The following is a 123,334-nucleotide window of genomic DNA, read 5'->3' on the forward strand; positions in this document are numbered from 1 at the left end:
TGGTTACAGTTCTGGCAAGTAGGATCAGCCTCTCCTGCATGCGTTTTCTGTTCTCGCATGGGTTAGTTATAAAGCAGGAAGAAATGTGGGGTAACCTTCTCCTCGTCTGCTGCTTGGGCTGGTGGAGCCTGCCGTGAGTGCTGGGTCTCTTGTGGAAGTACGTGACTGTTCAGCCGGAATCACAGCGGTGTGGTCCTGTCGCCTGCAGCCGCCGGAGTCCGAGCTGGAGCCGCCCAAGGCCCCGGAGCCGAAGCAGGGCATGTACGAGCTGACCGCGGCGAACTTCAAGGAGCACATCGCCCAAGGTACTCCCAGGAGCTTGTTGATCTGCTTCCAGTCCTTTTTCAGTGGGAGTTGGTAACGGAGAGGACAGCAGTTCTCACCGGGGGGGGCAGCGGCGGCGATGATGGCGGAAGGGGTTTCTTGGTCAGTAAAGGTCAGGTCATCCCCATGGGCGAGACATCGCCAGCGTGCGCTTGGGCCAGACTGCGAATTGCGGCGTGTGATGGGGGCAGGGTGGGCGTTTGCCGGCCAGGGACATCTGGGCCCCTGGGACGTCTCTGTGAGGTTTGGGGAGAGGTGTGGCTTGTCCACTCAGTGCTGGGTCTCCGCTGAGGCGCTGGCAGGGCAAACAGCTCGGCCCGGCGGGCGCTCATGCAGGCACTGCTCCCTGTGCTCCGGTTTTTGCTGGGGGTCTGGGGGTTTCTTTCATGGAACAACTGGGCCGTTTAGCGCCTAAGCAGCCAGTTAAGCTGTTGCCTTTCTCCTCCTTAGGGTATCACTTCGTGAAGTTCTTCGCTCCTTGGTGCGGTCACTGCAAAGCGCTGGCGCCCACATGGGAGCAGCTGGCCTCCGTGTTCGAGCACTCGGACAGCGTCAAGATCGCCAAGGTGGGCTGCTTGTGTATGAGTGTGTATTTGTGTGTGAGAGAGAGAGGTTCGCCTTTGCTGCCTGTGGACCAGCCTCTTCACTGACGGGATGAAGGAAAGTCACACGGCGGTACATCCACTGTAACCAAGCTCTTCTTGTCCTCCAGGTGGACTGCACCCAGCACTATGAGATTTGCTCTCAAAATCAAGTGCGTGGATATCCCACTCTGCTCTGGTTTAAAGACGGAGAGAAGGTATGTGTGTTTAGAAATGGACTTGGGGGTTTTGACGGCCAGGGGCCCTTTTGAACAGGGGACGCTTTAGTGCAGGAGCTCACACGAGGAGCGATGAGTTATTATGGTATCTCTTTAATCTGTCAAGCTGCCCTCGGCGCTCTAGGGGCAAGCATCGCAGTGGGTTAAGAAAGGAGCAAGAGACTGACATTGAGTTTCGTTCTTATTTGTGAAAGAGCACTAAATGGTATAATGGTACAAACCAGAAGATTTTCTTCAATCTGAAAGTACTGTATTCCTGTTAGTTCTGTGTGCCGTAATGGTATCTGCTTCAGTCCTGTGTGCACCAGCCCTAAGATGATACTGATTTCTTGTGTATTGTTATAGATCTGCAGCCTCCTTTAGCTCGTTGGAAACTAATCATCACGTCTCTCCTGCTCCTCCTCCTTGCTTAACATCTCATTGTCCTTCCAGCTCAGCAAAAGAGAAAAGGCTTTCAGAAGGGATTTTTCATGTAGCTATTTAACATGCGATGCACAAAAATGAATCCTGCGTGATACATGTTTGCAAGCAAGCCAGAAAGGAAATCTCCCTCTTTCTGGAGATAGGTTTAATGCCTGGTGGTGTGCTGTGCTGATGTCATCCAGGCAGATCAGTACAGAGGGAAGAGGGATCTCGACTCCTTGAAGGAATTTGTGGACAGTCAACTCAAAGCCGCTGCAGAAGCTCCGGAAGACTTGCAGCCGAACGAGCCTGTGCAGCAGGCTGAGGAGCCAGCTGAGGAGGAGGTACTGAGCTGGAAAGCTTGTCTGTATCCACAGCATTCTGGGACGGGTGAACACGCTACATGTGTCATCCGTCTCTGAAACCCTCTAATCGTCAGATTAGTAAATGTTCCTCAAGCCAAACAATATGAGTCTGAAGTAATCAAAACCATTGACATGAGCTCATCGAGATCTATCTTCTTCAATAATGTCTTTTCTTTAGGCAAATTTTCAGTCACCTCAGTAACGCTGTTCAGTGGTCTTTAAATTATCCTGTATTTCAGGCCATAGTAGGGTTAGGGTTCCAAGAACCATTAGATGTTGACTGCAATTATACTTCTAGTTGCACTTTAAATGACCAAATGAAGAGAGTTTACACAGTAGAACAGTTTTTCTTAACACTTTTGATCTGACTGAGTTTTGTAATAAAATTACTGAACAGTGCAGTCTATACAGTATAAGCAGCCAAAAGTCTCTGGGGAAAAAAAATTGAAGATAGAAGCAAATTAGCACTCATCTTAAAGTTCACTTGAGCCCTACAATCCAGCACTGAGCGCAAAAAATGTCTAAGAAGGGAATGTGGGAATGTTAACCCTAACCCCCGCTGGGGTTTCAACAGAGCAATTCTGCAACCTGTCTCCGAAGCCCTCCAATCATCAGATTTGAAAATGTTCCTCAAAATAAAAAATAGGAGTCTAATATAGTCAAAACCATTGAAAATAGCTAATGGAAGCTGATCTTTTCCGATAACACTTCTTCCTTTTCAATCGGCTGAAAAGCCCTGTAAAACTGGTCTGTAAATGATTGTGCGGTTAAGGACAGTGTAGGAATACGGTTACAAGAACCAGTAAATGTTGACTACAGTTATTCTTGTTTAATTGTATACATGACACAAATAAGAGATTTTTTTCAGTAGAACAGGTTTTTTACACCTTTTGGTCTGACTTAGTTTTGGATATTGGTTACTGAAAGGTGCAGTATTGCCATGTGGTTGCAGCTGTTACCTTGGTTTTCTTGCTGGATTGAGATCCTTTGATCAATTAACAGCACCTGCCGAAAGCCCTCCTAACGTCTGATATATATTCGCATAAAAAGTTTATTGTATTTTTTCATCAGTGCCCTGATGGGTTTTGTTCCACCCGATCATTTAATTAAATACGTTTATCCCTAAGAAATCAAATCATAGGCTTAATTAGGATGTTATTCGATTGTTTTCAGATCCTTGACGTGTTTCGTAAGTGACTTTTGAGTAAAACAAAAAAAATTCAGCCAAGCAATGGACTGGTTCTGCTCATGACCCGTTGACGTCAGGAGCTCGACTGCAAGGGCAGCTCGCCAGTCTCGGGGGGTCTCTGGCACCGGGATTGGGACCGCCCGGTTAGCTGTGAATTTGAGATTTGTTCTTTTGGAATGTATGTGGGAATTTAGCTGTTCAAGACTAAGGAAGTGCTGTTTTAAACATAGATTTTGGATTTGCACAAGCCTGCAGTTTAAAATCAAGGGAACTGCCCGTGAATCCCATCGAGCTTGTCCGGCACAGACGTTTCTCCATTTGAAAATAAAATGTGGCAGTTGAGTTGATTTGCATCTCCCCTGGGCAACTGTGATCACTTTGTCGTAACGTACACATCCCTGCCTCAGCCACAGGATCGTTTTGGCTGAACTGAATTTCATTTCTTCAACTAAATGGACGCTGGGATTGTGGGCATCTGCTCTGTAGCTGATGGCCATGGAAGACAAAGCTCAAATGTGTCGCACGCTGTCATGCCAGTGTGCTTCTCCATTGAGCAACGTTTGGTCGTAGGCAACATTTAAAAAAAGATATTGACAGTTCTACCCTAACAGCATTGTTTTCTGTTAGTGGCATATTTAATCTGTGGGTTGCTCATGTTTTTGCATACTTTTCTAGATTTAATGAGCATATAGGTTTTAAGGCAAATGCTTTACCAGTGAGGCTATTGCCTGCATTTAGCCCATGTCCAGACTTTGCACGACAATCAGTTTTGCTCAGCAGGACGGTCAAGTAGCAATTATGGCTAAGCTAGCTATTTCCTCCTGCTGATGCAGATTCATTTAAAATCGAAATCTTTGCAAGACTGAGCTGAAGATTACATCATCTCTTAAAACTTAACCCCTTAGCCTAAAAGGGTTTTGTGCTTCTAACTTAGTGACTAGCAACTCGCCCTGGCCAACCCTAGCAAAATTCCTCTGTACCTCCTTTATCAAGATGGAATTAAGTTCACTCAGTGTTAACGCAAGTTATTCTGGGCCAATGATGTGTTTTCTTCTATAGAAAAGTTTAGCCTTCTATTTCCAGATGCAGTTTTCTTTTGAACTTCTCAAAAACCCGATGTCTGTTTTTGTTTTTTTGCAGTCGGGTGTATTGACCCTCACGGAAAGTAATTTTGATGACACAGTCTCTAAAGGTCTCACATTTGTCAAGTTTTATGCCCCATGGTAAGTGAATCGTCCTCATTTACATGGGAAACAGTATTCAGTAGATTTGGCAGACTTGTCTTTAGTAGTACAGTTTATTGTATGGAAAAGTGACTGAAGATCTGGAAGATATCTAACTTGAATTAATAGTATTGAAAAGATTGCTTTTCTAATTTTAGATGTGATGTTGTGTGTAAGAACAGTTGTACCTTACCCCTGTGCATCTCTGTTGCTTAAATTAGTGTTTTTTTTAATGTAGTGCTGTTATGAAAAAAGAGTGCCTGGAATTTCATGTCTAGATCTGTTTACAACAGATCCTTAATGATACCGCCTTCCTGTTTGACACAGCACAGAGCTGTTTCGAGCAAAGGAAATCTGTCTTCGCTGGCCTTTCAGTTGAGCATGCGCCTTAGTGCTGCGGCTGACCGAGCTTCATGCCAGGCCAGACGGACAGGAAGAATTCATTTCATTATCTGCCTTTCTGATCGTCTCAGACATTTCCTCAGTGGCTAATAGAGGAGGGCATCCAGTCTAGTGAAGGACACCAGGGCAAAACGCTCACAAGGGCTTCAATCCTCGTGCGTGCCATTGAAGGTTGCAATCTGTTTATTTTCTTAGGTGTGGTCACTGTAAGAATCTTGCTCCGACTTGGGAAGATCTGTCGAAGAAGGAGTTTCCTGGGCTAACAGATGTGAAGATAGCCAAAGTAGACTGCACCGTGGAGCGCACACTGTGCAATCGATTCTCTGTAAGAACCTCTCTTTTGGAACAGCTTTCAGCTTTCTGTAGGCAGTCACGTACCGATCACGGTCTTGTGTCTTCAACTGCAACAAAAAATGCTGACCAGGAATTATTTTTATAACCAAAACTGTGTTTTAGTGGTTGGTACTCTGGCCAGACATTTGATTATGAATGACATTTTCTGTGTTACAATCTTTGTATTTAGACTTTTCAACCACTTAGAACCACTAAATGAGAATTTAGATTGATACAGTTATATGCTGTGACTTGCACGGTCTTCTTATATGAAAATATTTGGTCGCTTTTGAATTAGGGGTAGCAAACTTAGTCCATATATAGATAAGCTAGGTGCCAACGCTTTTATAAAGTATTCTAGATGGATAAAACTACTTTCTACTAAAACACCTTAGGGTTAGAGATTATGACATTCTGTGGTTAAAATTAGATTTTACTGCACCAGTGCGTCACACCCGAACTCAAATGAAGCTAGTGGTACTCTCCGGAGTACATTGCAGTGTTTTCCTGCAAACATTTTTGATGTTTTAGTTGTGACTTAATAACACTTTTCACCTTTTCGTTAATCAAGTCTAAGGCATAAAAGTACAAACGATTGCAGCTGCTGGAATGCTGTTGAATATTCTCAGCTGCTGCAGCTTGGTCATGAAATTGTAGGTGGGCTTGGAGCTCTGCTCCCCCCAGCCTGTGCTAGCTAGGTGAATGGGTGCCCCGCAACGGTGGGCCCAGCAAGGGGCAGAAGCCCCATCCGGGGCGTCATCCCACCTTGCAGCACGTACCCCTGAGTGTCTTTCTGATGATGGCCGCTCGGTATTTTGAAAGGAAAGAGGTTTCAAACTGGCAGTCCCCTTGCGGATGCCCGTGCGCTGGGAGAGCCGGTTGAAGGTCCGGGCGACGGAGCGAGCCGTGACCCCCGGTGTCTGGTCTGCCTTGCAGGTGCGGGGCTACCCGACGCTGCTGATGTTCCGGGCGGGGCAGCAGGCGGGGGAGCACAGCGGGGGCCGGGACCTGGAGAGCCTGCACGGCTTCGTGATGCGCCAGGCCAGAGACGAGCTCTAACACCGCCGCCCGCCCGCCCGCCAGCCACCTTCGCGCCCGGGTCGTCCCATCGCGCTCGGAGCGGCTGTTTCTGAGGCAGACGCTGCTGTGTGTTTTATTTTTTTCCTTACGATATTTTGTGACACAACAGAGTTGTGCTGAGGCGGGATTACAAGTCGTCAGGTGGACTTCCGACAGGGGGGAGAGAAACGGGAGTCAGCTTCTTCAGCTGGCTGGGGAAATGGGAACGAGCCTTGTCTGATTCTTCTCTTTTTCATAGCCGTGGCCCGGGTTTTTCATATGAAAGGGCCAAAGCTGAATGAACACTGTTTCACAAAAGGTACTTTTTCTGGTAAAGGAGACTCAAAATAGCTTTACCCAGCCTGCTTCTTCCCAGCTCCCCGTCTGCTATAGGGTTGACCCTGTGCCCTCCCTGTCTTTCAGCTGTGAAATAAAAACCTCCAAACTGACAGAATGGATTGCACAAAGAACATCGAAATGTTTGCCTTTTACCCTTTCAAACCCCAAATCCAGTTCTCCTTTTTTATAGCCGTTTCGTACAACAAATTGTACTTGTACTGTATAACTGAGGGAAATCACTTTTAGAAATCGGTACATCTGTATTGATTGTTTGCTCCACTACCTGGCCAGTGTTTGTTTTTACAGTGCAGAATAGATTAATTTCTATATTACCGATGGCCTAAATAAGGATTCCCTGAGTCCTGGGTCTTTTTACTACCTGAGTACTTGATCAATTGTTGTTATACATTTTTATATGATTTTTCCAAAAGTCATTAACAGTTGATTGCTCAAAACATTACTTTATGGAACCTTTATTAAATGTTTAATTTACCTATAAACCACCTTGGAACCTGGTGAGAGGTGTTACAATGATGCTGTTAATTGAATAATTAGACCAGCTTCAAGTGGTCGCTCGGAATTAAAACCAGAAGACAAACTAGGCTGTGCAGGAAGTGAGTTTGAAATGACCTCCTGGAAACAGCAATGCCATAAAATGAACCATTTCGGTCTCTTAGGAATTTGTTTTAAATACTGTAATGAAACACTGTTCTCTTGGATTATGTGGAACTTGGCACTGCAACCTGAAGCTGTGCAAGGGAACGTGCACAGTGTCTCTGATGCTGTAATGTCATTTGCTTGCACCATCTGCCTCCTCCTTGACATCGATTATAAACCTTAGTTTTGCAGCTGCTTCGACAGAGGGGTCACAGGGAAGGTTAAAAGCTGTGTAGGGTGGTTTTGCTGAGCTTTTTGGTCCGTGGCTGATGGCGGCAGTATTTTTGTATCCCTGGGAATAGTTCATTGGATTTCTTTTTTACAGAAAGTTGCATCTTTTGTAAAACTACAAGCCCTAATATTGCCTGCTTTGCCCTTGTGCTTTGAAAAGCCAGAGCAGCTACCTCCTGCTGCTGTTTGCTGGGGTGGACGAATGATAAAACTGCTCTTTGCAAAGTTCTGGGGGTTGTAGTCCCATGTTTTAAGTTTTTCATGTCAGTCTGTTTCTGCTGTGTCACTACACCAAGGAACCGGCGCACAAAATGTTTACAGTCTTGAATGAGTATACTATTGACTGCTAACATATCAGGTTTTTTGTAAAGCTAGTTTGCTGCATCCAAGTTAAATATGATTGTTAACAGAAGCAGGAAGATTTAATGTCATGATCGTGTTTGGACCTTTAATCATGTGCTGTTGTAATCGTGAGCTGCTTCATCTGGTCAACTGAGACGTGCAGTAGCATATTCTTTTAAAGGACTGAGTAATGCAGTATCTTTGCAAGAAAAAAAAATTGGTCTTAGTTTTTATTCCTTCTTATGAGAATTAAAGATCCTCTTGGCAGCCCTGAGAGAACAGAGGAAGCACTTATCCTGATGAAAAAAACACACTTTCATCTAGAAAACTACTTTTTCACAGGCCAGCCCCATTTTCCTGAGCTGCTCCAGCACTGCAGAGGGAGAGCATGGGACGGTCATTGTAGCAGCATGCTTTCATTTAGAAGGAGAACAGATATCAAGTAGTCTTTTGCGCTCTGAGATGCACTCTTATCCAGTTTTCAGTGGCTTGATGGGATGTCTGTTTCCAACTCAGACCCTCCTGGGGCATGTTGGGAGTTCCCTTATGGGTGGCTAGTGCCAGCTCTGGCAGCTCTAGGGAGAACCTCACTCCCCCCCCACTCCTGAGGCTCACAGTTGACACACATGGTACTAAACTCACAAGCTGTGGAGCCCAAATCTTACACCAGCCCTGTAACTAAATATCTCGAAGTGTTTCCAGCCCTCGGTTTTTGACCACAACAGTACAAGTCCAGGTTCATTTTATGTTCTTCTCTTTATTTGGAGTAGAGGAATTCTGTGCAGATGTCACTGTTATGTGCGAGTCTTTTTCCATCAGTAAGAATAAACAGGGAAGCCACTTAAAATACCAGTAAAATCGTTACGCATAGCACATGGTGTAGACATTAAAGACTCCAGTGAAGGAAAGCAGTAATTTTTATGAGGGTTGTACAATACTAAAGAACATTTTTTGTACAAAAAGTCAAAATGAAAAGGAAAATTGTTTACATGACTTTCTGACACTTTTCGTAATAAACATTTTTCAAAAACATTGTCTGGACTTGTGTAATTGAAAGTATTGTGTAATTCAAAGCGTGAAATAAATAAGTAGAAAATGTACAAGTATTTACACAAAAATGAAAATCCAAATGACTGGAAAAAAAATGTAAACAGCAGCTTACAAGAGGTATTTTTTCTCTTATGATTTGTAGCAGGTTAGGCACAAAAGGTGATGTAGCTTTCTCAGTTCATATGTGAGGTTTTAAACTAATGCCTTGACTTCTTCAGTAAAAGAGAAATATCTGTTCAGGTCTTAAGGCATCTCTGTGAATCCAGTAGCTATGTGGCTGAACAGGGGCCCCCGCGTGGTTCAGCTAAGAGAGGACCTGCAGGCCCAAACTCCGCAGGTTCAAGTTGAGACGCGCCAGCAGCTCAGGGGGTGAGGAATTCGCCTGGGGCAGTGCGCAGTTGGCAAGGGTGGGGAATTGGTCAAGTGGGGTTGACTGATACAATGTCAGCAAAAGACACCTGTCCTCCAATCAGCACGAACTCTCCTGTCAGGTCCCCTGGGGACTGTGGAGCGCAGGCAGGCATGGCTGAGACACACGCACACTTGCCCCTCTGTCCTCCCCCGGCACAGGACTCGTGGCTAAAGAGTTGGGTCTTGAAACCGTTGGCGATTCTAAACTAGGTGGGTACAAATCACTTTAAAAAAAATCTAAAATCAGAACCTACTGAAAACCAAAACGTGCCTCTCAAATTATCCTTTTTTTGGGGGGAAATACATCATTGGTTCAATGATTAGGGTTTGAAGTAAACCTTCCCCGTGTTACGTCTGTTTTCACACCAGGAAACCACTGTCCAGCCACATTTACTAATTTAGCTTTAAACTTTTATTAATTCAACGTCTTATGGGTTCTAAACACAGCGGTCTGCGCAAGGGAGAAGGGCGAACGCACAGGAATGGCAAATCTCTGTGCCGCGGGTGTGCGGTACTTCTTCCACAGCGCACCGTGGAAACCCAAAGACGACGACATCCCTTACCGAGCCGTTTCGGCAAAAACCCGCTGCGTTGTTGCTGTCAAGACAGGGGCACTTTTCAGAGTGCTAAAAATACAGGTTGGCTTTCTTTTTAAAAAGAACAACAACAACGCCCTGCCTGTGATGCAGGTGTCCTGGAGGAACCCGTGAGCTCTTCCGTTTCACCAGCAGGAAGAGCGCACGGCGCACGGCGAGGCTGTGGCGATCTTGGGCGCGGCTCAGTGTGTTCATTCTTGCTGTGTTTTTTGGGGGGCAGACGAAGGCAGCCTCCCGCCATCCAAAGGTTTCGCCTGAGTCGCGTGCGGGGGGGCACGGAGGAGAAGATCTGGAAATGCGAGGTCTTTCTTTCGGCCTTGGACGCCCTGCTTCCAGACGCCTCTGGAGGGAGTCTTGCTGGCCTCCTCCGAAGGGGCGCCCGGAGGGCGAGCCGGCGTCAGTGGCAGCCGCACGCCCGCACCACCATGTTCTTGTACTTCTTCAGGATCACGTTGGAGTTGTCGTCGAAGTACAGGACCGAGATGGCATGCAGCTTAGTCGGGGCGCAGCTGGGCTTGGGGACGTTCTCGGGGTTCATGAGGTGGACCTGTAGGGGGGTAAGAAGCGGATAGGTTTTCAGAGACTACGATCAGTAAATATCTGCAAAACTGAACAGAGCTGAAACTACGGAAGCTGAAGCATCTCGTGCAATACAGGTATTAAAAAAAAGTGAACGACTCCTCATATCGTTTATGTCACAGATACATCACTAACAGCTGAGGTTAAAAAAAAAAGTTAATGGCACTCGTATATGCTATTCCAATCAATTTTAAAGGCTGTATGCACGACTAGTCACAGTAACGCCCTTAACCTGCATGAAGAATTTATTACAGTAGGTGTGGGATCAGTGACTGCAGTCGATCAAGGTGCGAATCAGATTAATAGTTAGCGGTATTTTGTCTATATAGTCTAGATAGCATGCAGCTATCTTAAAATATTCCAGAAGTTTAAAACAAATAGAATAGTTAATAGCCAGTTATTAAAACACACAGGAGTACTTGGTTGTGATTATGCATGAGCATCTGGTCATGACAGTCATGCTTCAAGTTTTGAAACTTCATTTTGTTTTTCATTTGGAGTTTTGTTTCTGAACTCAATCTTGTTTAGAAAAATTAAAATTACTTTAATCCCACTGTTCAGTCATTTTCCAATTAAATGTCTCACTACTTCAAGGTTTTTACTACATTTGTCTGTTCAGAGGTGTGAAGAAACCAACCTGTTTTTCCACTCTTTTACAAGCTTATAAACCCAAATTAAAGAAGTGATTAAGCACATTACAACTTCTGATTTTCAACTTCCCTGACCATGAAATTTCCAGGAATTAGATTCTTGTCACAATATTCAGAGATGTCCAGGAAACCACAAAAAGGTTGTAGACCCTTGAGTTGCAGTTGGACTTATGGGTGTGCCCATTAGCTCTCGCCCAATCACAGTGCTACAGGAGCCACATCACTCCGCCTCTTGTGTTGATCAAATCAAGGTCAACAGCCACACACAGCTTTTTCCACTGCAAGAAGCACTCAACGGCACGACGCCAATGAATACAAGAATACTGCACTGGCAAGTCTACAAGAGTCCCATCCTCTCTGCACGAGCTGGGAGACGCCGTCAAACTGGTTCCATTGAGCTGATTAACGGGCTAACTGAGGCTGCTCTCCAGGATCACGAGTGCCCGTCCCCGATGAAACTATATGGTACGTGAAACTGGAAAGAGCGACAGCCCCAACACGGACCCCTGAGGGCCCAGGGCGTGATAAGGCAGACGGGATCAAGCCGACCCGAAGGACCGGCACTCACCAGTGTCTGGACGATCGCGTGATTTGTGGCGTTCATGTGAGCATTCAGAGGAAAGGAACATTCTCCGTCACAGTAGTTCGCCGCATACCCCTCTGGCGCTATGATCCAGTCCTGAAAATGGAGGAAACACCTGAAGACGCAGTAGAGATACTGCCGTTTCCTGCTGAAGTAGAAACGTCCACGTTACGTGCTCATTTTTTTCTGCATTCAACGTTTTTCCCAATTATTTTCAATTATTAAAATTGTATCAGTGGAAATAAGGAGGTCAGGGTTCCTGTTTTTTTAAGTCAACACTTTGTTGTGAATGCCAACATTCATTTAAGTAAATTAAAAAATGTAGGGTTATGTCCATTTAAAAGAATCTGAATTACCTACGATTGTTCCAGTGGCTTTCAGCAGATGAAACACTTCATCTTGATAAATATCTGCCATTTGATTAATCGCATTCTAGAAAATAGTTCTTCACTGCAAGCTGCTTAGTAGAGTGATAGAAAATGGAATTATGTCTTTTCACACAAAAGGTAGTATTCCTGCCACGATATTACACCACTTATCACAGCTAGATTCGGTTTTATGCTGTCAAACGAGATCTGTCTCTCAAGACGTATGAATTTATCTTGGGACATATGAATGTTGTAATTAGATTTGTCAGGCAGTGTCTTGTTTTATGAGGAATGCACATCCGTCCCTCGAGAACACACACATCCCATTGTTTCTGCAATTCCTTTCAATGTGGAAAACCCTGAAAGAAAACAGTGCCCTATGCCAAACCTCAAAACAGCAGCTATCTGGATGAACCGCTCTCCTCTTCTCTCATGGGTAGTGCAGAGCCCTGACATGAACCCTGCAGGGCACAGGGCCTGTATGATCAGTGCCTGCAGAGGAACATGCCAGTTTCCCACTGGTGTGACCACTGACAGGGAAGTGCCCAGCCTCTGAACTGGCAGTACTTCAACACCATTTGAGGACGTGGGTAACAGCAGTAAGAGCTGCTTTATCTAGTTTAATGCGTAACTTCTCTTGTATTCCTTCTCTTTCTCTGAACAGCTACTAAACAGAAGGACGCATCTCACAGAAAGTACATTTCAGGTTGTTTCTTTGTAAACCAATGTTTGTCAAGTAAATCGTTTTAGCTCATAACGAAAAGAAATGCGGTACTACCGGCAGCGTTTTCTTTCTTTTAAAAAACACTTCCATTAGAAACCTTTTAAATGTGTTATTATTGCTGGCAAGGAGTTAGCAGTCTTCCCAGCTGATTCATAACTCCTTGAGAAAGATTCCAGTAGCTCGAATGACAAAAATGCTTATTCCTTAAAATCTGTAAATACTCGCTTTCTACCATCTGTCAAAAACTGACAATTCCACGGTTTTCCCAAGCCCTGGGTCACTTAAGATTTCAAAAACCTCTGGAAAGTTTCTCCCCCTTAACATCTTTATTTCCATGCTTCAGTGTCCTCATCTGCAGTAAAAGCACAGTGCTAGTATCACAGTGGCTTTTGCGAACTTACAGGCTTTACAAATTGTTCTCCACTCATCCATAGATGGAAAAATTCACATGGCACTGGATTTTAATCAGGTTCAACCCATTGAACCAAGCAAACCAGCTCAGCTGAAATGAGCTTTGTTGACTTGCGTTTTTGGTAATTTCATGAAGCGTGCATTCAATTTGAAATGCACAATTTTGCAACACTGATATAAACTCAAAATATTAGCTATCCACTATCTTAATAAACTGCAGATCCACAAAATATACCAACAGTGCTAGGTTATAAGTTTAAACGATATAATGAACCAAAGTACACTTCAGATTGTTGCTGATAAAATGGGTGTTCAACACTCCTTCGTGTCGGTGTAGATAACTTTCCTCTAGATGTCAGTGCTGTCTTGCTGTACATTTGTTTACAATCAGGAAATGATACAGATGAGCTTTAAAATAAATCTACTGGCAGGGTTTACAATCTTTAAAGCAAACCTACTAATCTTACATTTCATCAACGACAATAACAAAAAAAGCCAGTCTTTTTTCTCTTCATTAAAGAGGGCTATGGGTTTCATAAGGTGACGCACAAAAATCACAGTTCATAAAATGTACAGATTGAAATAAACACTTTACAGGATAACATTCAAGCTCTTTTCTGTTACTTCCTTAAGTTTTCCACTCCCTCAGATAAAACTGTAACCACAGAGAAATGGTGGCTGTCAATAAGTAGGGACATCTGTCCACAGAATTAAGAAAAAACAAGCTGGCTGCTCTTACAACCCCACCTTCCCCCCCCAGCCCTGAAGGGCTGTTTAAAGAGCTCACTGTCCCTCGTGGGTTTTTAATGAGACCAAGTCAGTCCCACAGTGACGGACCGGCGGCCGTTTCCTTACCTGCCAGCCGAGCTCTCGGAAGCTGACGTACAGCTCGTGCTTTCGGCAGGCGGTCTTCTGGTCGCTGCTGTTATAATCTGTGGGGAAGCCCAGGGCGTAGAGAGGCAGGAATGAGTGCAGGAAGGGAAACAAGCGCAGAAACCCGGGAACGCCGAATCGCGGTGCCTTCTCCTCCACTCCTTTGGAGTTCTGCACACGAATGCAGGTCTCGGACACATGGGAGTGAATCGTGCCTCAGCGGGCCGGTCCCGGAGTGCAGACAGGGATCCGTTTCCCTGCACCAGTCAGAGCAGCATCACAGACGCCTCATGACCCTCATGAGCAGAGCTAGCCCAAACTTAACTAGCTCATGCCGTATGGCCACTGGGAATCCAGTCACGCCCCCAATGTCACTCATGCTTTTTTACAACAGCTGATCATCGCAGGAGGCCTTTAAGTTTCATTTGTGTCTGAGGACAGCCTGCTCCTCCTGTGTGTCTTTGTTGAATGGGTGCAAGCTGGGGTCCCAGATGAAGCATGGCCTCAGAACAAGGGTCCCCCCGTGTATTGGAACGATGGCAGGTTGGTGGGTCTGTAGCGTCAAAAGGAAAGGTCTCTCTCTCTCTCATTCTAGTTTGTTGTTTTAGCTCAAGAATGAATCCACGCAACCTACGGTAACAGAGAGCACTAGAACCACCGCATTCGGTGAATTCCCAACCCAGAGAACGGATTGGGCTACTTCCTTGACATCTCTCAACAGGCAACCACCTTTCCCTGCTGGCTAGGACAGGAGCGCCCGGTCCTGGTCCTGGAAGGCTGAGGCGTCTGCAGGTACAGGATTCCCGCTCTCCACAAAGCACCAGCGCCTGCAGAGTCTCCGGCCCTCCAGGACCAGGACTGCTCACCTCAGTGCTGGGAGAATGGGGAAAAAAAAACAACTACTTCTTGCAGACAGGAAGAGATTGCAGGCTGGCCAGTCACATCCTTGTCTGCTAACTACTGGAAATATGTCGCAAGTCAAATGTGTTTGTTCTAGGCTGGGCCTAGCCAGTGCGGGGACAGGAAGATTGCCCTAGCTGCTGCTGAAAGTGATTTTGGTGAATGGGAAAGGGGCATTCTTCTATACGGCACCATTTCCAGCCCGACGTCCCAGTATGGCGAGCAGAGACATCATGCCTTGGTCCTTCACCCGAGATGCTCAACTCAGGGTCTTGACTATTTGTTACTGACCATTACAACTCCCCGCTGAACCACTCACAGCATCACTTTCTCAGCAGCTCGGGCAGAGACGTGCCTCACCCAGCTGGGTTCTCGTATATATAAAATATACATCTTGTATATAAGTGAACGCTGGAACCCTTTGTGATGAAAAAGAGGCCCAGGGGTGTTCCCAGGCACGTCGCCACCACAGAGGAAAATAAGCAAAGCTCCCAGAGCAAAGTTCCCCCCCCCCAGAGTCGTCTCTACAATCCCTCTTCAGGGGAATTCATTCATTCACTCACTCATTCATTCCCTCGCGAGATTACCACAGGGAAATCCGAATGGCTTTTCCCCGAGTGTTCCAGGTTTTTAACGCACGCAACCATCCCTCCGCTTCGTTTTCAGCCGTTCCTATTCCTTTTTTACACCACTTCGGCACACTTCCACACCGATGCGACCTTTAGGAGGCCGCCACAACACTTTAAGACGTTAAATCAAATCGAAGGCGTCTTAAAATCAACAAGCTGAATGCACTACAGTACAGATCGCAAACCCAAAGACGCAGGTTTCCAGCATGAAAGGTCAGTATCAGAACGGGCTCTTGATTTGCTAAATGTTTCCATAAATGAAAACAGGTGGTGGAAATTAAAATGCTTTACGCTTAATTTGGGGGGCTTTAAACAGGTTCAGCTTTGAGAAAGGCTCTACCTAAACTGCATTTCTACACGGCTGTTCTCGGAATGAAAAGTGCAGTGATGTCATACTACCATCCTTACCCACTATTCTAACCATTACAATTCAAACTATACTTATACACTTGGTGCCTGTGGAGGTTTTTTTCCCTACATCAGTTTTGTATACAGGACATTTTTCACGCAACACATGCACTGGTATAGTCTACAATCTAAGAAATAATCCACCAGTGCTTTTTTGGTGCACTGATTGTCCGTGAACTAGCAACAGTCGTGGGACACCACCCGATGTCGAACTGATTTTCTCCTCCTAACGCTTCTGCCGCTCTGCGGGGCTCCGTGGGGCTGTAACCGCCGCCCCCAGCAGTGCTCTGCCCCGACATCTGCGGCACAAGAGCTTTACACCACTCCTTCATTAACTGGAGCCTTTACAGTCCAGGGGCCTATTAAAGAAAAGAGCAGAAGCTATTTACGAAGTGATTTCTCCAAGTGTGAAGTCCAGATCAGTAGCCCCTATAAAACACTCCTCCCCTCCGCGCCACTTCCTGCTTATAACCCCGCTGCATCCAGCCTGCTCCATTTTCCTCAAAAAGTGCCAAACGTACTAAAAAAAAAACAAGTCACATGTACCAGCAGTTCGCTGTAGTCTTACGTTGGATTCCGAATGCCATTGCTACTCATGGCAAAGCTGCATTCAAACCAAACAGTCCTGATAAAAAAAAAAAAATACTCGTCCATTGTACGTCTTTTCTATAGAAGTACAATTAAAAAAAACTATTTTCTTCAATATTGTCTCTCTTTAAAAACAGTCTGAAGGTTGACTGGTCACATCGCTTGCATTAAATGTTCTGTGCTCCCACAGAGTTTGGGGGAATTGATTTGAGGGCATCATGCACAGCTGAAAGGTAAAGAAAAGAAGGTCTTGAATTAAGTTCTGCATTTGTGCTGACCATCAAAAAAAAAACGTTTCTCAGCATGATTGTGGCGTGACGTTAGCATTTTTGTTATGGATGTGGTTTCTGTACTTAAACATCTTTCAGAAAAAAAAATACAATAAGTAAGAGTAACAGATACTAGATATTTTCCAAGGACATTTCACAACGCGAGGGAGGAGTGATCTGCAACATCTAAAATATTTGAAGAATGACAGGGAATATAAGCGACGAGAGACATTTCATGTTGCATCCGGTATTTATAAACGAGTATCACAGACATAGCTTTGTACTTGGGTGTGGTTCCAGGGAAGAGCCATTGAAGTTCTTTTTCTGGCCTTTTTCTTAAACTTCTTGATGGTTTAACTGCCTTTCACAGGCACTGGGGCTTTTTGGTGGTGCGTAGTTCCACTTCATTTCTTGAACAAATTAAGGGAAGGCACAGATTTTTTTTTTTTTTTTTAAGGAAGGTCTCCCAAGTGGTTTCCACCTTCGCCTGGAGGTTCAGCCACTTGCTGAAGAAAACGGAAGAACAGTCCTTGATTGTCTACGATGCTGAAATTCTGGCCCAATCCTTTTTCATTTTCATGCGTTGCGAGACATGGAGGGTAAAATCATCATCACTGCAAGACCACCCGGCTCAACCCTTGGCAGAGCCCTCTGGGTTCCTCTCGACTGCCAGGGAACTGGACGCAGCTCCAGGGCCTGTGAAGGCGGTGCTGCCCTACAGACTGCTCTCCATGTTGTTCCAGAGGGCTCCGATTCCCGTCGCCCTGGTAACCTCGACACCCCATGACCCATCCCGAGCTTGGCTTTGCTCCGTCTGCCCCATCGTACGCAATACACAGCTTCAGCGCTCCTGCCATCCGAGCCCATGAAAATGCCTCTTTTTAGAGTTGCAAAACATTTTGGCTAACAGAACTTTTATATGAGTTTATGCTCGTTTAACGACTAGATAAAAAAAAAATATTTCAGCAAGGAACCTCAAGCTCTGAAAGAGCATGAGAAAGAGGCACTTCGTCCAGATAAGTCACAGTGACGCCAGACGACAGAAGACTAACCCCTTTCACAGTGCAAACATGGTACACTGGAAGGAACTCCTGTTGAAGCTTGAAAGAGAATGTGGCCGTTGTCCGTATCCATAGGATTTTTTTTTTGCACCAAAGTTTATCTTTCTTCCTGTCTTTCATCACAGAGGTTATTAAACCCTCTCAAGAACGATGCAATGTCTAATTATGCTAACAGTAAACAAAAGGAGATGGGGGGAGATGAAAAAAGACAGCTGTACAGCCCTGTGTTATTATAATTCTTTAAGCAATAATGTTAAGTTGGTCAGTCTTTTACCAAGCGGTTAATGACTGACTAGAATAATTACAGGTCTTAGGGGGCAACTCAAATTATAGCAGGAGATGGTCATTAAATCACAGGCAAAGGGCTCATCTCACACACGCTGCTGGCTGAACCCCTGTATTAGGTCTAAAGGTGTTATTGTCTTATTTTCGTTTTAAAAATACTTCCTCAGACACCCCTTTGAAACATTTTAACTCGTTCACGACTACTTAAATTTGCACATGTTCAGAGCCAATCTGCCTGAGAACACCTTCACCCACAAAAGCAACCACAGACCTTCAGTCACACATTGGAAGATCCCAGATGATCTATATTCCAGTTACAGTAAATAGCCGGCACATTTACAGTAAGCACCTTGAAGCACAGCGCTTCAGTAAATCACATGCAATTTGCACTGTCAACAGTACTTATGTTTACAAAAAAAAAGAAAATAATTACATTTAAGACTGTTGGTGTTGGAAAGATTTTTCCTGCATTGTGCAGGCTTCAGAAGTCTTTGCCTCAACAGCCACACATGAATCAGAGTCAGGTGTCTCTCACACACACACAAAGGAATATAACAATGGTGGTCTCTTTCAGTGCCAACGGGAAAACTAAAGCCACATTGTGAACACAGGAATATTGTAGTTTTGGTTGCTAGGCCACCCTTAGGATAAATCACAATTGGTGTCCATTTCAAGCCCCAGTTCCAGAAACTGGCATTATATTTAGAAAATATGACACATTATTAGAAACATCTGCCTAATCTTATTGCAGTTATAATATCTGTGAAGGGACCACTGTCACGAAGACTCAGACCTTCCTTATCCATGTCTAAATATTTAGACTTTGGATGTCTCAAGTGGTTGGGTGGGAGAGGATAAATATTTTGGGTTATGAATTCCATTACCCATAAAAAAAAATGAACTATTTTTTGCTTACTCGTAACAGCACAAGCAAATACTAATTATATGAACTCTAGAGTGATAAAGCCATTAATGACATCAGATGCATAACTTCTAAATCAACACTAGAGGTTCTCACTGCATTCGATTCTCTGTGAAAAAGCCTTCGAAAAGATTAATAAAATGTCAATGATGATTAGAATAATGATAAACATGATACAAGTCGCACTGTAACAAACCAGTTGCATCACTTTGAATAACATTACAATACAGGCTGCGTGCAGCTGTGCACGAGTTATGGTGAAAAATTAGATTTCAAATAGCAGTGGAACACAAACAACTCATTCCCAACAAATGGATTTAGGCAATACTTAAAAAAAAGCATGTCTATAATCCCAGTCCCCTGCGTTCTGAATTTTAAGGAAAGTACTTTTGAATTAATTAATAAAAAAAACTACAGAAAAGACAGTTAGAAGCAGTGTTTGGGACATGTGCTTATTTCAAGAGAGGTTTTTATGGTGCAGGTGTGCAAGAGGCACGTTCCGTCAGCTCTCCCTCGTGATCAAGGACGACCCTGATCCAGACGCTCTCGTGCACCGCCGTGCATGGCGAAATCTCTGCGCTGCTCCAGCTCCGCTTCCTGGTCCGAAGACCTTGAAGGTCTAGAAGCGCCGGGCTCTTTCCCCAGACACTGTATACCGCACATCTACAGCGTAACCGAACACCAATGGATCACCCGACATGGCTTCACAATGATGAACTGGAAACTACAGGACATACGACAAGCTCCGATGGGTTTTGTCTGCAAAACCAAAGACAGAAGACCCAGGCCACCTCCACGCAACCAGTGCAGGGCAGCCCCCAAAACCAGGAGTATCTGAGGGGCTCCGGGGGTAGAACAAGACTGGGGGACCCTTGGCCTTTATGGTCGCATTATACAAACTCACATAGGACTAAATTTTAGATGGGCCCACAGGGGAAGAGGGTGCTTAATCATTTCATGCCAAACGATTTTCAATATGAAGTGAACTAAAAATGCTGGGGGTAATTCACCCCAGACACTGCCATCCCTCTTTCATGTCCAGTGGGCTGCCAGCAATACACAGACCAGTCAGATCTGGGAATGAGTCCTAGCGCCATGAGGAAAAACGGAGTAGCAGTCTTGCAAACTTATTTCCCCTTTCAAAAATGAACATTCTGAGTCATTTTAAACAGGAAATACTGCAGCAAAACAAATTAACATAATGCAACCGGTCAGCTTTTCAGTGGCTCGCTTCTCTTCACTCCCTGAGTCATTCATCGAAAAGGTCATTGTCCGTAATTTAGCTTATTACATCAGATGCTACACAGCAAAGTTAACCCTCAACTCTAAACGTGAGACCTCTCATTTCAGCAGTTCGGTGAAATTGTACAAGACTACAATACAACCTCCTCCCCAACTTCCATTATACTATCTCCCTCCCTCCTGTTACAACACTCACATTTCGAAAGCACAACAAACACATCTATGAACTCCAGTCTAAGAAAGATGCCATACTATGCCGACGTGTTACGGTGCCGAGAGCTCAGGGAAGAGGAGTGGACTCACCTGCCATGCTGGGGCTCTTGGGCGCCTCCTGTGGCTGGGTGGAGCGGTTGCGGTTCTGCTGTCGGCGCTTGTTCGTGGATCGGGTGGTGCGGATGTGCACCTCGCTCACTTTGAAGAAGGCAACCATGAAGGGCTGCTTGTCGTGAGGCCCATCGCGCCCGATCAGGCCCGCTTCCTTCGGGTTCACGGTCTTACCTGCGCAGGAAAAAAGACAGCACCGACCATGAAGATCAAAAAATAAATAAATTGGGAAACGTATACACTTTTCAACAAAAGACGCCATCTGACCCTTCTTCAGGTGTCGACGGGTGTCAGATCCAACAACTGAAACGTTGTGCTTCTCCTTTTTGTTCTTCAGCATAATCGCCACTGGCTCCTCTGCAGTCAATACACACTGACGCAGCACCCTACTCAATCCTCTTCAAAAGAAGACTGCACAGAACACCGAAGATCCAAGGGTTTTACTTCTCAACTTTGGTCTTTAGTACTACAGGGTCTCTACACGTCGATCATTAAGGCTTTAAATGGCATTCAAGCTATGTGCCCACATATTGTCTAGATGGCATCTGCTGAACAGGTTTGGAACGAGGTAATGCAAATATTGCGCTTTCCCTAATCTTTTTATATTGACTGCGGTCTAATTGCCGAAGTGCAGCCGATTCATCCAATCTTCTTTAACAGGGGGTGGGACTTACACTAATTGACATCGAGGAAGAGCACGGTCTTGGGGATTATTCACCTTGGAGGATAGACTTTCCATTTCCCCTATAGCAGACTGATTGTGAATAGACTTGGAGAGATTATCGCTATTGTTATCGTATTTCTGGAGAGACATCAACTGGAAGTTAGCGATCACTGTCATGTCTGGTCTATCTCTGGACAATATCATCTGTTTAACCCAGGCAGAAGCTTGCTTCAAATTGTCTATCCTTTTCAAAAGGAAACTTTGCTGGCCTCTTGTCCAGGTTGAGTTCACGAAGGTAATAAACAGAGATTACATGGAAAAGCTTTGGGGACATTGTTTCGTTTGTCTGGAACTGAGCAGGGAGTGGATCTTAGGCAGGTTCAAGTGTTCCAAGCGATTACAGTATGTCCATTGCCTGGAGCAAAATCCATGTTGAAATGACACTTCATACCACATTCCCACAAATTACATCCTCAAACTGTGTCAACATGGTCTGCAGCCCAAGGCACGCCAGGATGTCCTCATGAAAACTGTACATCCATGTGGATCACAGAAATGAAGCAATACTTGCACAATCGTGACCAACGACCATCCCTGAAGCGGAGAGAGATTTTACATCAAGCTTTGTTTCAGAGGTTATTTTCCTTTTTATTCAACACTAGAAACTGACAGGAGCATACCAAGAAGTGGGACAGAAATCCTGATGAGGAACAATTCCAGGGCTTGTGAGTTTAATTGTATTTTATGGTGCTTTCTTTTCCTCTATTTCCTAATATCGGAGATATTTCTTGGTCTGCTTTTTACGTAGCCTACCGATCTCGAATCGGTGCTCTCGAACGTCATATTCTCTCCCCGTGCTTCAGGAACGAATACGATGCCCCTCCCTGATCCTGCCCCTCCCCTCCCTGGTATGATCCTGGCATAGCAGGGCTTTCTCCAGAAACCTTAGAAACAATGTGGCACATGCTTTCACGGCAGCTACAGGACTGTGCCAGCTGAGGTCTATACTCCCACAGGAATACGGCACCGTTGACCTCATCCAAGCTGGATTCTGAACCTGGGGAACGGCATTCTGACTCCGATGAGTCTGACTTTGTCCTTGCACTGCGGTTGCCTGAAGATAAATGATGGTCCAGAGATGCTTGATTAGAGCACAGCTGGGAAGAGGTCAGGTCCCTCTGTTCCAGGACACTGCCGTTTTGTCGGATGGGTCCTTGATCTCATTCTCTCCCTGATCCTGCCCCTCCCATCCCTGGTATGATCCTGGCATAGCAGGGCTTTCTCCAGAAACCTTAGAAACAATGTGGCACATGCTTTCACGGCAGCTACAGGACTGTGCCAGCTGAGGTCTATACTCCCACAGGAATACGGCACCGTTGACCTCATCCAAGCTGGATTCTGAACCTGGGGAACGGCATTCTGACTCCGATGAGTCTGACTTTGTCCTTGCACTGCGGTTGCCTGAAGATAAATGATGGTCCAGAGATGCTTGATTAGAGCACAGCTGGGAAGAGGTCAGGTCCCTCTGTTCCAGGACACTGCCGTTTTGTCGGATGGGTCCTTGATCTCATTCTTGGCCCCGTCACCTGGATGGTTCTCTCACATCATAGAGAGCCCAGGCCCAAGCAGCCCAATGCAGCTGCAACAAAAGAGTACAGAATGCCATCCTGGGAGTGCATCTGCAGCTTGCTGAGCCCTTCGATAGGGACTTTGTTCCAATGGGAAGTTTTCCTGACTTTTGGTCACCCACACTTTGCAGAAAATAATGTGCGGCCCACGTTGCTCACCAGTATTTTTTGGAGTTCCTAAATTAGTTTCTCTGGGCAGAATGACAAGTCGTGCAATATGCCAAACTGAGGAGACTGCCTGTAGGTATCCCTTTTCAACAACCTTGGCTTTGCGACACAACCAGGTATTAGGCATAAGACTGTATCCCTGTCTTCACCTCAGACATACTTGTCAGAGAACAGGAATAATCATTGTCTACAGTTTCTTTTGCTCGCTGATGAACATTTTTCTTGTTCTTCAGCCAGCACTGAGTTCCTATCATTCCTCTCTTACCTGCTGAAAAATCCTACAGATGCATATGGGCATGACAGCTTCCCTTAGCAGGAAAGACACTTATTCCTGGAGAGGTTTAGGAGAACCTGGAGCCCATCCCGGAGACACAGGACACAAGATGGAACGGCATTCCCGCACGGGACGGAAGTGTATTACAAGGCACAAGGCAGGACTACACCCAGGCCACAGTCTGACATACACACACAGACAGTTAACTCTGCGTTAAGTCTTTGGGAAGTGGGAAAAACTCAACGACATCATGGGGTGAACATAGACTACACACACAGAAGAATCTCCACTCTAAAACTGCTAACATAAGTGTATTAAGTTTCCTAAATTAATTAATATTGAAAGGCATTAAAATGAGTATCGTAACAGCATTTTAAATTTTAATGCCTTTACATATACACAGCTACCTTACTATTCGCTTAGAAATCAGACTTTTCATCCAGTTTCATGAAACTGAAAAATGTCCTCTCACAGACGAGAGCTCCTTACCGCCGCTGGTCTCCACGCTAAACTGGAGCCCCAGATTGTGTCGAGGGTTCATCACCCAGAGGTTACTAGTGGCGGTGATGTCAAACTCCAGCCAGCCTTCGTCGGTGGCCCACAGCTTCCGAGACTCCAGGAGAAAAAGATCGGCATCTCTGCAAGAAGGAGAAGTACAGGTCAGATGAACCCTCCTGCTTCCTGTCCGCCTCGTGCACACTTGTTGCAAGGCTCGTCCGGGCCTTGCACTCCTCCAATAACACATCTGAGCTTTTCATCTTCTTGTACTGCCGACAGTCACGCAGTGTAAACTAAGGAGTTCCACGAGCCCGTTTGGCAGTCACCCGCAGAGCCCACAGAGCTCAGCACATTCTCCACTGGCTGCAGCTGAAGAGCTGGCTCTCCCGCGGTGGAGTGAACTGCCTGCGCATGGGGCACACAGTGTGCGGCAGGTGGGAATAAAACTCCCACTTTTGGATGGGTTGCTAGCCTACTAGTTGAGGTGTTCACTCAGGGAGCAGACACAGTGTGGAAGAGAAGCACAGAGCCTCTGCAATTTCACAGGTTTGGCACAGATTCATGGCCTTTGAGTCTGGATTGTACATGAAATGCATGCTATAATATTCAGCTCAGTGACCCTCACTGTAACCAGCTGTACTCCCAGCATTATAACAGACAGGGGACTGTTATTGAGATTATACACCTCAGAGACTGAGCCCCCCCGCCCCCAAACACACACACACACACCCATCCTGTATTGCAAGAACCGGACGATTTCAGAAAGTTTTTCATATCACCTCGGACGCTCTTGCCTCGCATGTGATCTGCCGTGTTGGGCTTTAAGGGCAGGCAACTGGAAAGGCAGGCCAAGTTACAGTAATCACACACGTCTGTAAATCTTCTCTTAGCTGGACTTCAAAGACAGCAATTAACCAGGTGTTCTGGGATTTTTTTTCTTCCTCTTGTTACAAACCAAAGACTCCTTTGCAGTTTTATTAGGCATTAATTAGGGAGTTTGTTTCTTTAAAGAGTCGTATGTGACCGTTTTCAACCCAACCTTCCCTCTGGTAATTAATACACTGCCCTCAACTTGACAGTTTCTAAAGCTCTTTTTAACTGCCAAGACAAAGGGCCTCTCCATCAGTGGAGGAGTGGTAGGGGAATGGTCCACTGTTTTAAATAAAACCACACAACTTAAGGTTAATACTTTTTAAGGCACGGCTGCCTCCGACACCCCCACCACCCCCAAAACATGGCTGTTAACAGCTCTAGACCTGCGTACCCCCTCTCCTCAGCCCCACTGAGGTCCTGTCCCTGTCACAGCACATGCTGAGGTGATGACCCCTGCAAAAAGACCCCTGCCTGGCACACAAGAAACCAGAGGCTGTAAACCAGAGGACGCAGCTGACAGGGGTGAGTGTTGGAGTGAGTCAGAAGGCCACAAAAGTTACAAGTAAGAGGCCATTCATCCCATCTAGCGCATTCAATTTTAAACCAACAATTAACAAGAGGTTTCTAGAAGTTGAGATAGTAGCTTATCGAGCTGAAGATCTCATCCAAATGTTTCTTGAAAGAAACCAGAGTGTCACCTTCAACAGCGTGGCTATATCACTTGCTCCAGACGTCACAACACTTTCAGCCTGGACTTGTCTCCTTGGTTTTCTCTGCACTTTCATGCAGAGTTATATATTCATAGAACACTGAGCAAACTGATCGGTTGATTGTTAAGTTCAATATTTTGTTAACAATACTACTTAAAGTCACATGATTTCCTAAGGAACGGGGGACTCAGTTGTCAAGATGTGTTAATGACCTGTTTCAAAGACCATTCAAAAAGACAGGATTAATAATTCTCACCACAAGACAAAAAAAAACAATCGCCATGCCCTACTAGAGATTGATAATGAAGATGAGTGAAGATCACCTGGTTGCTAACAGCAGGGTAGGAAGCTGTCCAGAGGATGGCTCTGCAGAGACCAGGAAACAGGCCTTATGAGGGACCAGCATGCTAGAACCACTAACACTAGAATTCTAACTTCCGTCCGGATCCACCTCACAATCATTTTCAGACTTCAGCAGCGGCGGCAGACAATATTTTAAGAAGAAACAAGCTGAATGACTTGTGAATGACCGTGGGCTGCCATCCGCGTGGAAATCGATCAGCAGGCTGTTCAGAGACAACCGCACATGCGGACAGCTGGAAGAGCGGGCCAGGCCGCGCCAGAGCTGGAGGCGAAGAGAGTGGTGGAGCACCTTATTCACTGAAGAATCCGGCTTTTTCCTTACTGAGGCCGCACACTGGGTGGGGGGGGGGGGGGACTGTGATGAAGTGGTGAAGACGGAAACCAACCTGACTGCTCTGCCCAGCGAGGTCTTGATGAGACCCCTGCTTGCCTGCTTGGTACGGGTGCGATTCCCCCCTGCCCCTCCGCTCTCAGGTCTGGGAGGAGAGTGAAGATCATCCGCTGGTCTGCCAAAAGCAGACCCAGTTAAATCTACACGATGGCAGGACTCTTGGGGGGCATCGGTGAAACGGAGCACTTCCAAGCAGTCTTTGCCACTCCAAAGTCACGCGGAGTACAGCACCAAACACTCAGACATTAATGAGACTATCGGGACGATGATCTTCGTTCCCTGGCTGGGAATCCACTATGAAAGTACCACATAATCATACGTAAAAATGTTTGGCAAATACCTAAGACTTGCTATAATTGGGGGGGGGTACTGAAATCACCACTTTGATCTACCAGCTACTCTCCGGTTGATAACAGTTTTGTTTTACAAAACCAAAGAACAATATTCAAGGCAGTTATAGAGAGCAGGAGACACTAGCTGTGCAAAAGAACGCTTAGCTCACCTTATTTTCTGGATTAAAATTATCGGTTTAGCTTCAATAACTGCTTAGCGCACGGGAATATGTTGTCTGAGGTGATGTTTTGTCTAGATAACCGTCTTTCTCTGACCAGATATGTCATTATTATTGGAGAAAGAGTTGCAATCATGCAAATACATTATATCCCAAAGACCTCGGGCCCTGCCAGATTAATCAGTTCATCAGCAACTGCACGCATCTGTCAGGGAGCACAAAGCATACATGATGTTATAATTTGCTTGAAGGTAAACTTCTACTTTAAAACGATCACAAAACAATCATTCAGACAGCATTCAGACAGTCTACATAGCCATATCTAAACATGTAAGTCCTTAATGTATTAAAATGAAAAGCTAGATTAGAGTGTTTCCCAGATTTTGTGTGCTGGTTGAAGGGCCCTATTAAAACAACAAAGTGATCATGAAGACAAGACAGAATTCATTTTGCCACTTTTGGGGAATGTACAAGAGAATGGAGGTACATTTAGAACAATAGCAGCCTAGAGTTACTTATAAATCCTGATTTATAAATTTAAATCATTATTCTACATTAAAAAGGGAACCTGCATATAATGTCAGAACAGCAATAATAACCAGCATCACTATTAATGATAATCATAACCCACAATAATACACGGAAGATAATTTTCTGCTGGTCACTTCACATTTTTGAATATGGAAAGGACTGTTTCCGACACCTCGGTCAAATTCAATAACCTGCAGGTCTGAACCACCATTTACATTTCAAGCCTGGCCTCAAAGCACAGCGTGCAACCAGAAACAAGCAGATGATATCCACAGTGCTAAACAGTACGTATACATATACGAAACCCACGCAGAGCCAAAGCATCTTCGAGGAAAAGCCGAAGTTCCAATGAGAAAAAATACGTTTCACTGAAACCGTCCTGTTGGATGCCTCCAACTAAAAAATAATGCATGTTCGTCAAACCCATGGTTCCCTTTTATACAGCACTGGATACAAGATAATAACATCCCTCTTCACAGTGTCTTTCAGTAAGAGGAGTCCAACAGCAAAAACGAGGAAAAAAAGTGTTCAGAGCCACCTTTTTTTTTTAAACTGTCCTCAGACGCTGCTCAAGCACTGAGGAATCCGAATGCTTCCCTGAACTCGACTCAGCAAAGCCCTTTTACTGGCACACAGCAACACAATCCCCAATGCTTGGTTTATGGCCGGCAATAAAGTTTAATTGGGCATTCAAAATGTTTAATCTACTGAAGCGATAAAAATGAAAAGAAACCAGCCACCGCACTTTCACACAGGGATCTGCATCACAACGTGGCGAGATGGAGTGTTAGGAGGTGGCGGAAGGTCAGTGTTGCAGATTCATATGAAGCCAGATACCTGAATCTTGTGTTAAATTCACTGGCTCCTAGGCTGTTCACCTGAAATAGAACTACACATCACCCTCCTCTCCTGCCACCTAATCAGATTAGAGGCATGACAAAACTGAAAAACCTAAGGGAAAAAAAGATCAATTTGTAAAGCTGTAACACTCTAGATCGGGGGAGAGGAGTGAAACTGGGTCATTTAAGAAAAAGGGTGTTTTCCACATTGCCACGCAGTCCAGCGATGTGCAGTTGTAAAAAGATGCGTCACTTCAGAGGAAACTAAGGCGTCATCCACTATTCCATTATTTACTCAAGAAAATGCAATTAAATCCGATTCATTTCCAGATTAGAGTTTATCAGCCTCACGGTTCATGATAAAGACAATAGTAACAACAATCCTTAGAAACAGGACAACATCGTCTCCTCGTTTTGGGTCACAAATGAGAGACAGCTGCCTCCCGAGACGCTCCAGAACCTCAACTGATCTCAATTTTAAAACACGAGCACGGCACCTGTGAAATTGTCTTTTTTTTTTTCAATTTAGTAAATGATTTCTGTTCTCCAGAATTAAAGCTAACGAGGATGTCCTGGCGACGATGCTCAGAGAGAGAAAAGCCGATCTTTCCTACCTGTCCACATACTCCTGCACCACCTGGTAGACGGAGATGACGAAAGTCTCGTTCTTGAAGGCCTCGCTGACACACTCCTTGTAGATCCGGAACTCGGCGGCCGTCACGGCTTCTCCCTCGGGGATCTGGGACAGGTTGAACTTGAACTCCCGGTGGTGCTGCCGCCGTGGAGAGAGCTCTCGGTCGTGCTGCACTGCAGGAGGAGACATTCGGGACCGGGCCGTCAGGCGCTGGATCTGGTGGCACCCCCTATCCCACGCTCGACTTTACAGATTTCTACAGCATAGAGACTGGGCAGCATGTAGAAGCTATACCACTTGCTATAGCACATACACTACACACGCACAGCAGAAGCAACGCACTGGTGTTCAAAAACCAAAATCGGGAGGAAAACGACAGGGGAGATCTTTAAAAACATTGGGGCTTGAAACTTTTGGCTCTAAATGATAGTGTTATAGGCTACTGAAAATATGAATTCTGGCCATGAAAAAGTTTTGAATCACCTGCCCGTTCAGTAAAATTGAGCTCCTCCAGCACCTAGGCCACTCCTCTGCCTCTGTGCACTGTTCTGTCAAGCACTTGGACAGGCTGCTCACCATGGGAGGGATTAGATTCGAATAAATCGATTGACTGATTGGACAGATTGACAGGCGGAGAGACAGCAAATCAACAGCTTCTGTCTTCCTTTCCAGGAACCTCCGTATCGAAGTTAAAAAAAAAAGTTCAGGAAAGCAGAAGACTGGCTGGACAATTTGACTGTTCTGTGCTTTAATGAACGCATTCCTGCTGCTGCAGAACAAATTTTGCCACCCCTCAAGGAGAATACCACATTTCGGAAAATAAGGAAGTTATTGTTTTCTCCTGTAACGAAACCCAAGTAATTACGAAATATCTGTCTGACTGCCGTGCGTCTGTGGAGGTCACAAAAGCAAGATCACCACAGGAAGGAGGAGGACAGGGACAGGAAATACCGTTTCACATTTTTTACAATCTGAAACGGTCCCCTGGCCACCCCCCAGCTCACAGCTGTATTCTAGGGTATTTAAGCACAGGCAAAGCCGGCTGCCACCCATTTAACACAAGACGAACTGATGAAGTGTCCCACCATGACATGATTTCCATCCGTCCTTAAAAACCCCGCGTTTCCGTTCGGCTTCCCCTGCCATCGGAGGAGGGAATTAAGTTGTATAACAGCAAGGGCGAACGAGCACAAAGAGACTTCTGCACATGATGAATTACAGTAGCAGCCCGAAGGAGGTTCAGACATCTGACAGAACTTCCCAGGTTTCTTCTCTTCAAACAATCTCTAAAGGGCGTACAGCAGCACATGTGCTACTAATCAGGAGCTGGTGTTCTTCAGAGGTTTAGGCTGAGGCGGGAGAGGCTCCCCAAACAGACCTCATTTCAAATCCCAGCTCACACACTAATTGACTGGCCACCCTTGGCCAAACCACTCACGTGTGGCTATCAGAACCAACTGGGCATGACAAGCAATAAGTCTTAACCCATTTCAGCATAGCTCGCATTACCCCAAAGGGAGTCTCTCTCAGAACAAAAACACACACTTTTTCACATCAGACGCAGTGAGTGAATACAGGCCAGCTTTCAGGAAAGGTTTTTCAACATATCTCTGAAGAACATCATATGCACACAATAGATTTGAACACCTTTTACCATTTTCTCCAAATTACAGTACTTTTCAAACATTAGGGAAAAAATGCCATCGAAAATGTGTTTTAGTTTTCAGGTCAGAGAGTATATCAGTATATCAGAGTATATCAGTCTATAGGAGGACACGCTTAGAAGCATCCACCAGGAGAAAGTAGATCTCCTGTCCAAATCAGGCCACCACTGTCCAGGGAAACCTTGAGCATGGAACAAGACACGCCTGTTTTCAAGCAGAGAAACGATCTGAAATTCACGTGACAGTTGATTACTGCAATGCAGTTAGATTTGGTAAGAACTGCCATATTGAAATTAAGGCAACATATTTAACCAAAATCCATCCATTCATTCATTCATTCATTTTCTAACCACTTCTTCCGATTCAGGGTCTCTGGTTACTTGGCAGGGTACACCCTGGAAGAGATGCCAGTCCATCACAAGGAAGACCGGCATCGACAGACACCGGTAGGTTAATTGTACTTAGGTGTGTGTGTGTACGTTTCTGGACTGTGGGAGGAAGTCCACGCAAACACAGGCGGAGCACAGAAACTCCAAGCAGAGAGCACCCCCAGCTCTAGAAACATAAGCCCAGGGCCCCAGTGCTTCAAGGCAGCGATGCTACATGAGAGCGATGTTTTAACAAAGGCATCACGTCGGCTGACAATATAGGACACCCTTTTCCACATTTGTGTACCCTGACCTGTATAACAACAGTCATTCAGCAGCTATCACTACAGAGTATATCCCAGCCAAGGGTGTACATGTTGACAGCAGGCACACCGATGTAGCTGAACATATTAAACGTTGCGATATTATAAGCCACTAAGCACTAAACAAGAGAAATACCGAAGCTCCAAAGCCGAGCCTTGCAAACTGAAGACTCAGACAAGAGGCATTCAGTTTATCTTAAGAATTTCCATTGTCAGAAGGCATTTTAGCAAACCATTTATTTGCCAGCCTGAGGGCTCCGGGAGATGCAATGACTTTGGAGTCCTGAACTATGAGTAAGTACTCTTTAGGAGCACAGCACCACCTTCTCTCAAAGCCGAATCTTTTCTAACAGACAAACCTATCCAACAAAAATTAAAACACATGATGCCAGGTCAACTGCACGCTGACCTGAGCAATGAACTGCCATGCCCAAAGCATATTCCAGGAAGGGCCATCACACACACTCTTACACCACCCAGAAATATCCCCCTGACCTAAGGAAGTGGACATTATCACTAGGCGCTGACCCTGATCTCCTAAAGCCACTGTGATAGGCGGGATATGGATAGGATACAGCAACCAATGAGGACGGACTTTCTAAACCTTGAACTCCACAAAGAGAAACTGACTAAAAAAAGCGCTACTGGTTTCTGGTGAACTTTACCCTTCATTGTGGGGAAACACCAAAATGCCTTTGGTCTCCTGTGAGCCGACTGATGAAACTTTACGCCGTAAGAGATACGCTAACCCACATTAACAGGAGTGTTTGCATTTCAGCTCATACCAGCAATTAACACCAGCACTCAAGGGGAAAGACTTCCAACTACAAGTTAAACAAGAATGAAATCCGCTTTGCCTTAGACCTCCCAAGTACTGTACTTCTGCCTCTGAGCAGTGCTTAGGAACCCTGATGCCAGTGAATTGCAAGGTGTAAAGTGACACATAATAGCACATGATGTATTCTTTTGTATAGGCTGTGCAGGTAGAAAATTCCCCAAGTGTGTAATGAAAGAGAGGAATGTTTAAAATTCAGAAAATGAACATGTCGGAGAAAGGGTAAGGTGCAGGGTACAATTAAAAGTTATTTTTTTAAAATAGAACTATCCCATCAAGGGACCGGAGCACAGGGCAGTTGAGATGGGTGGAGTTCTTCATGGTAGAAGTTGCTCTTACGAGCGACGCAGTGGCAGTTTGCGCTGCTATCTCACTGCTGCCGAGTCCTGGGTCCGATTCTGGCCTGAGCTGCCTGCTCTCCCCATGCTACATCTTCCAAAGGCATGCCGGCTCGGTTAGCTGGTGCACATCTGTGGCCCACGGCGGACAATGTTTTTGGCCGGCCCTGCAGAGCGTAGCCCGAGAAGCGGCATGCATTTTCGAGAAACGGTCGACAAACGATGAATAGAGCATCGGGTGAAAAGAGAAAGCTAGTATGAAACGGAGATTGAGCTTGTGAACAGCTGCGATCACTGCTCTGGACTCTGGACAGGAAGAGTACATCAGTACAGGGCAGGGCTCGGATACCGCTCCCTTCAGCAAGGTGCAAGATGAAAAGCGTCAGCCCCCAGAAATTAATAATACATGGACATCGGTGTTTGTGATTTCATCAATAATACCTAGCAGCTAATAAAAGGCTTTGAGTTTCAGAATTCAGCAGTTACTTGGCGGAGTGGTGCGACAGTGGTCACTAGTCCTCTCCGCAGCTCGCTCCAGATTACCTCGTGCTTTTCCGAGAGGGACAACGCAGCGTCACTGTTAAATTGCCAGGAATCAGGAGTGCGAGGGTGACGCTAAAACAGCATTAAAAACCAGAGCACCCACTAAATTGCAGGACTTAAAACACAGAGTCGCTTCTGAACTGCAAAAGGCTCCTGCCTTTTTGTAATGTTACGGTCATTAACTGGAATGGTTTCATACAAAGAAGAGTTTCTTAGTTTCAGTTATGAAAACAACCCAAAATAAAAAGTTTTCTTAAAAAAAAAACCTCTCGGCCAGCACGCTTCCTTCCCTGGCTCGGCTTCACGGTTTCGGGACTCTGAAGTTGGGAGGTGGGCGGGCGAGCTGTGGTCAGTGGTCAGCTGCAACTCTTACATTAGATGTTTTCCATAGTATCCCCGAGAGGAGACCTGCGGTCATCTGCATTTAATTCCTAAACCACATTTTGTCTTTTCCACCCACCCACAACCGCAAAGAAAAACAACTGGCAAGAAATGCAGGGTTTTTTTTTCCTTCTTCACCGATTTTCTGGGAGACCTAGGGCTCTGGAGAGCCAACAACGTCACACAAAAAGGCAACAAGACAAAAATGACTCCCTAAGCTCTAGACATCGGTCGTTCAAAAACTAAGCTGCTTTCTGCTGACTAACGTTAGCGTGACCCAGCGCTGATGTTTACAATAGTACACAGCTCATCTGGGAAAAGGCTGAATATTTATGTTAGCGTTTCCTCGTGGTGAAAATATTATTACTGCTTTACTCAGCTTGTGTACTTAGCTGTTGTCTCCATTCGGATATTGGTTCCAATTTCTAATTATAGTTGTGAGCTCTTTTTTATTTGGCATGCAGACTACTTAAAAAAGCAGTACAGGCCAGATCTGAAATGTAACAGAGCCCTGAAGAAGAAAACACTTGCTGCCTTAGAAGGCTGTGAGTCTCCTTCTTCCACACCTGCCTTGGACCCAAAGCGGCTCTGATTCATATTCTGAATTTATGTACTTTGCCATCATGGGCTTGAACACTGGAATGAAAAAGTGGCGTTTAACACATAAACTTTCCAAGATTTTTGGAACAAATATTTTGTGCCAATAATGTGTCGGACACTGAGAAGCGAGCAGGCAAGAGGCAGCCGGGAACATGACATTGGGGTGTCAGCACAGGCGTAACAACTTAATGAAAGAGGAGGAATTCAATGGCTGGCTTGTTAGACAAACTACAGTTTTCATCCACATTGTCAGCTAGGAGAAAAGATTTGCGTTTGCCAAGAAAATACCTCTAGTACAGTATCGGGACAGATGAGCTCAAATGTGTCCTTTTTATTCAGAGTCCAGAACAAGGGCTTGGGGAAGTATTTAAAAGACACGTGCCCTGGAAAATTTACTGCAGTCTGAGAAGCTCCTGTAAACTTTTCCTCTTATTACTTGTAATTAAAACAGTCATTAACCTGTCTGGAGAGAGAAAAAAAACCCAAAATATCTCAGTGCAAAATGTAGAGGAAAAAATGCTTTTGTTTTCTATTCCGAAAACAGTAGTAAACAGTACAAAGCAAAGCCAGGAGAAAGAACTAAAATAAACACAACAGTAAATCATTATTGCTTATAAATACAGATGGCGCTGTGCTAAAACGACACTGGCTACTGTACAGCTGATCTGTTGGTTATGAATAAAGAGTGCCTTGGGCTGGAACTCTCTCAGTGACAAAACTACACAACCACTATGACAACATACAGGACTATGGCATTGCTGCCCTGGGAAGAAATGGCATTCATTTCGCAGACCTTCAGGTTTTAATTTTTAAGTCAACTTGAATGGAGAGCACACACTCCCCACGCATCCTCAGTGCCAGCCCTAGCCCTTGGTCATGACTGGCACGGCAGGACACCTGCTGTGTGTCAGGCAGGAAATGATGTTTCGTTTGTGTGCGACCCACTGTCAGAAAGGATCTTGCCTTCCATCTTATAAGGACACTGACTCCTGAAACAAAAAGTGACTTTTATATGTAAACTGGGTTTTTCTTTTGATGCATTTTTCTCCATGCAATCCGTAAGTTATGCTTTGATGTTGTACTTGATTGTGTCATCATTGTAAAATGCCGTACTCATACTGTATATAAAGATCGGGTCGTCTCATTTCTGATGAACAAAAGAGGAAAAACAACACTCATTATAATAAGAGGTACGCGTTTTCACCACAATCAAAGCCATAGCACTTAGAAGGACTTTACATCTGACATTTTCCCCTTGACAGACCAGCGGACAGAAGACAATGCGTGTAAAACGTTGTGTTGACTGGGACACTGCTCGAGCTGACCAGCGGGTCAATGGAATAACTCATGGAGGCATCTGCTACAGCGCAAGCAACCCTTTGGTGGAGGCTGAAGGCACGGTTGCTGACCAGGTTTTTCAATTCCCGCAAGTTGGAAACCTTTCTAGTAGGGCATTGTGAGGTCTCACAGTGCTGGGATTACAATGGCAGGACATCACCAGAAGTTTTCTTGGTAAATTTAATTGTGAGAGATTTTCTTCCACATTTCACATCATGACTGTGCTCGGACTTTGAAGTGAGTCACTTACTTTAATTTGGGATTCTTGCAAAGTAAATGGCATACAGTGCATATGAATTTAAACACGATGGGTTCTTCCTTTACTGTACTGAATGCAAGTCAGAATTTGTCATTGGAGTTTTAAATGAGTAATATGTACAGTACTTGAAGTTTAAAGTTTTCTGCAACTATGTTACAACCAAAATGGTCTAAGTAACTAATGAATGACTCACAGTTAATAATGCCTTAGTGATATACTTGCTTACAACGCGCATCTCTGCAACATTATGCAGAGATGCAGAGGGGCGGAGCCGGTGGCTCTGTGGCTCAGGATCGGCGCCTGTGGCTGGAAGGTTGCCGGTTCGTATCCCACGGCCGGCAAAGGAATTCTACTCCGTTGGGCCCCTGAGCAAGGCCCTTCACCCCAACTGCTCCAGGAGAGCCGTACAATGACTGACCCTGCGCTGTGACCCCCAGTTTCTCTACCTGTCTGTGTGTCTCATGGAGAGCAAGCTGGGGTCTGCAAAAAGACAAATTCCTAATACAAGAAATTGTATAGGGCCAATCTTATTTTATGATTCTTCGGAAGCTTTACTTCAGAGTTTAACGCATTCCAAGGCCGGCTGTGTAAAAAGATACAGAACGGTGCCACACCTCTCCTCACATCTTTTCAGCAGCATGCTGTAGCAGTAGCCAGAGGACACATTGCCAACATGAAGTCTGTGAGTGCACCTCTTTCATTACACCTTATATCCAACAGAGATGTTTGTGTGGTGATGTATTGAAACATAAACTCAGATTACAAGAGCTGCCTCATTTCCTTGCTGATCCTGTTCCCGATAGTAACCACGGGGACAAGGACAAGGAAACAGGCTGACACACCCTTCGTGGACGGGTCACGCATTGATTTGTTTTGTTTTTTATAAATTTACAAATCGCCCATTATTTGCCAGAATAGCCAATGGTACGTTTTTCACGTCTCGACCCGCAGCAGTGAACCCTGCCACCGCACACAGGGGAGAATGAGGAAGTATAGGCTGATTCTTTTGACCCGCCCACCTCCCAGCCAATCATCTTTTAACACATCGCAGGCAGCACCGCCCTGCACCAGACATCCAGCACCGATTGGAGGAGAGGCGCCTTCCTCTCTGACATCATCATGTGCCTGCAGGAGCCCAGGTTGTCTACTCTTGACTATGCATACTACTGCCCCACCACTTGGGGAAACCTGGACAAAGACAGCTAGTGTCTCGAACCCGTGATCACAGAGCTCGACCTCCACTCGGGCAAGCACCTTTACTGGTTGAGTCACTTGGTAGCCCTGCTCCAATTTAAATTGACTTCCTTTTTCAAAACTCTGTCCTCCTCGATTATGCTTCATTCACACACCTTGAAAAACCATACTGATTTTCTCCACAGCATTCTCATTAAACTAGAAAAACGTCCAACACAATCTTATGAAGTGCTTCATTTTTAACATAAAAGCCATGAGAATATGGAATGATTCCTAACTATATTATTTGGCCTTTTTCACTTTGCTTGCTTCATATTTATTCTGGAACCAACTGCCTTAAACCAGGTCTGTCCTGACTGCTTATAAAGAAATTAATTCAGCAGTTTATGCAAAACCCCTAAATTAAATGAGCTATCTCAGCACCCCATGCAACAGCCCGACACGCAGACCTGAAAGAAGTCTCCAATGGTTAAACTAATAGAAGCCACTGCTGCCGGAGGTATTTTAGGAATTCAGATGTGTTTATGTAATTATACTTGAACGCTCTTAGGGTTTTACAAAGTTTTTACAGTTCCAGAGGGAACCAAGTCACACATCCTAACAGCTCCCCTTTATCACTAATTGCATGTCCACATAATTAAAGGATCTGTTCACCCATTATTTTTCGGGAAATAATTAAGGTCCACAGATTCAGAACTTGCTTTTTTTTTAAAAAAAAGGCTATTAAACACCCACTGATTGAGATTCAGGATATTCCTAAAACAGCTGGAACACACAAAAAGACGGGCTTCTAATATCCAGCTAGACTACACTGCATTAACAATTAAGTTGCACTTCTCTGGCAGAAAATGCATAAAGTTCACACATCCCTCATACACTGCTCTGTCTTATTATTGCTTCAATTAGACGGTCCACTAGGAAATGCCAACAAGATGCTCTTCGAAAAGGATTACAAAAAGATTTCTGAAAAAAACTCCAGTTGAGCAAGTGACATGGATTCCAAGCATTTTGCTTTTCTAGGTTTGCTAGAAGGGCACATCATTCTTGAAAGCTGAAGCCTGGGGTAACTGTAATAAAGTCAATAACACCAACATCTCTGGAGACACCTCGGCATAGCACCGAGTTCAGACACAGCATATCCCTTTCATCCCGAAAACTCGCGAAGAAACGAGGACCTGGAAACAACAGTCGAACAAACCATATCCATCGCGCAACATCGTGCCGTTTAAATTGCACGACCTTACAATTCTACTCCGTTGTGGACCTGCTGGGGCAGTACGAGTGCGAGCACCATGCTTGGCACTTGCTGCACCCTCAGCACTACGCGAGGGCGAGGTGTACAAATGGGTAATTGACCGGAAAAGCCTTCAATCCAAAGGCTCCATTCTGCAAATTCCCACGTTTGACATTCCATTTCCTGCACGTTATGGAACCCCCCTGCTTGTGACACACTCAGCCCACTGCTCCTGAGCAGATCACTTCCCCGCCCTGACATCTCTACGTGACCCACAGACCAAGATCAAAAGTAACCCACAGTGAGGTTCAGGCAAGTCATGGCTCATTTCCAGGATGATGAGTATATTGCCGATACGGACTTGTTATGCTGGCTTTGAAATGGTCATCCAGGGGCCTGGGGAGTGTTCGGAACCCGGAGTGCCACATGGTCTGCGATGGTGGGGCTTGAACGCCATTACTCCTAAGTCTCTGCACCGCTCATTTAGTGGTGTGTACGAACAGCTGGGAGTCTGAGCTTCTCACTCAGTGACTCACTTGAATGCACACACACACACACACACACACACATTACTTCATTCTACAGGAAAAATGGTATTTCAAGCAGAACTACAAGACCATATGGAATACGGAGATCTCACAGCTTGACACAAGAGCAACAATGAAACGCAAACTTTCTTGTCCTCACACAAATGCGTACTCAAAGCACAAAGGGTAGGGGGAAAGCCCAGAAAAATGGATATTTCCTTTCCCTTTCACCCTCTAACAAGAGCTCTGGTGCCTAGAAAGCTGGGCAGCTTTATTTAGAAACGGAAAGAACAATAGTCAAATCGAACAACAATGGTTATTTGAACAAACAAGGAGTGTCTAAACTGGGGCCTACCAAGTGACTCAACCAGTAAAGGTGCTTGCCCGAGTGCAGGTCGAGCTCTGTGATCACGGGTTCGAGACACTAGCTGTCTTTGTCCAGGTTTCCCCAAGTGGTGGGGCAGCGGTATACATGGTCAAGAGTAGACAACCTGGGCTCCTGGGCTCCAACAAGGCACGCGGTGATGTCAGAGAGGAAGGCGCCTCTCCTCCAATCGGTGCTGGATGTCTGGTGCAGGGCGGTGCTGCCTGCGATGTGTTAAAAGATGATTGGCTAGGAGGTGGGCGGGTCAAAAGAATCAGCCTATACTTCCTCATTCTCCCCTGTGTGCGGTGGCAGGGTCGAGACGTGAAAAACGTACCATTGGCGATTCTGGAAAATAATGGGCAGTTGTAAATTTATAAAAAAACAAAACAAAACAAATCAATGCGTGACCCGTCCATGAAGGGTGTGTCAGTCTGCTTCCTTGTCCTTGTCCCCGTGGTTACTATCGGGAACAGGATCAGCAAGGAAATGAGGCAGCTCTTTCAGTCTCATACCTGTATGTCACTGGGTGATTTTCATTTCCGATTTCACAGTGCCGTTATGACAGACGCAGAATGGATTATATACATGCCTGAAATCCCCCATTCCAGGAATCCCCCTCTGTACTACCGCACGGACATGTGGGGATACAGTTAAGGATTTTATGAACACTTCAGAAAATTCTGTCATTTCCAAGATGTGTAAAAAAAATGTATAAAATTCTATACAGCAGACGGCATCTTTATAATGGACACTGAGTCATTTGTTTAAATTCAAAGATTAAGAGGTTTTCCCCAAGAGGAAAGAGGTTCAGTCTTTAACCCACATCAACAGTCCTCAATACTAATATACCGAGATGGAGCTCTTAACCCTCTCGCTTACAGATTTTGAAATAATATTTATAGGAACAAATTAACACAAAAATAGAAATTGAACTCAAAAACAACTTGCTCAAAAGGCTGTGAGGTTATAAAACAAGCTATCCAGCCAGGTTGAAACCGATGCCCCTGACTTTGTTCAAGAACAATTGATCCAGGAATCTCATCATATACTGTAAGCTTGAGAGGAAGCCATTCAGCCCACCACTTGTAACCTTTCTTATGTTCTTACCTTTAACCCAGCTGAGCACCCGTGGGTTAAGCAGAGCATCTGAGCACATCAACCAAAACCACTGACCCGCCGGTGTGTTCAGTTCGAGAGACAACTGATCCAGCCGTTGTCTCACACACTGAACAAAGCTCTACAGCTCTACGGCTCTTATTCTAAAGCTCTACCAGTGTGTGCCAGGAACCTGGCAATTCCGTGTTCAAGCTCAACGCATTTCTGAAGGGAACTTGAACCGAGCAGCCAACTTGACCAGTACCACTCCAATCCTTTGTTCCATCCGCTTTCACATTAAGTATGAAACAGCCCAAATTAAACCTACGGCATGTTCACATGAAGGTATCTTTCTCCTGTGCGATGCGTACAGTATAACAGAGAGTTAAGGAATTTATTCATTTCCACTAACATTATTCATACAAGAAAAATTTGAGCTTTCGAGCTACTGGTTTGAGTCGGTCCAGAAATACCGAAGCCTTGAAGTATTGCTCCCCTGCTCAAGCAGCTTAAAGAGCAGCCGGGAAAAACAGCAAGTAAATAGAAATAGAAATACACTCTATATAGCCTGTGATGCATGTTCATTTTCTCTGTTTCGGAGTGCTGTATGGGCTTAATTTCGCGTTTGTTTTGTTTTTTTTTTTTTACTCGCCGTCAAGTCTGTTTCCATTACTGTCAAGGTCTCTTTATGGCCTTTGCGGTTTTTTTTGGAAGCACACTGGAGGCCCGGCCCCAGTGGAGCCGCAGCCTGCGCGGCAACCTGCTATAACGATTCGGCATTCGCGGGAGCAGGTGTGCTTCTCGCATGCCACCGGCCTGCGCGCAGGCAGACTTAGAGGAGGAAGCCCATGTCAGACAGGAGAGATGAATTTTTCCGGAGGGAAATGATAAATAAGGAAAAAATATCTTTGAAAAAGGAAACACAGCTGTTTCCAAAGGAGAAGTCAAAATACTGGTGGGGAGCTTTCCAGAACTCCGCAGTAGAAACCCGTGCGTTTCTATAGCAACCCTGCGGTATATATATTTAACTGAAGCTCAGTACTCCCTGTTCTTTAGCAAAGCGAGATGCTCCTCAGTCTTTTTCAGACTTATTCAATAACCTTTCTTTTGCAACGTTAGGACCGTGATTGGAACAGGTTAATGAACCATTACAGGTTCGTAACGGCCTTCCCATTAGGTGTACCAGATATTTTAATCAAGATCCCACCCAAAACGCAACCTTTTTTTCCCCCCAGACTTTCCAGATCTCGAAACTCTTCTCTCAACTCTGAACTCCGTGCTTCAGATGTGGTTCTGATAAATCGCAAAGATCTAGTGTTTTTTTATAGTTGTTTTTTTTTTAAAACAAGGTTTATGTTAATTCAATGTAGAGAGAAAGAACAAACTTCTACAATAAGGCATTTTTTAAGTGAAATCATTACTGTGAGAACGGAGGAAATAAACGTACAGATGTGTGGAACACAAAGCAGTAGATCAAGGAGCTAAAGACCTCCCTGCCCCGAGCCCTGAGCGCTTTTTTGTTTTGGCACTACATCATGTTGAGAGGGCCACCCTTATGTAGGCTGGGGCTCGTAAATTTGTCAGCGGAGCCGTTCGCTGGCCTCGCTGCGCTGGGTGTGCTTGTTGCGAGAGAGGCCCTTGTTGTTTCAGGCATGTCCTCCCCTAGAACAGCTCTGTCCCGGCCCTCCACTCTCCTTCGGGCTGTGGCCGGCTGGAGGGCCCGACGCCCTTCCCCTTCCCCGGCAGCTTCGGGAACGCCAGGTTTCCCAAGCTCTTCCTTTACCGCGCTTCGTCTGTGGACGGCCGGTTGTTCGCCCCGCGGCCCCCGGCGCCGTGCCGTTTCGTGCCAGGGGATCCGCCTACTGTAGTGAAACGCACGGAAGCCAGAGGCGGACCGGGTCACCCATCTTCCTGGCCCATCCGTTCTCACGGACCGGCCACAACGGTAGAAACCTTCACTACACTGCTGGGACGGTGTTCAGCGAAAGCAGCTCGGATAAGGACAAGACTGTCCAAAACAAAAGACAAAGTGACTATCGCTGTTCTGAAGGAGATCATTACTTATTGAGCTACTTCACTGCATCCACTGCTGGTTTCGATCCACCGATCTTCTGGGCTCTTGAGATCCTGGGCAGAGCCTCTGGAACTCGCACTAGATGGCCACAGTAAATGCGGTTTTACCCAATGCTATTTTAAGTCCTGGTATTAACTAAATGGAATCTTAAATAATGCCCAGTTTATCACACTTGTCCTCCTAAACGGACTTTTCCTAAGGCGTACTGTACATATTTATATTAGTAGTTCAAGTAGGGAGCTGCGTCAGCATGCGCAGGCTGCAAAGGAACAAGTAAAGGTTTATTCCATGCTATAAAAAAAAGAGAAGAAACAACATGCCACACCCAAAAAAGGCTCCTCAGCCAAAATGTTGCATTTCTTTTCTTCTCTTTTCAGCATGGAATAAACCTTTACCTGTTCCATATTTATATTGGCATCAAGCATTAGGCTTTGCAGTTTTCACACTGCAATTTCACTTACATCCATTGTATAGTTACTGCTTGTACCTAAAAGATGTGGGGTGCTCGGCCCTTCCATTGCAGTTGGACTGAAGCAGTCAGAATGGGGGGGGACAGACAGATGAGTAGGGCTGGCAAGCACAGCTGTTTCACATCAGTATGCTGAAGTTCAGTATTGTTTTAAGATACGCAACACCTACGGCACTTGAGACACCCATAACTCTTCAAGAGCGCAGCCATAAAGTCATACACCCACCTGAGGAAATGGAAGCAAAGGAGAAGATTTTCACAGTCCAGTGGTACTTTTCTTTTTTTAAGAGAGGTTTATCATTTATGAGTTGAAAGGAACCTCTGAATTATTTTTTTGTTTGATTTGATCTTAACATTTTCCATGGAGACAATGGTGAGATGCACAGTCTATTGTAAATTAGCAGACAAACCACATGATAGAAGCTTAATCAGTTTTAACCATTTTCTGGGCCATTTTAAAAAACAGACATTGTCCATCTTCAGATTCTGCCACCGGCTCCTTCTATAACAGAAGACTGCACAGGTTTTTATCAACCGTGTAGCAATCAGCCCGATTTAGACAAAATTCAACTGGATTTTTTTTTAATGTGAAACAAATTAACTCAGAACAAAAGCAACATCTATTATTAGTTCCAGTAAACTGGCGAATCAGTTGTTCAGCTGAAAGCCACCCAACCTGTACACTACAGCCGTTCCAGAGCTGCAGGACACGAGAGGCGTCCGAGAGCACATGGCTGCTGCTTTCCTGGACACTGCCACGCAGAAAGAGACCACTTACAACAGCAGATCCAATCTAGCCAGCACGTCTGGAGGAGCTGGGAATAAAATCGGGGTACCGGGCGAAAATCCATGCAAGCAGGTGGAGGAAATCCCACCTCCAGCACAGAGGCACCTGTGGCCTGAACCCAACCCCCAGACGCAGGAGCGCTGAGGCCACAGCACCACTTTTCCCCTCACTCTGCCCTGCAATTTAGCACACCTCAATTGATCCTGGCTCTTCAGGTTGCACTGCCTTAGGTCTGTAGCCTTTAAAATGAGATATCTTGGTTCGTCTCCATTTTCAGAATTTAAAGAAGGCAGTCTGACAAAGAACATAACATTCACTGATGTCTATGATTGAAAACTGTCTCGACGTGCGATCAGCTTTAAATGCGCTTGCTCGTCTGGCAAGTGCAGCTAGTCCCTCACCTCTTTAATAAGCAGAATTATTCCTTTTTTCTGCTTGTCTGCTCGCTCTCAGTTTGGACTATCCAATCTTTTGGTTACACTCTAGGATATCTTTCCTGACGCAGCTCCCCCGTCAGAACAATGCCCTCGCTCTGCAAGTGAACCTGCCCGTTTAATCTCTCTCAAATGTTAATAGATTCTTCCATTGTCCTCATAACCTCAATTGCAGTACCCCCAGATCACCAGAAAATGGGCTGCTGACGAGCTACATTATGCTACGTTGGTTTTATCAGGACATAATCGGGAATTATGGACGTAAACTCTCTTAGGATCGCGCTCAATCACGGAGCACTGCATTTCACTCCCTCCTAAGCTGTCTAATAAGCCACCTACTCCAACATCCCCAAGGCAAGGCATGTGCACATCACGCAGACTGAAGTGTGCATTAGTGTTTCACCCATTTCATTAGCTAATGCTCTCCAGGGAAAATGTTTTTAAGACCAGTCTATGTCCAGATAATTCAAAGTTCAATGAATTCTTTTAATTGCTGGAATACACTATGCTGGTTTCTCCAAGAGTGTCGATTCAGCAACTATGACAAAGTGCATTAACGAGAGCTAGGCTTGACCTCCACGTTCAGCAGGGTTCAGCAGTTGCGAATCCTATTTACAGCTCTCCCTTTTCCTCAGGAAGCTGATGAAAATTTGAGGAAGACACACTGATAAATAGGAGACAGCCTAATAATGCACTCAGTTCTGGCAGAGTTTTGAATATCCCACCCGTTGCCAGGAAAAACAACATAACATATTGTATGGCAAAGATCCAAAAGGCACGGCACCCAGACTACCATCCTGCAGGTGGTGGCAGCATTGGGTTACGGGGCTGCTCGTCACCAGCAGGCACTGAGAAGCTGATCAAGACAGTATGGAAAATGAACTGATGAATTGGAAAATGCAATGAACTGAAATCCGAGAGGAAGACTGCTTCCGTCTGCTAAAGACAAAGTAGGACAATGACCCAAAACACAAGGCCAAAGCTGTAATGGAGTGACTTAACAAGGAAAGACAATGTCCTTGGGTGGCACAGTCAAAATACTGACTTGAGACTGATAAATCTGCAACAAGAATTGAAAACGTCAGTTGCTCATCAAGGATCCCCAACCAAACTGACAGAGCTGAACAAGTTTGCAAAGAGTGGAAGGACACTGCACCATCCCAGCATATGAAGATGGTGGACGTCAATCCAAAAGACTCAAAGCATTAATTACTGCTAAAGAGGTTCACACCAAGCATTGACTCAGGGTGGTGAATAACCTTTGCAGTTACCATATTTTAGCTTTGGATTTTCCTTTAAAGTTTCGCAAAGAAAAACCCTTAAAAGTGTCACAGTTGAACCTTTTTATCAACAAATATAAATATGGCCAACAAAATGGGACATCATTGGAAGAGTGTTATTATAAAGATGCCCACACACGCTTGCACTCGCACACCCAGCATCACAGAAAGGGCAGAGACTTATCGATGGGCTGATAAAAGAATCCCGAGACTGACCCACAGCACTGTCATCAAAACAATCAGCAATCACTGCAACGTGCCTAACCTTTCTAATCTCAGAGATTGCTCTGACCCCAGACAATACACCCGAGCAAACAGCACACATGCCCATACATGACTGGGAACCGTGTGTCGTCCTGGAAACTGAGGACTCGACCAGTCAGCCTCTGTGCTGTGTGGCTTAACAACACTTCCTGCACCCATGTCAGCTGTGTGTCCTTTTTCACTTTGTTAAACAGAACTTTAGAAACAAAAGACGTAAAAGGTCTTTTCTTAAGGGACTGATGAAAAGAAGACATCTAAGCTGCAGGGCAGGAGCCTTCTAACTAAAAGCAAGAAGGATGTCAGAAACTGCTGATTTTTCAATCACAAAAAAAGAATAAATGTGTTGAACCCATCCTCCCCTTGACCTGCTGTGCAGAACGGCAGCTAGATGTCGTCCAGGTGTGGGAGGAAGTGGGGCGCCTCCTGCGTGTACTGGGATCCCTGGGGATCAGATGCAAGGAACTATCATAAAGCCTGGAATATTTTCAGCTGATCAGCACAAAGCGAAAGGCAATTCTCTTATTTGACGAAGCTTTACAATGTTTTCCCTCCAATGCAAAACCTATTTAAATTGCAAACCTACATGGACAGAAGAGGTATGAAGGGAGACCTGAAAGAGTCAAGGGGGGATGAAGCAGCTCCCTGCCTGCATATACAGCGCTTTGTGACCCTCTGGGCTGAAAACACTATATACTCTATATAAGCTTGTCTTATGAGTAAGGTCCTATTTGGGCATTTCCAATGTTTAACGGTAGTAATAACAATAATTCCTTACACTTACTGTGTATAGCACTTTACTGGACACCGCACTCAAAGCGCTTTACAGGGACTCCCCTGCACTGCGATCATCCATGCGGGTGTATTACAGGACAACATACCTTTACATACTAACTTGGCCTTCATTGCTTATTATAAGATCAACATATCATGATCAGGACATAAAATGATGATACGTACGTGTTTTGCTAAATCTATTTGTACTTATGCTGCATTTTCGCTAACGAATTACTCATGATCATGCCCAGTGGACACAATATCCCACAACGATTGCCTGTCAGTCTGCAATCCTCAACATTGCTCTGGCTTTTGCAGCCCACTTTTCTATTTCTGACAAGCACATCCCAGCATGTTCACGCCACCATGTTCACACCTGTCCTTGGTGCCTTACAAAGTCCTCAGGAGTCTCCGGCATGATGACAGACTGATCCCTTGTGCGAGACTGGATCTGCACTTGGGACCTACTCATCTGACCATTTCCGAGCGCATTTGCAAGTCTTCGTTACTGCATAGTGGACAATTAAAGTAGTGGCTACATCCCTTGTCATTTCCGTGCTGAGAAAGATGGGTCTAGAGCATTTCAATCTAAGGCCAAACCATTAACAAAACTAATGAGAAGCTGAGATGTGCAACAGCACACTTGGCATCACGCCTGTAACCAAACCAAAAGGCAGTGGTCATTTGTCGTTAGCTGGAAAAGCACATTTCTGTACATTTCCATAACTGAAAGTCTGCGGGTTCAAATCCTCTGTAAATGTGTATAACCCCTTCCTCTGCACCAGACAGCTGCCTAGACTTTGTTTCAAATGACAGGAACAGTTAAACTAATCCAGCAGAATTGAACAAAAGATTAACACCGTACTTAACTACGCATAACTCGTTCAAGCTAATGCGTATTGTAGTTCGCATAAAGGAAGAAGAATGTTCATTGCACAACACTGTAGGGCTCAGCCAAGTAAATTTAAAAAAAGGTGCAGTTTCCACTAAGAGTACAACATCTTTTTTCCTGTACGGTACATAAGGCACCTCTTGCAAAATATTTGTACTAACATTTGTCATAAATACTTTCAAAATGCTTGAAATTTCACACTGCTTGATGCGGTGTGTAAGATGGATTTCTAGAAGATTGTGGGCATTACACAAAGCCCTTCTGTATTAAACAATTAATTGTCTGATCAGCTCAGAGCATTAAGATATTTTGGTGAAACTAAGCCACTTCTTTAAAGAGTTAGTTCTTGGAAATCTATCCAGGCATTAAAAATCCCTCTGTATTCTGGATAGCCCGAGATCGTCTAGACTGCACTAATCCCGTGAAATCCACATCTTTTCTCACCAATTAAGCATTGCAGCAATGCTGGATGGATACTGATTGGCACACTGTGTGCATGGATTTACCTCATTTAACAGTTACTTCCCATTCCAGGACGAAAGGCAGGGGAAGAAATACTTCAGCACTTGAGCCGTCTGCAGGTGCGAGGCAGAGGAAGAACACGGGTCAGTGAAGGAGAACGGAGCGAGAGGGAGAGACGACGACCGCTCTGCTCCGTGTTCCTGCCCCCCTCTCGCCCTCATGCCCAACGCTGGGCTTCTCCTTTCCTTCCTTCTGCTGCCCAGCCAGGAATGAACCTCTGCCGGTCCCGAGGCAGCCTGCGCGCTGACGCAGCGCCATACCCAGGCCTCCTCAGACCGGCAATTATCGCTGCAGAGATTTATGAAGAACGTTTAGAAAAAAAAAACAGCACGAAAGCAAAGTATAGTTCAGAAGCCTAGGATCCATCAACACCTGTGCGTGCTAATCACAGCCTCCGCAGCAAGGCGGAGGTAAACCACAGCATCACAGCTGTGTTTGCAGGAAAAAGAGACAGGCAGCAGGATTTACCAAAACAAGGATGCCTTTACATTTTCACTTACAGTAGCTCTCCAGGAAGATTGTACGTTACTTAAAAAAAGGCATCTAGTTTAAAACCATAAAAACGCTATATTAATATGAAATTGGTCACAACTAATATTTCATCATTACAGGTCCACACGATGAGGTGCTAATTTCACCTACCATCACACATACGTGAATAAGGAATAAGAACAGAAAAGACAACTGCAAAAGCGAGGCATTTCATTTACCAGCAGGCAAAAAACAGCAACCCAGCACTAGAGCAGAGCAGTACAAGACCCATTCTTGTGCTACATTCGGAAGTCCCGCCTTTGAAAAGAAAGAAAAAGGGGAAGGTTTTGATCCACACTAATAAAACACATTAAATACATATTTTTGCCTTGCAACGGCTATTTCCTAAATTGGTTCATGTAAATAAATAACTCCAGCGAAGGAGTCTTGACAAGAGTTCAGCAGGTCTCCAGATTCAAACCCTTCAGCAAACACAGACATGGAAGGCAAATATGCCATTTTGTCACAAAATAACGCTGCGCATTTTAAGTTGATATGGTCACAGCACCTCCAATTTAAACTGTACTGAATCTGTATGCAAACTGTCAACGAAGCCAAGCAGAGATCAGCGCCAGGCAGATACCCCCCTGGACCTCGAGCCCATAGGGAGAGGTCTCCATGCATGAGACTGGAGGCAAGGAACACTGCAACTGGAAACAACCGAATTCAATCGATTTTCGATGGGTTTCAGAAATGGGCATCTCAAGACGACGGCTTTTCATCCTTTTACCACACATCAGTTTTACTTTCACAAGCAGCTCCTCTGTTATGGAATTTATTACTGTGTGAGAGTCAGGAAGATTATTTTTCCTTAAAGAAGAAACCGGAGCCAGGAAGCGGTACATCTGGCCACGCTGTCCTGCCTGTCCTAGAAGTAGGAGTGCGTTAGCAGAGCTGTGGTAAAGCAGGTGGCGCAGTAAGGGGTCCAGCACGTGGGCCAAGGCCAAGAGCTGAAATGATTGAAACTCCGAGGCAACGCTCACCTTGATATCGCATATCGCATTCCTCCCGCTTTTCAAATGATACTTTTCCAAGTTCGGAACCAAGATTTGCATTTGGATTTTTAATGGATTCTCCAGGGAGTGTGCAAGAGCAGCCCGCCGTCACCACCAGTATCGGCCTGCCAGAGTCCCAGGTATAACATTTCCGAGACCTCCTACAGAGAAAGAGCTGTACAAGCCTGTGAGGCTTTTCTTTAAAAAAAAAAAAGAAATTCTTGCCAGCACTTTGGGAAGACGAATGAGAAAAAGTGGTCAAGAGGGAAAAAAAAAACTCACAATGTTTCCATTTAGCGGTGGTAAGGCTTCCAGTTATTGTGCTGATGTGTTTACTGAATGCCTGCACAGTGATTAGTATGTCTGGATTTTTATTGCACTATACAAATGAAGCCTCAAATATGGGACATGCACACACAGGCTGCATACCTATGATAAAGAGTTTATTAAGGAGACTCCTTGACACCAAATAACTCGAAATGAAAGAACGGCACAGAGCTGAGAACATTCAGCTGTCAGAACTGGGTACCTGTGAGAATGCCGAGGCATGCTCGCACCAGTAACAGTCCAATAACGATGAACCCCTCACTACAGCAGAATCTCTCTGTAAAAAGCCCAGTGGGGCAGTGTGGCTAGTATCCTCCCGTCAGCTCGAGTCAGTTTCACAGCAGTGTCAGACGGGTTAAGCTTTGCCACAACACTCATGCACAGTCAGTTTCCTTATTACTGGACACCAGAGGCAGTCTGCTTCACTACATTTTTTGGTGCTCCCAACATGGTTTCTGATTTCATGTAGATGGACCCTTCCTTCAAGAAAAGTGGAAACAGATTTTTTCCACTGATTGAATCGCACAGCTGCAGTGGTCTTTGGGTACCTGTTGTCGGATATGGACAAGGAAGGTATTTCAAGAATAAGAGAAAAGGGCTGGACAGAGGGTCATTTCTAGTCATTAGCTTCCCAATTCAAGTACCCGAGACACACAATGCATTTATATTGGGTTCAATACCTATTATTCCAGAGAACTCGGTCCTATTTATCCCTAATAAAACAGATTAAGTATCCATTTGAAAAATGCTAGTTAATATTTTCCCCCCACTTGCTGCACTTCAGAGTATCATTTTCCACAACGTTCCAGAGAAAGCGGCATATACCGAATGCATGACGATCCACAGAAATGTGAACCTTAAGGAAAAAGGCTAAGTAGGGGAAATATGGAATCCCTAGAAATCAATGTACAGACCGGGCTATCCCACTGGACATGCTGTAACCCAATATTCACTCCAAGACAAAAGGGAACCCAGAAAACAGTAAGCAGATAAGGGTGTTTCACAAACCTATAACCACAAGCTATAAACACACGCTGAAGATAATATCTACTGCATTCCTAAAGGTAACAACAATGAAACCTAAATTACTAACTACTTATTTACCTTTTCCCGTTTATGATGTGTTCTTAACCATGTAACCTGTCCAGGCTCAGCCTGGCTGGCCCTCGTGCACTGAAAACGAACATCAATATTCAATACGGACCAAGACTTAGGCTGTCAGAGAATCTTCCCACAGCCTGCATGTTTTCCCCTGCTGTCGGGTTTCGCTCGAGTCTGACAGGCAGGTGTAATGAGCTCGTGGCAGAGGAGTGAGGAATGGACACGAGCAGTCACAAACGAGAGCATCTTTTCAGTCCAGGTTTTTACTTCTTACTTCAGTCGAATGACTTGTCTGTTCCACCTGACAAATCACTCTTCAGAATAGTTAGTTATAGAAGAAAAAGTACAGAAAAAAGAACAGGGCATTATTCATGCTGGAGCAACACAACCAAGCAGCAAGGTCTCTGAGCCCTTAACCTGTCCCTAACCAGTGTACAACAAATAACAGCGACGCACAAACCAGCAGGCCACTGTAGGCCACTCTACGTGGAAAATAACTTCAACAGCTGTGAATTTCTTTTTACAGAAAGGGAAACCTTACTACTGTAAATCCTTACTCTGCGACAAAGTTCTATTTTAACAAATATTGGCAGAAATGAGGCAAATGTTACAGGCAATAGCAGCAGATAACACGGGCACTGAGAGCCGAACCTCTTGGACTTGCGGAGGTTACTAGGGGCTCCGAGTAAGTATTACAGGTCCTTAAAGGCACCGACGTCCCCAGCCCAGGCGGCTCCTTCAGAATCGCCAGTGACGAGACTCGAGTGGGACCTACAGGGGGCACATTTAAAAGGGGGAGCGGGAGGCCGAATCTGCCTGAAGGGTCACAGGCCCCCAGCAAACTGTGCTGCCGCGCCCAGCTGCTGGGAGCCGAACCCCAGGGTGTTTCCAGGACACAGCTGGACGAGGTGGGAAGATCACAGAGCCACTAGCAGCCAAGCAGGCGAGGAGGGCAGGGGGGGGGCTTGTCTCGTTTGCTGCCCTTGACTATATTCCGAGGGAATTTAAACATGGAAGAGTCTTGGACAGAAGTGTCAGTGTGATCTGAATCGCTCCGTAGTGTCGCGTGCACGCTGTCGGCCACTCCTTTCGCTTGGCTGGACTGATTAGAGTCATTACTTTGGCGGAGGAACCACTTTTTGCTCACTAATCGTTACCGCCTAAAGTGTGCAATAGTGCGATACAATGACTAGAACACGTGGTGTGTGTAAGGAGAGGCAAGTGGTGTATTTTGAATGCATTTCATGAAACCCATAAAACATACTTTAGACACGCAAGCCTAAGGGTTTTTGCCAATGCCAAGGATATTTACAGCCTGCACATGCCATTTATTAATGAACACAAAACTATGACCAATTATGCCAAATATCTGAAATCTGCATTTAAACTATGAGAAAAGGTTATTCTACTAAGACTATTTACCAGAGTTTTTTTTAAATGGGTTATAGTCCTACCCATTTAATTGACATCAAAGGTGGGACTTTTCTTTTTTGTGCTGCCCAGGTGTATCAAAGCATATGCCCGCATTATTTAGGAAGCCCAGGCATTACCAGGCTCACAACAGAGTCTAGATTGGAAACTATTTTTCTTTTTGCAGTGTTACAAATGTCCCCCACAAATACAAACGACTGTGCTTCCAAGCTCTGGGACGCGAAAGCAAACAGCACACGATATCAATAAAGCTCTGTGCAATTTGGACTGAAGTGTCTGGCATAAATTCTGTGTTTATCTTCATGTGGTCTGTTTAGACTGCTTCTGTAAACACCCGTGCTGCAAACGGAAGGACTCGCCAGCTCTTTCATGTTTAGCCTCTTATGATTAAAGTACACCCTTCACATTTGTGGTCTAATTACAGAAGTCCATTTTAACGAGACAAACAGCTCAGCGCAGTTTACTCTAAACCCCAGGGGCTTAAACAAGGTAATCCTACACTTGATACTGCTGTCACTGGATTGCCACTCGACTTCAGCAAGGTAAAACACTGCCCAGCAGGGCTGAACAATGTGTTCAGTCACGACGTTAATCATGGGTGCCGTACGTTTAAATGGTCAATTACCACGTAGGAGACGGTGGAGCATTATCTTGTACCTTCTTGATGAGCGTTCAGCTTATGGTGGGGCAGAGGTCTCTGGGATAAGGCGGCGCGATAAATGCCTGTCGGTGATTAATGCGCTGGCTCTGCTAGGATGCGTCATAGCGCTCGGATGATTGTGTAGCTATCGCCATGTAGGCACTCGATCCGGCCCGGCTAGCTGCGAAGATCACGGGGCTACAACAGGCTGGGTTTGAAACCCGGCAGGAAAACCATCCTACAGTAATGTCCTGTGCCGGCAGCAATGCTGAAATGCAAAGCCTCCGTTAGGGACTTTCTGCTGCTGAACGTACCGTAGAATTACTGTACGTGGCTCGCACGCCTGGCTGGGAAGTTTCAAAAAGCACAGGAAAATAAAAGTCAAGGGCTTCCGCAAAACACGCGCTGCCTCCTGCAGCTCTGGAAAAGGCTTCTCACGCCCGTCCCCCTCCGGGTGTGGAGGAAAAGCCCCCTTCTCCTGCGGTCTAGTCTAACCCGCGGCGCTGCAGGCTGGCTCGCCGTAACCCGAGTTGCGCGCTGGTCGCCGCCGTGCGCCCTCGGCGGCCACCCGTCCGCTCGGCGGTGTGGTGCCGCGTCTGTCCCGGTTCAGCGCAACTGCGTGGGCTGACAAAACGTTACGACAGCAAGAGCACTGCTGTTATGAAACTTCCTTTTGACGTGGTCCTATTCCTAGCAGTTAAATACTGCACGTTTGTTTCCATACAAACAAACTTATTAATGGGCGAACGCTTGTCGTTATTATTAGGCTCTTACCTAATAAATAAAAAACGCTGCTGAGTAGCCTACAACCTATGTTTGTCTTCAGCAGATAATTTCTTTTTTTAGTCGATCTGGAAAACAACGAACAATGTGAAATTCCCTTTGCTGTGGCAGCTCCGTTCAGATATTTTCCCCCCCGTCCGTTTCTGAAATAACGGGATGGGTCTTGATTTAGTTCAACAATATGGTGACATGTAAACACTTGACGGGATGGCTTACCCAAGTTCACGAAGCTCATGACCATGTCGGCGTCGTTCAAGAACGCGTTGTCCTGCAGGGTGGCCAGAGACGGCCCGTGGGTCGTGAACATCGATTTGTACTGATCCAAAAACCCCTCGACTTCGTTCTTCTCTTCGTTTGACATGGTGTTGTACAAATCCAGCATGAAGAGAGGTGCCGAGTTGTACTTCCCATGTGACAGATGCGGTCTCGGTCTGTGCGGCAGTCCCAGGATGGAAAGAATCTCTTTCTGCATTTCCCTCTTCTCGTGAGTCCGCAGCCTCCTCTGGATAAAACTCGAGTGGATCTCGTTGTTGCCATCAAATATGTAATTGCTACCGGTGGCGAGGAAGACGTAAGAAGTGATCCACCACAGCCCCCAAAGAGCAAAAGAGTAGCTTATCATCATAGAGCCAGTTTGTTATTTACACGGTCCCAGTCTGACTTTAAAATAGAAGCTTATAAAACAAACAACAACAAAAAAAAAGGAGTTCGCAACCCTTCCTGACGAGCGAAATGTCCCCCAGGTGTGCGCTTTTCATCCAACGTGATTGACGCTCTGAGAAGTTGTAAAGAAGATGAAGATTTTTTTCAAGCCATAGGAAAAAGTTTTCCTGAGCTCAACGTGTTGAAAAAGTGGTCCCGTTACTACTTGCTGCTGAATATATTATCCCCATCAAGTCCGAGAACGGCCAGCTTAAGACGCCAATAAAGCCCCTCGTAAACACAGCATCTGAAGAGAGCCCAACAGGTCTTCATGAAATGTTTGATATTTAAGCTGTGAAGTCCTACACGACAGGTTTCATAGAACCGAGCATTTTCGCTTTCTAGGAGCAGTATTCTAAGCCTTCATATGTCAGCCTTATTAAAACCGTGTTGTCAGTCGTTGTTTAAGAGACTGTTTTAAAATATGCCCATTTAAAAGAGACTCCCACACATTCGGTTTTGAGCGCCTCAATATTTTGTCACTAGCTGCAGGTAGCAAAGCGCCTCTAGTCTCGCTGAACACGCCCAGCAGCCGAGACGCTGTCCAATGAGGAGGAGCTTTCGGGGAAATTTCAATTGCCCTTCAATTCCAAGGGGATCCCGAATTAACTATCATAAAGGGGACAAGTGATTGAACCCGGGGAATACAACATCCTAAAGGACGTTCCTACACAAAATAATATTGATCCGCGAGTACACGAGTATGTTTTTCCAAGGGGTCCGTGTTCCAGATTTTTACTCCTTGTTTCTAACTGTTTTCTCGTTTGGTTTGTGGATGACTGGTAAAAAAGCACGCAATCAATGACGTCGAAGACAATGTGATCCACAACACGGACGCAGGGTAGGAAACTGCATTTGCTGTCTTTGAGAGGTAAACATGTAATCGCCACTCTTCTGTTACTTAGCGCCAGGTTAGGAAGCTGTCTAAAAGTGCTGCTTAGTTTCAGGATTTCTTTCTGTCGACGGGTGACCCCTAGGGGCGAAGTCAAAAACAGCAGACCGTGCTCTTTCAACCCAACACAAATGTGAACTTTTTTTAACGCGATATGTGAATTTCACTACTAGGTCCGCTTAACGTCCGAGAGAACGATATCTGTTAACGCATCTAAATGCAAGGTTCGCTAATTCTTTTACTGTATTTAACTGTGAAACTCGATGGCACTACAAACTTTGCATATGGGTCTGAAATTGCCCATCGAGCAGATGTAAGAGAACGTGAACAGTTGCTCTATTTATTTCATACATAAGGATGGCTTTCTAAGTTAAAGGCAAATATATGTATATATTCAAGTTGTAAGTTAGGAAGTGATATTTGCAATTGGTCCGACTTCGTGATAGGGACTCTGTTAGGTCTGATTTAGATCACACCCGGGAAGTGCTGTCCGTCGTGTAGGGCGAGATATGGGAGCAGATGTATTCCTTTCCAACAGGCGTGCGTGAGATTTCACAAGGGAAGAGCTAACACAGACCTGCAGTCCTTCCAAACGGTTATAGAGGCGTTCTCATCCTTTCACACCCCGATGTCCTATACTATCTTTTATTGCAAAAATGTGATACACTTTCCATAGGAAATGAGAAAAAAACCCACTTCACAGTCTTGTAGGAACCAGAACAGTAGAACCGTAGAACAGAACAATGTGTGAAAAATCCACCTGTAGTGTTTTTGCATCGTCACACAAGGTCACAAAAATGTTCAAAATGAATTTTTATAACTCATAGCCTACTTCCCTTCATCATTTCAGATTTCATTAAGCATTTGTATGAGGGACAGACATCTGAATATGTGGCGTGTTTAAACCATCTTGTATTTGAACAGAGAAAGATCTGTGTTCTGAAAGATGGTCATACTGTGGATTGGATTTTTTTAATAACAGTTCTAATACTGTAAAATGGCTACGTGTGCTGCTACATTAATTACATTTATTGTTACAGATGTTACAGATATTGTTACAGTTATTTTAAGAGACATTTTTTCATAATTTGGTCTCAAGTTGAAAAACATTCGACGTTTCTCTTTTTTGTGCTTCAGATACATGTACTTTAATGTTGTGGAGTGTTGGCGAGATAATAAATAAATATTTTTTTTCCTTTTTTGTTAGAAAATAGGATCACGCTGTAATTATCACGTGAAGGACAAGATTTCCTGCCTCCACAAAGGCCATATCTTACAAGAAGAACTTCTGGATTTTATCTCATCTCCAACGAAAGGCAACAAAACCTGCAAACAGAAGCACTGTCTCACCCCTATCAGAGAGCACCTCAGATCCAGATACTGACGGTCCCAACACTGCAGAAATAAATCTAGAAAACTGCTCGTCTTTCAGGGGTCATTTAGCCCTGATCACCGGACTCGAACTGGGATCAAACTGTCCTGAAAATGCAAAAATTAAAAGTTTCTATACGGGTGTGACGTTTGGAGGTGTGCTTTTAATTAAAAAAAATAAAAAGCTGAAGCTCACATTATGGAGAATATATTTCTTTTTGACATGCCTGAGCCTCCTGATGTAGCACACATAAAAGCTAAAGACAAGAAATCTCTCTTACAAGACCTAATCACATCATACAATATGTGATTTACTGTCCCTTCATACTAAAACAACAAAGGTTTCAACAGATTTAAAAGATGTAAACCCAGTAAGTTCACTGATTTTCCAGCGCCTAGTCACTAGACAATGCATGTATTTTTCTTGTTTCTAAACATACAATTTATTTTTTAATCGCTGGTTTAACTTTTCAGTTTGAAAATGATAAGGTGAAATTAATATGGAAAACATTAATGTACCTTGTATGTAAACAAGCATATCATCTGTCAAATGCCAAAAAAAACAGAGATATCAGAATTTTAAAGAAAATGTAAAGGCAAACCTTCTACAGTTTGAGCAAATTTAGAGATATATACAGTATAGAACAAACTGAAAAACTGAAAAGTATTGAATAACTCTTGAGAGAAGTCTGCATCAGATCTGGTTATGGAAACAGATGTCACTGCACACTGTATAAAATAGCAAACACAACAGACCAGCAGCGGTAAAGGCCCTGATCCAAATTTATTCTGGCAGTGTGAACACTGGGGATACAGAGAATTAAAATTTAGGCATACCTTGTTTCAGTTTCAGTGTCCGAGAACATTTACAGTAAGGTGCTGTACCTGGAAGCAATTTGCTCCGTGCACTAAACCACATTTTGAAGGGATCGTGTCGTGCTTTGTTGGTTTTTATGAAGCTCCTGTCTTTGTCTTTATTAAAGGCTCCTTTTTCTCCACCTCCATCGGAGCCTGATGCGGTAGCAGCCCTTTGTTAAACAAATAAGATCTCAGTCATTCTTGGGGGCAAAATGATTAAGATCTGGTTGAAGACGGCTTCGTCGTACAGCTGCAGGATGAACGGGAGCAGCGGCTGTCTGAAAGGAATGCAACATCTGTTTTGTGAGATTTTCAGAATTGCGTGCGCAGGGGTTCGTGGTGCTGTCTTAATGATCGCCGAATGAAACCTTTTTAAAAAACGGGAGATTAAATGGTGAGCCGAGCATGCTTCGCCTGCCGTTGAGAGCACTGTTGACATTGTAGTGTTTACCCTTTGAAGAGCAGGAGAAATAGGCGGCTCCACTGGGACTACCATGTTGTGTCTGCTCCCTCTCAGATCCAGTGATAGGCAGTTCATTCTTATCATCCTGTGAGACATCTTATCTTGTGTAGAAGCATACAACAGGCTGCATCAAAGCCACAGATGCTATCAAGATGCCTGGCTAATGTCCATCACCTCTCAAGCAGTCTAGATAAGAAATCATGGGAAGGGTAACCTGGTATCTCTGCATTGTGAATCGGAAAAAAATCAATTAATGTGCAATATAGAAGTGAAAAATTCTGTGCTTATCTCTTCATCTCTACTATTAAGGCACTATTTTTCAATATACTCTTATTCTTGTTGCTCTCGTTTCCGGGGGTAGTTTCCGAGGATGCATGGCTGCATGCTTTTCAGGTGGAGTAATAAATTAACAAACACTTATGCGTCCAAATCTGTGTAAAAAAGGCGACCTTTAACTGGCACAGTCTTCATCATCATTCTAGAGGACGTGTTAATCCACGCTGGCACAGAAATTACACCGATAAGTTTCTGGACATGTGACAGGTGAGGAACCAGATCACAGGTTACCGATGCCGCAGTCCTGCTGTCTGCTGGTGTCCACAGAGGTGCAGTAGTAGTAGTATTGCTTCTGTATCCAGTGCTGTTCATGCTACAGGACCTCAAAGTGCTTGACATACACGAAGGGAGAGGCACTTCCTTCAGCACTCAGGCGCCGCTGTACATCAGCTGGGTGACACTCAGCTGCCATGATGCGCCCGCACTCGTACTGCCCTGCAGTTCAGGTGGAGAAGTAAGACATCAGAGTAAGCCTTAGAGAGGCTGGACTGTACACGTCCTGGGTAGAACTGAGCTAGGATTCGAGAGACCCCTAATCGGAGGAACGGTGTCATGCAGTCTTTAAGGAGCAAGTAGTCAGAACCTTAACTCCACTTCACTGATAGGCAGGCACCTCCTACAGCAGTGGTGGCCGTCACCATACCGGAGTATTGCTTTTGGAAAGGAAGTGCACCACCTACAGGTCCACCAGCACCACGTACAGTAGCCACCTGGTTTTCCCTGGATATCTCCCATCCCAGTAGTGGCCAGACCCAGCTTGCTGAGCTTGCTGAGCTTCTGAGACCTGACCTGATCAGGCTATAAGGCAGTGTTCTCGGCATCTCACACACACACACACACACACACACACACACACACACACGCACACTTGAAAGCTGAGAGGCAGAAAGAATTAAAAAAAAACACAAAGCCTGGGCTGTTGAAGTTTCTTCAGGTGTTACTCTTAGTTTTTTCTTCCTCTTTCTGCCTCACAGTGTGGCGTTAACGTCTACTCGTTCCTTTGCAGCCAAAACACACGGACACAGATCCTTACTCGAACCCGTTCTGTAAATAGTTTCACAATCCTAAGATGTGACGAAAGGTGCAAAATAAGCATACATAATATGCGATTTTATGAGGTCAATCTTTCATAATAAAATAATGGAACTAACTCCATGTTCCCAGATCTCCTTAATTCTGCAGTCTTTTATTCAGCTGAGAGGAAACACAGTACTTGATAGACACATTTCCATTAGCCTTGCTAACTACATTCACTCTAATTAGCAGGTTTTATGTAGCCAGCTATGTCACTGATGTGAGACAGGCTCTAGCAGCTGTGACCAGAAAGTAAATTAGTCTCAAACAATTTTCCCTCGTATGTTACAGAACTGGAACCAGTTTCCCTTCAGGAACTTCCAGTCTAGAGCAGCACCAAGCCACCACTGAGATCAAGACCTAAGGAGTACACAGGTAACGGTATAATATGGTTTCCCACATCAAACAGGATTCTAATCATGATTAAACATCTAAAAAGCTAGAAAATGCATGCTTTGTTCGTTCATTACAGAATAACGGGGAGGAAAAATTAACAGTTCAGCCACATTGTTCGATTAGCACACCTTTGCAAAGGCACAAGGAGCACGTCAAGAAAAAGTCCCTCCTCTCCCGGTTCCCGAGTCGAACTTCTTGGCACCTGCGACGGCCTCTTCCAGAATAACGTGCCTGCTGCGGTCCAGCTCGAACTGCAGGGCCTGAGAGAAGCAGGGGGCATCGAAGGCGCTGTGGTAGGCCGAGGCGCGGTCGGCGCGCAGGCACTGCTGGGGGAACTTGGAGATCTCCTCGGCCAGCGCCAGGGCGGCCTGCAGGGCTGAGGGACAGGCCAGCAACAGAGGGTCAAGCAGGGCTGCAGGGCAGGTAACATCCATACATTCACTGGACACGGGGCAAAACGTTCCGCACTGAAGGGCAGCAGCAGGTACATGATTATTCACTTATTCGCTCGGGGGGGGTTGGAGTGTCGAGCAGTTCTATGGAATACGGATATAAAGTACTTCTACTTGAAACAAAGAGCTTTGATTTAAACCACGTACTGTAGGTCTTCAAGATTCCCTTTATTTCAATGCCTGCTACCTGCTTCAAGAATGCCCTCATACTGTATGTGAAAATATCTTTTAACGGCAAGCTACATAAATGTGGCCCCAGAAGGAAACACATTCCCCTGTTGATCCTCTTCTGTTTCAGTAAAGACCTTGGAAGTAAAGCGCTGTGTGGACATACAGTAAGCTGACTCAGGGTTGTGAAAGAACACTGCTCTTGCTCATTTAAAAGAGCTCCAAATCAGGGCACAGGGATGGTGGAGTAAATGAACCAGGTGGGTTATTTTAAGAGAAAAACATCACCTTGTTGCATTCAGAAGGATGCTTCCCTGTCGTCAAGTAACAAGGAAACAAAGATTTAAAGGACCACTGCTGTCAACAATGGCAAAGGAAACAAAGCAGAACAATGCTCTTTTTACTTCATAATCGTACGGTCACTGACGCTTGTAGAGAAAAGAACAAAAATAATTTATGATGATGCCACAACCACTTTTTAATGTTTCACAGCAGTCTAAAATTAAACAAGGCCACAGACGGCGATAACGGGCTCCTGCATTCTTCTCAGCTTACTGGGTAGGCCGAGCGCCTGCTCATTTGTGCCACAATTTTCCCTTTTCTTTTAAAAAGTCACTCAGCAGTCCCAGACAGACCACCCCGCCCACTCCACTGCAGGGACCGATTAACTGCGCCTGGCCATGCTTCCTGGAAGTGGCTTCCTTCATCATCCCAGGAAATCTGGGCAATTTCATGGGGTGGGCACGAGAAAGCCCCTTTTCTGCCGTGGCAGCAAAGCCCAGCCATGCCCAAGCCGGGAGGCGTAGACCTCCATCCATGATACAATCCAATGTCTTCATTTTCGTTTTGAAGATCTTGAACGGCTCTGGATCGTTCTAAGGAGGTTCCAACCTTTCTCCCTCCTCTATGAGGTGATCTCCATTGTGAGCCTACAGACACACCAACATTGGTGCGGTGGCTCTGTGGCTCAGGATCTGCGCCTGTGGGTTGATGGTTGCCGGTTCATATCCCGCGGCTGGCAGAGGAATCCTACTCCGTTGGGCCCCTGAGCAAGGCCCTTAACCCCAGCTGCTCCAGGAGAGCCGTACAATGACTGACCCTGCGCTGTGACCCCCAGTTTCTCTACCTGTCTGTGTGTCTCATGGAGAGCAAGCTGGGGTCTGCAAAAAGACAAATTCCTAATACAAGAAATTGTATAGGGCTAATCTTATCTTATGATTCTTCGGAAGCTTTACTTCAGAGTTTAACGCATTCCAAGGCCGGCTGTGTAAAAAGATACAGAACGGTGCCACACCTCTCCTCACATCTTTTCAGCAGCATGCTGTAGCAGTAGCCAGAGGACACATTGCCAACATGAAGTCTGTGAGTGCACCTCTTTCATTTACACCTTATATCCAACAGAGATGTTTGTGTGGTGATGTATTGAAACATAAACTCAGATTACAAGAGCTGCCTCATTTCCTTGCTGATCCTGTTCCCGATAGTAACCACTATATAAAGAATATATATAAATATATAAAAAATATGTATAAATGGCTGACCCTGCGCTCTGACCCCCAGCTTCTCTCCCTCTCTGTGTGTCTCATGGAGAGCAAGCTGAGGTCTGTGCAAAAGACAAATCCCTAATACAAGAAATTGTACATGGCTAATAAAGTGATCTTATCAGAGTCGCCGGATTTGAGGCGGAGTGAGCAGGTACCGTACTTCACCTTCACCGTCGGGGACAACCCTGTTGGCGAGCCCGAACGCGAGCGCCTCCTGCGCGCCCACTGCTCTGCCCGTGAGGATGAGGTCCAGGGCCCTGGAGAGGCCGATGAGACGAGGCAGCCGCACCGTGCCTCCGTCAATCAGGGGAACGCCTCGGCAAAGAACACGAGAGCCACTTCGGTTATCTCATCGCAATACAATTCCCGTTCAATTTAGTTTTAAATAGCGCCTTTCACAGCAAGGTTGCCCCAAGGCACTTAACAAAGTTGTGTGACAATGCATGAAGTTACAATACAGAAAGAGTAAAAGCCAGAAGACAAATCCATCCTCAGGCCTCAGGGTGTGTGTGCTCTGTTAATATTCAGGTGGGGAGCTGCGTCAGCATGCGTAGGCTGCAAGGGAACAAGTAATAGGTTTATTCCCTGCTGAAAAGAGAAGAAAACACAACGTTTCAGCCTTGGAACCTGGAGCACACCCGAAGAAGGCTCCACGGCCGAAGCGTTGTGTTTTCTTTCTTCTCTTTTGAAGCTTGCTGGAGTCACAACTTTTTTATAGCATGCTTGGGTTGGACGAGCCACTATAAAAAGTACAGTTTTAAATATTTGCTCAGCAAAGTATTGCTTGGTTTTTGCTGCAACCTCATGTTTGCAAAGCAAAGACCCTCTAGTTTGGAACACTTTGCAATATAATGACATTGTAGGAGCTAATGAATATACAGCAAATAACCAAAAAGTGATCTCGGACGGACATTCAACTTTATATAATCTAAAAGACAATACTTCCTGTGTCTTAACTGCTGCCAGTGACAAGGGCCCGGTCCTATAGATCAGCAGTGAGCTGTGTGAGAGGAACAAGCGCCCACTTCCAAAGCAGGGCAGACAGCTGTGCAAGAGGGCGTGTTGAAAAACCCAACATTGGTGTTCATATGAACAAATAATAAAGCAGAAAACCTCGAGTTATCGTTAAGGGCATGAAGCTTAATTACAGCCGAAGGAACTTACATTTTACAATCAAATAGGTTAGAACAACATGAAAAGGTTGTAGATGCCTTAAAACATATGCAAATAAACCCTGCCTCTAATCAGTGCTGAGCCCTGTGATGATGGCCTATAATTAACAATCCCTTCTCATGACAGCACTTTCTTTTCTAACTCTGTGTGTGAGGCTCTGTGCGCCCCCCTGACACTATCATGACTAGTGCTCTCTGAGCATTTGCCCACACCGCATGGATTGAAAGCAGATGTAGTGTCCGTACACCTGGAGAACAGCAGTTTCCTTAACACCGCTATCACTGGAGCAAGATTTCTCCTTTCTTCTTGTATAACGTCTATAATAATAATAATAATTATTATTAATAATTTTTCATAACGTTAAAGCTCGTCAACACAAGTCCCCTTACTGAACTCACCGGTAGTTATAACTAGTAATTATGTACGACAGCCACTGGCCTAATGATTAAGCCCTGAATGCTCTTCACAAGCATTTCTTTCAAAAGCAATTACAGGGAGTAAAATGCCATTTTTTGTGACCTAAAATTGTTCATGTGTTCTAAAAATTCACAAACAGCTGATATAGAGAATTAATGCGTGTGGTGCTGCTCTCTGTGTCCATTAAGCTGTGTTTAAATTGTGTGAATTTCTATCCAATATATACTGTATCTAATATTTAGATAATACCATATCTGCAATGAGTCTCTCTTATGTAAGCAGTAACTTTAATACAATGTTTTATGGTGTTAGTCCTTCATATTTGAGGCTCTCTGGTACTGGTATTAATCTTTTGTCACAGGACGCTGCTTTAAACTCACCGATGGCCAACTCCACTTCCCGGTGAAAAACTCTACAGATCTGTTAGCTCCGAAACAAAGAGGCCAGGAGCCCAGAACAAGCACAGCGGGTTGTCAAGGGCATCGCCGGTCCTGGGCCAGTTCCCTGAGGCCTCCCTGCCTTTCTCACAACCCAGCTCACCTGACGGGAGCACACCTGTGGGCACGTGGCCAGACAGAGCCCAGAGGAGGAGGCTGGGTAGCAGTAGCAGTACCCAGACCCGCTGGGGGGGGCATTTTTAGAGCCCCTCCTTGGTTTTTCGCGCGGGCTAGCTCTGTTGGTAGAGCATGAGACTCATGATTTCAGGGGAGTGGGTCTGTGTCCCACGTCGGGCACCAGGTCCTCTGTGTTGGAGGTTGGGCACAAGGCTAACAACCCTGTCCTGTGAAAAACTGATGTTACGGAAACAGCGACAGGATGTTACTGCTCCTACATGCCGGAAGGCACAACGGGCAAACATCCACAGCCATCTTGGTTGTTCATCAGCTGACTCCGGTTATTAATGATCAAAGAGGGATGTCTGCACTGCGGATTGAGATGATGCTGGAAAATTCCCAATGAGGCAAGACTGGAAGAGTGTAACTATGCGGAGATTTTCGGAGCCTGACAATAGCTATTCCATGAGAATACAATGAGAAAAAAATGCATTCCATAAAACTAGATTATGGTAGAACAGGAATTATGCATAATTTCACTTCCCCACAGCACAAACACTTAAAATATTCCCCAAATATGGTGTTAGAGTAGTTCAGAAAAAAAAATATTTTAAGATTGAATCCTTTGACCGAGATTCAATCATACTGCAATTAAAAGAGTAAATTTTCCCCATATCGCAACATTTATATTGTTTACGCTTCAACATTTTCAACTTTAAACATTTCAGTCATTAGAGTGTGTGGATAGAGACCAAATCCTAACCACACGTAAATATTGTACACTGCCTCTTTAATGATCTGCCTTTGATATTTGAGAACAGTTAGTGTAATTGTGAATGTAGCTGATACATTGGTTTAAATTAATTATATTTACTTCAACAAAAGTCTCCACAACTGAAGTCAGCATATTCTTTTTACTATTCGGCATATTTTCCATGGTGGGTTAAAACCATTCCTAATTTGCACCTTTACATAATAAATGTGTCATTAATCTGAAAAGTGTCTTGTCTCTCCATAGACTTGGAAACTTGAATGTTCTATTTCTGTATGTTTTAATCGAATTTTACTTCTGTGTACTGAAGCAACACCAAGAATAAGTATACTATACAGACTGTATATAGTGCACTTCACCCTGTTCCCAATGGAGGAATAACGCCCTGAATTCACAAACTATTTTAATATTTATCATGAAACATCAAGTACAAAGGCTCAATACCATGCTTTACTACTCACTGTAAAACCCACATTGTGTTTTCATTATGGCAGACCGGTATCAACCGAGAGAAAAGAAGTACAGTAGGTGTTCCCTGTGAACAAGCAGATCACACACATGAAGGCTTTCCTGTAGGCAGCCTGCTGGTGCTACTGGTACCCTGACCTCTTCAAAGCAATATGATTTACAACAGACTGACACGGGGAGATCAAATTCTGCAATGACAGCCCCAGGAAACGATCGTATCTACAGTGTCTGCAACTTATTATTCCGGCACATTCAACAAAGTGGATCCAGGCAGAAGCATCCTGTACGCAGCAGGTTAGGGCCTGGATTTGTCGGTGTGTGGCTGTGGGTTCGAATCCCAGCCAGGCTGCCGAGCGAGGCCTGCCGCTGTGATCCCTCCAGTAAACCGATCTGCTGCGTGAACGGTAGCGCGCGCCAGCTGCCGAGGGCGGACGCGCCAGCCAAATGGACAGTCGATGCCAGATGCCTGAGTCTGCGTCTGCAGGGCTAGAGTTTAAGAACGGCAGGACGGAAGGACTGTGGGAAGACTTTGTCTGAAGCCCTGTGTAAACAATTCTTCATCCAATAATATTTTATGACCTGTAATTCCTTTTTTTTTTAATAACGTCAGACTGCAACAGCTTTTCCCCTGGTAGTTTCATTCTCCTTTAGTATTGAATGCCCTAGCAGCTGAAATATATTTAATTTGGCAATCCCACTTTGCGGTTCCACCAGTTTTGTTTCCGAACTTTAAACTGAAGCTTGCTGGAGTCACAACTTTTTTTATAACAGCTTGGGTTGGACGAGCCACTATAAAAAGTACAGTTTTAAATATTTGCTCAGTAGAGTATCGCTTAGCTTTTGCTGCAACCTCATGCTCGCAAAGTAAAGACCCTCCATTTCGATCTCTCTGCACAACGAGCTTCCAGGCTAGTGAGCAGAAGGCCTGGGACACATCTCCAGCCTTGGCAGTCACTGATCCATCCACACTGCATTTATCTTATTCATGGGTTCGGGTTGCTCCTTTGAAATCCCACTGAAAATTTCCACCCACTAGCATCTCGTGGCTCTGAGGTTCAGATCACACGGCTACGGCCGTTCAGCTCAACCGTAATGATTTTGCAATCTGCCAAGTCACTGATGTGTATTTTCTTAAGCTTATTTGCCCATGTGCTTCCCTGAAAGGACGAGCTCCATGTTTTTTGAAGTCAGAAATATCAATCGTTTTCCGTCCCCCACCCATAACCCCCATTCCCTTCCTTTAGAGGCTGGAAGCTATTTCCTCTCCCAGGGCTAGCAGATCCCAACGAGACGCAGCCAGTCTCCCAGCAGTGAGCACTGCAGCAACCAGGCATTCCTCACTCACATGTCTGCAGCCAGGGGCATTAAAAATGCAACAACTGCTGCTGTGTCTGACACTCACTTGCTGTGTTTGCAGCACATCTCAGTAAACTGACAGCATGAACAAGTTGATGTAGTTCAGGTGGGGAGCTGTATCAGCATGCATAGGCTGCGTAGGCTCCCCGATGAGGCTCCACAGCCAAAACATTGTGTTTTCTTTCTTCTCTTTTCATCAGGGAATAAACCTAATACTTGTCCCTGAACAAGTGGATACTGCCCAGATAACTCATCTTTTCTGTCACGTCCACAGATACTGTATCTGGACAGCAGAAATAGGAATGCTGATTATAAAGGATGCAGAAAAAACACCGCTGCATCTTTGAGTGCGTGAACCACAGGAAGTGTAGAATACTGTGACACAGCGAAGGGCAGCACGAGAAGCAATGATTATCGAGAACTCTTTTTATCGCTTTCTGTGGAAAGGAAAGACCACCTGCACACCAGTGGTGAGCAGTGATGCAGGGCAGCTGTGCATTTCATTGAGCTCAGCTGCTTGAACTACCTGAAACGCTTAAATGAATCCTCTGCACGTGCGTTCATGCTTTGTGTTTCCTTTTTAAATATGTGAAGCGTACATGTCAACAGAGGAAGTTCAAATGATAAGTTCCAGCTGTTGGAACAGACAACATCATGTCCGTACCGCTCCCACGTTTCCTCGCTCTGTGTAATTTGATTTGTTCCATCTGGACACCCACTTACGGGCAACAAATTAATAATTCGATGATAAGAGGTAATAAAATGAAGCTTCTTTCCCTGAGTCGCGGTCCAAAGCGAACTGCTGCTATGGCAGTCACCCCGGTACAGTCCACGCTGATGATGGAAGGATACGTTAATGTAGTTAGTTTAGGCTTCAGTACTTTCATGCATCTGCCACACGCACTGAGGATACAGTAAATTTGAAAAGACACTTATTTCGTGTAAATAGGAACAGTAGGCCTAAATATATTCCAAGGAAGGAGTCGAGGTCAATTCCACACTAAAGAGCAGAAAGAAGGAAAAAGAATATTTCAGCTGTGGAGGTCTTTCCTGGTGTGTGAAGGGTTGTGTTTTTTTTCCATTCTTCCTACTTTCCAGTGTGGACTTAACCTTTGCTTGTTCCTTTACAGCCAGCACACACCAACACAGCCCACTGCCTGAACCTCTACAGTACCGTACGAACATACGGCCAGTTTGTTTGAAGGAAGCAACAAAGAGAAAATAACTTGTAACCACTTGAAAACCTATTGATTCTCCCTTTGGTCACAAGACAAATACTGATCTCGGATCTAGGCAATGGGTTTAGAAAAAATCTGTGTATTTCTGTAAGCTTAGGAATCACATAAGTCTTAACATATTTATTTCATGGCACATCATCTCAAAGCACCGTACAATATTGTTTTATTTATCAAATGCAGATGTTTGAAATACATTTGTAACGTTAAGTAAACTGTTTTTTATTTCTAGCTTTATTTAAAAACAGCTCTCCATCACTATGTATAGACCTCACAAAGCCTGCTCTGAACCACACTGACAGAAACACACGTGTGACCAACCAGATGCATTAAAACTCACAGAGCTGGATAACAAAATGCAAGACGATTCCTAGTGTGAGACATGCTGCAGGTGACATCTTCCTTTCCAAAAGCAATGGTGACCCACCGCTAGGAACCACAAACACAGCCAAATAAAACAAACAAGAGTGCATAAGCTGTCATGAGACAGGAGTAGGGGTTGCCACTCTCTGTCATTTAACACTGTTCAGATACCTTAGCATCTCACAAAAACACCCACTGTGTCCGAATCACAGACTCACAACCTTCAGTCTTATGGGGACGATAACGACACGACGTGGTTTGTGGGGCCCGAGCCTGGTGACACTGTGCTGTGGTTGCCCTCAGCTTTCTCTATTGTCTTATAACCTCCCAGAAAAATAGTGCACTATGCACATTTCATGACTTTCCGCTGGCTGATCTGTCTACATGGGCTGGGTTCTGGTTGAATGTCTCAGGTAACAGTCTGTGTGTCTTCCTTAGGAGCAGCATAACAATAGCAGCACTGCGCAGTCATCTCATGACAATGCTCTGCCTGGCTGTCTGAAGACCGGGTATATTCAGACGTGGGCAATGCCAAGTTCATGTAGTTAATTACAGAGAAGGAATGATAAGCCGTGTTTAGAAAAAAATGGGGGGGGGGAATCTACCAAGTAAATTACAGTCTGCACAGCTTATTTATAAACACTGCGGTTATACTTTTTGTGGGATCAGACTCATCTTAGGGGAGAGAAAATCCATCCCTCTTCCCTCCTGTGGCAATCAAGGCCTTTTCTGCAGATTTTCGCCCTGAGTCACACGCTCTTTCGGGCACCTTTCGTCAAGCTTTGGGCCCGCTGACCGAAGACCGATCCGGTCTCAGACAGCATCCCTCGCTTCACAGACTGCGAGCACGATGCCGAAGAGCTGCAATTTGAATGACTTTAAAATGGAGGGTGCTTAAGTGCGGATAGTATGGTACAGCGTCCCTTATCTTTCAGGGCAGGAGGATATGATGATGCTTTTCAGCTGAAGCTTTAAAGAAGACGGGTGTACCTGTGGCGCCGCTCTCACTGAGCTGGAAACACGCAGTGCGGTTCAGGGTGCGAGCCTACATCCTGTCCTGTCTCCGCCCATGAGGACTGGGGAGAGCTGGTTGATCTGCTGCTTCTTTTAAGATCTGACTCATCTCAGTGTCCTTTTGGGCTCAACACTATGTGTCCACTTAGTTAACACTGCTCATAGTAACCATTTTGACATTCTGCAGATACCCGAGGTTTTGTCAGGCAGCCATTAATCTTTAAGCATGGCCACACTGCAGGAATAAAGGCAGAAGGGTGTCTTTAGCCTAGCTCTCACTGGGAAATTCTCCGGTACCCCTGTACGTTCACGGCGCAGAGTATAACTGAGGGTTGCAAACCTAACTTGGAAGAACTAGAAAACACCAAAAACCGTCCTGCATTCCGAGGCGCAATGCCGCGCTCGTTAAAGGTGAGCTTGGCGAAGCCTACTGAAAAAGAAAATGCGCAGGTGACGGGCGAAAGGAGCCAGAAGAAACAGCAAAACAGCAGAGAGTAACGTACCGAAACGCCGGCAGAACACGCCCACGACGGCGCTTTCCTCCATCACCCTCAAGTCCGCCAGCAGGGAGAGCTCCAGACCTCCAGCGACGGCATAACCACTCACAGCCGCTATCACAGGCTTGGAGAGCTGCATGCGAGACGGGCCCTGCAAGGCACACACAGGGGCAGAGACAATCCAGCAGCTACTGCGGCCTTTTGTTCGCTCACCTCCAACACACACGTGTTTATGCAGCTCAATACTGACACGGTGTTGACTGGGAGTAACTCTGGAACTTCATACCATAGGACCAGGACCCTTGGTGACATCTTGTTCCAATTTAATGGAGGCTGAGTGATGGGCCAGCTCTTTCAAATCGTAACCAGAGCAGAAATTCCCTCCTGTAAGAAACCACAAAATTATAAAGTACGGTGCTGGAAACCAGAAGGAATAAAAAAAAAATCTCTTTAAGAGTAGAGCTGCAATTTAGAAAGCGGGTCAGAGGATCTTTGGCACGTCTTTCAACTGAAATCGTTCTGCTCTTAAAGAGCCTTGCTGAAACAGGGTCTCTTCACTGTGCAATGCCTTTATTATAGATGTGCTAGCATACCTCTTTTGTGATCTAAACACAAACAAATAGTCAAACTGCCACATCTGTTGTTAAAACAGAAAGGTCAAAACTGTAAAGTGCAGGGTCTTCTTGTTGTTGATGTTTTTGCCGTTATTGCTTAGTTTTATTCATGGTTACCAATATTACGTAGCACAACAATTCAGTTTGCAGCAGCATCGTCATCACGATCTCTGAGGCCTCAGGAAACAGTAAAGCAAAGTAAAGGGAGTAAAAGTTACAGTAAAAGCCAGAAGCGCACTGAAGCAGGGCCAGACAGGGGATCGAACGTTTGACTCATCCAGCGACCCTGACCAACCCATCACAGCCTGTCTCAGCAGGACTGCTATGGGCTCAGTGCCGTCACTGGTGGGTTCGACTCCAGTGCCCTTGGCCAGCTGGACACCTGCGACCCCGAGCCGTTTCTCCCAGCGGACGCTCAGCCCCGACGCTCGCAGGAAGAAAGCCAATGAACACTGCGCCTCAGCCAGTTCAGCTCAGGACACCAGCGGCAGTGTCACTGAAGAGAAACTGTTAACATACAAAGAGCTGCACTGACTGTGGTTCTTGCGGGACTAGGATGAGTGCAAACTTTGTACGTGTGCCGGCTTTAACACAAACCTCACTTACGATAAGCTCCAACCTGCTTTCGGTCAGCATTGTGTATACTCTTCAGAGACATACCCTTATTTACTCTTTAAATCCAATGCTTTTTATTTACATTATGCTTTGTCTTTTTTATCAGTGGTGTTTTTCAAAATTATTTGTTTTAAGGAATATGATCATATAAAAATATATTTTACATGTTTGTACTTCCTTAAAAGAGTGCTGTGAGGTCCCTGAGGACTTTAGTAATAATTAGTATTACCTACATACTTCTGATTTTACAGGTATCAATAACACTTTCAGCCAAACTCTTCGGTGATCACTACACAATGACAAGCCAGATTTCTTTTTTGGAAATTCCCTTAGTGGGATTTGATGCCAAAAAATATGTTTTGCACTGAAATCTTGTGCTGTTTTCTCTTTCCAAAAGACATATCCACAAAAAATAATTTATTATCTTCTGGTATCAACAAAATTTAAAATCCTTCACCCCACATCCTCATCGTGACATAACTGGTTCTAATTAATGCACAGAAATTAAAGCAATTAGTGGGAATGAAAAATGTTTTCAAGCACTTAAACTAATAACCGTGTTCATGATTTCATTTGATACACAATTCCAAAATTTTGATCAACTGTTGATTTAAATATGTGGATCCACTGTTTATTCAATAATGTGTGGAATTTAAAAAACAAATTTACATTTTAAATTGGATTCATGTAAATGAGATTTAAGTTGTCATATTAAACACATATTTTAAATTTAATTGAACATGAACTGAAGGATTATTTGAATTATTATAACAGTTTGAGTATTATAGAGTCTGTAACTAAACAAGTATGGTAGCATGTTTTCCACCCCAGGTCAGTAAGAAAAATAAAAAAACATAATTTTCAACAGTGACTTAATGACCTAGAATGGTCAAAACATTGTACAGACTATCCAACACACAAAGGCAAAACAGAAAAGTAACTGGTTAGTGTACCTTAGGGAGTAACAAAAAACAAAACATCAAAACACAAAAACACAACCAACAATTAACACAAAAGTTAATTTCTTCTTCTTAGGAGCACATGATGGGCTGGAATTTTTATTGCAGTAAATTCTTATGCCTGAAAGAGTTAAAAAGGCTTGCCATTGTTCATGATAAAATGAGGAAAAAAATCGTTTTGAATAAATATGAAAGCTATTATTTTTAATTCATGCCTACGTCTCTAAATATAATCTGCCTGCAACCTCGGTTTTTGTTCATACACGACACACTGTACATTGGAGTTTGGGAAAATGTGCCTTGTCATTTATGACACACACTTTTTTTTAAATTATCTCCCGGATGCTGTAAAAATAGTACCTAATTGGAACTTGGGAAAGAAAAGGCTCGTTTCTATTCAGGGCAGACGTTTTAAAAGGGCAGTGGCTCAAAGACAGGGCTACTGCCTACACAGTGTGAGACAGCGCTGTCGAAGCGTTGCAGCTCAGAGCCCTTTTGATGTTTTACAACTCCGTATTAAGCTGTTTAGGTTTTAAACATGTAATTAAGTAAATCATAATAATTGAACACTGTGAATCATAACAAACACTTTTAATTTTATGATGGCTAAGCCAAAAACTGCCCTGCAAGCAAGTCTCTGTAAAAGGAAGCTGTAGTGTGACCTGCATTTTGCCAGATAATCTTTCTTATAACTGCAAGCTGTAGAGCACTGTGACATTGTGCACTGTCACTGAACTGTGAATTTAATTTTAGCAAAACTTGCCATTTTAATTTTGCAGCACAGCAGGCATACACTTTTTATATTTCTGCAAAAGATAAATGCGTAACCTTTCAGCAGCATGAAAGGTTACACAGTGTTACACAACAGCGGCTGGGATTTTAAATTTTAATAAGACTAATGTGCTACAGTGTGCAATACCGGGCTACACAGTCTGCAGTTTGCCGGGTTAAGGAGAAAAAATTGTACCTTTTGAAACCACAACCTACAAACATCTTCAAACAAGATGCAAACATCTTTAAAAAGTCTTTTCTGAGACACAAATGTCTTTAACAAGTCCTTTCTGAGACATTTTGCATTGAAATCAATGCATGTAAGTTGTGTATTTAGTGGAAATATGTCCCGGTTTTAACTATAATATCTTTAGATGATTGTATTTCAATGACGTGGCTGTTTTGCTGTCTGCCCACCATAGGTAAGGACGCTCTTCCTTATGAGAGCTGTGACAAGCAAGGAATAATTCTGGAAATGCCAGGAATGATCCCAGACCCCGCAGGACTCACTGCAGTACTGAGAGCATGTGACAGCTCTGCAGTCAATGGGACGCCAGTCCATCGCAGGACAACAGGGAAAGGGACAGCACAGAGCAGCTCATTAGAGCTAAGCGGTTTCTCTTAGGGAGACAGGATGAAACTGGAGTATCCGGGGGAAACCCACACAAACCTGGGGAGAACAAGCCAACTCCGCACACCTGGGTGTCCGAGGCCAGAATTGATCCAGGGGCCGTGAAGCTTGTGAGCCAATTGCCACAACCCCCTTCCTTGCTGTCCAACATAAGTTAAATGTAAAAAACAAAAAAATCTTTCTAAAGACAAAAGGGTCAATAAAGAGAATGCGACAAAAACAAAAAAAAAACTTGTTAAATTAAGTCACCATTTACTCCAACATCCTATTGGCTTTTTCCATTTCTTCTCCGTATTGTAAATGACGCATCAACATAAATATCAAAGCTTTTTTTAAAAAAAAACAATAATTCTGTTGGGTATTTATAGTTTTCCTAGTGTTTTCCTGTAATCCAGGGTCGTGGGCAAGCCTGGGCAGTTTATGTTTTTACTACCTGCATATAACACTCCGCGCTCCTCAACGTTTAACACTGATAAGACATTAGACACCTGCCAGATGTTGGCCCAGTCTGGAAAGTGATCTAAATCCCTTTGGACTGTCCTTGCAGCTTCTAAAATAGTAAGCAAAAATTTTACAAAAGGACATCTAACCCACAAGGCATTAAGTCTTCTTTTAGCCAGTCTGGGGAAGTTAGATTGAATGTCCCACGCAGGGCAGCATCGGGGGACACTAATCTCCTGACAATCGCGGGACGATGGAAAGCACATAACAGAGGTGATGTCAGTTTGAGCAGCAAATGCTGTGTGATGCTGTTATGGACATGCGCAGCAGTGTCACAGGCTGTACGGTGTAGTGCAGGCTTTTCTGCCAGTGCTGCGCACTGCGTGTGGGGTAAGAGAAGGCTGGTTATAAGCTGTGAGTTTATGTGGGGGTGCAGAAATCAAGCAACAGTCACAACAGCCAGCCATCAGCTGCCGGCGGTGCCGTCTGGCGCCACTAACCTACTCCGTAGAGGACCGCGGCCGCCAGGGACGAGTCTTCCTCGAAGGCCGTGAAGTGCTCGAGCAGCTGCCGGGCCGTCTCCCGGTCGACGGCGTTCCTGACCTCTGGCCTGTTGATTCCGACGGTCAGGACCGGCCCCTTCCTCTCGGCCACAACCCTCTTCGGGGGGGCTGCAACGGGATCGAGCCAGGGCGCCGAGGTCAGCTCCTCACAGAGGAACGCCAACGCCGGCCCGGCCTGAGATGGACGCGCAGGAGGCAGGGGACTGCGTGACCTGTGGCGGGACGGTTGGCCTAAAATCTGCTTTGGGTCGCTGACCGCTGTGTGGTCTCAAGTCTTAAATTTATAGCACTCGTTTAGTAAAGATTGGGGAGGGGGTTGGTAAAATCAGAAGACTAGATAAAAAAGTATACAAAGATCCTAGTACAAACACGTGGGAAGAGATATTCAGCTCATCAAGTCCATTGGGTAGTTAGCAGCTAACTGATCCAATCGCGAAAGAAGCCAGGGGATTTTCAACATGGCTGGCTGGTTTAACACATCCCTGCAGTTTCTTCTCGGCATGCCCTGTTCTGTGTTTCACTCCTAATCCCGAAAGACTCAGTGAACAATATGGTGCCATTTCTTTTAGAGGACCAACAAGAGCTTGCACATTTTTCAGGCTCGTGCGTGGCTGTGGAGTTTTTTAATCCCACTTAGCCTGGGTTCACACCCCACTCCTCCTTACCTCAGTGGTGCTGGGGAGCTCCCTTGAGACGTAACCCTTCTGAGTGTAAATGAAAAACTGCCAGTTGCTACTACACTGCACTTCTGGTTTAATTTTGTGAATGAAAAATAAAATAATCTCTGTTTCTGAAATAGCGGAATGTTGTGCAGTTTGCTTTAAATAGGCAGCCGCGATTGAGACACATGCAGACAATACAAACAGGAAAGTCAGAATTTCATGGCCAACTTAAACTTTTGACTAAAAGACTTTTTTTCTGAGTAACATATTCTGCATCTTCCTAGTTTGTGCATACACCAGCATTTTACCATCCTTTCATAGTGCAGGAGCAAGGCAAGACAGTGCAGTTGTGCACTTAATTCATAAAGGGGTTCTACACACAAAACCACACCGAAAAATAGCTTATTTGAAGATCATTTTATTACAGAAATGTTTTAGAGTCAAATATGAAACAGCTGTGATGGTAGTGATTGAAGTTGAATCAGTGGATTTGCAATCGCATGACAGCTTTACAGAAAACTCATTTCAGTCGCCGTCTTTCATGCTTAATTCTTATTTTTTTTCCATGTATCTATTTAAAGTATCAGCAACCAAAACCCAACTGGGGTTAATGCAAAACATTACAATGTGTCTCATTTTGCACCAGATGTGAATTCGTATTTCAAAGATGAACCTGAGCTAAGAGAATGAACTGGGATCACGAGGTCACGACCGCAAAAATTGCAAGATTCTACCAAATTAAGCAGGAAAAAACCGATTTCTGCCTAATAACTTTTCTTGTTCTTTAAGTCTCAGGAAACGTACATTGCAACTTCCTTTGTTTTTACCACAAGCTTTTGATGTCACCACAAAAGGAAACCGAAAATCAACCCATAATTATGCCTTTTGACAGCTCTATAAATGCATTTAGAATGGCAAAACTATTGCTGGCATAGTTAAAGTGGTTAAAGACGTTGTGTGAAGAACTTAAACTCAAGGGGGCTTCTGGCATTTTATTCTGTACTACAATAACTTACATTCACCTTTCTTCATCTCTGAAATGTAATACTTGAGGGTAGCTTAACCAAATTGAAAAAAAAGTATTAGTTTAGGTTCTATAATTATGTATCGACGTAACCTGGTCTAGATTAAGATAGATTCAGATGAACAAATGTACAGCACTGGCACGTATTTTGCAAAGCATCCCAGAAGATTTTGCCTTTCTCTCCCGTCAAATAGCAGGATTTGGAAGGGTGGACTGAATACATCGCGATACCAGGGAGACTGGTGTAAATTACCCAGTTAAGGCAGCCCTTCTCGGGACAAGATGCAGAAAGTTTGCTGTGCAGTCCTGGCAGAAAGGTAAGAGATTCTCCACTAAATGGTTAAGTGTGCGTCACCTTCATAGTGTCCCTTACCGACACCGAGATCCTATCACTGGATTTTTGCTGCCCTCTAGTGTAGCACTATATGTGTTAGCACAAACAAAAACATCATACCTGCAGCCTGCCTTTTTCTGCTTGAAGCGCTGAAGGGTTTGACTGTGATATGTCTGATTTTTCTCCCGTAAACCCACTGATGAATCAAGGAGCCATTCCCGTTTCGGGTTTCTAAAACCCGCGTACAAAATCTGCGAGCTAGGGTCGACGACATTACTAATGGCTATGCCTGCAAAAGCTAAAAGCGGATTGTTAGATTAGCTCGCATACAAAAAAAAAATTACGTTCGAGGTTTCAAATGAACAATTTCAACAATTTTTTGAGCACGGCTCTTCGCTTTTATTCCTCTTCCTTCCAGGTACAAGGAAAGATCATTCACGTTTGAGGGGAGTTGTATCGCAAAATAGATCCCTCCGGAAACACATCACTGCATGAGTTTCGGTCCCAGCCACACCAGGTGGCACAGTTGAGGTATCTCGTCGGGATTCCTTCATTTGATGCAAATATTCACCGGGAAATGGTATCATTAAAAAATGAGCTTCATAATATACTCGTATATACCATCTTAATGTCATGAAATGGTCCAAAAATAAAAAAATGAGCCTTTCTATGTATAGCTCCATGTCTTTAAACACTTTAACATGGGAAAACTCAAGTGTGTTACAGTTGTGCATTTTGTTGTGTATCACTTTTGGGGAACTTCAGATATCTGGGGCAGTGCTGATGGATTATATTAACACTCTGCTGTAGCATCTTCATCATCAAAAACTGCAAAACGTTATGTGTGGAGTTACTGTCCTGTTAAGCAAATCCTCACACAAAAAAAGTTTCAGAAAAAATTGTCTGCAACCATCAACTACTCTGCTCTATGTGTAACTGTGAGAGAATTATTGTGTTGGGATGTAGTCAGTCTGTATTATGTTGTTTCTCAAGCTGCAGTCTTTAATTGGAGAAAAGATTTTATAAAACGAAGCAAAAATTAAAAACCTTGTAAGGAATACACACATACATGGTAATATTAACATTATTTTAATATACAAAATAAGTTGCATTCTATACCAGCTTTGTGGACTGTGAAAAATGAGATGATCTGCATTACATTCCATGTGCTCTAAAGTCCCATCTCCCTTTTTCATTCATGGACAAGGATAGTTTTGGCAACTTTGACAATTAAGGAGCTGTTTTGATTTACTTTGTCACTGTTGCAGCTCCAGGGCACCAAAGGCAAGTCTGACACCAGAGGAATGAGAGAGCTTTACAGGAATGATGAGTTCTGCGTTACAAAATGGTACTCCAACACCATTACAAAATAAACTGGCAATGTCCTGTTTACAACATCAAGACAGAAAGGGCCATTTCCACGTCCTGCAGGGCAGTTTAGTACAGATATGTTTCTGAATTTGCAGCATGTGTAGCATCCTGTAGCTACCACACAGACAACTACACAATCCCCCGACCTGCTGCATCTTCATTCATTCTACGAAACGGGTTCCTGTAGGACACTGGTTTATTGTGGGGAGAGTTCGGGTCCAGGAAGACTGCTCTGTCTTGGCATCAGAAGGAATCTCTCTGCTTTAGAGGACAGGTCAATAGACATGAACATAAATATATAGCTAAAACCATATACTATTTTAAGAGAGACCTGGGCTTGAAAAAAGCCCTCTTCAATTTTTTTTTTGCATTCTTTAGCACTTCCGCACAAATATCACTGTTCAGTCTGTCAATCTAAAACTTTCATCAAGTGCATAAGGAGTAACAGTTCTATATCTCATTGTGTCCTGACTGATCAGAGGAACAGGAGAAAGTACTGTTGCGTTTTCAGTCTATTTTGGCATTTATAGAGATTCTATTCCAAGTTCTTCAAAGCAACCTTTCAGTTAGTTGCTAGCAGTTTAAAACCTGCTGCTGTCTTGGGAGACCCCACTGAAGTCTTACTCACGTGTTTTTGTGACCATCAATTCATGCTTGTTTGCTGCCAACTCTCCCAGGATCATTTCTACATGATCTTATTTGGGGATCAGACCACTTCCTGCACAACTTTGCATTAAGTATTTTCGGAAAAAAAAACGAAGCAGCTGTACAGTTTAAGGCACCATGCATTACAAAATCATAAAACAAAGGCTTTACAAAAGCTTGAGCTACTTCTACTTGGCACTGTACTTTCTAATGTAGTATAATGTAAGTATCGTTTGTTAAAAAAAAGATTTGCTTCAGGATATGAACTAATGTAGTGAACTTAAAAGCAGGAATTATGTCTAAACATTACCTGCTTTCACCATGTGGATTTGAGACTGTGGGCCACTAGGATATAAAAGGCTCTGTGTCAGTTAGGGCCATGCTTCATGGGTGTAGGACAACATCTTCAGGACTGTATGCAATTAATTTTACAAGTGACATTCACAGCCTGAATCAGAACTATTAACATATTAGTAAATCAAATAAAAAGGAGCGATTCATCCTCAATTTCTCCGCCTCATCTGCAGTAAGAGAAGGGTAAGACAACATGGAAGACCTTTCTGGAACATCAGGCTGTCCACATGGTCAGTGGTCCAGGAATGGTGCTTTGCTATTATACAACATTGAGGACCATCGACAAGTACTGTTCATAAGACACCTGAATCCAGCCATCCTGATCTGTGTCGTACCTCCTGAACACATCCGTCAGTCTCTGCAAATGAAAGGTAAATGGATTTTAAAGTGTTGCGTTTATGGTGCAAATCTTTTTTAATTGATGTAGATCTTTTACATTTTTTGCAGAAAGAGCTAAACAGCTACACAAAACCGTTGTTTTCTGTAATTCACTGCAAACATGTTTTAATCATAGGTTTAAAACGTTACACTTTTTTCCAGCTGTCACCCATCAAAAGATGTTTAGCATACAAGAAGTAATCTTGCCTTAAATACATTAAGTAGGAACTTAAAGGCTATGGTACATATGCAGAATAGTCAATGCGGGAAACTTCAAGTAGTGAAGTATGAAACAAATATTCGTTTATTAGAATCACTTCAGAAGCACTGCGAACAGCATCTCAGCAATGAACAGGCGCTGCTTTAAACCTTTTCTTTTCTTAAAAATGTCAATACCTAATATTTCCTTCCCCCTGTTTTCAGTTTCCACAGTTCCTCTGCACTGATGGCTTAAAAAGTGTAGAATATGAAACCAGCATATGTACCATAGCTAGGGAGCATGTCTCCAGTAACTAACATACACAAAGACACAAACATTCCTAAAACGGACAAAGAAAGTCACCTGTAGGACAATGCAGCACTGAATGAAGTCGTCAAAAGCCACCTGTCCTTTTCTTTGTCTGTCAAACTTCTGAATGAGAATGTCATAAAACTGATCGGAGAGGCGATAACCTTGAGAGAATAAGCAGAGAAAATGTCAAATCACACAGGGTGCATGATGGTCTAGCTTCACACACTTCTAAAAGACACATTCATTGACGTTTCCTCCTCTCATAATCTTTAATCTCTCAAGTTTGAGCAGCTGCTCAATGAAACAGGTTTATAAGGTAAAGCCTAGCTGGATAGAAGACTCTAGACTGATAAAACAAATATTTAGCTCTTAGTGTTTAATGTCTTCCAACATCCATAGAACAACTGTGCAAGAGGATTAATAGTTTCCCTGTCTCCTTGAATGTTTTTCCAATTAACACAAGATTTGTATTTTTTTTTTACTAATAATGCTTAATTTACTAATAACAACAGCCATACTCCAAGTTTTAATTCCCCTGCAATTTTATATATGATGTCAAACATAATGAACAAATTTGCACCATTCATAAAGACCTGTAGACAAGTTGTAAAAATCAAATGTAAGTATTTTTTATACTGTTTTGACACTATATTCTAACACTTACAGGAATAAGTCAGGGAATGTCTTACAGATTACCACCAAGTATGAGCTTTACTTTGATAAATGAAAAGCACACATTTCTCACCGAATCCAGCCAGAGCTTGCTTAAGCTCGTTCTTGTCAATTAGTCCAGAGCTGTCTCTGTCGTATGTCCGGAAGATGTTCTGCCAGTCTGTGATGTATTTCCAGACGCCTGAAAACTCATTAAAATTCACTCCTCCTTTATTGTCCCTGTCAAACATGGCTAAATACAAAAAAGGGTGAAAATGAAATTAAATACAGTAATAAACTAATTTATATAGCAACTTTAAAAGACAGTATCTCAAAGCTCTTGACCTGATAAACCTCACTCAAAATTAAAAAACAAAAACAAAATATAAACCAAGTGCGCTCTGTTGGCAAGATTTATTTTGAGATAATTGATTTCACTTCACCAGAAATTCAAATTCAAGTTTCCTATACATAAATGCCATATTAGTCCCAAAATCCTCATTCACACAAAACACAATAGAAGAAGCACTATGGAATGAGGTTGTTAAAAATGCTTTCTTTTTAATTTCCAGTTACATTTTTAGTTATAGTTAGCGTTTTTGTTGGACCTTCAGCCAAAGTGTAAACTAAAGCAAAGTACAAACTCAGAAACACTTTCTGAAGCCTATGAATTGTTACTACTTTTCACTCTGCCCAAAAAGTGGCTTTGTCACAGGCAGTTCAGCGTTACAAAGCACAAAGCCACAGTTGTTGGTCTAAATGAAATCCCATGAATGTTCTAGTCGCTCCAGTTTTTCACCAAACGTAAGGCAAATCAAAGCTCTAACTTGACCTCAAAACGATAGTATGATGTTTTCTGGTATTTAAAATAATGTCACCCAGAGCAAAGATGTAACCCCCATTTTGTTTCGTGTTTTAAGTAAACCTGCATTTATTGTAAATTAAAATATATTCTTTTGGGATGACATGCAAACACATTTTTTTTACAGTCAAGTCAAAAAGGACTACTGTAAGCACATCTCCATCCTGCGGGGTAATCAGAAAACAGATCCGAAGACCAACACACAGACACTAACGCCCTCTCAAGAGGAAACAGAGTGGACAGCCCGGATTCCTTAACAGGTCACCAGTTTCTTGGAAATGACGACTTACATATGATTGATCGGACAGTCACTGGGTTAAAAGGTGTCCATGTACCTGAAGAAAAGGGCGAGAAAACAAAACCAGAAATATCAGTGCCTTCTGAAAACCAGAAGAATTACAAAACGCATCACACTATTGAGGAATACACACAGACTGAGGCACAGGCTAGGCCATCTTACCCTGAAGAGCAGAGTGAAAAACAAGCCAACTATGCTGTGAACTATGATTCATGGCCTAAACCATTCTGAGGGACTTATGTAGAGAAACATCTCATCAATAAGAGCTTCTACACTTTCTCCTATGAATGTTGTGTCTTCTCGAGTACAGTGCGTCTTCTAAGGTTGCTGTGAAATCAGCGTCTCTAGCACAGTATTAAAAGGAGGCAAATTAAGTTTTCAGTAACCTGGCCTTAACTCTCCACCAAATCAGCTGGCTTTTACTCTGTTGCGCAACTGTTGCCCAAGCCTTTAGCTTCAAAACAGCTCCTTCACTTGTCCACAGTCTTCTTCCTTTCATGTTTTGGAAAGTAGAAATAAACAACTATCATGACAAAATGTGTTTTTTTCTGGTCTCAGGTTTTGTTTTGCTCATGACAGATTAATACTTCTAATTCTTAAAAAAGAACAAGCTTTCAAGCTAAGCGAATAGCTATGAAAAATATGACCCTCAATTTATTGGAATAAACTTTCTGCTTGATCGAACAGGACAAACAAAACTCTCTTGCTCAAGAGAGCCAAGCCTGACTTCAAAGCTGGATGAGACTGAAAACAGTCATGAATTACCCGAAATCCACCCAGACTGGGAGCTGGGGGCCAGTTTATTCTGTACTAACCCCCTGTGAGTTAAGACACACTGCAAATCATAACGGGTACTAAATCATATTAAAAATGGGAGGCACTCTTAAGCACAAAGCATGCAAGTGTTAATGGCCATTTCTGTGACAGCTTGAATATTTCCACCACAAAATAACTAAACAAGGACCTCCTGTGTCCAGCAACACAAGAGTGTTCAGTTCACTCCACTCTGAAGCAGCGCTCACGGAAAAGACAGCAGCACCCAAAGCCAACAGAAACACTTCGCTCTGGGTTCCTCACAGGGCAGCTGGAGGCTCAACAACAAAGCAGGGACACAACGCTTCATTGTATCACTCCTGCATGAAATCTTCTGCAGATATCTGAAGACAACAAGAAGAATAAACTGCAGAGCCAGCTTTTCAAAAGCTAATCAGAACACTATCCATCCATTTTCTAATCACTTCTTCCAATTGAGGGCTGGGGGGAGCCAGAGCCTCTCCCGGCAAGCAACAGGCGCAAGGCAGGGTACACCCTGGACAGGACGCCAGTCCATCACAGGGCAGACACACACACTCACCCTGGACAGGACGCCAGTCCATCACAGGGCAGACACACACACTCACCCTGGACAGGACGCCAGTCCATCACAGGACACACACACACTCACCCTGGACAGGACGCCAGTCCATCACAGGGCAGACACACACACACACCCTGGACAGGACGCCAGTCCATCACAGGACACACACACACTCACCCTGGGCAGGACGCCAGTCCATCACAGGGCAGACACACACACTCACCCTGGACAGGACGCCAGTCCATCACAGGGCAGACACACACACACACCCTGGACAGGACGCCAGTCCATCACAGGGCAGACACACACACACACCCTGGACAGGACGCCAGTCCATCACAGGGCAGACACACACACACACCCTGGACAGGACGCCAGTCCATCACAGGGCACAGACACACACACTCACCCTGGACAGGACGCCAGTCCATCACAGGGCAGACACACACACTCACCCTGGACAGGACGCCAGTCCATCACAGGGCAGACACACACACTCACCCTGGACAGGACGCCAGTCCATCACAGGACACACACACACTCACCCTGGGCAGGACGCCAGTCCATCACAGGGCAGACACACACACACACCCTGGACAGGACGCCAGTCCATCACAGGGCAGATACACACACTCACCCTGGACAGGACGCCAGTCCATCACAGGGCAGATACACACACTCACCCTGGACAGGACGCCAGTCCATCACAGGGCAGATACACACACTCACCCTGGACAGGACGCCAGTCCATCACAGGACAGACACACACACTCACCCTGGGCAGGACGCCAGTCCATCACAGGACAGACACACACACTCACCCTGGGCAGGACGCCAGTCCATCACAGGGCAGACACACACACTCACCCTGGACAGGACGCCAGTCCATCACAGGGCAGATACACACACTCACCCTGGGCAGGACACCAGTCCAGCACAGGGGACATACACACACAGAGACACCGAGGGCCAATTTCCCTGGAAGCGAATTAACCTCTAATTTTGACACTGCGAGAGTAATATTCAGATATAGCTTCTTCAATGCTCCCACTACTCTCTGAGAAAAGTCATGGCTCCTGCTCTCAGGTTTAAAAGCACATCAACAGTGTATCTGTGAGCCATTCTTCATACAACATCCAGTTCTTCTCATTCTAGATATTTCGTCAAGGGCCCCTCCTATTTAACACTGTACAGGCCATCAGGAATTTCACACACTCGCAGCTGATTATCCCTTAGTCACATGTTTACTGGTTTTATCAGGGTCACACTATTATCAATAAGCATTTCCAAGGTTACTACATAGCACCCAGTAGCAACAACTGAATTCACAAAGAAAAAAAAAACATACTACGTGGTATAGCATCTTCCCTTAGGTTCTGAAGCTATATTATACACGATGGAAAAGGGTTGGGAACAATCAATACTTTACTTTGTCTGGGTGTTTCTCTCCCCCCCCCTTACTTGGATCAATAATAAGAGATAAACTGAATAAAGAGGCACAGATTACGCGTCAACAGCACATACGATACTGATGCTACAGAAACAGATGCTGACATGTACAATAGTGTCGCCCAGTTCATGCCAAAGTGAAAATGATACATTTGCTGTCAGGTTACAGGACAGTTATGCTGAGCTACGTAAAAAATGTCCCTCTTCCTCTACACTGCCGACACATGAGCGCCCTTATACCGACCTGCGTCTCAGCTATCTCATTCTAACCAGCAATCAGGCTATTCATCTCATCTCTCCGGACGTTTCTAACTCTAACTAAAATAAATACAAACATACGATACACACGGTTTGGTTTCAATGAGTCGATAATGATATTCGAAATTTAAACTTACCATTTGATAAAGCTTGCTGAAGCTCTGTGTCCGATATTGACCCACTCCGATCTTTATCCACTCTGCAAGGATTAAAAAGGATAATATTGACAAGGCAGAAGGAGAGAACAATGCAATAGCTCTTCCGTTTTCCCGCAGGTGAGTGACATTGCCAAAGAGCTGTGATGGTGTTCAGGCTGCTGGATGCCACAGGAAGGCAGGAGCGTACAGTATGTGGCTGCCTCGCTTACTCTTGGGCATCTGCATTTAACCAGGTTAGACTGAGGTCAGTCAGCGAGCAGTTCCCTCCTCGTGTGGCACAGAAGCGAAGTGTACTGTACACACAAGGCCAGACGTACAGGGGGGCCTTGCCCTGGCCAGTCTCTATCTGCTCCATCTGAAGCCCTTTCTCTACAGGCCATGTCTTCGCTGTTCTGCAGAGCTTGTTTCCCCAGGCTCACGCACAAGCAGACAGCAATGGGCAAAACCGCCATGCTGTCCCAGGCAAAGCCACTCCAGCCTCAGTCCAGGGATATTGTGAGGTTTATTTTCAGCATTACTCTCCACTCCATGTCTTTACTGTCCCCGCTTCCAGACTCTCCAGGTTTACCGGTGCAAGCCTGGACTGCGCTGTTCACTGCAGGCATGTCCAGAACTAATCTGATGACCCCCAGACCAGTATGATCACTTTCTGATTACCACGACGAGAATCTAGAGCTGGACAGCTGGACAACGACCCCTTACTCTCCACTCTACTTTACTGTAACAGGTAAGGTGCTACTCGTTACTAAACCTTCTACTTATCCATTCAATTGTTGGAGAAGTTACTTGTAGCAGAATCCTGCACTGCACTGGAAGTAGCAGGCTGGGCAGTCTCGATCTACAGAACACCCTTGAACTGAAGGCCATCCAAGCCTAGCAGCTTTACTCCAATCACTAGTCAGACACACTGACCGGCCCTGCAGGTCCAGGACTGGACACCCTGCAGACACACTGACCGGCCCTGCAGGTCCAGCACTGGACACCCTGCAGACACACTGACCGGCCCTGCAGGACCAGGACTGGACACCCTGCAGACACACTGACCGGCCCTGCAGGACCAGGACTGGACACCCTGCAGACACACTGACCGGCCCTGCAGGTCCAGGACTGGACACCCTGCAGACACACTGACCGGCCCTGCAGGTCCAGGACTGGACACCCTGCAGACACACTGACCGGCCCTGCAGGTCCAGGACTGGACATCCTGCAGACACACTGACCGGCCCTGCAGGTCCAGGACTGTCAACCTAAGAGTAACATACCTACCAACCATGCCTAACAACATGAACAGCCAGTGACATGGTAGAGATAGATGACCTCTACTGTTCCGTCTGTTTTGTCAGCAGTTCACTGTTACACCTTATGAAGGTAAAGTACATTTACAGGTCTTTTTTTACAATTCTGCAGATAACAGCTATCACACTAATAGGTGTAGACCTGCATCACAGGCAAGCACAGTGACAGATCCTCTCTCACAGCTGGTATGAAAATACTGAGCTATGAAAAAACCTGCAGGACTGGATTGACTACTGTGACGTCCTGGTAACCAGCTACTGTAACTTTCTGTCCTTAACTTTCTGTTATTTTTACGGAAACTCTCTCTTTCATAAAAATTGGAGTTACTGGTGCGAGTCGTTGTTGTGACTAAAAACAGCTCTGGGGCTGCACTGGTACCCCTGCTCATCGCAGGCAGGTGAAGTGCAAGATAAATCTAGGAGCATTTAAACAGTTTTGCCTGGGGTAGAATAGGTGACGTCAAAAGTATTTCATTTGACTAGTGGTGACAGACAATGATATAGGTAAACCACTGTGTAGCCTTATTTCAGGACTGCAGGGTAACACTTCATGATATGGGGAATAATTTGCTATGTTAAACTTGAAACCAAAAGAAGGCAATTTCATTCCTACAATCTGGCTCACAGAGTAGGAACGTAACTTGCACAGAAGTATCTGTCTTCGCCTGCGTACACACGGGAGCAAGTGTGTTTATTCAAATACAGCTTTTTATTTTTCACCTTGCTCATAAAATTAGCAGGAACCCCCCCCCCCCTGGTATCAGCATCACCAGCTCCAAAACGATGTCTGGTTTTGCCCCATGATTCAGTTGAGACTCTCTCAGAGGCTGAGTGACTCACTTGACGTTTGACCACGCCACAGTGCCGGTCACGTGACACAAGGCGTCCAGGCAACGCAACGTGTTGTGGCACAACTAAGCACTTCAGTGTGTGGCCAAACCAAGAAGTATGCGGGTGGAGACGAGGTTAAACATTTATTTGGGGGAACATTTTATTTTCCTTGGAGTGCTCACTGCTTCACAGTGGGTGTGTCATTTTCCCCTTACAGTAGCTTACACACCGTGGAAAAAACGTGCAGGGCCTCAGGGTATAATAGGTCCGTGAGTCTTTCCCAACACGAGCCGGCAACAAAGATCAACTTTGTACGGTTTTTGCTCGCTCTTCAGGGATACGAACAAGGCAACCTAAGTGCAGTATTAGAGCACACAGACACTCTGTGCAAGGAGCTCTGTGATGTACTGTAGTGATAGAGGCATCCACACGGACAAATAAGAGAACCGCGAAGAAGAAAGAGATACCATTTCCTCCAGTTGTATGCTTTTTGCTTTTTAAATCTGGTACTGTACACAGCACTTTCATCTCGATGGTCCCACAACTTCAGCCACTTCAGACACGCGGGCAACCCATTTGACACGATCTATAAAAAAGGCCAACAGAGACTCTTCTTTCTTAGAAAACTCAGCTACTTTAAGGTGGATAAAACCATCCTTAAGACTTTTCTACAAATCATTCATTGAAAGCGTCTTAACATGCTGCTTCACTTGTTGGTTTGGCAACATGAGTACCGGTAATTGTAACAGGCTTGGTAAGTAAGTGAATATAAGTGGCAAAATAATCAGGAATAATCAAACCAACTTAAGCATCCTTTACAAACAGACGGTGACTAAGAAAGCCAAAAGCATCAGGGAGTGTGTGTCTCACCCCCTCCATTGTGAATTCACACTTCTCCCATCTGGGAGACGCCTCTGTGCCCTCAGGTGTAAAACCAAGAGACTCAGGAAATCTTTCATTCCCACTGCAATCACACTCTTAAACAATGCAGAGTCACTACCTTGTCTCTTGCTTCTCTTTTCTCCTGTAATACTACTGCATTCTCTTCCCTTTTGATGATGTGTATTTGTCATTGTGTTGTGTTTTGACTGTGCTGTAAAACAAACTTCCCCTAGGGGACAATAAAGCTTGAATTGAATTGAATTTTACGCACTGACTAGCTTGTATGTAAAACTGTGCTGTTTGCTGTCCATCTTGAATATGTTACACAACATGCTGGCCTTGCAACACATCCCATGACAATCAGGAACTTGCAGACAGTAACAACCTGCACAGTGCGTTTCCACTTCTGTCCACTGTGACTGCTTGACGACGTCGCAGTACAGTCATAGGTTCACATGTGACGGGTTAACAGCATCAGTCCCTGCCCTGCTTTCAGATGCACCCCGATATTAAACACAGGACCTCCAACAGCATCTGCTGGAAGTATTTTAAATATATATATACTGATGGAAAAAAGAAACGCAACACCTCCTCCTCCACACTCTGGGCCTCCCGTCTACGTGGAACAGGCTGAAGAGTGACTCATCCGTGAAGAGGACCTGATGCCGCTGCTGACGAGTCCATCGCAGCCTCTGTCTGGCCCAAGCCAGTCGGGGTGATGTCTAGGAGGTGTGAGCAGAGGGCCTCTGACAGGTCGCCCTGCTCTAAGGCCAGCAGCATGGAGCCTCACTGTCCTGTCACTGGTGCGGGCGTTGTGTCTGCTGGCAGTTTCAGCAGCAGTACGGGGAGCAGATCTGAAACGATCTCTCAGATAGACCAGTTTGATGCGTCGGTCCTGCTCTGGTGTGGTCACTCGAGGGCGACAGGATCTTGGACGGTCATCTGGCCTGCCGGTCTGCTGTAACCTTCTCTGTAGTCGGGAGACAGTGAAGCGGTTTACTCCATAGTGTCTGGCAGCGCTGGCACATGACAGGCCTGCCTGCAGCATGCCAATGGCCCTCTCCCTTGCTTCTGGTGACATTCGAGGCATTATGGAATCCACAAAAAATGACTTTTTCTTGCAGTGACCTAAGCTTTGAATTAAAAAGCCTTTCAAAGGTGACCTGATCAGGCATTGTTCCACCTGGGCCTCTTTGGGTAAAAGTGCACCAAACGAGCTGTCGTGTGATTGGCAAGTTGCAATGCCTCACTGCACAAGCTGTACTGCTGGTCAGAGGGCTTAAAACAAATGGACAACTTTTTGTGAAAGTACATCAGCTATAAGTATAGTATTCTAATTCCAGAAAATGCTGCGATTCTTTTTTCCATCTATATATTTCAGTATTGCGTGCCTTAATCCGGGGTTCCCAGATGGTTTTCTTCCAGCTGAGTTGCCCCTTACATCACTGGCTCATCAGCTTTGATTGAACGGAACTGATTACTTTCAGCACTTCAACGTGTAATAGCGTCCTTTTAACTAACCCCTTCAGAGAAAGGACTCAAAAACATTCATGTTCAGGTGGCACGGTGGCCCAGTGGTCAGCACTTTCCTCCAGGTGCTCTGGTTTGCCCCCACAGTCCAAAGACCTGCTGGTAGGTTAACTGGCTTCTTGGACCCCGGTGTGAGAGTGTGTCTGTGCCCTGTGATGGACTGGCACCCCACCCAGGGTGTACCCCATCTTGCGCCCCTGGCTTGCCTGGCTCCCCGGTGTGACCCTGCTACTGGATAAAGTAGTGAAAAAAAAGGATGGATGTCCATCCTCTCTGAGTCAATGAAGTAACTGGCAGCTGTGCAGGCATGAAAAACTGACACCAAGCAACTCCTGATGACGACTGACGAGCAGCGCCGCCCTCCCTTCCTTTAGAAACCCGACAGAAGCAAGATGAGCAGCGATACCTTTCAGATAAAGTACCATCAGAGCTGCATAAAGATGCGTAAATGACCACAGTTTGCTCTGATTTCTGAAATTCCTTGATTCAATTCAGTCCCAAGGCCAGAGTAAATGTAATTAGAACATCCCCTCCGATGTTTAGACACGGATCACGGAGATCCTGCAGCACCTAGGATTTCAACCTGAGGAGCCCATCTCCACTTCTAGCGGGCCTGAAGTCACGGGCTTTCTGTTCCACCTGAGCTCTCAGTTAGGAGAGCAGGACTAATTCTCCAGTTAACTGCACAATTGTCACACATCGCGCCAGCCCCCAAGTTGTTTTTATTGACAGCCCTACCTTTCATGAACTTATTAAAGTTCCAGTGACCAGAGTTAAAAGACCCTTAAAAACCATGTAAAATCTAACTAAGGACTAACTGTGTGATTGATTATTCAGGTCGAAACTAAATCCAGGAGATAGCAGACTAGTCCCACACCCCAGGTGATGTAAGGTCATCTCCCTGCATATTTCGGTAGTTAAGAAGTAACCTGCCGTGAAATCAACTAACCCTGCCAGTAAACCTCACGTCCCGTGGCTTCAGAGACCAGTGTTTGTACTGACAACACGGCAGGGCCTTGCACAGTACTGTACGTGTCCGCGGAGCCCACGGAAATCCCCAGCGATCAAGCCTGCCTCATCCGTTGGAGCGATAAGAAACGGCACCCGCTGGCAAGTCACCGCTGACAGACGGGCGCCCACCATACAGCAAAGCACACCAGAGCAAAAGAACAACGCGCCTGTGACACGTCGGTCAGGGGAGATCAGGCAATCCACCGACTGCACCCACACGGGTCCCCGTTCACCGGCACCGCTTCGTGAAAGCGCTCACATCAGCACGGCGACCAGGCCGCCTCGCTTGAAACACGTCCAGAAAAACACGGAAACCGAATAAACGGTACGTGGGACAGACCCATCTCCACGTAAATCGTGTCGTCCTTTTTTTTTTTTTTTTTTGGGGGGGTTGTTTTACATTTCTTACCTCTGAAATATGTTCCACAGGAAACCTTGATCGGGCGGGGTGTTGTACTGCGACGGTCGATACTGATATGCCATTCTAGGATATTTTTGTCTTTGAGTTGTTCTTTAAGATTTCTTCCAAGATGAAACAGACACTTCTCTCTGTCCCTCAGGCAGGCTTCCCCAGATTCACAGTGGCGCTCCGCACTGACCCGGACCCACACAGTGGCGTGTCACCACTTCCCCCAGGGCGTCACGGGCGTGACGTCATTTCCTCCCGCCCCCCTCGGTGCCGCCCACCGGGCGTCACGGGAGCCTCTCGGTTGCCGCGGCGACAGAGGAGCGACGCTCTCGCGGTTAACCGTCACGTGCCACGCCAGCACGGTGACTTCCGCGTTGTGTCACTTCCTGGTGCTGGAAATTGCGGCTCTCGATAAAAATCGGTGAATCCGAGGTATCTCGCCGGTTTTTCTTTAAATGTCTGATTGTCTTTGAAGCGTTATCCTGGCCGTTTATTTAGAGTGAAGGCAAATAGTTTATCTTAGAGTACGCTGTGTGCAATAAAGCTACAGTTAGTTGTAGCGCTGTCAGCTGCAAAGGGGTGAGACACCTTAGTTACATTTATCCGATATAAACAGACTCCACACGTGTAATATCAGTAATTTACTTTATAATCTCATCTGAGTGTGTAACAGCAAGTTTTTAACTGCAGTCGATAAAAGGGTGAATCTTCTTTTTATATATAAAGCGGCGATAGACTGCAGTGAAAATCGCATCGTAATGTATCATTATTCTTCAAAATAAGATATAGATAAGATCACTTTATTGGCCATATACAATTTCTTGTATGAGGAATTTGTCTTTTCGCAGACCCCAGCTTGCTCTCCATGAGACACACAGACAGAGAGAGAAGCTTGGGGTCAGAGCACAGGCTCAGCCATTTATACAGCGCCCCTGGAGCAGCTGGGGTTAAGGGCCTTGCTCAGGGGCCCAACAGAGTAGGATTCCTCTGCCGGCCGCAGGATTTGAACCAGCAACCTTCCAGCCACAGGCGCAGATCCTGAGCCACAGAGCCACCGCCCCGCCCTAGCACGTCTGCACTCATGTCAAATGATGTAATTTGTTATACACATAATTTAAAGTAGAAGAGCTAGAGATACTTCGCTCGTTCCGATCAGCTGAAGAGTTTGTCAGGACTGATACAGCACAGGTCCGCATTCTTCAGCGGCATTGTTTGTGTTTTGACAAGTTCAACGTTGGTCTCCCTTAGTGGCCATTTATTTCACAAGTTCCAGTGCTCTCACAGACCTGGCGGCTTGAGGGGGGAACTGCCCCCACTTGGACGGGAAATTGAAAAGGTTTTTAAAGCAGATCCGTGTCAAGACATCGCCCCCCCTTCGAGGTGTGGCTGATTGTAGAGCCATGAACCGGTCTGTGCTTTATTTAACAACTTTTGGTATTACTTTTCAGATGCCATGATGTCCTCTGGAATCGTATGTGGTGGTAAAACATTTTGGCTTAAATTAGGAAACTCCGACAGTGACGGGAACTTGTGGGAATCTTGTTCTCTTGCTTGAAGAGCCTAGAACTCCCCCGGGAGTGTGGTGCGCCCCCCTGGGAGAGCAGGGCGAAATTGCTGCTGTCCGATGGCCGCCTTCAGGGACTGGACCACCGCCCTGCTTCTGAAGAAGGGAGCGCTGTTTGGCACAGCGTACGTGATGAGGATCCTTCTAGTCTTCTATGGGATGTATCAGGACAAGGTCATGGTGGTGAAATACACCGACGTCGACTACCATGTTTTCACAGATGCCTCACGATTCGTCACCCAGGTTTGTACGCAGAAGCGTTGTGCATTTTAATGAACACGCATGCATTTGTCGAGTTTGAAACAAGTAGTTATGATATTAAAATACTACTTGTAATTATGACTTGATTGCTGATCCTTGGGTATATTACTTACTCAATGTTTTTACTGAACTTGTCTCACTGAAATGATCCATTTTCCGCCTGATCCATGATAATCTAAAGGCTAATCGCCCTGGTAACATTTACAGAGATCGCTACAGGGAAACTGCCTTTTGCATTTTGAGACGTTTTCTTTTGTCGTCGTTCTGTAGCCTGCAGAAGCTCTGCCGTGTTTCTCCCGCCACCTGAACGCTCCTGCCTTGCTTTCCCAGGGCTCTTCCCCCTATAAGAGGGCCACGTACCGCTACACCCCTTTGCTGGCCTGGATTCTCACCCCCAACGTTTACGTCGCCGCGGTGTTCGGGAAGCTGCTGTTTGTGACGTGCGACGTCCTCTCCGCCCTGCTGCTGCACGAGCTCCTGCGGCTCCGGGGGCTGGGCAGCCCGGCGGCCTGCCGCTACTGCGCCCTGTGGCTGCTCAACCCCCTGCCCATGGGCGTCTCCAGCCGGGGGAACGCCGAGTCCCTGCTGGCGGTGCTGGTGGTCGCCACTCTGTACCTGCTGGAGCGGGGCCGCCTGAGCCGGGCCGCGCTGTGCTACGGGCTGGCGGTGCACATGAAGATCTACCCGGCGACCTACGCCATTCCCATCGCCCTGTCGCTGCAGAGACGGCCCGCCCCCACGCTGCTCTCCGGGCTCCTGAGCAGAGACCTGCTCCTGTTCGCGGCCGTGGCTGGGGCAACGTTCTGTGGGCTCGGCCTGGTGTTTTATCACATGTGAGTTTGAGGTCCGCCCCCCGACGCGACCCCGGTGCAGGGAATGGTGAGAGGCCCCCGAGGGAGCCAGCGCAGGCTCTGAGACGCGTTCCCGCTGCTTTCAATAGAGGAATGACAGCAGCACCGTTCCCTGCGGTTCGTCAGCCATCGGCATCTCCGGGATGGATTACGCTCCTTGGAAGAATTCCCTGAGCTTGTGGAGCTAGTGCCGCCTTCTGTCTCTTGTTAAAGCTGGGCTCGCCGAGATTGTAAACGTCTTTCTTCTTGTAGAGTTTTGCGGTGTTGAGCCTGCCCGAGCCAGAGACCACAGGAATACAGTGTCTGAGGGGGTTAGCTGTGACGTTGCGCGTCGGCTGTAGAGGGACATGTAAAGGTCAATTCCATGCTGGATAACGGAAAGGAGAAACAATATTTCGGCTGTTGAGACGTCTTCAGGGGTGCAGGAGTGCCTTCTTCAGGCGGCTCCGAACCGTTGTGTTAGAATTGGCCTTTACCTGTTCCTTCACAGAAACACAGCGATTGACTCTAGCTTCTGAATGGAATGGATTGTGGAAGAACAGCCTGAGTAAACCAGAAGTGTGCTGGAGACGATCCTGCAAGGCCAGTTCTGCGTCTCTCTCTCTCTCTGCGCGATCCTGGATCTTTACCAGCTTGATGCCGATGGCCCTCAGGCGGGAGGGTGGATGAGAAAGAGATGTCCACTGGGAAATAACCCAGAGAGCTGTCTGTTCAGTTGTCTTTGTAATACCCAAGACCCACGCACTGTCGGGCTGTGACAGGGTCTATCTGTTGAGAAATGAGACTTCGGCGAGGACATCCAGTCGATGCCTTGAACTGTGCTATATTAGGCATGTGCCTTGTTGATCCAGAAACGCAAAGAAGAAATGATTTGGAAAGAACTGTTTTGGGAAGTTCCAGATGGCGTTCTGCCCAGCTGGGGCTCAGGGGTTCTGTTCTCTGGTTTCACCCGTTTTTCTCTCTCTGTGGCCTGTTTTTGTCGAAGGTATGGCTGGGACTTTGTGGAGCACACGTACCTGTACCACGTGACCAGGAGAGACATCCGCCACAACTTCTCGGCCTACTTCTACATGCTGTACCTGACGGCGGAGAGCCGGGCCAGCCTGGCTCTGGGGCTGGCCGCCTTCCTGCCCCAGCTGGTGCTGCTGCTGCTGACCTCGCTGGCCTTCCACCCTGACCTGGCCTTCTGCTGCTTCCTGCACACCGCCGTCTTCGTCAGCTTCAACAAAGTCTGCACTTCCCAGGTCTCGGGCCCTGGCTGTTTTGTCTCATCACATGACCTCTGTAAATGAGTGTGCCGGCATGTTCCTTGCTTTGCTCGAGGCAGTTTTCCGATGTGAAACTGCGTGCATTTCTTAATGAGAGCGCCCTTAGTCCCTGGTGACACTGGCTGTTCTGTTTGCTTTGGATTTAAAAAGTCTCGTAGCTCAAACTAAAGCGACCAGTGTGTCCACTAAACTACCTGACAGAGATCGTGTGAATTATCCGCAGAGAAAACGCATTTGTTCTTGGAAATGGTGGGACTGAAATGACTCACAAAGGATAACTCACAGTAATCTGTGTTGTATGTTTGTTTTGAAACTGTTTATATTGGTAAAGGAAGCTGAATAATTTCCCACTGATCGTCCTGTAATGACCTTTGTCCTGTGTCCTGTTTTTTTTTGTCTGTAGTACTTCCTTTGGTACCTGTGCCTGCTGCCTCTGGTTCTCCCCTGCCTGACGTTATCACTCAAGCAAGGACTGGGGCTCCTTGGCCTGTGGTTTGTTGGTCAGGTAACAGCTACCTTACATAATTGCATAATTCTAAGACTATTATAATTTATATATGAACATTAAGGTTAAGTAAAGAAATATTCAAACAGATCATTTTATATGGCGTATTGCATTTGTGTTCATCTCTCCGATACAGAGAATATGTTATGAGATATGTTCCCTCTGTGAGTTATCCTCGATAAAGAAATGCATAATAAGGAATGCAGGTTTTGTTACTGCTGATGTATTTATTTTTCCAGTTGCTGGCTTACGTGAGAACAATCTAGTACATTTGTAAAATACATGCCAAACTTAAGAAGTCCTGATCAAATGTCTGTTTGAAAAATCCCAGTAATACTTTCAAATGAAATGATGTCAGAAAAGTAAAGAAACAGATTGTTGTTTTGCTTAGTTTGGTCTCTGCTCTCTTCTCAGGCCCAGAGCTGGTTGCCAGGCTCTCAAGACTGCTCTCTTTTTCTTGCAGGCCCTGTGGCTGGCACCTGCGTATTATCTGGAATTTGAAGGGGACAATACATTTGTTCTCATCTGGCTGGCTGGACTGTTGTTTCTCGTCATTAATTCGTTTATACTCGTGCAGATTATCTCCCACTATAAGCCAGAGATCACCCAGCAGAAAGTTAAATCACACTGACTCGAAGGCGTCCTGTAGGTTGAACAGGGTTATACTGATTTATTTGGAGGTCACACATGTAGGGTGTTCATACAGATGTCTTGGCTAATTTCTACTCTGTACTCTTACCATCTACCAGTTGAAGTGATTTCTCACTCTGATGTGCTGCACTGCCCTTTAGGGTGGAAAGAGCTAAAATGCAAGTTATTGTAATAATGAAATGTGTGCAGCGAGTGAAACTCCGAAGACAGAGGAGCAGCGCTCAGCCCCACTAGGTCAGCCTCCAAAACGTAAAATAGCTAAAATAAAATTGAGAAAAAAAAACATTAAAAAACCCTAAAACAAAATAGCTGCAACCACTATTGGTCTGTCTTGGCTTTCCAAAAAAGTGTTTTTCAAGGAAATTGATGAGGTATGTTTATGCTTTGTTTTCCGTTTGGTGTGTGGTGTCTTCTCTATGGACACGAAGCTCATCCCCTTTGGCGTAACGCCCCCTTCCGTTCGATTGAAGGATCATGCCGCCCGCTACTGCCATCTAGTGGTTGAAAGAGGAAGGGAAGAAGAGGGGTTGTGTCCTTGGCTGTGAAGTCACCGGCGTATGGGCACGTCTCAATGCCAGGCGTTCAGAGCAAGACACTGAAGCAAACCCTTGTCTTTCACTCCAGCTTAACTCACCACAAGTCAGCTGAGTGGTTAGTAATTGAACTGAAGCAGGTTAACTGATTTCCCCAGTTTCTGGTGCTGATGAGGTAAAGAAACGTAAACTCTACAGCTATGCAGCCACCCAGGACTGGAGTTAAGATGAGAAGACTTATTGCCCCCTGCGGGAAATTTTTCGGGACAAACAGCACTTCTGCACATTTAAATATAATGCAGAAAAAAAACACACATTGCACATTACTCCTGTATAACACATAACGACATACAACATTTATAACGCATTACAAAACATTGCACACAAGTGGAGTGTAAAGGTCAGAATTTGTGTTTATCCTTGCCATTTGCGTGGACAGCTGTAATGGACAGTGGAACAAAGGAGTGTTTGTATCTGTTTGACTTGCATTTGGGAACCCTAAAGCGTTTGACAGAAGGAAGAAGTTGGTCTTCAGGATTGAGGATGCGGGAAGGATCTGATATAATTTTTTTTCTGCCTGTTTGATTATGTTTATTTTAAAGATTGTCTGCAGGGAGGGGTGCTGCTTGGATGAGACAGGTAATTTGCGATCCTGATTGAACTGACAAATTACTGATAAGATGGGCACTGTTCTGTTACCGTGTTGGCTTGTTAATAATAATAATGAATTAATAATCATAATAGGAAATGTCATTTTTCAGCCCTACTGTACTACCTCATTCTGATCTAGTCCTCTAGTTACTCAGCATAGTTAGGATTTTGTTTTAACTGTGGGTACAGTTGGGATGCTTTAACAGTTAAAAACAACTCTTCTGTGTACAGGAGCATTTTTTCCCACTCCAATGTTTAATAATTTGAGCGATGCTGTTGTGCCACTAAGTTTTTCCGCACTTGTGCGGCGCAGGCTATATTTTGAACTTTTCTCTCGCTCCTCTTTCCTTGCCCACTCGTCCTCAGAGGGTGGGCGGTGAGGAAAAGCCAGGGTTTGGGGGCGCAGTGGGAGAGAATCAGGGGGTATCACTGGGCGCAAACGCACACTGGAGGAAATTCAGATACGCCGGCTCACCCGGAAACGTGTCCCCGGACTGGGTGGAAAGGGCGCCTGGACACTGCTGGGATGAACATGCGGGTGTGGCTGATCTGGCCTCGGACCTTGGACCCCAGCCGCCCCACCTGCCACGACTCCGTGCCGGCGCCTGTAAGAGCGGGAGAGGGGGGCACGCTGCTGTCCCTCAGACCGCCATGAGGGGGCAGTCAAGGTCAGGAAACCGGAGAGCGTCGCATCCTGTGATAAACCTATTTTATATTAATGGAGAAAAACGTTAAATATATTAAACTAAATGATTAGATTCTTTTTCACACATTTGATGAAAACAAAAAACAGGGTTTAAGACTGAGTTTGAGAAAAGCTGAAGTTCCATAAAAGGCAAAAAATGGATTTTGGGACTCAGTGTGTGTATTCACATTAATAATAATAATAATAATTGCTTACACTTATATAGCACTTTTCTGGACACTCCACTCAAAGCGCTTTACAGGTCATGGGGATCCCCTCCACCACCACCAGTATGCAGCCCCACCTGGATGATGGGACGGCAGCCATAGCGCGCCAGTACACTCACCACACACCAGCTCTCAGTGGGGAGGAGAACAGAGTGATGAAGCCAGTTCATAGATTAAATTATAAAATGACAGATTAAATGATAAGTAATGATAAAAAAAACCTATACTTGGTCCTTCAAATTATAATACTGCTACTAGATAGATACTTTATTGATCCCATGAGGGAAATTGCAGTAATACACAACTACGATATGTAACCGTTGTTAATCACATATCATAGTAGCAGAGCAACAGTAACTAAACACTATATATACAGTATGCCCACCGAACGGTCCAGCACGTTAGATATAAGGCAAAGGATAGATACATCGCAGGTGTACGTGTAGGACTTTCTATTTTAAAAAAAAAAAACATCGGTCACTATGCAGTGCGCCTGATTTTTTTTTTCAAAGCGAACATTTATTTCCATCCGGAAACACTTGAAGGGGGGGCATGCAGAAACTGCATTTCACCTTCAGAAGTGCGCCTCAGGGGCCGGGCCTGGAGGTGAAGGACAGCCTGCAGCCGGGAGAGCGAGCCCCGAGCCGGATCTGCCCCAGTCCCGGCTTGCGCGCTTCCACCGAAACCAGCCGCACTGCGCCCCCTGGCGGCAGGTCAGTCCAGGCGCAACAGAGGGCTCACACGCCCCGTGCTGCTCCACCTCATCCCCGCGAGTGGGAGAAGACCTCTGCTCCCCGCACTGCCCTTCCTACTCTTCTCCATGCGAGCAGAAATAATTCTGTCGGACATTCAGACATGTATCAGAGGCAAATGGTGTCAGAATAAGAAGAAACGGTTTGAAGTTTCCTGGAAAGGGATTCGTGTCTCATGGATAATGGATACCCCCCACAGCACAGCTGTCACACCGAGACACGAGTGACTGGACTACCGTTAGCACAACTCATCCTTCTGCACCACTGTCTGTCTGGACCACTCACACTTCACAGACCGTGTCCTGGAGCAGGGCTGGACATCAGACATGTAAACTTTCTCCATCTGCCCACTGGCTTGAACTTTTCATCACTGGCATGAAATTCTTTCAGTGGAGAGAAGAAGAAAAAATCTCCCACCGACAGGGTGCCACCCTTTTTTTTTTTTTCTTCAACCAAGCAGCTATTCTGCAGGGGGAAAAATGTCAATACCTAAATAAAAAGTGCACAAGAGCAGGGTGATCGCCAGAACTGTTCCTCCCGCCCAGATAAACGCTTGCATAGAAAAGACAAGCCTCCCGAAAAAACACCAGGCACGCGTGGCAGAAAACCCAGTGACTACTGCTGAAGCGGAACCGTCCTGGACAGGGTCGGGTGCCAGTGGTGACGAGAGGCGCAACAAGCAGGAACGGAGGACACCTGGGCACAACTGCAAAAACAAACAGCAATGAGAACGACACCCCCACTGAGCGGCCGGTTCCACACGCCCGCTCTCTCTGCGCCCGTACCCCACTTCTCCCCCGGTCCCTCACAATACATTATACCTCCACCACCTGAACACCAGCAGCGGACACTCGTGAAGTCATAGCGATAACCGCGCTCCGAGAGCAGGAGGGCAACTCGCAGCCCCGTCTCCCCCCGGCGGGGCGGAGGAGCCCGCAAGAGCGACAGGGGCGTGAAACCAGGCCGGTTCTGATCACACCGAGCCCAGCTACGCCGGCCGGGGCCTCAGGCGGACCAGCAGACCAGCCGAGGCTGACGCTCAAGATGGCGAACACACGGAGACGCTGGAGAGGCGGTGTCCAGCTGCCCTTTGCCACTACTAGTTTCGGAATCGTTGACCGTCTTATTGTGGAACTCAATCTGGGATTGCCAAGTACAACACTTAAAAAAAAAACTTCAGACCCTAAGTCCCTAAGTATATGTTAAGACCTTACCCTTGTCAATTAAAACAGGCAAAAAGGGATTTAAACAAGCGCTTTTACGCTCCGCCCCAGAATTGAAAAAAATCAATTCTCATTGCTATTCTCATGTATTTCTTTCAAAAACTGTTGGTTGAAGTAAGCAAAGCAATTTACATTTGGACTACCCGTGAAATTACGTATCCGTTTTTCCTTAACTTTGACGAGATTTTAAATGACAATACGAAATTTAGGGGCCTTCTAAACCTGTAAATCGATGTGCTTCAGTACCAAAAGGTCCTATTCAAACAGAACAGAGGTAAAGAGAAGTTCTCCAGGATGACCCAAAAGCAATTTTATTTTTAATATACAACAAAATATTCCAGAAACGCATGCACCAGCTACAAATAGTGTTTTTTTTTAACTAAACAAATGTGGCCGAATGTGGCCCTTAAACAAGCTGGATGTTGATCATGAAAAAGGCAAACGTGAGCAATGTTTTTTTTTTTCTGTACATCAAGTATCAAATGTTAGACGTGTTACCAATACAACAAAACAAATTACAGTATTTTCCAGGGCACGAATTCCACCACAGGTGTCCCACATTCTCATGCGTCTCTTCCAGGAAGTGTCCGATCCCAGAGTGCACAAGAAAGTACAATTAGTTCAAACCTGTTCCTCGTATTTCATTAATGCAGATGAAGAGGTCGAGCTGCCGCCACTCGTTTATTTGAGCAGCTTCGGCACGGTCATCGTGGGAACAGCTATGTCTTTGAAAAGAGGCTGCACGTTGCCGTTCGACGAGGGCTTGCTCTGGTTCAGAGTCTCGATGATCGTCTGCCGCATGTCCCGGCTGGCGTCTCCCCGCACGGCCAGCAAAGCCAGGATGTGCTCTTCCCTGGAGGGCGAGAGAGAAACGGCACTTCGACAGCACTCAAGACTCACAACCGCGCCTTCAGACCACGACACAACTCCCCTGCATGATCACCACTCCTTACCGCACAAAGAGCTCTAAATGGTCACCAGGCCAATAAGCTCCGGTTCAATGAACGCGCAGAAACCTTCACAGGTTCACATGCTCATCAAAAGTCAACTCCTGCACGTTTCTAAAAACCCATCACAACGTGGAAGCTACCCCAGAAAGACTTTTATATAATTACTCACAGGCTGATGGGTTTTTCGCCCCATCATCTGCCTGCCCGCAGTTAAAGAACGCACCTCTGACCACACGCTCCGCTGCTCGACAGGTGATCTGTCAACTGCAATCCTCCCACTCTCGCAGCTCCACGCCACGGGCGAGAGCGAGGGCAGACCCACCTGATGTCGGGGAACTTGGTGACCAGGGTGGACACCTCCAGGTAGAGCAGACTGGGGTCAGTGAGCTTGAACACCTCCGCTATGGCACTGATGGCGTCACACAGCCGGCTGGTGTCCTCACCCAGGCCCTGGGGAGCACAGCAGTGCGTCAGCGCTCACACACACCACGCGCAAACGCACCCGCGCTGGCACGGCACGAACAAAAACAATTTCCAGAAAAGGCCCACAGGCTTCGCTGATAGGCTCCTCATAGTGTGCTCACACTCCTCACACACAGTGCGCTCACATCTCCACACACACAGTGCGCTCACATCTCCACACACACAGTGCGCTCACATCTCCACACACAATGAGCTCACATCTCTACACACACAGTGTGCTCACATCTCCGCACACACAGGCCTGAGACATCCCGTCCTGTCACATTCTCAATCACTCCAACCTTGAGCCAGAAACATATTGCTCTCTTATCTCTACAAATGTGAATAACACTTGCATGTGGTGTACACATCTGCAGAAGCTGGAGGGAATTATTAGTGTAAACTGAAACTCCAGTCTCTCTATACAGAACGCACCTCTGAGAGCTTGCTGAACAGGAATTTGAATTGCTCGGCTTCCTTGATCATCCTATCTGCTCCTTCTTTCCTTTCTTCTGCATTTTTGAAAGAGATCCTCTTTTGCATTATTGCCTTTATGTACTCAATGATGACTCTGCGATGAGCTTCAACAGTCATCTCCTGAAATATGAATACATAAAGGTAGTGGCTTACAAAAATACAGCATAAAAGTTCACAAAAACTTCACCTATTCCAGACCGTTCTCTCTCTTAAAATTTTAGGTGGATCATTCTTGAAATCAGTTTGTTTTTCTTTTTACAATTAACAATTCACAATTAAAACCTTCTTGTTCTTGCAAAGAATATGAGTGTGGGGTATAAATTATTATATTTTAATTTTAAGAACTTCACTGCACTTGTTGCATAATACCTTTTGTTTTAGTTGTGTTTGAATCATATCGATAGTTTAACAGCCTCTGCTGCTTGCCGTTCCAGTGCAACTCAAAGATAAGAAATTAGGATAGTTTCCAAAAATACGCCACAATAAGAGCAGCTCCAGAGCAAGACAATATATCATTAACACAGGAATGTTTTACAAATGTACTACAAAACGTTTGTTATTACAAAACTGAGATATGTGCATTCCCAACAGTAGCAGTCACATTAACTAAAAAGTCATACGAAACGCCTTGGACACAAGTGCACCTGACATATTTCAGCTTACCTTATTGTATGGTTTCTTAATTTTGGAAAAGTCATTGAAATAATCCTCTAAGGTAACACAAATGGTGTCGACTGCGTTGGATCCCGTCAGCCACTTTCTTGTCAACAGCTCACTAAGGTGTTGCTGTGAAGACAAGACAATTTCTACTGAGACTCCAATTGACATACCTGGCAGATAATAGAGGAGTGAAAAAAAAACATTATGGAAACATTAAGTTATACAGAGCTTTACAAGAGCTGACAACACCTCTAATGCACTCGTCTGGATCTCCTGTGCCCTGTGTTTTCTGAGCTATTTTTCACACACAAGGTGTTGCTGCAATACAGCCACAGCTTGGCCTTCAATCTCTGAATAACCCGAACTCTGCTTCAAATCTAATTTCCATGTTTTTTTTTCTTAAAATCATTTCAGCCACATATTACTCTGGGCTTCATGGGCCCAGGACACTGGCAAACAGCGGCGCTCAGTCCCTCCCTCTCCCCTGACCACAGGGCCACAGACCACAGGACACACGCAATCGTCCCAGCGTTAACAATCCTTCTGCGCCGGACCTTCTGACCTCCAGATCCAGGAAGACCTCGTCGAGCAGGAACAGGCACCCGTCTTTTGCCACCTCGTTGAGCGTCTTCTCGATCGCCACGTCGCTCTGGCTGTGCTCCACGGTTTGCGAGTACTTCTTCTTCAAGCTGGTGACGGACTCTCTGGAAGCAGAAGGGAGCTGTTCAGCGCGACCTCCAAGACCTGCTGCGCGCATTCGGTACCTTTATTGGCATTGCAACCACTGGGAGGACGACTAAAAAAAAAAAATCAGAACCTTTAACTGCAAGGTTTCTTCGTGATTTACCGCGCTCAGCTCTTGCTTGGGCAGACCGATCTCCCTCCGGCACACAAGCAAAGGCAGGAGGTGTGACCCCTGCCCCTGCTTTCACAAGGAACCCTAGAGAGCGGCACCTCTGTGGGGTCAGACTGAAAGAAACTAAACCTGGCCCATTCCCTGGCGTTCAGGAGCACCTTCTCCAACACCCGTCCGGCAGAGTCAAACCTGGCAATCGGAGGCTTACTTAAAGGTCTGGCAGTTGTTGATGATGGCGATCATGTACTGAACGTAGCACTGTGGAAGCTGACGGTCCCTCATATGATCCTCCTTGTAGGCGATGGCCTCCTCTCGGTACCTGAGAAGTATACAGTACATCTTACTGTTCCTTTACGTATGGGTGAGGCAAGGTGTATTCATACAAGAGAGGCTTAAATAACCAAGGGTTGCTTTTTTAAGGGGTGCACGACAGGCCATTCCGTTACTATTTCCACAGGTAAGCAGTCAGTCATTAGATTTGTCCTATAGTCAGACTCTCTTTATACTGGCCATCACCAGGATGTAGAAAACAGAACCGTAAATTTGGTTTAAACAAATCTGCAGATTACACGCAATATCAAACAGAGACGTTCACGACCTCTTCCGGGAACTTGTTTCCTATTATGAAAACCAATCAGTGTGCCATAATAATAATAATAATAATAATAATAATAGTAATAATAATGGCAAGGTAACCATCAGTAACTAGGTTGTGTTCCACCCAGAGAAGCAAAGGGAAGTAAAGGTCGAAACTTAAGTGCCTGGTCTTTTACACGGACACCCTGACAATTACTTCTTGTCACATTACAAAACCAGGACTTCCAGTTCAACTGAGTGAAACTACGCTGAGCGGAATTACCAAGCAAACAATGCAAACTGGAAACGGCAGAGGTTTGCGTTTTCCGAGGCCTGAATTTGTGTTCAGAGGGACAGTTTAATTATGCTGGACACACAACAGCTTTACATCACCTGTATTTATTTACATATTTCAAACGCGTAGATGAAAACGCTGCTTTTAAGAGCGCGGCCCTGAGCACGCGGAGGGCAGCACGAGGAGGGGTGGACAGTACAGTCAGGCCTCACCTGAGGAGGAAGGAGTTCATCTGCTTCAGGCACAGCCGCAGCACCTCCTCCTTGAACGCCTCGTTGATCTGGGCGGCCACTTGCAGATTCTGCTCGAACATCTGGGCACATCGACAGAACGGCACCCGTTAGGCAGAACGACCGGGACCTCCGCCTGCGCCGCAGGAGCTGCGCGTTTCGAAATGTTGATCCGCGCTTAGGAGCAAAAACCACTCCAACGAACGTGATTACAAACTGCATTTGCATCACGAACGGCGCAGAGCCTTCACTGTAATTACAGCAGGCGTATTCAGATTTAAATACATGGACGGCTACCACTAGCATTTACATCTTGCATTTAGAAGTTACATCAGAACGGTCTAACTAGAGGAGGGGCTCACGTCCTTCTCCACTGAAGAGGAGCCCCACCTGGGTGACGCCAGGCAGCCCCACTGCCCAGCAGATCAGGGGGGAACAGTAAGAAACACAAAGAAGGGGGGGGGCTTTCTGAAATTAAACTATTTGAACGTCGACAAGGTGTACTTCTGGTCCAGCTCCCTCTACATTAAAGGCTCTAGAAACACGAGAGCCCGGCTTGAACCCAGCCACGTTGCTGCGAAGCCGATATCCAGGCTTCTTCCAAGAAACTAACTTCATTTGTGACTGTTCTTCCCAACAGGTATTTCCATGCACTGCACACAGATACCCATGTGAGCTGCACCCATTCCGGGTGTCACCGATTTGCTTGCTTTAAGTCGACCTCATTCCGTCAGGCTTATCGGCAGCCCTGGGCGAGGCAGGGGTGTCTATCAAATGCTGCAGGAAAAGGAAGAGCCCAGAATGTGTCGCTCCATCCTTCAGCAGACAGCGTGCTTTACATCAGACAGACCTAAACTGCATCTCAACTGGACGCCAAACACAGTGTCTCTACAGCACATGACTCTACGTAGCTATCTTGGATGGTTATTTGGTACTCAAACTGCAATTTCCCTCCTCATATTACAGCTTGCTTTCACAATACTTGCTTGTGGCTTACTCTTTTACTCTGCTATTGCTCTAGATACCACCATGAAAACATCTGGATCCATCCTTGGAGGATTCCACGAGCTATCACTGCGTGCCCAGTGTGAGCTGTGCAGAGTTAGAGTCAATTAAAAACCAAGGTCTACCGGTGCTAACTGTAAGAGCTACAGTAAACTATCATGCAAACTTACCACTGGTAACAGATTATTAATAACAGCCAATAATGTAGGGGTGACTGAGGTACACAAGGCATATAAAACTTTCCTCTGCATCCTGCCCAGGACGCGCAGGACTCGGGGAAGCAGCGCGCCAGGCTCGACAAGGAGAGGGGAGTCACCTGGAACACGATGGCAGGCAGAGTGGTCTGATAGTAGCCATCCTGGTCAGCTTCAGGCTCGGTCTCCTTCTTCCAGTCCTTCTTGTCCGTTTCCAGCGCCTTGCGAAGCCAGCCGGTGATATTCGACTGTAAAGGGAGCGAGAGCGGGCCGAGGTCAAAGGGCTGGAAGCCAGCAAACCACTTCATAGCCTGTCAGCCTGAATGGACTGGAATCATCTCAGCCTCGGGAGGCACCCGACTGAGACAGTCACAAAAGCTGGAGATGCGGACCAGACTCGGGGGACGTCTTTGAAATCAGCTGCCATACAAGGACCAGGATTTAAGTAAAATGGCAAAGTATGGAACAAATAAGCAGACGGGGGCTTGGGTAGAAAGCATCAACCATATGCATCCAGAGCACATACTGCATATATTCCTCTGAGCACTGCCCAGGGCTGAGGCAGGACTGAGAGTGCCTGTGAAGAAACCTCCCTGCCAGTCAAGACTGGAGCCAGTCCACCAGTCATGTAGCTGACGTGGACTTTCTGAGATCCCTTCAAGAATCAGAGAGAACCCAACTACTAGCAACCAAGCAAGCAAGACGGGCTGAACGGCCTCCGGGGTGCAATTACAGCTGCACTGTCAACAGAGGTCGCCAAAGGGCCTCTGACTGCTGTAAATAGACTCACCGGGTACTTATGTGTCAATTAGATTACTGGTGGACGGCGTTCTGTTCACACACTCAAATGGGTGCAATGAGTGGCTTTCTTTAGTATAAAAAGGATGTGCACGGTATGGGGGGGGGGGGGGGGGGGGTTCTAAATATTTTTGTTGCAAGCCTGGAAAAAGCCTGCAGGTCTCCTTCACGTGCTTCGACTTGTTATTGTGGGTTTTTATGTGGCAGGTCCCCAGGACCGCCCTAGGGAAGGGCAGGGACCGTCACGGAAAGGGACACACAAACAATGAGATGTCAGTTGTCAAAAAAACAGACAATTAAAGCGCAATTTGTCATAACATTGTAACTGTGTGTCGGACTGCAGTTGTTTTGGTATCCCTCGTTACTGACAGGTCACAGAAATATAACACCCTGAGATTTTCAGCCAGGAAGCTATATAGGGCATGATTTAATTGTTGACCAGAGTTCTATCCGCAGATACTTGCTTGGTGGCATCATTTACATTCCAGAAGAAAAAAAAAAGTAAAAAAAATTGATCGAGGATGCGATTGAAAAAAAATCTTCAATAGCCTTCCAGACCTCTGGAAAGATAGAAGAAGACAATAATTCTACTATATAAAATGTGAGGGAGCGCATTATCCTCCCCTCTGAACATTTATATACAAAAATGTCGAAAAAGCTCCTTGCAGACTCACAAATCCGACTTCAAGGAGCAGGCTGAAGGAGGAGTGTCACATGCGGGGGTCTTCTGGGGAAGAATGGTGGCAAGCAAGCGCTTCCTGCTTTATGCGATCAAGCTCTCCGAAAAAAAAAACCCCCGCATCTTCAGAACAGCAGTGCAAGGTTTGTGGATTAGCGTGTATATTTGAACCTCTCATTTCCAGTCCCCTTAGGAATGGCTGCAGAAGACGCAGTAAGAGGTTGATGGAGGCGTGCCTTGTGTCCACAGCTGATGGATCCGCAGAAGTAGCGCAGAACGTACAGTAAGGCCACTACCTAAGAAGAGACTGACTTGCGATAAATCACAGCCTCGTCCGAAATAGAAAGCAAGGTTCAAATTTCACCATATTCACTTACAGTACTTGCTAAAAGGCACTGTATAAAACACAGGCTGATGAACCCATGTGCTTCGATCTGTAACTTTATTCCTTAGCATGACAAAATGTCACCATTCTGAATTGAAAACACTCAGGAGCAACCAATTTCGAATGGTGGCCTAGAAGATACAAGAACACAAACGTTTTGGAGAGAACAATTTCAACTTCACTTTCAGTGTTATCATTTAGACACAATATTCAATGGCTTCTATCTATGTTCTTACTGTTTTACCATTTATTCAGGTGTAGCTGAGGACACAATGGCAGTCAACAGCGAGATACACTACAGGCATGAACCATATCTCATGTTTGACGTGAGATGGAAAAGGAAACTTGAGGCCTCCTGCTACAGAACATGCATGCGGCCGGCTTGTACAGTACGACGGCGGTGATCCAATTAACTAAAATCCGCCTCCAAACTCCCTGCTGCGAGCCGAAGCTCAGACTGGGCTGCCTACTTCTTACTGCACTTCAATCAAACACTGACAGAAGAAAAAGTGACTTCAGGGTAGAGCCTGTATCCAGTGAGTTGAACCAGCATCTTCCCTATCCTTCCACCCAGCTCGCAGGAGTGGGATGAAAATCTTTTGTTCATCAATTTTCTGGTGAGAAATTTAACTGAACTCTAACAGCTTCTCTCACGGAGGAGTAAATGCAGGACACGCTAGTGGCTCTAAAAGGCTAAATCATACGAACTCTCCAGCCCCTTTCACTGCACTATATCTCGAAACCTGTTCAGCAGGCAATTTCTGGCCCTTACTGAAAGCACAACAGAATTCAAGCACTCAAGAAGATCATCCTGCTGCTGGCACCCATGGTAAAGGAAGTTGGCGGACACCTCTCGTGACGTGCTTAGTGACCGGGAAGAGGGCGAAACGATGGCCCCTCCACCTGCTTGGCTGGCCTCCTCCTCCACAGCTGAGGCCACACGCGCTGCACGGCCCGGGGGGGGCAGATCTCCAGCGTCACCTGGCTCCCCCAGCAGCCAAAGGCCGGCCGAGGCATGGAAGTGAACTCACGGTGAACGTCTGGATGTATGTGCCCAGCAGCTCGTTCACCACGTTCTGAGGAAGAAGCGGGTCCAGCCGATTGATGTCCACCTCTGCCAGCAGCTCGGGGTGCCCCATCATCTCCACGCTGCAGGAACACAACCGGGACGAGGACGTCAGTCTTTTCCCCACACGCCGGGGAAACTAAGAACTGCAGTCTCTCACGGAGATCGGCACTTCACTTCTGCATTCGGAGCCAACATGGACCAAGGAAGTGCCTAGAGCTCCAACGGGCTGCTGCTGGCCTCCAAGTGTTTCCTGCCAGCGGTGGGATTTTGTCTTGGCCTCTCATGCGCGGGGAAAATGATCCCACAGCTTGCCTTCCCTTGGGAGACAGCTGCCAAGGCCACTGCAGCACGAGCGAGGGTCTCTCCAGGAACTTGGTGGCCTCGTGTCTAATCTCAGCTGACACCATCATAGGCGCAGCAGTAACAAGACCTTCGACCGAGCACAGTTTCAACAGGGAGGCATGACAGACAAACCAAAAATGACCTACTGTGGAGAGGCAGAAGAGACTCGTTTGAGAGGGGAATCTTTTTCCTTTGTTACTATACTAAGAAAATATTTTTAGTCACAAACCGTGTCTTACCACGTGAAAAATCCAAGAGGGATGTTTACTGATCAGTGCTGTTCCAAGTAAATATCACCTTCCTTCAAAGCCTGTACAGTACAGGTGTGCTAAGTATCCTATAACATGACACCCAAAATGACAATATGTCCTAAAACCTTCTCCCTCCTAGGCTCCTCAGCCAGGGCTATTCTGTATGAAGAGCTCAGGTGCAGTAATTTCAAAAATATTAAAAAGAAACACAATTATTCATGTCTTATCACACAGACCTTACAGTAAGCATTATCGGGGTTGTTTTCTTTTTAACAAAGTGAAAATGATTTGAAACAGACTTTACTAATTCCCCACAAGGAATATTTGCCCAATGAATGAATGTAAACCAGTCCGCAGTGTCTCGGCAGCCACGTTTCCAGCCCTGCGCCGGAACAAAAGAGCAGAAACAGAACCAGTGTGTAATAAACACGGGACGTGTGTTGCCTTGTTTAATGCAAACAAAGACGCCTCGTGCTGTTGTTATAAAAAGATCTTTTTTTGGCGTAATCCGTCTCTGTGCACGCAATGTGCAACAATGAGTGCATCTATTGGATTAGATAAACTAGTTTTTCTGGAATTGTGTGCCAAGGAGTACCTGCAATTGCTAGGGATCATTCGCATTTAAATACTGTGACAACCGCTCTTCACTGTGCACGTGGGTCAAGATTACAACACGTGTGCAGCAGAGCGGAAAACTGACATTTACAATAACACGACATTCATTTCACTGCCTGTATTCATGGTTATTTATTGTCTGGCTGGTGCCTTTACACTACTGAAATGACAGTGAAAGACAAAACAGCTGCGTTTTCACTGAACCCTGCAGACATCTGACCTAGAGAGCCACGAAACAAAAATTTGGACTGCAAACTCTGGCTGTCTTTAACACTGTAACATTTTACACACGATTACATAGCCAACAGTACGCTGCAGGGAATGACTGCTTGCCCGGATAGCCAAGAGAATCACTTACAAAGCAGTAAGTCAGAAGAAGCTGGCCTCCAAATTAAATCGACACACTGCAGGAATCAAAAACGAATGATCCTTTTTCCCCAGAAGCAGCCATTCTGGGTCATGCAACCTAGTTACCAGCCTGCCTGGGCTTGCAATGCAAGAACGCCAGACACATGGAGAGGATCAATTATCGGGGGGAGCAGAAGGCCACCTCTGAGCCGCCCGCCGTACCTTTTGTAGGTGTTGAGCACCCAGGTCAGGAGGGAGACGATCTCGTTGGCCTCCAGGTCCTCCGCGGCCAGCTCCTGGACCCTGGCGGACACGGCCTGGTGGTACAGGGTGAAGAAGACGCCGAAGATGCCGTAGTGCGGCGGGAAGCACTGGACCATCAGGTTCTTCACCACGATGAGGTCGTCCAGCACGTACTTGCGGGTGATCTCCAGGAGGCGCACCAGCCACATCTTGTCGGACTCGCGGGTGTCCGACTGGGTGCCCTCGATCCGGGTGCTCACAGTCCCCTCCAGCACCTCGAACATCTTCTGCTTCCAGTTCTTGGGCCGGCCGGACGGGATGAAGCCCGTCTGCTTCTTGCGGTCCAGCATGCGGCGGTCGATCTTCTCCTCCCGCTCGATGACGCGCACCACGGAGACTAGCATGGTGGGGTCGCGCCGCACGGTCACCATGGCCCTCTGCAGCACCATCCAGAGCTGCTTGGCCAGCTCCTCCGACAGGGTCTGCACCTCCCCGAAGTAGTTGCAGATGAGGTTCATGTCGTGCGCGTTCCTGCTGTCCATGCGGTACTGCTCGTACATGAGGTCGTCCCGGGAGCACTCCAGGTCCATGAGCTTCCGGTGGGCCTGCAGCAGCTCCGCCTGCTCGATGAGCACATGGGTTTCCCGCACTATCTCTGGCACTGGGGAGAGACCGAGAGCACCGCAAGTCAAGACCATGAGCCACGCTGCCGGGGACGAACACCACACCAAGAAGGATTGTACAGAGCTGCTGTGGGTTTTGTGAAGGATCGCAGTGCGGATGAAAGAGTAGAAACCAGGTGTGGAAACAGTACGCAATTAAAAAACAGCATTTTGTATAAATGCTGCAAACCTGGTCCAAACTACAGGACATACTCATGCATATGATGTTTCCTTTAATTTAACTTTCAAATGCACCTTACAGTTAATTTACAAGACTTACAGTCTTCCATCATCTCACTTCATATTTAATACATTTAAATTGATAGAAATGTCCTAATGCAGGCGATATTTCTAAAGTGAATTAAAGAAGCCTTAACTGATTTTTTTAATGTGGGGCTCAAAAGTCAGGAGAGGATCGAGTGTGGTTCCCAGATTCCTGAGTGTGGCGGACATGTGAATGAGGAAGCCTTCAACCATGACTGTGAAGTTCTCCAGCCTTTCCAGCTGAGATTTGCTGCCCACCAGTAAAATGTCTGTTTTGTCACTATTTAGCTTCAAGGAATAAGTCAAGGGAAAAGTCCAAACCCCTTTTTATCCAGTGCAAAAGTAACATTTCCAGTAAAATGCAGATTTTAGACTATTTGTAGCTCCTGAAGCCTTTCTGTGCTTAGATGAATTGATTACCACACTGCCCATCACAGTGCTCACATTTCATCAGCATGTTCCAACAAATGTCACAAATCCAATCGAGAGGTCACTTGAAAGACACTGGCTTAAAACCTTGTTGGGTAACAACTAGGAAGTAAAGCTAATTACGAAGATATTAACCTTGTTGTGAGATAAAGCCTAGTCCCTTGCAGTCACATCTGCTCTCAACATCTTGACCTATCACCCTGCTCTACGCAGTGCTGCTCTCTTCACGCCTGTCTCGAGCCGAGATCTGCCTTGAACACCATTTGCCTGCGCCTTTTGCCAGTGTTGTGTGTTGTACTCTGTTGCAGGAGCAGAAAACACACCTGATTTGTCCTGAGATCACGCTAATGAAAGGTGCCCGGTGCCCAGTGCCCGCTGGGCTGGGCGGCAGCTCACTGTGACCCCCCCCGCAGGACCCAGCCCTGCGGGTGCAGCACTCCTGCCCCCACCTGACTGAACTAACTGCTGGCGGGAGAGCTGCAGGTTCCCAGGTGCTCAGCTGCTGATTTAAAGAGACCTGCAACTCCTTGTACCTGCCTGAACCTCCGGGACTGGAGCTGGAACCACCTGGTCTACAGGACAAAGCAGCAGCAAAAGACCTATCGTCATGAGAGGAATTCTCCTGCACACCCCTGGGTGCTACCACAGGTGTTACCTGATGGTACCTGTAAAGGATCTGCCTGTCTGTCACAGCTCACCTGTCTGCCGCGGGATCTCTTCACTGCTCTTCGTAGTGCATGACAGTGTTAAACAGGCTGCGATGCGTCCAACTGTGACAACCGAATCCCATATTTTAAAGGGGAAATATATCATGGTTGGAGGCTGGCCGTGCCCACTGTCTGAGAGTGCAGAACACTGCTTCTTCAGCCCTGTCTAACCCAATGGGCAGAACCCATCCAGAGTCCTGCCCAGACACACTGTTCGCACAGGGATAAGACGCGCTGAGATCATTTCCTCAGACACTCCACGCATCGCTGTAACGAACTTGTGATTTTTGGATTACGAATTTTTGGATTGTTTGCCTTGTTTTGTTTATTTTAGGGTATACTGAAGCCCTACCAGGAATCCTGAGACAAGAGCATGTTAGGTAACTCTTGAACAGTTGCCCCCAGTGAAATACATCTTAATGCAAATTGAGCTGATCTGGGCTTACACGAGGCTTTGACTAGATACCCAGCACAGGGCAAATCCTATTAGATGATGGTCTTAATATTCAAGAGCTTCTTTGCAGTAAAGGCTTTAAGGGCAACGCCGGTATTAAGAGAGTTAGGTGTTGATGTTTTTAGGAAAAACAATGCAATACAAGGTGTAATTTGAAGATATACACTTAATTTAAATCCAGGGCTTGTCCAGTAAATGTGCCATGCAAAAGCTAATCAATCACACTCATGAAAGGCAAGGCTTTTAAACAGGCAAAAAACATAACGAAGTTAACGATAAAAAAACACACCTCCTGAAATGCAATGCAATAGGACTTGTATGCCAGAACTAATTAAAATGCTAGCCAGGCAATGGACTTACGTAAATACATAAAGTACAAGATAGAAACAGCAACACAATTTTTAAAAATCCAGAAATTAAATGCCGCTTTCACCTGGTACAAAGCTGAATGCAATGATGGAACGTCCACATACAGCGTCACTGTGACAGGCCCAACTTACACAAGGTGGCTCACAGCGCAGGAGCACAATAAAAGTCACACTGACTGGAAGAGGTCTGGTGAAAAGGAGTCCTTACTGTGGCAAAAAAATTAATACATGCAAAGACTTGTTCTACAAAACACCCAGCCAGCTACACCCACTGTAGAGCCCTTTACATTCCAGATAAACCTAGTTCTTCCCACGGGAGAATGTTTGCTAACCCCTCACCAAATAGGTTAGTAATTAAGCAATTAATCACCATGGTGATTATTTACAAGAACTGAAGGCCTACTGTAAATGGGCCTCTGGTGACCTCCCAACAACCAAATCCCCCGCCCCCCTAACCCTCTGACCTCCTGACCCTCCAATCACCCACCCCACCGGCCCCCAGACCCCTGACCCCCCCACCACCAGCCCCCCACTTACCTGAGAAGATGTTCTTGAGGTTCTCCACCGCGGCGGCCAGCTGGCTGTGCTGCACCACGGCGTCCTTCACGTCCTTCAGGTTCTCGATGGTGTTGATGCTCTGCCGCCAGTCCTTGCTGACGTCCGCCAGGGCGTGCTGGATGTCCTTGACGTCCACCAGCGCGGTGTGGAGCTGGCTGAGGCCCGTCCGCACCCCGTCCAGCTGCGACTGGATTGCCGCCTGGCGGGCAGACCACAAGCTCATCGAGACGGGAGCGGGGCAGAAATGCTTCGACACGCTGCCTGACGGGCACCCGTTTGATGAGACTGAAACGTCCCGACTGAAGAACCAACACCAGCTCACAACAGACCGAACGGGCAAGGAATAGATTTATGCACATAAACACTATGAGCTTTTGTTTTTACCCAGATTTCATCCTTTTTTAAAACAGTCGTGAGCATTTGGGTCATTCAAGTGTCAAGGTAAGTAGTCCCAAGACTGGCCACTGCATCCGAACAGATACACTGTATAATTCTGGATAATATGTTATTTGCTACTGCAAATAACTTGCAAAACTATTTTAAAATTCTCTGCTCAGTTTTGTTAGCCAGTATTTTGGCAGTCTGGCAATTCTCCATGATGCCTAAAAGACTTGCGTGTACGGTTATTCTCCAGAAGAAACAAGACGGTAGTTAGCAGAAGAAATAAATCACCCTGCATCAAACCTGTCAACCTCTGTCACGACAGCCTTGAGTCCGCGCCTCTCCGAGACACTGCCCTGCACTCACAAAACACTTTCTGGACGAGAACCAGAATCATCTCAGCCTGGAAAACTTCGGAAATGGAAAAAGCCAAATCATAGCTAATAGCATGGAAACAGAAAAGGGATGTGAGTAATTCCTAATGGAATACTGGCACATCATTTTCTCTCGCAGTCACCCGACAGCCAATCATACCGAGCACAAACACGGAACATGTCAAATGCTTGCTGACAATATTAGAGAAAGACTCAGATTATCAAGGGGCAACAAGTCTTCAGCTGCTCAGCATCTGCCCCAGAAAACCCACTGCTACAGCCCTCTGAAGCTCAGACTGGATTTGCAAATGAACACAAAAGAAAAACACAATTGTTCACTTAGCCCATTTAACCGTGTTTCGTAAAAGTCATGTAGCCTCAAAAGCACTGAAGTCATTTAGTTTCAAGTAAATAAACTTCACGTTAACAGGCAGACAGGTTAACATGGCACACAAGAAGTTAAACATAGGAAAAGCAACCGCAGGCTGTGACATTGGGAACTCAGTGAAATATAATGTCCAACACTTTTTCAAAATTATATTTAAATTCTAATCATTTGCAATTCCTAAAGAAACCAAATGCATAACTAAAAAAAGAGATGCATTTTGATACCCTTTGGAAATCTCCGTGACAGAAGTGCTCTGTGGAAGAACTGCTGGTCCTCTCCTCGGGTTTACACATGGTGTAACATATATTACATGTATACAGGTAGCAGCCTAACGCCTCTGGAGTAGGTTTGCCTATTCCAGCAGCTACAACACAGAAACGAACCCAGCCAAAGTGGAAAAGAATCTGGGACTCAGATAAACCTGACTTCAGAGTTCAGCACACAGAAGTGAAGAGGGGAAGGCAATTAAGCAAACTTAAACCATATGCGGACACAAAGTTTGCTAATTTGAAAAAAAACATTATGCAACAATGTCCTAAGCTGTTCCCAAAACAAGTGAAAGGCGTCTGGCAGGAACTAACTGGAAAAAAGAGGCAGACTTTTAAATAACTTCTGAAAGCTCAGTGACTTTTTCTTCTTCTCCTCTGGCCTTTCATGTCACGCAGGACGGAGGCTCACTGTCAAACCCCTGAGAGCCACACTGCCTTGGTCAGCTCCTGAGCTCCTGAGCCGAGCTGACCAGCTCACAGACCACTCTTCCGTCCCCCTGTGCTGACGGGACAGGCGCAGCCCCTCTCTGCCTCAGCCGGGGTCCAACCCCGGTAGCTCATGGGCTCCGAACGCATCAAGCGCCACTTCCTGCACAGCGGATATAACTGCGGCGATCAGGAGATCCGCACCAGGCGTGTTTCCAGAGGGCGGCGACACCTCTGCACTGTCACACTGACACACTGATAACAGGAGCACAGAGGAAAGCCCAAAAGAGGCTCCTGTAGGTCTCCTCTTCGGGTACCAGGACAATCATTTTCATGCTGCGGTCAGAGGCGGGACCCACGCTTATATTTCTGCTGACGTTCCAGCTTCGGACAGGGCCCTGTCATAGACCTCATTCAGCCGACACAGGCTGGTTTCTGTGTTACCCACGCAGGAAACTGCAGGGTGGGGAGCACGTCGGTCACAGCTGTCTACACGCAAGCTGAAACTCTGCACTCCCCACAGGGCAGGGCTGTGCTGAGGAGAACCGTTTTTTTTTACCAATATTGAATGGGCAAACCTTCCCCCGCCCATTCTTGCCACTCTCTACGGAAGCACCACTGAGAGCACCTGGACCAGCCGTGTCGCCGTCTGGTTTGGGAACTGCAACGCTTCAGACCGCAAGACCCTGCAACGAATTGTGGAAACGGCTGAAAACGTCATTGGAGCCTCCCTCCCTGCCATTTCTGTCACCTATCACAGACGCCTCCACAGGGTGTATATATGCACACAGGGCCTCCAGTACAGTAGATGACCCCTCCCATAAACTCTTTGTCCTCCTACCACCTGGAGATAGATATCGCAGTGTACGGGCCAGCTCCCCCAGACTCGGGAACATCTTCTTCCCGCAGGCCGTCAGGCTCCTCAGCACCCTGGAATCTACTTGCACCCACTCCAATTCCAGAAACAAGGTTTAAATCCCCCCAGTGTTTTTGTGTACATTGTATTATGTATTTGCCTTAGTAATTCGCACTTTTTGCACTATGTGCATCCCGCCTACAATGTCCTGTCTGCATTTGCACCGTGGACCAGGAGGAACGATATTTCGTTCCACTGTGTACTTGTATATGGCTGGAATGACAAATGTGAACTTGGACTTGAGAACAGGCTGCAGGCCCAGCGGCTGAGCCACAGGGCGGGGCGGGGGGGGGGGGGAAACGCACCTTCAGCCGGGCCTCCACCGAGGCCTTCTTGCGGGCCTCCCTCCGGCGGTACTGCTGCACCTTGTCCAGCTGGTCGGGGCGCTGCAGCATGCCCGCCACTCTCTGCACCGCCTTGGCCACCGTCTCCCTGTCCGTCTCCTCCATCGCCGCCGCCTGCAAGCAGAGGAGCCGATCTGAGCGGCAGGGCCAGCCGCGGACCGGGCTCTGGGGTCGGGGCATGGGGAGCCGAGCAGCGACACAGGAAGAACAGACGTCCCCACGCGAGGTCGCCCTGCAAACCTTCAATAATCGCCAATGATACTGACAATCCCAACAATTACCTCCCTCCTCACACAGCTGAGATAGGCCAGAGAGACACCAGACTTACAGATTTAATTAGCTCTCTAGCGACAGAGCCTATGGTCAGGAACCGGCCCAGCCCTTCTGAACTACTTTTGCAGTGTTTCCTCCCATTTTGGTATCAACTGCACCAATTTGACTACTTTACTCTATCAGAATCTAGATCCTTGTTCTAAACTAGAAAGGGCAGTGGTCCTAGTACAGACCCCTGTGGTACTCCACCAATTACTAGATCTTCTATCAAACAATTCTCAAATTAAACACACAAACATTTCCTGTTCAAAACCTGTCATTTACCTTTTCTGTATCTATGCCGATTATCCCTTAGAATCTTAATTCCGTATAGGCAATCCACTAGTTTAGGTCAAATTATAGTTTCTTTCACCCTACATGCAACAGATGTCAAACATATTCGTCTTACTCCAGTTTTCTCACTCTTTCTACGGATGGGCATGTTATTAGCAATTCTCCAGTCCCTGGTTACTTCCCCTGTCTTCAGGGACGGCTGGGAGAGTTGCATCAATGGCTTCTGAAAAACATCTCCAGTTTCCATGAGTCCAGTTAAATAAGATTCTGTCAGGCCCTGGGGATTCAATCATCCTGAGAACTTAAGCTCTCAGTTTTTGGAATATTTTCAAACATTAGAGTTGTGTGGGCCCTGTGAAACAGCAAGTACAATGACATGTGTCTGAATTCTAAAATAAACCTCTTCAGCCATTTAGGAATGTTACATTTTTCAGGTGAAACTAAATGTATCACCTGATTAAAGACAAAAGAAAATCATTCGGTCATGCCGAGATAAAAAAAAAAAACAAAACAAAAAAGACAATTTTCCACTTTGTTACATCTGGTTTCTGATTTTCCTTCAAACCTTTCTAATTTGTACCGCTTGGCACAATAAAAGGATTTCCATTTCGGACAAAATTCTAGGGTTCCTGAAAAAAGCAAAACCACAACGCACGCAACAGTTTGACATTCCCAGAAACAGAAGGTCAGAGAGTTCCAAAGCACTGCAGTGGTTGATTTGAGTGTCATGCAAGTTTTTCTCTCAGCTAGTGCCTGTTTCAATACATTTATTCCTCTCCACCTGACAGGTTAAGGGTATGGAGTGTGCAATACACTGATTTCTACACGTAATAAATGAGTGTATATTCAATTCTGTCTTCTTAGCATGCAAGCTAAGCATGCATGCTTAGCACACTGTTACACGAAATCATATTCTACACGTCTGCTTGGCAATGTGTGTGCCTTCAATGTGATTGCCAGGGGTTTATGGTAACCTGTACTTGTCCACCCACTAAATGTCACAATGAACACTACCGTACGCACACAAACTGACACTTTGCAAACTCACACCAACATTATCATTGCAAACATTACTTTGTGCACACAATCGCAAAGCACTTCACACGCACAACAATGCGTATACCGTAACTGTATACCGACTAAATTGCGTGCACAAGCGATCCTTTGCCCTTAACATGGAAAGCATCTTGCACCCGTAACAATGTGAATTAACAGCGTTTTCAGCACTAATCCACCACGACATAAATCAACAAATCTGATATATTTCGATCCGGTAGATAAGCAATTACCTCTACCATTCCGAAGCAATTAATAAGAGTTGGCAGTAAATGTAAACAGTACATCTGAGGAGTTTAGCAAAGAAGCCCTCTCTTTGCAAAACGTCAAAGCACGGTGCTCACGGTACTGTATGCAAATCGGTTTCATCATTATTACTTATTTAAGCTTGTATTATTACTGCTAGCATCTGCGCGTTTCGTCTGTTTATACGAAGAACTGCATGTTGTTGAGCTCTACGTGCTGCGACCGTCCCGCGAGCCGCACAACCACAAAAGCCTTTCCCAAAACCAGGATCTGACAGCAGGTTTCCAGGCACTGCAAATGGAAGAATATCTACAGGCCCAGGTGACAGCCGGGACAATTTCGTTTCCTCCCGACGGTAAAAACAGGGACTCACCGCGGCTCCTACCTGTGAGTGATTTCCGAGGGAGTTTAAAACACACCGTTAAACAGATTGCATTAATAAACGCACCCCATATTCTATATCACAAAATAAAAACAACCCTTCTTGTTCGTGGTTTGCTGTACGCCGCCCAACTCGCCACAACAGACTGCCACGACTTCCTATTCGGGTCGCCTTGCATTCTGGGAGTTGGAGTTTTCTCAAGTTCCTACAACAAAGACTACTAGAAATTCAAGATACAGTGCACGGACAGTATAGTCTATAATGTTCGAGCCAAGGCCAGCAAAGCGACACATGTACATTACTTGCCTCCTGCGATTTTTTTATGGTTAACACGACATAGTTTTAAAACTTCAGAACGCTGAGAAACGAGCTCCAGCAAAATATTTTCTACTACTATACAAAACAAACTCTGCATACAGTGTTTGATTTCCCACCATGGCTATCTGACAGCTAAGGAACAAGTAATAGGTTTATTCCACGCTGAAGAAAAGAAGAAAGAGAACACAACGTTTCGGCCGTGGAGCCTTCTTCAGGTGTCACACCTGGTGTCACAGGTGTCACACCACACCTGAAGAAGGCTCCACGGCCGAAACGTTGTGTTCTCTTTCTTCTTTTCTTCAGCGTGGCATAAACCTATTACATGTTCCTTTGCAGCCTACGCATGCTGACGCAGCTAACCATCTGACAGCTAGCCTCTCACTTATGTAATTAACTGCACCCTAAAAAATACCGATACACCTAGAGAAGGTTCAATGGCTGAATCACTGTGTTTCTTCCTTCAGCATGGAGGTTTCCTGCTCTTTTTGAATCCATTAACTGTTATCCTTGGTGGTGTTTTCACTTGAAAGTGAGCAATGTCAGGGGCGAGGCTGGCAGGAGCTGCTTGCAGGATGTGAAATTTGGCAATCGGCACAGCCCTTGCCCTGTCCTGAGCTCGCCTGAGTTAACTTCAGCTGTTCATTTACCATGCAGTAATCAGCACCACTCCAGCGGCTGCAGCGCATCCGGGAGGTGTCTTCAGTTCGGACAGCTTCCCAGAAGGCGATGAGAGCACAGTTTTCAATTACCGGAGTCGTGTGAAGGGACCTGCCCATCAGAGTTCACACCACGTTTGTCACAAACCAGGCGCTGCTCCTACAAATGTGGGCTTCATCTCATTCGGGTTTCGTTTCCAAACGAAAAGCCTCAGCAGGAAGTGGTGAAAAGATGGGAGAGAGTCTAATGCAGGAAACTACTGTACACTCCTTAAAGAGTCTCATGAGTGTCGGCAACTGCAACATTCACCTCCTTTTTAAATAAATATTGCTCCCTAGCATTGCAGGAAACATAAAACTTCAGCAAGATTGTGAACCGAACACACCTTAGGGTTTAAAAGCTGTTATGCAGCTGTTGTAGACTTTTATAAAATAATGTTTGCAAAATATTTACAGTAATGCAAACCCTTACACCTTAATTTTACAACGATTTACACATTATATGTACATGTTACGCTGAAGATAAATATAAAATTTACAATTGTCTCTTACAAATATTTGCATCAGGTTATGTAAATCTATAGTAAAATATTGATATGGGTTATTCACAATATTTATAAATGACTTCACAAGAGAATCGGAGAGACAGTACAATATATCAATTGCTATCGGTCCATGATCCAGTAAGGACAATGATTAGGATTCATTATTTAATGTATTTGCTGTGTTTTCCAATAAACATGATAGTCTCTACTAGATAAAACATTCCAGGATCGAAAAGACAGTAAATCATTAAATTGTGGTACAGTGGGCTCTGAAATAAAATAGGACAGCCTTTGCCATTGAAGGTATTGTCAGCTTGTCATGTATATGTTTATCTCTTTTCCTAAATCTGCCACTAATCATCTTAAAAGGGCTTATCCCAGTCACTGATCCATAGTACTGGGTACTGTTGTTTGTTTGTTTTGACCTGGCATGCCAGTTGTAATCTGAGGGATTAAGTGTCATTCAACAAACCCAACTTGAACATAGAATGGCAAATGAAATTTCAAATCAAAGCCTGTCCATCTCTTCTTGTGAAGTCTGGCTAAGTATCACAAGAATTGCGGGTACAGTATTTTAGCTGCTGCGGTGAGGCTATCTAGAATACCCTCCAGAAACCTGAATAAATCAGGTTCACTTTTAAAAAGGTGCAGCAGGTCAGTAGTTATTGCTTCAGAAATACAATAAATGCAGACAACTTAAATAATGTTTGTTAAAAAAATTATCTCTGCATAGAATATCTTCAGTGTGGAAATGTTCTGAGGTGTGAGATACTCTGACCTGAGAATGCAGCTTGCCAGAGAGCTTCCTGACCATTTTAAATTATGTATTCCTCATGTTCATGTTCAAATCCAATTACGTACAGTACAGTACCATTTCCTTCTTGGCACGCTTCTTTTGAGAACTTAAACCGAATGATCTGATCTAAGCGAAGTCCTTACACGTTGAGGATCTTTAGAATCAGTCGGATTCTCATTTTCGTGCCAGACTTTGGGGTAATTCAGTTTCACAATATTAAATAAAGATCAAGATTATTTTCGCGGTGAGAGCAAGCAGTCTCTAGACACATTTTATTCTTTGACATATAACACATCACTCTCAGCTTGTGGCTGAAGGTGTTCCAGCTGAAATCTTTCCAGAAGTGGGACCGTCAGGCAGCTGGAGGAGCGAGGAGCATGTGGGATTAAAATTCACCCCTTTAAAACGGAATGACACTTTCCCGGCGTAGTAGTTTTATATCCAAACTACTGCTGTTCACCACGCCGCAGTTTATCCTGGTCTCTGTAATGAGCAAACACGTACAGTACAGGAACTCCACCCTCCGCGCACCTTACCTCAGGATATTTACATTAGCTGGAAAGGACACCGAGTAAGAGGTATCCGGCAAAAGACCCTTGCTTAATGAATGAAGAAATCTGCTTTTTAAATGGTATTTGTCACCCAAGACAATTTAGGTGGCGTTTTCCGCTAAAACGCTTTTGGTTTGTAATGACCCTATTTTAAACTGTTTCGAGCTGTTTGGGAATAAGAAGCATTGATCGCTGTGTAATCTTCTGGTATGCTCTCTGAACAACACGAACCAGAGCGCCGACAGTATGAACTGCCTGTAATACAACGCGATTCCTCATTTGTACTGTAGGTCAATTCGTGAGAGACCCAGCGAACACATGACGAGTCGAGAATGGTAACAGACAGAACACGCCCGCTCAAATTATTGCGCTTCTATGTTTTGCGTATGCATTTCGGTATAGTTTACGATAAAAGGGATCTTAATTACAATTATCACAGATAAAAGAAGAGAAAATGTGTGTGTAAGTGTGGTTTTCCTTGGCATAAAAGACTGGAAACATTCTTTGAGGAAAAAAAAAGGCTTTCAGTGCATTCAGAAACCGTGCAGTCATTAAATCATGTTTTTACAGTTGTGCATTAATCACTTCAGTTTTCTTAACAATTATGTCATCAAACGCATTCACGTTCCTAGATTTATTTTAACTGAAACCCTGAACAATTAGAATATGAGGCAGAGTAGGAACACAAGATGCTGTTGCACGGCAGCATGACTGACTAGTATTCTCCAAGGGCGTTCTTGTGTTGAAGCAGATTCCTCTCCACATCATCGTGCGCCTAGTCCAGACAGTCAGAACCACACGCGAGATGACATCGCACACACTTCGCCGTCCACCAGGTCTAACGAAGGGCCAAACATCATCCGCGGCCAAACGCAACACTCCCACACTCTCACGGTCTCCATCCCCACGTTCTCTGCTTCACAGAGTACGAGATTTAGCCTCTCAACTGTCAACCTGCGAGTCCCGAATGCCCTCCAAGCATGCAGATAATCTTCATGCAGATTTGTGAGCTACAGTCATTCCTCTTCAAGGATGTTCTTGAGTTGTAGCTGTGCCATCTAAAAACTGATTACATAGGGGGATCAGACGGACATGCAGTAAATGTCCCGGTGCAGTCTGGTGACTCTCTGCCTCCCAGTATGTGGCCTGTCCTGCGCAGTGCCAGTTACCTGTTTATTCTGCTGAAAGTTGTTGAAACAGACCATCTAAATTTTGGGGGCAGTGTCTGTCTTAGTCACTTTCAATCATGCCAGTAGAAACTGGGCAGTTTTCATTAATCGGGAGGAATCTACTATAGATACCTCAACTACATGAATTAAAATCAAGTTCTTCAACCAAGGAATACTAATAAATAATACTACTCAAATGATCATCAAACCTCTCTGCCCAGTAAATACACTTACATTATGTTAATTTCATTTAAAATGTAAATAACATAACGTATGTGCCCAATGAGTCGTTGATATGCTGTACAACTTAGACTTGTGTTTCCATGGTGTATCAGAAGGTGCACAGAGTACAAACCTTGGTGTACAAATAGTAGTGATTGAATATCATGAGGATCTACTGTCATTAAGTGTTTTTGGAATCACAACCTTTAAAAGTCTGTCACTTCTTCTCTGTTAATGAGATAAGCAATACGTCAAAATGACTCTATCAGTTCTGAAAGTTTTATTGAAGTTTTGTCAAAAAAAGTACACACAAAATATTATTGAGAAAATGCTGCAATACATATTGTAGGTGCTGCTTTGCAGCTACAAGATTAGCTGAAGAGCTTGTTTCATTTACTAATGTATTGATCTTAAAGGGTATATTGAGGAAAAGGAAGACTAGAAATTCTGCTTTTTTGTCTTATATGAAATAGCGCAAAGCCCCCAGACAATTATTTTAAATAAACATTTCTGCTAGGTTGCTGACAATAAATATAAAACGTTGGACACATTATGATATTGTACATAAAAACGAAACAAAGCAATGATCTTAAAATGTGAAACATCAAAGCTGTGCATGTCAATTCGACATTATGTCTAGGTAGCAGTAAGATTCATTA

The 123,334-nt window shown here is 45.4% G+C and overlaps 6 protein-coding genes across 10 annotated transcripts in view; 2 read left to right on the forward strand and 4 right to left on the reverse strand.

Annotated features, from left to right (window-relative positions):
* txndc5 (thioredoxin domain containing 5) overlaps positions 1-8,716 on the forward strand; it is a 13,439-nt gene extending 4,723 nt beyond the window's left edge. Inside the window, exons 4-10 of the mRNA XM_088918460.1 lie at positions 209-305; positions 775-890; positions 1,037-1,123; positions 1,750-1,890; positions 4,241-4,323; positions 4,921-5,050; positions 5,995-8,716. Of these exons, the coding sequence (XP_088774586.1) occupies positions 209-305; positions 775-890; positions 1,037-1,123; positions 1,750-1,890; positions 4,241-4,323; positions 4,921-5,050; positions 5,995-6,117 (777 nt within the window). The 3' untranslated portion in view covers positions 6,118-8,716. The remainder of the gene's footprint in view (positions 1-208; positions 306-774; positions 891-1,036; positions 1,124-1,749; positions 1,891-4,240; positions 4,324-4,920; positions 5,051-5,994) is intronic.
* An 825-nt stretch (positions 8,717-9,541) lies between these two features.
* On the reverse strand, positions 9,542-54,198 carry bmp6 (bone morphogenetic protein 6). Its single transcript, XM_088918459.1, has 7 exons — positions 53,230-54,198; positions 28,624-28,816; positions 23,783-23,931; positions 20,539-20,733; positions 13,914-13,990; positions 11,541-11,651; positions 9,542-10,290 (listed from the first exon to the last, which is right to left on the reverse strand). The coding sequence occupies exons 1-7, from the start codon at positions 53,636-53,638 to the stop codon at positions 10,141-10,143; spliced, it is 1,284 nt and encodes a 427-aa protein (XP_088774585.1). The 5' UTR covers positions 53,639-54,198; the 3' UTR covers positions 9,542-10,140.
* A 3,712-nt stretch (positions 54,199-57,910) lies between these two features.
* Positions 57,911-76,175, reverse strand: LOC148833158 (uncharacterized). 2 transcript variants are annotated; one of them, XM_088918968.1, is made up of 7 exons: positions 75,853-76,175; positions 73,650-73,820; positions 69,405-69,502; positions 69,125-69,269; positions 61,435-61,584; positions 59,234-59,481; positions 57,911-58,070 (listed from the first exon to the last, which is right to left on the reverse strand). In XM_088918968.1, the coding sequence occupies exons 1-6, from the start codon at positions 76,004-76,006 to the stop codon at positions 59,258-59,260; spliced, it is 942 nt and encodes a 313-aa protein (XP_088775094.1). In that variant the 5' UTR covers positions 76,007-76,175; the 3' UTR covers positions 57,911-58,070; positions 59,234-59,257. The 2 variants fall into 2 exon arrangements, with proteins under 2 accessions (XP_088775094.1, XP_088775093.1); XM_088918967.1 differs by lacking the exon at positions 57,911-58,070 and having other exon boundaries at positions 58,787-59,481.
* A 626-nt stretch (positions 76,176-76,801) lies between these two features.
* pdcd6 (programmed cell death 6) lies at positions 76,802-90,246 on the reverse strand. The gene is made up of 6 exons (XM_088919698.1): positions 89,983-90,246; positions 84,004-84,065; positions 80,795-80,839; positions 79,737-79,895; positions 79,043-79,152; positions 76,802-78,460 (listed from the first exon to the last, which is right to left on the reverse strand). Exons 1-6 carry the CDS (start codon positions 90,054-90,056, stop codon positions 78,362-78,364), a joined length of 549 nt encoding a protein of 182 aa, XP_088775824.1. The 5' UTR covers positions 90,057-90,246; the 3' UTR covers positions 76,802-78,361.
* On the forward strand, positions 89,784-95,388 carry pigm (phosphatidylinositol glycan anchor biosynthesis, class M). Of its 3 annotated transcripts, none has more exons than XM_088919696.1 (6): positions 89,784-89,898; positions 91,431-91,789; positions 92,138-92,640; positions 93,644-93,902; positions 94,330-94,431; positions 94,895-95,388. In XM_088919696.1, exons 2-6 carry the CDS (start codon positions 91,607-91,609, stop codon positions 95,060-95,062), a joined length of 1,215 nt encoding a protein of 404 aa, XP_088775822.1. In that variant the 5' UTR covers positions 89,784-89,898; positions 91,431-91,606; the 3' UTR covers positions 95,063-95,388. The 3 variants fall into 3 exon arrangements, with proteins under 3 accessions (XP_088775822.1, XP_088775823.1, XP_088775821.1); XM_088919697.1 differs by lacking the exon at positions 89,784-89,898 and adding an exon at positions 90,339-90,414 and having other exon boundaries at positions 93,644-93,942; XM_088919695.1 differs by lacking the exon at positions 89,784-89,898 and adding an exon at positions 90,339-90,414.
* Positions 95,389-99,452: 4,064 nt separating this feature from the next.
* Positions 99,453-118,600, reverse strand: exoc3 (exocyst complex component 3). Of its 2 annotated transcripts, none has more exons than XM_088919699.1 (13): positions 118,422-118,600; positions 116,090-116,242; positions 113,010-113,229; positions 109,568-110,249; positions 107,752-107,869; positions 104,981-105,106; positions 103,642-103,742; positions 102,767-102,877; positions 102,265-102,406; positions 101,706-101,828; positions 101,001-101,162; positions 100,426-100,553; positions 99,453-100,006 (listed from the first exon to the last, which is right to left on the reverse strand). In XM_088919699.1, exons 2-13 carry the CDS (start codon positions 116,231-116,233, stop codon positions 99,835-99,837), a joined length of 2,229 nt encoding a protein of 742 aa, XP_088775825.1. In that variant the 5' UTR covers positions 116,234-116,242; positions 118,422-118,600; the 3' UTR covers positions 99,453-99,834. The 2 variants fall into 2 exon arrangements, with proteins under 2 accessions (XP_088775825.1, XP_088775826.1); XM_088919700.1 differs by having other exon boundaries at positions 118,410-118,570.
* Positions 118,601-123,334: the final 4,734 nt, after the last annotated feature.

The sequence above is a fragment of the Atractosteus spatula genome, chromosome 6 (assembly GCF_055471065.1).
Source record: "Atractosteus spatula isolate fAtrSpa1 chromosome 6, fAtrSpa1.hap1, whole genome shotgun sequence".
In the NCBI taxonomy this organism is placed as follows: Eukaryota; Metazoa; Chordata; class Actinopteri; order Semionotiformes; family Lepisosteidae; genus Atractosteus; species Atractosteus spatula.

Excerpts from the sequence above, each read along its gene's own strand:
- bmp6 (XM_088918459.1), bottom strand. The coding sequence starts at position 53,638 with ATGATGATAAGCTACTCTTTTGCTCTTTGGGGGCTGTGGTGGATCACT. Across the intron at positions 28,817-53,229 it reads CATGAGCTTCGTGAACTTGG|TGCAGCACGACCGAGAGCTC; the intron begins GTAAGCCATCCC and ends CTCCTCCTGCAG. Across the intron at positions 13,991-20,538 it reads CAAGAGCCCCAGCATGGCAG|ATTATAACAGCAGCGACCAG; the intron begins GTGAGTCCACTC and ends GCTTCCCCACAG.
- LOC148833158 (XM_088918968.1), bottom strand. The coding sequence starts at position 76,006 with ATGTCGTCGACCCTAGCTCGCAGATTTTGTACGCGGGTTTTAGAAACC. Across the intron at positions 73,821-75,852 it reads CAGAAAAAGGCAGGCTGCAG|CCCCCCCGAAGAGGGTTGTG; the intron begins GTATGATGTTTT and ends ATCCCGTTGCAG. Across the intron at positions 61,585-69,124 it reads CGTGTTCTGCCGGCGTTTCG|GCGTTCCCCTGATTGACGGA; the intron begins GTACGTTACTCT and ends TTCTTTGCCGAG.
- pdcd6 (XM_088919698.1), bottom strand. The coding sequence starts at position 90,056 with ATGGCATATCAGTATCGACCGTCGCAGTACAACACCCCGCCCGATCAA. Across the intron at positions 84,066-89,982 it reads CTGTGGAACATATTTCAGAG|AGTGGATAAAGATCGGAGTG; the intron begins GTAAGAAATGTA and ends TAATCCTTGCAG. Across the intron at positions 80,840-84,003 it reads TCAGCAAGCTTTATCAAATG|GTACATGGACACCTTTTAAC; the intron begins GTAAGTTTAAAT and ends CCTTTTCTTCAG.
- pigm (XM_088919696.1), top strand. The coding sequence starts at position 91,607 with ATGGCCGCCTTCAGGGACTGGACCACCGCCCTGCTTCTGAAGAAGGGA. Across the intron at positions 93,903-94,329 it reads ACAAAGTCTGCACTTCCCAG|TACTTCCTTTGGTACCTGTG; the intron begins GTCTCGGGCCCT and ends TTTTGTCTGTAG. Across the intron at positions 94,432-94,894 it reads GCCTGTGGTTTGTTGGTCAG|GCCCTGTGGCTGGCACCTGC; the intron begins GTAACAGCTACC and ends TTTTTCTTGCAG.
- exoc3 (XM_088919699.1), bottom strand. The coding sequence starts at position 116,233 with ATGGAGGAGACGGACAGGGAGACGGTGGCCAAGGCGGTGCAGAGAGTG. Across the intron at positions 102,878-103,641 it reads ATGAACTCCTTCCTCCTCAG|GTACCGAGAGGAGGCCATCG; the intron begins GTGAGGCCTGAC and ends TATACTTCTCAG. Across the intron at positions 101,829-102,264 it reads AGGTCTTCCTGGATCTGGAG|CAACACCTTAGTGAGCTGTT; the intron begins GTCAGAAGGTCC and ends TTGTCTTCACAG.